Source organism: Gopherus evgoodei, chromosome 4 (assembly GCF_007399415.2).
Source record: "Gopherus evgoodei ecotype Sinaloan lineage chromosome 4, rGopEvg1_v1.p, whole genome shotgun sequence".
Lineage (NCBI taxonomy): Eukaryota > Metazoa > Chordata > Testudines > Testudinidae > Gopherus > Gopherus evgoodei.
This window is the reverse complement of record NC_044325.1, coordinates 11937521-12081699: the sequence shown is the minus strand read 5'-3', so window position 1 is coordinate 12081699 and position 144179 is coordinate 11937521. Positions and strand designations below refer to the sequence as shown.

The 144179-nt window shown below is 43.6% G+C and overlaps 1 protein-coding gene across 12 annotated transcripts; it reads right to left on the bottom strand.

Annotated features, from left to right (window-relative positions):
• Positions 1-46590: 46590 nt before the first annotated feature.
• TMEM260 (transmembrane protein 260) lies at positions 46591-97480 on the bottom strand. Of its 12 annotated transcripts, none has more exons than XM_030562982.1 (17): positions 97317-97480; positions 87871-87902; positions 86965-87116; positions 75279-75398; positions 69201-69378; positions 65451-65564; positions 62659-62838; positions 58646-58686; positions 57541-57624; positions 56923-57040; positions 56524-56696; positions 54662-54833; positions 52602-52750; positions 50261-50437; positions 49060-49113; positions 48335-48425; positions 46591-47238 (listed from the first exon to the last, which is right to left on the bottom strand). In XM_030562982.1, the coding sequence occupies exons 1-17, from the start codon at positions 97459-97461 to the stop codon at positions 46966-46968; spliced, it is 2253 nt and encodes a 750-aa protein (XP_030418842.1). In that variant the 5' UTR covers positions 97462-97480; the 3' UTR covers positions 46591-46965. The 12 variants fall into 12 exon arrangements, with proteins under 12 accessions (XP_030418842.1, XP_030418844.1, XP_030418843.1 ...); XM_030562984.1 differs by lacking the exon at positions 97317-97480 and adding an exon at positions 89847-89921; XM_030562983.1 differs by lacking the exon at positions 57541-57624.
• Between the last annotated feature and the right edge of the window lie 46699 nt (positions 97481-144179).

The window sequence follows — 144179 nt, the reverse complement described above, 5'->3', positions numbered from 1 at the left end:
GGGAAATAGAAAAGGGAAAAGAGAAAAGGTGGCAGCGCTTTGAAATTTCAAGTGTAGCCATACCCCAAGTGAACTCAATGAGTTAACTGGCTACAATGGCCAAATTTTCACCAAACACTGACTAAAGGCCGCTCAATATGCAGGTATCTGCATGGTACACCAAACAATTGAATGCACAGCTGGATACTTGCCTATGCAAATAGCAATTTGTGCACGCAGCCCCCTGAGTTGTGAACGCAATCAGTGTTCATGTCTCCCCCCATCTCCCCCTGCCCGCAGTAGAAGAAATACAAAAGGGTCTCAGGGATATAATGGTATTGCAAAGTGTTCGTTGCTGACTTCAGGAGTCCGTGATGCCTGCACAGCCATTCTCAGAATCACTGCACAGGAACCTGGACACCAGCCACTCTGCAAGTGGGTGCATTTGCAGGGAGAAAAAGAAAAAAGAAGACACTACTTATTGTCTCTTGTGGTGCAGCCACAGCAGACAGAGTCTTGTGTCTGTTCTTCATGCGTGACTGGCACAAGTCCCACAGCTAAGTCTTTGGCTGCCAGCCAAAAGCAGAGTGGTATGCACCTGTCCCTGCTGGGAGACCTGGTGACCCTGAGTTGTCCTAACTGTTAGTTCTTTTCTGCCATCAAGTCTACTCGCATTTACTTCAGGATTTCCCCGCTCTGAGCGCCGGGGAACTGCTCTGATGCCAACTGCTTCGACATGGATAAAGCAAGGACCATTCCCAAGCTGCACTTTGGCACCCTGGAAGCATTCAGCTTACTGGAACAGATGGGGCCCATCAAGGTGTTAGCATCCTGCATGCATTAATAAAGTATCCCCACATCATATCATGCGCTGAGTCAGAAGAGGGCTCCCCCTTACAATACAGCTTGAGGCTTACACGGAGAAAGCAACCTCATTGAAGAGCTCTGATCCTGGCTGGCCTGCTCCAGATCGACCTCTGATGACTCCAACACATTCAGCGTTAATTCTCACAACTGGGTGCAGCCCGGGTCCTGGCTGCACCACAGATTTCTTGAAAGGATTTTGCCTTTCCACCGAAGTCCTCTCACTCCACCCAGCCCTGCACTGCGATCTCACTTGGCATCATACAAAGGAGTAAACATTCTGGTTATCAAGCTGCCATGCTCCTAATTCCTTTTTCTTTTCTAAACAGGCTTTTATATATCAAACAACAACACTTTGTCTTTTCACAGCACTTTCCATTACACAGATCTCAAAACACTTCACCAACAGCCTCCCAACATCCTGTCTGGGAGGGGAGGATATTATTATTATTATTATTTAATTATATATCATAGCGTCTAGGACCTCTAGTATATAACCCCCTCGTTTTATGGATGAGGAAAATGAAGTACATGTTTCCGGTCTCACAGGAAGTACTTGGCAGATGCAAGAATAAAACTCATCTCCTGGAGCTCAGTCCAGTATCTTACTCCCAAGACCATCTTTTCCCCACCAGTATGTGTCACCTTTTCCTCTAGAGTGGACCTATTTTAGTGGCAAATATGAATGTTTGATAGATTTTTGACTCCTACCTTTACGCTGGTTTATCATCATGCAGCTTCTCTTGTATTATGTGTATGTTTTTACTTATCCCTTTTATAAAAACCAACAAACTGTTGTCTTCTAAAAGTCGTCTGCACAGAAGACTGGAGGATTCTGCACGACCTCTTACTCCTCTGTTCTGTGAGATTCTTCAGATAAAAATAGTCTTTAGATTACAAAAAAACAAAACAAAGAGATAAATCTTGCTGCAGAAGCACTGTTCTGAGATGCTGGATGTTGTCGCTAGGGAGACCTAGTACTGGTCAGAAAAGGGGTCTGCTCTGTGAACAGAAAGAGAGATGCTAACATGAATGCATTGGCTGAAGAGCTGGGCTTATCTGTGACCTTGAGTTAGCCCCTAACTCTCTTTGTGCTCCATTTCCCACCCTGAAAAACAGTGGTAATAACATGCTCTTTCTTCCACCCTTGGTCTGTCCTGTCTATTTAGATTGCAAACTCTTCAGGGCAGGGAGCGACTTTTGCTATGCGTTTATACAGCGCCTAGCACAATACGGCCCAATCTCAGCTGGGCCTTCTAGGCTCAACTGTAGAACAAACAAGACTAGGAAGAAGAAAGTAATCTCCACTGTGGCCAAGGATAAAAGACATTAGGAGTATATTTAGACAATAGAGGTGAAATATCAATATTAATTAATGCTGTAACAAGGGCCTAAAAAACCTCAGACCTGTTAAAATATTTAGTTTAGCCAAATCAGATTTTAGGATTTAGGAAAAATTAGCATAAGTAAGTTAATAAACAACCTGCTGAGCTTGTGTCTCTATTTGTGATATGCTGGTGTTTTGAAAATACCTGCTGAGTTTGGCTAATAATGTCTAGGAGGGATCAGTAGACAACACGAGATGGCCATTGGTAGCCAGGGAGAAATGTTAGAGACTTCTTTAAGGTAACTGACTATTACTATGGTGATAAGATGACGCAAATTCTCATGAGTATAAAGGGAACTGATGAGCTAGCACCTGAAAATGGGGCACCCCAAATGTAGTGGTGTGTAGAAATTTAAACAAGGAAAAGGAGTTAAAACCTTCATAAATATCTCTGAACCCAGCGGGCATCAGTGTAGCACATTATATAAGCTTTATCCCAGCCTGCATGCCATGGTAGGATGTGACGTTAGTTGTGACCGTGAGGATGAGGACTAACACTTTGGGTTTTTCCGCCAGGTTTGGTGCGTGTAACTCAAACACTGTGCGTTCTGCATTGGTCTCTCCTTTCTTTGCCAGATTGCAGGGTAGGAACTGTTGTTTGGTTGGTTAATAGAAGCAATTATTATAAAAACAGCACTTTGTTGTTCCTACTGTGCAACATGGGGTCCCCTTTCTCTTAGGATTCCCAATCCTCCAGGATTGTCCTGGAATCTCCAGGAATTAAAGATTAATCTTTAATTAAGGATGATGTCACATGATGTAATCTCCAGGAATTCAGCCAGCCAAAACTGGCACCCTACTTTCTATCGATAATCTCTCTATGGTAGTCACTCTTGGGGCTGAATTGTCAGATTACAATAGGTGTAAACCCTCACCTTGAGGGGGGCAGTTGGTTGAAGTAACTCATAACTACAGATAAGGCTATGCAGTTCTGCTCTTTTAGAAGTTAATATGTATTTTGTAATTATTTTTGATGTGCATAGGCTCAAATCCCTAGCACAGGGGAAAGCATAACTAGACTGAAATACATAGAGGTCCAAGTAAGGTGGCCCTCGGTAGGGATGACACACCACACTAACCACAGAAAAGCTAGACACTACCGAAATAAGTAATACTCTCAAGGAAAAGAATATAGACAGAGCCATAACTCATCCGTAACACTGCTGTACAACCTCCAAAAACACAACGCTGAAGGTGACCTATGAGCAACAAGCTGACCTAACTGCAGTAATATAGGGGTTGCACCCAGACAAGACTGGGGCTGACTTGATTAACTAATCAAAATACCCTGCATGCTAATCATACTGCCCAGCAGACTGGGTAGCACTGACTACATTAACTAAAACAACGTAGAGATTTACCCAGCCTGCCCAACAGATTGTCAAATGACCAGATTAGCCAATTAAAATGGCCTGTGTACAGTCTGCCGACAGACTAGCCTGGCATTGACCTGATTAATTAACTCGGCTAGTGTGGAGTGCACACAGGCTGGCCACCAGCCTGGTCCAGACTAGATTCACCACCTAAAATAATCAGGGATTTGCAAAGTCTGCCCCTGAAGACTGGCGCTAACCAGATTAAATAAATACACTGAAGAGAGAAAATGTCTTGCAGCCTAGTTTTTAGCTTTTACTTCACATTTTGACATTACATTAGCAGTGGCAGGGGACCAGCCATTTATCTTTCTCTCACCACTGAAAATGTTGACTGAATGTGGATCCTTAGGGGGAGATGGGGCAGAGTACGGCCAATGGGACTTTTACCATTGACTCCAATGGGAGCAGAGTTAGGCCGATGCAGAGAGTTTTTGAGACTCCCATCCTGAATGTTTAGGCAGGGTTCATTTTAGTTGGTAGCTTGTCCTCTATGCATTCACCACAACTGAGAACTGGACTACACTGCACTGTTGCCAGTAGATGACCAATCAGGACCTTGCTGCTTGAAGTCTCCATGGGAGATGAACTTTGCACCCAGTCTTGAGTCACGTACCCTTGCTGGAGAGAAAGCAAATGCAAGTTTAGGATCTGGGGAAGTCACCCAACCTGAGAAGGGCACAGCCTCACAGTCTGCTGCGCTGTAGTATGGGTGTCTGCATTCACAGCAAAGCCATAATTTGAGTCAAAGGGCCTTTTCCATTGGCGTAATATTTAATTTCATCACAGTGGGATGGCTTCTCCAAATGCTGCCACTGACTGCACTTATGTTAGGGTCTTCTAAAGTAATTTTGACATGCATTTGAGCTAGACCATATCGTAATTACTGGCTCCGGTACCTATGCCAGCTTCCATACAGATCCCCCCAAGGATGCAATGATGGTCTAACACTGGGTTTACAATGATTTCAGTGGAGTTATTCCTGATTGACACCAGTTCAAGTAAGATTAGAATCAGGCCCTCATTCTTTGTCCATGCAAAATGGTTTTCTGTTGGCTTTTTTACTCCGTTGCATTCACCTTCTGTCTCACTGGTCTCCTGTCTCACTGGTCTCCTTTTTTTCCTGTCTGAACTACTGTGATAGGCATTTGCACCCCAAGACTCCAATTTCAGTTTGCTTTGTTAAAAAACAAAACAAAACAGGAAATTACATCCAAAAAACGACATGAAAGGACTCACCTTTGGCTGAGCCTTTCTCTGTTTCACCAAAAACAAGCGCAAGCTGACGCTCTTGTGGAACTAACACGAAATGAGTATTGATGAACTTCTGTTAGTCACTGCACAATGGGACCACCGCTTGGTATGCGCTGGGGGCTGCTACACAAGTCCAAAAGGGAATGGTGACAAAATGCTGCTGCCACAGAAGACTCTCTATCTGGAACCCACCTACCAGACAAACTTCAGATGACAAGACAAAGGAAAAAGAGGAAAAGGAAGACGTGAGACTGTGAAAACTGGAGCATTTTACTCAAAGATGGGGCATGTTTAGTATTTGCCAGCAATGCTCAGAGTGTTCAGACCAGCATCTCTTGTTGTTTTATCAGTCTCACAATGTACAAAGGGTGCTTCGTGGGTGGAGACAGAGCTTCCCTCTCCTGGCTGACGACAACAGCAGAGTGGTTCTGCAATAACTGTGACTTCTGAGTTGTTAAACCAATGGATCCCCGGACTGTGCCTCCAGCCATCCTTTCAGCCCACTCTTACTTTGCCACCAAAACACCCCTCTACAGCGTTGTGGCTGAAACCCCACGGAGAACAGCTGTGCAGGTTCCTTGTCTCTCTCTCCTGCAGAACCACTCTGCAGCAGGACAGTCTGATCAAGATGAAGAGTAAGGGGGCAATTCAGCTTGAGTTTGCTCACTGCACACAGCTGTCTAAGCCCAATGGAGTGAGCCGATACCTTCAGCCTGTGAGTGTGTGCATGCACAACTCACATTTGCACGCACCAATCAGGTGACTGGGAGCTGTTTAAATTATGCATGCAAGTGAATCTTTGCACACCCCAATGCGGTTGCTTGCCCCCTTTTGGGGGGCAGTCAGCCGCAGCTGCAACTAGAGCAGGACTGATCCTGATTCCATAAGTGAAATTTCCACTGATGTCAATGGGAGCACCATGCGCTGAACAAGCACAAAATGTATGATAAAGATCCTCACTGAGGATAAGAGGCTCCTCACTGCTGTTCAGCGAGAAGAATTTTGCCCATAATCTATAAATCACATACTATAAATAACAAATAGAAACCACAGATGCACCATCTTTGATTGATGGTATCTTCTTTGGGGTTTTATTTTTTTAATTTCTGAAGCCATTTGGGTAGGAGATACAATATTCTGCAGACTTGGCTTGTTTTGAATCCAGTGAACTTGACACGTGTCCTTTACAAAGGATCCTCAGGGAGGATCCCATAGCCCATGATTTGGGGCTGAGTTGTAGAACATTGATCACAGATGTTACTGCTGTCCCTGCTGTTCTCTTGCAAACAAATTAAGAAGCCAATTCCACAAAGATCGATGTAATCTAAACAGCAGATATGATACAAAGCAGAGGTTTTAAGGGTAGTTTATGTAAAACTTTTAATCTTAAAACTGCCGATTTCTTTTTCAAGCGTTTCTTTCCTCCTCTAGAAACCTGGGCATTTGACCATTTCACAGGCAAAAGGAGGACAATAAGGATAATGTTGGCTCAGATCAATTTTTTGTGTGTGAGACTTTTTTTTTTTTTTTTTTTGGCAGAATCAGAGTTTTCAAGAAGCAGATAAAACTTTGCTGTTGAAGAACTACTGACAGCCAGAAACAGCTGCATGCCAGCAAATCAGTACTTAAGAAGAGAGATCAGCTCATTGTTAGCCAGGTAAGAGATGGAGACAGAAATCCAGAGAGCTTTCTTGTTAGGTTATAAATGAAATAGTTGTTTAGCAATTACTCTAAGACAGTAAATCTCTGTCTATGAACCCTCTTACAGATAAAACTAAACTTGGTTTGCCCTCCTCATACAACACACATGCATATGCATACTGGCTGCTACATAGTCCATCGATATTTTATTCACATCACACTCCGAGGAGCTCACTGACTAGAATTCAGTAGAAACTGTTCTCTGTGTGAAAGTAATTTCAGCAAGTAATCTAGTTTATGGAAATGAAAGGCATCAAAACACAAAAAAACACTGTTTCTGTACAAGTGCTTTGCTTCAAATATTTGACATGGAAATTTATATAATCCCTTTGGGGCACATGGGTTTCACGAGTGTTAACATCTTTTGAAATGAATTTCACAAATGTTTATTTGGAATACCAGGCATACAAATAATTTAGAATATCAAGGCATCTTGTTGAATCAGTCTTAATGATACAGATCTCAGATTGTTGTGAAGGTTAAAAGGTATGAATTTTAATTGAGTATGCAGAAGATGTCATTTTCAATCATTGTATTGCAGGCAGAGGATAATATCGCTTTCAAATTCTAAGCTTTCCGATACATCCAGCTTGACTTTCTCTGTTACTTAAAGAATGAAATGCAAACATTTTTCACATTTTATTTAAGAGTGTGAGGAATGTATTAAATGCAGAAGTGGGCTTTGGACAAAGGCCTTAGACTTTTACCTCTGTCTTTCTCTAGCTAGGTTTGTACCTGACCCCTTTCACTGCAGTATTTGAGCACCTCACCAACATGAAATAATTTATCCTCACGTACCCCTGTCAGATAGGGACATGCCATTATCCCCTTTGGACAGAGAAATTAAGTGACTTGTCCAAGATCACACAGAAAATCTGTGGCAGAGGCAGGAATTGAATCCAAGTTCAGTGCCTTAACTTCACAAGCAACCTTCCACCGCATTGGAAGCACTGGCCCCAGCCTAGTTTAGGCCACAAATACAACTAGATTGATAGACACAGGGTAGTCCTTAATTAATCATTCCTACTCAGTGCAAGGATTAAATTGCGTACAGTAAATTGGACCTATAGCCACACACTAAGGACAACAAGAAATATTGGATAGCCTCCTATTCAGTGAACTCCATCTATCCCGTGCACTGAGAGAGGGAGAGGCCCTGTGGAAAAAATTCTATGTGATCATGTAATTAAAGACTGTATCATAATGCATATGCACAGGGACGTCAAATTAAGATTGCATAGGAAATCTGACTACTGACATTTCCGAACTTTTGAGCGCTTGCCTTTGCAACCGTAGCGTTCTTTTAATGTAGTTTTTTTTAACGTAATTTCCTAAGTTAACTAAAAAGCAAAGAAAGACAATTACCTTTTCCGTAACTGGTGTTCTTCGAGATGTGCTGCTCATGTCCATTCCATTGTAGGTGTGTGTGCTTGCCACGTGCACTGATGCCAGAAGTTTTTCCCTCAGCCGTATCCATAGGGGACCAGCTCCAGCACCCCCGGAGTGGCGCCCGCATGGCGCAGTATAAGGTGGCGCTGCCCTCAGTTCCTTCTTGCTGGAAACTCTGACAATGGGGAAGAAGGGCAGGTCATGGAATGGACATGAGCAACACTTCTCAAAGAACACCAGTTGCAGAAGAAGTAACTGTCTTTTCTTCTTCTACTGCTTGCTCATGTCCATTTCACATTAGGTGACTCCCAAGCAGTACCCCTGGAGGTGAATAGGAGCTCACGGATGTGTAGATTGCAACACAGCTCTGCTGAACCCAGCGTCGTCTCTGGCCTGCTGAGTGATGGCTTAATGAGAGGTAACTATGTGGACAGAGGACCATGTTGCAGCTCTACAGATGTCCTGGATAGGGATGTGTGCCAGGAAAGACACCAAAGACACCTGAGCTCTCGTTGAGAGGGCTCTGACAATCGGCGGCAGCGGAACCCCCACCTGGTCGTAAACAGATCCTTATGCATGAGGTGTTCCAATTGGAAATCCTCTGTGAGGACACTGGATGACCTTTCATCCTATCTGCTGTAGAAATTAAGAGTTGAGTAGATTTATGGAAAGGCTTGGTACATTCTAAGTAAAAAGCCAAGGCCCTCCAATGTCCAGGCCTGAAGACACCTCTCTTCACTGGTCTTGTGCGGTTTGGGACAGAACGCTGGGAGGGAGATGTCCTGGTTCATATGGAAGATGGAGACCACCTTTGGCAGGAAGCCAGGTGGGGGCACAACTGAACTTTATCTTTGTAGAAGACAGTGTATGGTGGTTCTGAGATCAAGGCTTTAATTTCTGAGACCCATCTCGCCAATGTCTGCCACCAGGAATGTGACTTTCCATGACAGATGGGAAAGGGAGCAGGACCCCAGTAATTCAAAGGGCAGGCCAGCGAGCCTAGAAAGAACCAAGTTAAGATCCCACTGCAGGACAGGAGCCCACACCTATGGGAAGAGTCTCTCCAGCCCTCTCAAGAATCTGACTGTCACGTCATGGGAGAACACCATCTGTCCTTGGATTGGCGGGTGAAAAGCAGAGATGGCTGCAAGATGCACTCTAGTGGAAGAGTGTGCCAGGCCCTGGTTCCTCAAATGGAGCAGGTAGTCCAGGACAGCCTGTATGGAGGAACGTGAGGGAAAGATGCCCCGTTTGGATGCCCAGAGGGAAAACCTAGTCCGCTTGGCCAGGTAAGTCAGTTTAGTTGAGGGCTTCCTACTTTCCAGGAGGATCTGTTGGACTCCTTCCAAACAGGTCCACTCCGCCGGGTTCAGCCACGCAGCATCCATGCCGAGAGGTGGAGGGATCTGAGGTTGGACTGTGAGAGTCGACTGTGGTCCTGTGACAGCAGGTCTGGTTGGTTAGGCAGGGACCAGGGAGGGGCTGCTGACAGGCTCATGAGCATGCCGAACCAATGCTGGTGAGCCCACGCAGGGGCAATCATGATAACCTGTGCTGTCTTTCTCTTGATCTTTGCTAGGGCCCTGCTGATGAGAGGGATCAGAGGGAACGTGTACATCAGGCTCCCTGACCATGACAAGAGGAAGACATCAGGGAGGGAGACCTTGCTCAGACCCCATCGAGAACAAAATCGGTGGCTTTTCCTGCTCTGTCTGGTAGCAAACAGGTCCACTTGGGGAGTTCCTCACCTTTGGAAGATCATGTAGGCTACCTGTACATGGAGTGACCACTCATGGTGAGAGGAGAAGTCCCTGCTGAGCTGGTCTGCCGGTGTATTCCTGACACCGGGAAGGTGACAAGCTTCCAGGTGGATTTTGTAGCTGATGCAGAAATCCCATAGACAAAGCGTCTCCTGAAAGAGAACTGACGATCGTGCTTCCCCTTGCCTGTTGATGTAGAACATCGAGGCTGTGTTGTCTGTTAGGATTCGTACCACCTTGCCCGACAGGCAAGGAAAGAAGACTTCCCACGCCAGCCAGACCGTTCGGAGATTTTGACATTTATGTGTAACCGTGCATCCTCTGGGGTCCACATCTCCTGTGTCTGAAGGTTGCTGAGATGTGCCCTCCAGCTGAGGTCTGAGGCGTCTGACACCAGCTCGATGAGTGAGGAGGGTTGTCGAATGGAACCCCTTCCAGAACTGTTCTGTGGTTGGTCCACCATCACGACGAGATAAATATCTCCTGGGGGAAGGTAATGATCTTCTCGGGACTGGGAATAGATAGTCGCCAGCCATTGTTGCAGGGGCCACATCCAGAGCCTGGCATGGCAGACCACATAAGTGCCCACTGCCATGTGGTCCAGCAGGCACAGGCAGACCCTGGCTGTAGTCAGAGGGAACGCGGCAACTTCCGTGATGAGGTTCGTCATCGGGTGGAACCTTTACAGTGGCAGGAATGTTCAGGGGCAGGTTGAGTCGAGCACAGCTCTGATGATCTCTATCCTCTGCACTGGCATTAACGTTGACTTTTTGTCATTCAGCAGTAGGCCCAGAGAGCGGCACGTGGCTTGAAGCTCAGCAACATCCCTTCGGACTTGAGAGCTGGAGCCGTCCTTGATGAGTCAGTCATTGAGGTACGGGTAGATCTGGATACCACAGCACCTGAGGTAAGCTGCCAATATGACATGGTGAACACCTTCAGTACTGTTGTCAGGCTGAATGGGAGGACTATTAATTGATCGTGGTGGGGCCCCACTGTAAACCAGAGGAAGTGTCTGTGTCCTTGAAAGATCGCTATGTGGAAGTATGAGTCCTTCAAGTCGAGGACCCCATACCAGTCTCCCTGATCCAGGGATGGGATAATAGAAGCCAGAGAGACCATGTAGAACTTTAGCTTCTGTAGGTACTTGTTGTGGTCTCACAGGTCCAGAATGGGCCGCAGACTGCCCTTGGCCTTTGGGATTAAAAAGTACCCGGAATACTTGTACTCAAGAGGAACGTTCTCCACCGCATCCAGCTGTAGTAACCCCTTTACCTCCTGTGTGAGGAGACTCTCGTGAGAGGGGCCCTGAAGAGGGACCAGGAAAGCTGGTGAGAAGGGAGGTAGAAAGGAACTGGAGGGTATAACCCTGTTCCACTGTGCTAAGGACCCAGTAGTCCGAAGTTATAGCGGTCCACACCAGAAGGAAAGGGGAAAGGTGGTTGGAAAACACTGGAAAACATGGATCCAGGGAATAGTCTGATTGGTCACCCTTGGGTGCACCCTCAAAATGACTGCTAGGCCCCCTGCTTATTACAGGTCAAGTCTGACTGGGCTTAGGGTGGAGGCGGGTGACTCAGGCAGTGCTTGTAATCCTTGGCTCATTTATGGAGTTGGTCCTGCCAAGCCTGGCTCCTCTGGTCCTGAGGCTGCTGCTGTTTGAACCGCTTACACATTGGGGCTGGGACGTAGAGACCCAGGGTTTTCAGGGTGGTCCGGGAGTCCTTGAGGCCATGCAACTTGCTATCTGTTTGCTCCACAAATAGGGCCCTGCCATCAAAGGGCAGGTCCTGCAATGGCTGATGGGACTTGGTGGACAACCCAGAGCAAAGCAGCCAAGAGACTCGTCACATGGAGATAGCGGAAGCCATCCAATGCTGCCTGGAGGGCTGCCCTGACCACAGTCTGTCCTCATCGAGGAGTGCTCGTAACTCCTTCTTGGAAGCGTCGGGGAGCGACCCTTCAAACTTGGCCATGGCTAGCCACATATTGAAGTCATATCCGTCAAGGAGGGCTTGGTGGTTGGCCACTGTCAGCTGAAGGCTGGAAAACGAATAAACCTTATGTCCACAGAGATCCAGCCTCCTCGAGTCTTTATTTTTGGGGGTGGCCCTGGGTTATCCTTGCCTCTCCTTGTGGTTGATCACCTCAACCACAAGAAATTGGGGCTGGGTGGGAGTATAAGTACTCATACTCTTTGATTGGCACAAAGTACTTGCTGTGACAGGTTGGATCACAGAAACCCCCTTGGGGCTGCCAACTGATGTGCCAAGACTACTTCTGCCCTTGGTTTCCCTGCCAGCTTGGGACTCCAGCACCCTGTCTTGTTGAGCCAGACACACCAGCCTGCTCCAGCACAGACCCAGGGTCTGAACCACGTGCCCCAAAGCTGCAGACTTAACTGAAAGCAGGTTGAGAAGTGTTCCTGTCTTTAACACTCAGATGCTCAACTCCCATTGGGGTCCAAACCCCAGATAAATCCGTTTGACCCTATATAAATCTCACAGGAATGCATGCCTGCAAACAGAGCCATCCACAGTCAATTGTCCTGGTCGATGGGAGCCATCAAGATTCCAAACCACCATTAATGGCCCACATTTTGCATAATTACAATAGGCCCTCAGAGTTATATTTCATATTTCTAGTTTCAGATACAAGAGTAATACACTTATACAAATAGGATGACCACACTCAGTAGATTATAAGCTTTGTAATGATACCTTACAAGAGACCTTTTGCATGAAGCATATTTTAGTTACATTATATTCACACTCATTAGCATATTTTCATAAAATCATGTAGAGTGCAACATCACACTTGCGTTAGGCCCTTTTAGAGATAGGGGGCAGGGAAGAGGGGGTCTGCCACAGGGCATTAGTAATTTTGGAGACCCCTTCATGAAGGGGTAGAACCACCCTGGCTGGAGCTGAGGAACAGAGGATGTCAAACAGAGTCTGAGGGCTCGCTCTTCCAATTCCTTTGCCTGAAGCCCCAGTTTAGAAGCGACCCTCTTCACAAGTTCTTGGTGAGCTTTGGCATCATCCTGAGGAACTGGGAGAGGGAGCCCCGTGATAGCCCCATCTGGTGATGACGAGGATGATGCCGGTGCCACGGGAACCTCCATGTACATTGGTGGTCCAGCAGCTTGCTCCCCTGGGTTCTCCTGACCTGCGGGGTCTTACCCCCCAAAGCCTCAAGCACTGGAGCAGGACGGAATACCGAGGCCATTGGCCTCTCCGAGGCTCCCAACACCAATCAGGCAGCATGGGAAAGCTGAGTGAACCCCCAAGGGTTCTATGGGTACCATGGCACCGGCCTCTGCACTTAGGGGCGTGGAACAGGTTTCAGTGCAGATAATGTAGTTGGCACCACCGGTACCGGGGCTTGTCCAGCAGGCAGGGAACCTTGCTCCAAGCTGGAGCTACCAGTGGAGCGATTGGTCCTGGGCAACCAGGATCAGGCTGAGCAGTGGCTCTTGTCCAATTGGTGCCGGTAGCTGCATCCCGAAGCCGACCTGTCCAAGCGAGGCTGTCTTGGTCAGGCTCTCGGGGACCGATGGCGTTCCGCAGATTTATGTCAGATACCTGGCAGTCCGCACCTCATGCTACTCGACTGGTACCAGGATGTCGAACGGGACTTGCCAGTTGCCAGGAAGATCATCCTGAGTAGGGCAACCTCCGTCTTGGAGACAAGTGATGACGGCCCGGTGGCCAGCAGTCTCTGGTGTCCGATCAGTGCCAGGATCAGTATTGGGCCGTTGGAGACAGTTGGGGCCGGTCCCAAAGTTCTTGCCAGGTGGTACACGCCTCAGAGAATCTGCACCAATCTATCGGTGAGGTACACCTCGAGTTCCTCGATCAGTGCCCTCGGTGCAGGGACCAAAGAGGGCTCCACTGAGCCTGCCTCTCCTGTCCTGAGGCGTGACGGCTTTGGATGGGCAAATGCTGGTGGGACGTCCCTCTTGATGGGGATCAGTACCGCTGCAGTGGGCACACACGCATAGGTTCCAACATGGGTTTTCCCCAAGACTGGGGTACCATGGGAACCGGTGTGGGTGACACTGGGAGAGTCAGGATCTCTTGAACTGCTCGAACAACTTCGGGCATCAACAGCACCTGAAGTTGGCTAGGGCCTGTACCTCTATCTGGGGTCACAGGCAAAGCATGGGATGGGCTGCACCACTCGACTTGAGATGGGTCTCGACTTCCTGAAGGGGGTGTTGAGCTGCCCGGCACAGGTCGTGGCTCACCCCCAGCCCTCTCCTGTCCCTTACGGGAGATAGGAGATCTTCCCCTCCCAGTCTTTTTTGGCTTCTTCCCTGGAGCCGTGGAGGGGGACCAGTACTGGCTGGTGGCCGGCACTGGCGGAGGACTGCGCACAGAGGACACAGTGCTTGGTACGGAGTCAGACCACTACTCTGGCGCTGGAGTGAGGGCCGACTCCATTAGGAGCACTTTCAAATGGATATCGCACTCCTTCTTCATCCTAGGTTGGAAGGACTTGCAGATATGGCACTTGACACTTATGTGCCCTTTGCTTAAGCACCTTACATGGTCTGTGGATCACTGATGGGGATAGGCCATTTGCAGTGATCACAGGGCTTAAAGCCTGGGCACTGGGGCATGCCCAGTCCCCAGGCTGAGTCCCATTTGGGACAATGAAAAGTTGAGAACTACTGCTAAGGGTGACTAAGAAACTACTAACTATATACAACTATATTACAGGTTTTCAAAGTTCACAAGAATAGACAACGAAACAACACTAGCCAAAGCAGCAGATGTTCTAGCACTGTAACTGGTGGAAAAAAGGAACTGAGGGTGGAGAAAGCCGGTGGTGCTCCTTATACTGTGCCATGTGGGCACCACTCCAGGGGCGACAGAGCCGGTCCTCTACGGATACTGCTGAGGGAAAATCTTTCGACACTGATGCATATGGTGAGCACACAAACCTAATATGGACTGGACATGAGGAAGCACTGGAAGAAGAAACAGAAAATCCATCATGTGGACCAATACTGAATCCCTACAATATTATCAGAAGGGTTGGAACCTTGAGATCCACATCACAAACCTCTAGCTCTTGAGCTAATGGAATAGTTGGTAGCAGCAGTAGGCTGTTACCCTCTATGTGGACCTACTACTAGAAGGTGACAAGACACTTTGCGAGTGGGTGTCACAGCAGAGGAATGCTGAGATTCCGGAGTCCCGTGTTCTATTCTAGGTTCTGATTTGGAGTGTGCTCTAGTGGTTACAGATGTGGTTCTTTCCCTGTTCCCCGCACTTGCCCCCTTCTGCCCTGGTCCGCTAGCAGGTACCCCTCATGTGGGGCAGATTGCATCCATGCTGAGCATGCTCTGCCCCACCCCACCTCACAGATTGCTTCTTTGCAGTGCCCCACCTCCACTCCTCACCCCTCTGCATTCCACCTTGCAAACTTCCTTGGTCTCCTCCTCCAGCAGTGGGAGAATTGAGAGCACAGGATGGAGCGACAGGCTCTCAGTTTTTGGTGCCACAGTAGCCCGTCTGCTGGGAGGTACAACTGAAGAAAATCCTGCTCATCCCCTGTAGCCGTTGGGGAGGGGCAGAGCATGCTCAGCGTGAATGCAATCTGCAGAGAATTTAGCTGTCAAACTTTAACAAAGCTCTACTTAAAAGCTCTTGTGCAAAGCTCATAACTGGGCCAAATATGGGTAGGTTTCTACAAGGATGCGAAAAGCACCTAGCTGACACAAAGGTGACTCCTCTACCAAATTTCAAGTCCCTGCGCTCCAAAGCATGGAGGAGCTAGAGCTTGTCAGCAAAACAGTAGCAAGAATTTTTAAACATATTTTCCCCTAGCTTTGTTCTGAGCAAGAGCTGAACTCTCTTAGATGAAACTTTAAATAAATACATATATAAATAAATAAAAGTAACTCAGCCAAAGGCAAACACTGAGCATGGACAAGGTTGGGCAAGTTAAAAGCAACTAAAAACAGAGTCTTATAATGGAAAGTGTTAGAAAACCTTAACTATAAGTGATGCTATTTTGCTCGTAATGAGCCTGATTCTGATTTCAAGTACACCGGTGTTAGGAATATCTCTACCGAAGTCAAGGGGATTACACACATTGTGAAACCAGCACAAGATTTGAGTCAGGCCCAAGTTTGGCAGGAGACAGGTTGGTCACAAAATTCCCTTTTGATTTCCTTCTTCAGTTTCCCAGTTGTTATTCCCCACTCCCACCCCCTCATCTACCTAGGCATTCACACCATGGTATGTGAGCACACACACACACTCCCCAATTCTGAAACTCCCCTCTCATTAAGGCAGCCAGCAAGTAACACAAAGGCCTCTGTTTTGCTTCAGTCCCTTTTATGAATAGGTGGAACGAATAAGAAGCAGAGGAAGCAGGAAGGGAAGCTGTCCAAAACGGGGCATCAGTTTTCCTCAGGGAAAGGCTTTTCAAATCCATGCTTATACTTGCCCCGGTCCCCATCTAACACCATCATTCTGCCCTGCACTATTGCTATCACAACAATGGATTCTACCTAGCAATTAAATATTAAGCTTAGCTTTTCAAAGGATTTGGAGACCCAATTCCTTCAAAATCTCATCCTTCATGTACACTTATGTTTTCTTTTCTCACCTCTTGGTTCAGCTAGGCCAGCTCTGGCCACTAGAAACTGTAGACCCGTTGGGTGAGCTGCAAAAGTAGATTCATTAGCAGTGCAGCAATAACAGGATCTCTTGGGAGAAAAAGGCATGCAGCAGGTCTGAAGATCATTTCAGGTAAATGTGGATGCCTTGTAATGTATGGGGGCACACCCCAAACAGAGCCTCAAAGGTTACATAGCATCAAAGTGAATGGGCTGCAAGGGGTTTTATTCATCACTAACTCAGCAAGCTATGCTATGAGACAAGTTTCCATTGCAGGGCTGGGGGAGTTAAGATTGCAGTTCCCAGAAGTTAATAATAATAATAATATAATAATTGGAGATATATTAATCTTCTAGAACTGGAAGGGACCTTGAAAGGTCATTGAGTCCAGTCCCCTGCCTTCACTAACAGGACCAATTTTTGCCCCAGATCCCTAAGTGGTCCCCTCAAGGATTAAACTCACAACTCTGGGTTTTGCAGGCTAATGCTCAAACCACTGAGCTGTCCCTCCCCCCTCAAAGTTGTGTGCATCATTTATTCCTCGAGTCCAGTGATAAAATTGCCTCCCTATCCTCCCTCCCATGAGCTAGCAACCTGACTCACCCATCAGAAGAACCCAGATGTTGTGAATAGATTTAAATAAGGTCTAGGTACACTGGCGACCATAACATTTGCTGTTATGGAAGGTAAGCTAAAATAAGGGTAATCAAAGCTCCTGCTTCAGGGTGTAAACTGATCCCCCCACAGACAGCACTGCCGCATAAGTTATTGGGGAGGGAATGTTTGTCTTGTCCTGAAGTATCAAGTACTGGCCACTGCCCGAGGCAGAATATTGGGCTAGATGGTTCAATTTTCTGATCTGGCATGTTAAATTCTATCTGCATAGGACCTGTGTGTGAGAGAGAGAAGAGTTTTAAATAAAAGTAACAACTTGTTAATATGGGGGGAAAAAATCTTTTCCCAGGAATGGTTAAGAAGTTTTCCAAGAAGACTGCATTGTTTTATGCAATGTATTTGGGGAAAGGCAGGGGGCGGGGCATGCAGGCTGCTTTGGTTTGTTTGAACAGAACAGAACACAGAATGTCATTCAAGAAATCGTTTCCCACATCCATTCCGGTTTCCATTATATTTCACTTTTTGGAGCACAGAAAGTTAATTTTTCTAACTGTCTACTGGCTTTCCAGGTACATTCAGATCTGATTAATCCAAATCCATAGGTAAACTCAATTTTACTTCAGATTAAAAAAAGATTCAATTAACAACTGAGTGATAGCCGGAGACTGTAAGAGACTGCTTATGTCTTGTGCAGTGTTACTGCACAAATCCTTCTGACACTCAGGCAATATCATTATTCTATGTATTTCTACGGTGCCCGACACTGACGTACAACCTCAGTCATTATTTATTTGTGGCTATGCCCATGATACGCTAATGTAAAAAGGGTGATTCTTGCCCTAAGGAGCTCATAGTCTAAGGACAGACTGTTAGGGAGACAGGTTAAGGGAAGGAGAACAACAAATAGTGGATTTTTATACATCAGCTATTTTCACTGTAGGCAGCACTGGGGAAGAGAGTGTCAAAGGCGGCTTTAATGTGGATGTGGCTGGAGCCTTCACGATAAGCACAGGGAGATGGTACCACGCACAGGGGACTGTGTGGAGAAATGCACGGAGGTGATGGCATGGACAAGCAGGAGAACAAGGATGGGATCAGTGTCAGAGCGGGGGTGAGGTCACAATGCCAAGCTCAGCATGGGACCATAGGTAGGGAGGGTCAGAGTTATATGGAGACATGAAGGCAGTGAGGAGCCCTCAGTTACCCAAATCTCACTTATCTGAGATCCCCAGGGATCCGAAATAGGCTCACGTTGGCCAATATCTGTTAATACAGCCATGTAACACTTCTCCGGCATTGAACTGGTCCAGTATCTCCAGTGACATTCACCCAGCCACAGCCAGACATGGATTTGCCTCATTGCTGGGGGCTGTTGGGATTCCCCCCACGTGCTCGTTTAGAACACACACATACATGCTGCATGGAAACCATTCAGGTTTATGATGATAATTACTGGCCTGCAAAGGATTTTGCACAAAAATCAAACCCCCAGATTGGAGGGTTTGAGGATTTTTTTCTTCCCATTTTGTAAAAAAGGAAACTTACCTAGCATATTCAGAGCAATCTCCTCCCCCAAATACTTACCCTGCAGTGGCAGGGCCTCTCAAAGCAAGTAGAAGGGACTTGGTTTCACTATGTGATGCAGGGTCTTTCCCTTTTAGAGAGAAGCTTGACGTTTCTGCTATCTCCTCCCACTACAGTGGAGAGTTCCAGCCAGTGGACATCACATCACAAACCTCCTTTCCCATCTGAAAGGGGGGCCTTGGGAGAAACCCATGTGCCCTCTTCACTCTCTGCAGACAAGAGATACACTATCCCGGTCTCTCCTAGATAAGGCTGTAATAAACTCACATCCTCTGCAGACTGGGCACAGAGGGGGACCTGGAACACATGCTCACCAGCACTTTACAAAAGCATTTTGGGTTTCCTTCATAATATACACCCCAGAACACACAGCTCGCTTGTAGTTCACAAGATCCCCTAGCCTCCATCCCTGGGAAATTAGAGGCTGCCACGTGAAGAGGAAGCTTTCAGACTGTGTACATGCACACACACGGCACTCTGGGAGGCAAGCTGCAGGGAAAGCCCAGCTAGCCGTATGTTTTTGAAGAAAGAGATCTGCAGGACTCAGGCAAGTGGATGTTGGGTACTGCTGGGCTAGGAGGAGCCAACACACCCAGATCCCATAAACAAAGGGGAAGACAGTTTTCCCACAGGCCTGGAGCTGAAAGGAAGCTCCTATGAAGATCCATCACAGAAGGAAGAGGGAGATGGAGGAAGAGACAGAGTCCTGTGCTAGGAAGGATGAGGTCAAGGAGATTGGAGCCACCGTAGGCTCTGGGAAGCACCCACATTTTGGGGTGATTATCCAAATCCAAGGCAATTTTCAGAAGTTCATCCTTCACTAATACATGTGGCCTTTTGCTTCACACAATACAGGTGTTTTCTGGAAATTGTCACAGCCTGGCTCAAATGATCATTGCCATCATCACAGTCTTTCTATACCTGTGTTTCTTTGGAGCTGGGTTACAGGCAGTTTTGATTTCTATGGATCCGTGGGAAGCTGAGACGTCCATTTCCTTTTAGCTCACAATCTTTAATATCTTTCTCCTCTCAACACCCGTCAGGGCAGTATGGCCACCCTCATTTTAGAGGCAGGGAACTGAGTCACACAAAGGCTAAGCAAATTGGCCAAGATCTCACAGGAAGTATATGGTGGAAAAGGGAAGTGAACCCAGATCTCCCAAGACCCACACTAGAGCCCTAACCACTGGACCATCCTTCCTCTTTATAAAACATCTCTACTGTCTACTACTAATGCATCTATTCTCAGGCAGCTAATTCCCAATGTTTCTCTTTCATGAGAGAATTCACACTGGAAAAGAATAGAATCACCAGGAGGCCGGTAGCTATTCAAATTCCTCACAAGAAGACAAATGATTAATTACCAAACTCCATTTGATTGTTGACTTTTTTTCCTTCCTTGCTATTTTAGGAATACACTTTTTCAAATTCAAACACACTTTCCTTCCTATTTATATATTCATGTCTGTCTGATATCACTCTTGCATTGCAATCAACAATCCTTTATTCTTATAATTTGAATACCAGTTTGTGCGAACACTAGTAAAAAGATCGTATCTGCAGCTTTTCATTCTGTGCACACACACAAAAAAACCACAACAACCCTAACCAGCATTAAGTGGATTGTTTGCAAAATCATTTTTGTTCTAAAATGTAATCAACTATATTGGATGCAATGTTTGTATGTGGAAAATAATATAAAAAATAGGGTTTGGGGCCTCCTATTTCCATAAAAAACTATTTTATGGCATTTATAAATATTAGTATGGAATACTAGTCAAGAACAATGCATAACAGTAATGAGAATCACAAAATCCCATCATATTTGACACTGTCATATCACCAGCTTAAGGATTAGAAGATGAATGTTACAGTTAAAAATATTGCTTCCCAATAATAACAATAAAATCAGAATTTAAAAACCTGCTCTTTGTTGCATTATATATTCCTGATGGTTTACTTCTTATTCTGGAGTTTACCAGATCATTGCTTTGAATGCAGGTTTTTTGGATGGCTCCTTAAAGAGCTAACGTGAGAATGAGGAGGGAGGTTTTCTTATCTGCTTTCATTCTTGCTTGGCCCAGGCTTTGTTTCCTGCTAACCCCTGACACTGACAGAGTCTAAGGCCTATCAAGTATTGCCCTCATTTCAGCAGGTTTTTTATATATACGCGGAAGCTTCGTTTTGAATGATAGAGTTACCCCAGGTGTCAGTTTTCGCTACTATTTCTAAATACATCTGGTTAAAGGGGGGAAAAAGCAGCAATTTCATTGAAAATCCAAGCTATTGCGATCTAATCGCTGCTTAAGCTGTGACTTTATTCAAATCTGGATCACCAATAGGGCTTGAGATGTAAATGAAGTGCAAAGAGAAATAAAGCAAGAAAAAGCCATGATAGCCCCTTCTTTCAGCCATTTGATTCCCAAGTCCTTATCAGTCAATTAATGCATACTAAAACTTCAGTGGCAGCATCAGTTTAATAGACCTAATAGCTGCAGCAAGCCCCAAGCATTAGCTAAACAAAACACACTTTCAGCTGCCTTAATATGAGACTGAAAAAAGGTCAAAATAGACAGGCTTTACAGAATAAATCCCAAAGATCCATTCTAATTTCCAGTCAAGGATCTCTTAAGCAGTTCTCGGATGCTCTTTATGATACTTTGATCCACACATAGTTTCATTAAAACTTTGTGGCTTGGTATTTTTAAACTTGATAGCTTCGCTAAACTAGTTCTCAAAATGTTAGCTAAGCCGCTATGCATAAAACTACTTTACTGTCATGGTGTCTTCTAATATCACTAAGTGCAGGCTGCTGCAATTTTGAAAACGAACCTTCTCGACATGCACTAGATCTCAATTTGGGAATTTTTGCTCTTGCATTTGAAGGGTGGCTGACATTATAAAGGAGAGGTACTGTCTTCTCCCACCCCGCTCCCTGCTCCAGAAATCTAACACTAAAATTATCTGCTGTACCTTATTTGTTCGTGAAGCAAGTTACACAGAACTTTTATCCACTGTGGTTTCCAATTTCAGGATTAACATTAGATGCCAAAAACTGCCTAGAAAAAAAAAGTAAATGGTGGTTTGAAATCCAGTTTAATGATGGCAGTATGAACTGCCTAAAGTCCAAAGAAAACAAAAGGTACTTTCCCACCTCTAAAATCAGGGCATGTAAATAAATTTAGTTTCACTGCCACGGATAAAAATCTTCCCAGAGAATGCCCTTTGCTCCCAGGAAAACACATGCAACTTGGGGGGAAGGCAACAATTTTCTCTCTTTCTTCTAGAGCAAGCAGAAGACTTGATTTCTTTAGAAGCTTTTGTGGCCAGTCTGTATTACAGCAGTTAAGAGAATTACAGCAAAAGGATTTCAAAAGAGGCTGAGCTCAATTTTCAAGAGAAAAAATAAACAAAGGATTTACCAAAAAAACCCCTAACGCAGCTCCCATTGGAGTTAATAGTAAAACTCCCATTGGCTTCAGTGGGGCCACTGATTTCAATAGGAGCAGAGTTCGGGCTTTGGAATAATCCCATCCCAAAGTAGTTACAAAGCCTGCCTGCCGTTCCAGTTAGGTATGTAGGTGACCACCACAGGTTGAGCAGTGTAGCAGACATTTGAGATCAGACTTTGGGCTTGTCTACAAAGGGAAAGTTAATCTGAATTAACTAAAGGTGTGAATTTGAAGTGGATTAGTTAAACCACATTAAATCCCTGTGTGAACAACCTCATTCAGAATTAAAGCAGCTTAATTAAATTTAGGGTATGTCTACACACTGGAAACTTCAAAGCGCTGCTATGGGAACACTCCTGAGGCAGCGCTTTGAAGCGCGAGTGTGGTCATGCGCGAGTGCTGGGAGAGCTCCGAGCACTGGGAGAGAGCTCTCCCAAGACTCTTGGTAATCCCACCTCCACAAGGGGACTGTCTACATTAGCACTTCAGAGCACTCAGACTTGCTGTGCTGAGGGGGGTGATTTTTCACCCCCCAGAGCCAGCAAGTTAGAGCGCTATAAAATGTAAGTGTAGACAAGCCCTTCATTTAATTCACTTGGAAGTGAATTAAGACAAACTGAAGTAAGGCCACTTTGATTCTGAATGAGGGTGTTCGCACAAGGGTTTTATGCAGTTTAACCAATCCACTCCAAATTCACTCCTTTAGTTAATTCAGATTAATTTTCCTGGATGTGCCATGTAGACAAGCCCTTGCATTCCAATAGTTGCACTAGCAAAGGCCTGCTGGTACAATCAGTTCAGCTAGAGATCTGACTTTTTTTTTAAACTGTCAAAGTTATACTGGTAAAAATCTCTAATGTGGATGCAATTACACTGATATAAAGGTGTCTTATAGTTACTCCCCTTCCTATATGTATGTGTCGATGATCCCTCAGAGTTTGAGGACTATCATCTTCCATAAAATGACAGCCAGTTATCACTGATAGACCCACAGGTGGCTAATCAGACTAGTCCAAGATCCACAAAACTTGTCACAATGGAGGCAGACATTTCCCAATGGAAGGTGTGAATCTAGATTGTTGAGTTGGGCTGCAGCACCTTCTTTCCTCCTTTCCCTTTTCTGGTTCCTGTTGGATCTCGAAATACTGGGATCCTTGCCACAAGGTCCCTTTTCATTTTGGTTGGTCGAGGGCTTGAGTTTCCCGTCAGTTTATGACAATATTGCAGTTCTTTGTGTTGGCTTTGACGGTGTTTTTTTTTTTTTTGCTCATCCCTCATCCATTGGCTATGGCTCATTTGGGAGAATACGACCTGCCTTGGGAGTCAATTTTCCGGCATTCAAAGAACACGACCAGCCCAACTTTCTCTGAGGCCTACAACCAACTCGGCCTCATACTCAACATCAAGAAAATTAAAGTACTGCACCACCAGGCTCTGAATCACCAGGATCCTGCTTCCGTAATTCAGATCAATCAAGAGAACCCTGGAGAATGTCGAGAACTTCCTTCACCTCGACGGCTATCTGTCGCAGAAAGTCCTGTACGTATAGCTGTACTAGTATAAAGCAGTGCAGTGAGGAGGAGTGGCCTCCCTCTGGATTTAAGAGTGAGGGACCACTACACTCTGCCTAGTGGGCAGAGCCAAAACCACCCCACCGCCCTTGCTGGAAGAATCGGGGGAGGGCAGGAAGTATAAAAGGTAGGACCCAGCAGCTTAGCTGAGTGGGAGCCAGGGAAGGAAACAAACATCTCCAGCTCGCTGCAGAACTCTGGAGCTGAACCTGCACTGTGCAGAACTCTGCCCTTGGAGGCGACCCACCCTGGAGAGGAGTGTCTGTGACTGCCGTCCACAGTGTACCCCAAAGAGGCACAGGACTCCTGGACTACGGACCCCCTTGCTCAGACTGTGGGAGGAAGTAGCCCAGGGAAGCCAGACTGTAATCCAGTTTTGCTGCCGGAGCAGAGGTCAGCATGTTTCAGAGGATCCCCACTGACCCAGTGGCTGAACCATTTGCCACTGTTAGGGCCCTAGGGCTGGGACTTGGTGGAGTAGAGTGGGCCTGGGTCCTGCTGCTGCCAACCCCACCCCGGGGGTGGCAGCCTATTCATCCGTAGACCAGAAAGCCTGTGCATTGCTTGTGGTTCACTCCAGACAATAGGCTGTGGGCTCCAGACTGTCTGTTTGTGGGCTAGTGTAGCCAGGAGGCTTAGGCTAAAGACTGTTCCCTGCTTTGCCCCACCCAGAGGGCCAGAGCTTCCCTTGTAGATAGTTAATTGCGGTCTACCCCAGCCAGGAGGCTGTGGACTAAAGACAGCTCCCTGCTCTGCCCTGCCTGAGGAGGCTAGAGCTTGAGACTCTTAGTGGCTGCTTGCCCCTGCTAGGAGGCTACGAGCTATAGACTGCTTTCTGCTGGGCTCTACCAGCAGGACCCAAGCCCGAGTGCTGCTGCCTGACACAGTGAGGTGGAGCGGCCTCCCTCCCCACTTGAGAGCGAAGCTCCTTGATACAGCTAGAGACAGGCAAAACAAGCTATACCAGTAAAAGCACCGTTTTGCCAGTACGTGTCCACACTAGGGGCTTCTGCTGGAACAGCTGTCTCAGGCTAGGTCTACACTAGAGACCGATGCAGCGGCACTGCTGTCAAAGCTCTTGTGCAGCCGCTCTCTGCCGACGGGAACGAGCGCTCCTGTCAGCATAATTAAACCAGCCTCAGTGAGCAGTGGTAGCCATGGCGACGAGAGAAACTCTTCCACCAACATAGCACTGTGTACGCTACCCCTTAGGCTGGCAAAACTTATGTCGCTTGGAGTGTGTTTTTACACCCCTGAGGGACATAAGTTTTGCTGACATAAGTGGTAATGTAGACATGGCCTCAGCCAGGAGTGGGAAGAGGTGTGATCCATCACTGACATCGCTGCAGAAGCCCTTGGTGTAGACGCAGTTACAGTGGCAAAACTGTGCTTTTACCAGTGTAGCTTATTTTGCTCAGGAGCTGGGGGTGGACAGGTGGCTGTATTATACTGGTACAAACCCCAGCTTTGCCAGTATAGCTACTCCCACTTTAGGAGTGCTCTGCTGAGCTGGTACACTGATATTCCTAAGCTAGTAAAGCACTCCCAGGGCAAATACAGCCTTAGTCCACACACACTGGAGTGATACTATAACAGTAGAGCTAAAATGATACAACTTTCCAGTGTAGACAAGACCCGAGTCCCAATCCAATGCTGTAATCACTAGACCATGCGTCTGGCTAACACAATAGCAACAACAATAGAAATAAAAGTGAAGAAACCAATGTAATAAGCCTGCAGAGACCATAGACATGTGAAGCATTCATAGGCTTGGGGAAATCGCAGTCCAGTTTGCTGCCTCTAGCAAGGCTAGCTTCTGATTATGTTGATGAGAAAAACTGTAAACAAAACAACCATTCTCTGCTAATTAATTCCCTTCAAAGCACTCTACAAACCTTTAATTACGCGGGTTGAAAAGCAGCAGTTACCCTATCAGAGCTGATCAGCTTGGCTCCCTCTTCACCAAACCCCACCACCTGACAGAAACATTTTGTTGTTTTCACTGCTTCACACACCTAAGATGGGTTTGCAGTAAATCCTGTCAACTAAACGCCTGACAAAAGTGCTCTGATGTCAGGTATAAAGAATGCCACCTACAGATTAATGTCTGGAAAAAAAAATTTCTGAGTGCTTCAAACAATGAACGTTTTTGTCTTCTTAATGCCCAGTATGCAATCGAGTGGAAATGCTACTTCCAGCCGTAATCTACAAATGAAATTAAAGTTGTTGAAAGACACATGATAAACCAGGATCCTTTGTTTCTTACAGAAGAGGAAAAATTGAAACCACTAAATATTTGAGCAGATTTACTAAATTTCCAATTAAATCTGGAATTATTCAGAGCACCTCTCTCTCTCTCACACACACATACGCACACACATACAGTCATATTTCCTATTTGAATAAAGTAGGCGAAATGTGAAGTGCCCGATGTAGCAGGAAGATTTATGAAGTGGATCCTATGATCTTTCGTATTAGCACCAGGCCAGCCTTGTGGAATAGCAGCAGCATTTTGAAATGCTACATGGGGGATCCCTGGGCCCATGCAGGTGGAAGGAGACAGTAGTAACACAGTTCAGTCTGCCTTGGGGGAGGGAGCCAGATATGCTAGGCAAGAGCACCCTCTGCCAGCTGGCATGAAGGGCTGGCTGGAGTAACATGCGCCCCCCTCAAGAGAGGAAAGGTCACGGGAAGCAGCTTACCAAAGACAGATGAGATGAGGACCAAAATCAGGAACAAGATTAGATATCAGTGATTTAAACACGGGAGCAGTAGAACAATGCCCAGCACTGTCTCTGGCTTTCTCGTCTTTCCTAGTCCTTTGCCTTTCAAGCGACAGTCTATGCTGTCCTGCAGAGCCTCATTCGTGTAAAATTCCAGATGATCTGGACTCCGTCTCTGGTGTATGCTGCAGTTTTGGTCCTAAATGCATCCGCAGAGCCAGGTGTCGGCACACCTTTGGAGCTGGTACAAAGAGTGCATGCCGCCAGCTCACAAACTGGTTGGCATTTCACAAAACAACAGGACTGGTTGCCTGCTCATGTTGCCATCACCGTTCTGTATCACCTCTGCCAGATGCCAGCATTCAGAAGGAAGCCGTCAGCAGTGGTGCTGGTGCACATGCAGGGGGATCATGGTCCTGCTCCCATTTGAAATCAGAAGGTGATTTGACCCTGGTCTTCATGGGAGATAGAGCAGGCTCTTAATATTTGATTGGCTGCTAGAAAGAAGACAGGGATTTCCCCATCTTAGTGACACCACAATGAGGGTCTCTGCATGGATCCTTTCGGCACTAGGTCCCAGCTTATAGGCTTACATCATGGAAACATAGTTCACCATGTAGCACGAGCAGACTTTGACCTTGAGCACCTTGCACCACATTTTAAACCAGAAGAACTGAAACACAGAAAGTGCTCACATCGAAGACAACCAGCCAGATGCTGCAATGGTTGCAAACTGGAGAGGGGGAGTGCACAACTGAAGAAGGGAAAGATACAGCCCCAAGCGAGGAGCAGCACTACACCTCAGACTGCTTTCACTTCTGTGCATTTCTCTTCCCTGGCAACCATCCAGGAGCTACAGGGCTTCCCCAACATGGTCATCGCATGTTAGAGTTGGCCTCCACCACCTCCTCCTCCTTCACTGCCTATGTTATGGCACAAGCTGTGGGTGAAATTCACCCCTTTGCCATGGGCCAGCACAACTACAGTGCAGCACTCGAGTCTCACTAAGCCTGAACTGAAATGTAAATTATGCTTAAGTTTCATGTTGGCTCACTGCACAGGGTGGGTTTCATCTGTGGTCAGTGCTGGGGCCTGGGTATCTGCGCATCATGCAGACAGACGTTTGTACAAGGTGAGGATGGATGGTTTGTACAATCTGCCCATGCAGTCACTACTCCTGCTGTGCTACACCAAGCTTTTTTGCTTCGTCTGTGCAGGCTGACTCAGCTTTGAATCTTCTAGCTAGCTATAAAGTGGTACTTGTTGCAAATTTTAGTGCAAATGGTGACCTGTGAGCTCCCGAAAGCCCCTGATGAATGACGGCTGCACATCAAATTTGCTCCTGGCTAGAGCTATTCAGTATTTTCCAAAATTTCAATGAAAAGCAAAACAAATTTTTTTTGGGGGGGAGGGTAAATGTTGCCCCCTTTTTGACCCAGCTCATTCTCGGTTTGAGATCTTGACTCCACTGAGGACAATGGAAGCTGTTGCTAGGACTATGATTTCACCCTTTGTAGTCTTGGTGGGACAAACTCTTGTATGAACATTCCCCACCAATGTTTTGAGCCCTGCTATTCTGCTATCTACCCAACACACATCCCCAATGTTTCACAGGACTCTCTCCCAAAGTGGGCATCCCTATCACAGCAAAACAGTGCGATCAGAAGGACTGACGGGGGATGCCCCACAAGGATTGTGTTTCTCATCCCCATCAACCACAGACTACTTGTCTTCATCTTCAAGGTCCTTCAGGACCCATCCCCACCCTATCCCTCATCTCTTATACAATGCTGAGACATGGACTCCCATCACACCTCTGACAATGATGCAGACCTGGGTTGTTCATTTGCCAAATTTTCCTACAACCACTGTTGTGGTTTTTTCCCATGCGCCTCTTATGCATGGAAGGACCTTCCTATATAAATCCACTCCATTGTCCTCCTGGCTTTCCTGCCATGATACCTACAAACCAATTCAGCAATGGCTATGCAGCTGGTTTGCTGTGACCACTCACGCTGATCACTTTAATCTCATTGTTGCCCTTTGCTCCCCGTCGTCTGTCTTTCTGTACCCACCTGTTGCCTCTCATCTTATACATAGACTGTAAACTCTTTGGGACAGGGACCACCTCTTTGTTACATATTGTTATGGGATCCCCAGGGTGCAGCCTGGGACTGTGGGACCGCTGTGCCCCCTTAACTCTCTCCAGCCTGGGCTGTCTCTCACAATGCTTTGCTAGTGACAAGCAACAACCCCCTCCAGGCCCTGTTATCACTCAGCACAACAGCATGTGAAGCCCCACACCCAGCTAGATTGCACAAATGCTCCCAAAGCCACTTGTGAGTCACACAGAGAAAGGCACCAGCCAACTCCTCCCAGCTCCCAGCAACGTACCTCAGGAAAATACCATTTTGCACTGCTCAAGATGAGCAGTAAAAATTTAGTAATTGGTTCACCACTTCACCAATGGAAAGTGGACATACACCAGCCTCTGCAAACCTGAGCAGATTTACCACACACTTCAGGCAAACTCACTGGGAAAGATAAACAGTAAAACAAATGTATTGACTACAAAAGATAGATTTTAAGTGATCAGTGACAGGCGAAAAGTCAAGTTGGTTACCAAAAGAAAAAAAACATAAGCACGCAGTCTAAACTCTCAGCCCTATTCGACTGGGCAACATCTAGACTAAGCAGTTTTTCTTACTCCACTGGACATTGCAGTTCATAGGACACAGGTTTCACTCTTGTTGGAGTCTTCAGGGTGCCTTTGTTGCTTGCAGCGTAGGTGGGGGAAGGAGAAAGGCGAAGCATGCCTCCTCTCTCCCCCCGTTTTCTGTTTTTATACCCATAGTCCCATGTGATCGGAGAACACAAGTCCAGGCATGTCTGGTGGGCATTGCTGACACAAGTCCAGACAAGGTTGAGGTGTGGCCTCATGCAAGTGAGTTACTGCATCATAGTTCCCTTGCTGGACAATGGTTGTTGATGAGTTGTTTGACACCCTGCTCGGGTGCTGGTTACTTCCCTTGCTGTTGTCTCTGGGAAGCTAATAACTGGCTGATTTCCCAATTTACAGCATGGTTGTCACTAAAACATACAACACAATCTCATAACTTCATATGCATTAAAGATATATATATTTAGATACAACAGTGACTTTCAGCCAATCATAACCTTTTCCCTGATACCTTACATTGCCTGCTTTATCGGCAATATCACAGTTATATACAGATGAGGCATATGGAGGTTACAAGATACTCCTCCAAGGTATGTCAGATATATTTGTACAGCGCCTAGCACCACGGGGCCAGAGTCTCTGGGGGCTACTGAAACAGAAATAATGAATAATTGTGACAATCAAACAATGGCAGTGACTATACAAAGGTGTAATTTACTGGGCCTCAGTCTCCCCATTGTGTAGCCATTACACCCAAATTGAGTACAAATGCTGGATGTAAGACAGTGGAGAATCTGACTCATAGAAATGAGGCAGCTGCACTTATTCTCCTGATGAATACCATGAACTTTACAACATAATCAAGGTGTGCAGGTTAAATTGATCCTTTGTAGCTTTGTGATTCTAACCCTGCTGCCCTGGCTTATAACTTTTTTTTCATGCAACTATCATGACTGGGGAATAGGCAATGCACTGTATACTGTCTTCTACCAGTGAAATTAAATAAAACATACCGTTAGCACAAGTCCAGAGATATTTATGTCTATGACATTCTAATCCACATCCTAAAGAGAAGTATGGTTAAGAGATTGGCATTTTGCACACTGTACACATGACAATTACAAACTACAGATTATTTGGTAATTGTCTAAGAACTTGAATTCCAGATGCAGAAGATTTTGTCACATTATTCCCATTGCAGGGCTAGGAAGGAGAAGTTTCCCTATGGTGGGTTGCTGGGAAGAAAAAAGGCCTGGCAGTGGAGTGAGTCTCCTCCTTGGAGTGCAATTTGGTCATAGAAGGCTTGATTTGCTTCTCACCTCTGACTGAAGGGCTGTTCGCACAGCCCCATTTTCCATGCGATGAAAGCAAAACGCTGAAGAGCATTTCCAGAAGGAGCCAAGGGATACGCTTCACAGCCTGGAAATGATCAGAACAGAGCCATAATCATTACCCCTCCAAGTGCATGACACCTGGAACTGGAGGGTTTTGAGGTCATGAGAGGGGTACGTCCAGAGTTTGTGGAAGGGTCTCCATCATCCAGTCCAAGTTCAAGTCAGGAGGAGTAGGTGAGGAGGTCAGATAGGGGGGCTTTCCAGAAACAACTGGGAGAGGATTGGGTCATTTGGTGGGAATAGCAGAGGTGCCCAATAGCTACAGACAAGGACATTTGTCATTAGCACCCAACGCCATTCCCTGAGGTAGGATATTTTCATCTGCAATACAATTTACCTGCTTGCAGTGGTGTAGGGGCTGGTAAGGGGACAAAGGTCAGATTTTTACATTTTCTAATTTCTTTAGCCTCAACACCACCACCATGCTTACACAGGACCAAATATCCATGGCCACATTGTATGTCTTTATTCCAGGCATTTAAAAGCTCCACAGGGTTATTACTGATCTGGTGCACCCAGGCTAATTGTGGATGGTCTGTCATAAACAGATAGCTAAGGGTTAATGTCTCTTTCACCTGGAAAGAAGTAACCTGAAACACCTGACCAGAGGACCAATCAGGAAACAAGACTTTTTCAAATCTGGGTGGAGGGAAGTTTGTGTGTGGGTCCTTTGTTCTTTGTCTTGAATCTGTCCCTCTCGGCTATGAGAGGATTTCTGTTTCCTGCTTTTCTAATCTTCTGTTTCCCAGTTGTAAGTACAAAAGATCAGATAGTGATTTATATGTTTTTTTTTATTTACCTGTGTGTAGTTGCTGGAGTGTTTTGAATTGTATTCTTTTTGAATAAGGCTGTTTATTCATATTTCTTTTAAGCAATTGACCCTGTATCTGTCACCTTAATACAGAGAGACCATTTTTATGTATTTTTCTTTCTTTTTACATAAAGCTTTCTTTTAAGACCTGTTGGAGTTTTTCTTTAGTGGGGAACTCCAGGGAATTGAGTCTGTGCTCACCAGGGAATCGGTGGGAGGAAGAAGTCAGGGGGAAATCTGTGTGTGTTAGATTTACTAGCCTGACTTTGCATTCCCTCTGGGTGAAGAGGGAAATACTTCTGCTTCCAGGACTGGAAATAGGGAGGGAACACCTGGAGGGGGGGAAGGGAAATGGTTTATTCCCCTTTGTTGTGAGACTCAAGGAATTTGGGTCTTGGGGTCCCCAGGGAAGGTTTTTGGGGGGACCAGAGTGCCCCAAAACACTCTAATTTTTTGGGCGGTGGCAGCTTTACCAGGTCCAAGCTGGTAACTAAGCTTGGAGGTTTTCATGCTAACCCCCATATTTTGGACGCTAAGGTCCAAATCTGGGAATAGGTTATGACATGGCCATGTGACCATTGCCAGTCTATGGTTTGGCAATGTCCCCTCCTCACCTCATGTCTGATCTCCAGGGCTCAACGTGCAAGGACTTTGTCTCTGAGGTGGGTTCTATGACCAAAAAGTGCCAGCCGGTGGTGACCGACGGTGACTTGAATCTTCTTGAGGCCAGTTCTTAATAATACCTCCCTATTACCGATCAAATCAAACCACCTTAAGCCCAGCAGATGTCACCAGCAATGCATATGAAGTGCCTCCAGCCTCCTGATGTCTTGTTTAAGCAACATCCTAGTTTCAGACCCATATAAGAAGACTGGAAATACACAGGTTTGATAAATTCATGCTTTCATATACAATTTCATCTTCTTTTGTCTCCAGACCCTATTCAGCTCCTATATGGCTGAGGCTGCTAGACCGATTCTCCTTAGGATGTCTGACTTGATGTGCCCATCTAGTGCATCTTCAAGGTTGTTTGTGTCCTGGTCAAACAGGATGACAAATTCTGCGTAATCCAGGTTGGTAAAAGAAGTTGAACCGACGGTTATATTAGCATTTTCAGAGACACGCACCAGGAGCCAATCCATTGTGCAGCAGAACAGCCCTGCTTCACCCCGGATCTTCTGTAAAACTTCTCAGACCTATGGGTCCCTCATCACACCCATCCTCCTGAATCAACATGTAGATCTTAAATTAATCTCTGGAGGATGTTAGGAACACCAGTGCCTCAGAGATCCTTCCATGGGGGCAGCTCTGTCAACAGAATCAACACCCTCAGTCTATGTTAAGGAGAAACTTGGAGCCAAACACAAGCTCACAGGCAGGGCAAGATTAATCTTTTGTGGGCTCGACACCAAATATATTTGTGGGCCTCCATGTAGTTGTTATGGGCTTCTTCTGAGTGTGGGCTTGGGGCGATGGCACCACTGGCACCATAGTAAACCTAGTACTGTTGGGACGGGGATGAAAACATTTATTCAGAAACAAAATAAGATATCTGAAGCCACACTTGATTGAGACCTCCACTCAGCCTGTAGAAAATAAACTGGGCTAGCATCAATATACCCAGAATACTCTTGAATTTGGTTTACTTGTGTGGCGGGGGTGTGTGTGTGTTAGTTTTGTCTTTTTTGTATAAACACCCAGGACCTTCTTGGGGCCCTGAATACAAGTACTTAATTAACATATTTATGGGCCATATTAAGCCCAGATGTAGCAGTTAGTGGAGTTGCACCTGCATCTCCCCACCACCAGTTCCTCCACCCAAAGTTGTTTTGTAAATACGTTTTTTGAAAGCTGGATTTTCTAGTTTGGTATAATAATGTTTACAAAATTTTTTAAACCATTAGTTTCTTTAGCTTATTTCGCCCTTTGCCACACTGTCCCTCATGACTTCAAGTGAATCAGTAAAATTACGGAGGTGGAATGTGGGGAGGAAAATTGCTAGGAGAAAGGCAGGGAGAAAGGGCCACTGAAACACACACACACACACACACACACACACACACACACACACACACACACACACACACACACACACACACACTTTACCACCAAGGCTACCACAATCCATTCTCAAGCCCCTACCTCAACCTTCACACCTGGGCTCTCCCCTCCCCATCCGCCTTACTATTCCCCCTACACAACTAACTGCCACCTTCATACAAGGGCTCTCCTCAACCTCCCAGCTACTGCCTACCTCCCACTTTCACCCCAGGGCTGTCACTTCCCACCCATCTACTGACACCTCCCACCCACCCACACACACAGAACCAACCCCCATCTTCAACCCTGGACTTTTCCCTCCCTCTGCCCTCCACATCCAACCCCCACCTTCAGCCCAGACTCTTCCCTCCCTCCCTTCCTCTGCCCACCCACACCCAATCCCCACCTTCACACACTCCTTCTCCTATTCCCCCCCCCCACATGGAGTCACCGTCAGCTCTCCTGTCACACCCAAACTCATCCCACAACTGCCCCTTCCCCCTTAAATGTGCTCTACCCCCTCCGCTCCCCAGAGTGTGGGGGGCAGTTTCTGGGCATTCCCACTGGCAGGTGGCATGGCAGCCAGCCCCACCCAGCCCCTGTCACTGTGCCCCCACCTCCGGGCACCAAAGATAAACACCCACATCCCTCCGCACAAAGCTGCAGGGTTGAGACAGTCCCCAGGACCCCACGGCCAGGCATCAGGATCACTGAGGGGCTGCACGCTGGGACACACAGCTCCTCTGCTGCCCCGCTGTAAACACGGCGCTGCTCACAGGAAGGGATTGATACTGGATATGTAGCTTTCACCTCTGCCTTACAGGTTCAATCCAGCCTTGTTTAGTAGTGACTGAAAGCTGTTGCCAACTCATGGCGATCTACGCGTAATGAGTTTGAGTTCACAGTCCATTTCCTATTGGACAGGGAACATCATCACAACCTTGCCCCACCACCCCATCCCTGTCAGCACACTCATTAGAGAGGCCACTGACTGGGCAGGCATGAAGACCTCTCAGCCCTAGATAGGGTCACGTCTGAAGCAGCAGGTTGCATGGCAGGGTGGTGCAAATTAAATGATTGCCTGTGTTGTACTAGCTGTTTGTTAATATTGGGCTCATCACTATGATATCTGGCTGCATTACAGACAATACAGCTAACTACTGTCGAGAACAGTGCATTCAGAGCAAACCCACTCCCAGCTTCTACTCCCTATATTCAGCTTGGATGGGCTAAATACCCTCTGGCGATGTGACCAAATTAAGGAAAAGCTAGAGTGAACAAAAGCATATGGATAGGACTTCAGTACAAGCCTACATTTAAAGGAAAATCCCCATGTGAACTGCATCCTAAATGCCTCCACACTTGAACTGTGAGAAAGCACAAAAGGCAGATAACTCAGGAGATGTCCTCCACGAACGCGGTGTTCTCCTTCACTTGGGGTGTCAAACTGGGAGGGGGCAGAAAGAGCTTTCTGGTGGGATCACAAGGCACAGTAACAAAAGTAACTTTTCAGACAACCAGGACCCAAGTGATTCAGAAGTTTTTCCTTGCCTATCCTGCTCTTACAGAATGTATGCCATCCGGCTTTTGTTCAGAACCATAACTTTTCCTCCATGCCTGGTAAGGTGACCTTAGAATCCAGGTGGAGGTGAGAATCATCAGCATATCTAGGTATAGACACCACACTGATCACCATGGTATCTCAGTATACTCTGCAACTGTAACCCAAAAACAACTCTCGGCCTCCTACTGCGGCTTCACATACACATTAAACTGCATGTGAGAATCTTACGGGGGTTGGGAGAAATTACCCAGTGCAGCTCTTTCAGTCCCCCACAAAAGAGTGAATGGCACCATTGTAAACACAGCCCATTCATCCCTGCCAGGTCCTGTGCATGAGTAAAGAGTGGGTGCTTCATAATCAAATGTGTCATATGTCACAGAAAGACCTAATAATATGAGCAAGGAGGCCTGAACTCTGTTCACCACCAGGAGAAGACTGGCAGTCCAAGAAATAAGTGCATTCTCCACAATGAGCCAAGGTCTAATGACAGATAGACCACCAATCTGCTACAAAAAGGGGAGAGCGGAGACATGGGGAAATTGGCACGGTTAAGAAGAGAAGTTTTCCGAAAGAAGAGTCTCACTACCACTTGCTTTAGGAGAGTAAACAGTTTGTTCTTACGAAAGGAAGCATGAACAATGCCTACTTATAATGGCCTCAAGCATTCCCCAGAAAGGAGAGGAAGACATCTTGCAGGCAGCTGAGGGAAAAAGCTCATTCAGAACATGCCTCTGGGAACTCCTGACGCATTCAATGAAACAGCCAAAGCAAAGGAGCATGGGGTGGCTCCTCTTCTTTCTCTGACACTCCATCTAGTACGTCAGACAAACCTCGAGAGAGATCGTATTTGTGATGCAGGCCAAGGGCTCTTCAAAGCAAGATCAGCTCAGTTCTTTTTCCATGTGGAGACACTTGAAAGGCCCTGCAGGCCCACCACTGCCCTGCTGCTCACAGACACTATAGGAGAGGAAAAGAATATCCTTAATTTCCATGGCATCCAGAGCATGCAGCCAGAATGTTGTAGTCAATCACAGTCAGAGCTAGCCACTGCCACAAGTGCTGCGGCCTCCTTTTCTTTCATTTTAGCATCCTGGGTCATCTACGTATCAGTGACCTACAAGCACTACAAGAGGAGAAGGGGTTTCTAGGACCCAGTGTATACCTGTTTGTGGACAGAAGAGAACTGTGTTGTCCCAGCAGGCTGCATATCCAACTTCACACACCAATGCTGAGCCTTACCACGTGCCCACCTACGTGAGACAGAAACCACTCACGTCTCTCCCACAGTGATTATGAAACTCATCAACACACAACAGTTACCTTCTGCATGGACCCGTGCGTCACCCAGCACGAAGAGTTTCCAACTCCAAGCATGACAGCGGCAGAGTCATGATTCCCACTTGCTATATCACGGCTCCTAAATTCATTTTATCTCAGGACTCGCATAGCCACAGGACTCCTGTTGTAAAGTTTGTCTGTGGTCAGGTGCGAACACCCAATCCCTCTTCTCCCGACCTACCTTAGGCTGAATCCAGTACCCGCTGGCTAGAAATGCACCCATACGGACCCAGCTCAGACAGGCCTTGGTGGCACATATGTGAAAGCATTGTTCTGGTGCACGGGCAGGTTCTGGGGGTAAACAGAGGAACTGAGTGTTCAAAGCTGGCAATTGAGCATCTTTCATCAGCACTTAATTCACTAAAAAACAAACAAACCAATAAGCCACGCCAACCCTTAAAAGCTTTAGAGCTGTATTGCTCATGGATGTAATAATACTTACTTACAATATGGACTCTGGCTGCTCTTTATATAACCACTACTCTTAATCAGCTCAGTATTACCAGCTCTAACCTGCTCTCATGTGATTTTTTTTTATTTTGAAACACAGATTTACAATCTCTCAGATTCTCCAGCTTTTAAACCACTCTGAAGAGATACTTTAAAAGTCTTATTTACCTCAGACACATTGGGAAATTACAATCCCTGCCCTCCACCTAAAACACCCCTGTAATTGGAAAGCATTACTTCAAACAATAAATCTAAACCAAACGAGAGAATAAAACATGAAAACAGATTTTTGCTATGCAAATTAAGTGCTAAGCTTGAGTTCATGGAATGTTCATTTGCTCCAAAGATTCTCTCGTTTTACATCTAGAGGAACTGGTAGGGAGTATGTATTTTTCAAAGTCTTTTTGAGAAGATTGCAAAGGTGAACTCGACCTTTTGTAACTGCAAAGCTTGTGAGGATTTTGCTAAAGGAACTTTGTTGGTGTTAATTTGGCTTGTTAGAGGATGTCATTATTTTCATATCTTTTCCCCCTTCTGATCACTCCTACATTTGTGAAAGAGTTAGGGGGCACTGGAAGTCATTGTTAATGTTTTAAAGAACTAGGATGTCTAAATTACATTTTACTATGGAGTACATATTTACCATATGCTGCACTATATAATTTACTTAGCGAAAACTACGAGTTGTAGAGTTTAGTTATTCTGAAGATTACATTTCTCTTCAGTTAATAATGTTTACCGAATATAATAAAGAACTATATTTAAGGAAAATGTCTATTTTTAAACTAGCGACGCTGACAAATATTTAAACATTTTCTTTCCATATTTATTGCGATTTTCATTTAATACTATTACAAACTTGTGTTTTTTAAACCATTAAACTTTTTTTCCTTAGAGTATTCTCTCATTTCTTTTCTAATTCAAATATAAGATTAGCCATTCTTTATAGCATAGAATTTGATTTTGGAATTGCAAAGATCTACTTTTTTCCAATATTTATTGAGCATTTTGTTGTTTTATACATATACTTTTATACATACACAGACACTTCTATATATAATATATATACAGCACACTTTTCCTGAATAAAATGTGAACATCTTCCCCATCTGCATCCTCCCCATCTCCTAACCTTTTAATATTTTTTAGAAATTTTCATTTACACTTTCTAAAAAGTCCGTTTAAAAAAAAGACCCTGGGAGATTTTTCCTACTAAGGCTTGGAAAGTTTGAATTTATATTTAAAAAATAAAAAAAAAATTGCAATAATTCACTGTACTTTAACAATTAAATCCAGCAATTTAACATGGTGGATTTGTAAACATAAAGCTTGCAACAAATGAAAGTCTCCTATGCACTGATAGATCAAAACCAAGTTATAAATCTAAACCCTACATTCTGAATCACATTCCAAAATGTAAATACACACACAAGCATGCAGCTACATATTTTTACAGAAGCAATTACAAAGAAATCTTATCTGACTCCACTAAGTCAGAAATGCACACAATACTGTTCTTCTCTGTTGTGCCCTCTGCTGGATAAAGTACACAAGGCAAGTAATATTATTTCCCATTAATTTTTGGCATCATCACTCTGCATCTGCTTTCGGAATGCAAAGCGTGAAATCTGTAGTAGCAGGTTTAATATTTGATCCAGCCAAAAATATTTTTGCTACAAGGACTTACCTTTGGTAGTTTTTTTCTCCTGCCCTGCTTTGTTTCTTTGCTATCCAGCCTTGTTCACTGTCCAAACGAAAAGATCTGCCACCAGACTCAGTACGTGGCAGGAATAATTTCATGCTGTGCAAAATTTATTTAATTTCACATCCTGTAAGAATAATCACTTAGCATAATGCCAATTTAAATATATTTCTATCCGCAAATGCTAATGAAACCGCAAAATCCCAAACCATCTTTGGAAAGAATTATGGTATTTAGGGGTCACCCACTCTTCCCAAACGCAGTCTCTCTCAATAACCTGCGGCTGCAGGAAGAATTAAAATGAACTAAAAAATGTAACTGTTATTTAAAAAAAATTAAAACCTCGAAGATATAGTAAGATCCCCAGAGTTCTGGTGTTTCTAAATAGTATGTTTCCTTTATATACATTATCAAAGACAAATGCCCTGATGTGGAAGCACTTATGCAAGTGTTTAACTTTACTCATGTCAGTAGTTCCCTGAAGTCAATGGAACTTACTCATTTGAGAAAGGTTAATTGTGAGCATCAGCATTTCCAGGATTGGAGCATTACAGTAGCTTACTCCCTTGCATGCTGCAGAGGACAGGAACCAGAGGACCAAACAAGGTTAGATTATCAGAATCCTACAACAGAAAAGTTCATTACTATGGTGACAACATCAGGCATAACAGAGAGGGATGAGAGAACCATGTACACAATAAACAGTATTTAGATAGTAAATCTGAGTAGTACTAAGCAGTTTGTTTTCTATTCTAGTAAAATAGGTGAATATCTACACCAGTATTGCTAGGAGTTCAGTAAAGTCATAGTACCTTTTAAAGCATAGACAGCATATTATGAGTGGAGTAAAAAAGGATTTTAATTAAGATCTACTTTACTATGGCTATTACCTGCCCTGATGTAATAATCTTGCTAGACATTGGATACGACTTTTAGTGTTTTTTAAGGAAAATATTCTAAAGCCACACATTGTCACAGACTCAGATTTACTACACAAATTTGTTAGATCGGCACAGTGGGTTTTGTACTGTAGTTTTCCTGGCAGAAAAACAAAACAACAACTGAGGTTAAACTTTAACCAGTTGATTTTTCCATAATAGGAAGTCTAAATAGGAAATACGCAGAGAGAGAAGTAATAGGACAACTGAAGAAAAGAACGTGTACATGCATAATGAAAAGTTTCAAAGCAAATCTTAGGAAAAAACAAAGCAAAACCCTGAACAAGTCAGATCATCCCAACATATCACTGTAATGTGCTGTTCTACCTTTAGAGCCCACATTCTGAAGTCTCTCACAAAAGGGAGAGATGCTTGCATGGATTTACTGAAACAATCTCTTTATTTAAAACCAGAATAACTGGTGTTTCAAACTGTCTCAGCTGTAAAAAATGGGCTTTTCCTACCAAAACCAAACGGAATTCTTCAAAAGAGTTTAAGTGTGGAATTGACTAATCATGGTAATGCAACTGATCAGTTTCCAAGAATCAGGTTATGAATGTATGGTTTTTAAAATACATTTTCCCTGCTTCTGAACCGCATCTTTAAATCTGTCTGCAAAGTGTTTTTCTGCATGCTGGCAAGAAATAATTCCATATAAAAATGTTTTATGAATTACCTTATTTCTCCTGCATTTTAAAATGCAATGACATCACAAGCCTACACCATAATATCTGGGATGACCTTTATGTTCCTCACTGCCACCAACCATCTTATTCTTCCCCATGCAAAAATGTATGTGGGTAAAACACTAGAGCAAATGAAGAGGAGTCATGAATCGCAGATTCACTGATGATCAGTATATTCATATCTATAGATCAGACAATTTGGCAGCAATACAAAAAGCAAAGCTTCAAGATAAGCCCTGTGTTATATTAGGGAAACAAGATTCTTTGGCATAAAAAACCACCAATAGAACACATTTGAACCACAATCTCAGCTGATGTAAACTGAGGCAGATCCTTCTCTTCATCTTTGGTTGCTCTCATTTTTAAACAAGTTTTTACTGAAATGTCAAGTTTCTGCATGCAACAAAAAAGTCAAGACACATTAAGATATCCTTTCAGGAGTAGCTATGAACAGTAAAGGGGCTACCTTTTCCTCAAACCTCAATTATAAAGGGCTTTTACATTAAGGGATGTGCTACATGAATTCCTGAATCAAAGTCCAAATTAAAAAAAGTAATAATAATACAACCCCCCCCCCCAAAATGTACCAAATAAGGTTACAGGTGTGTGGAGGGGGCCGGGGGAGAGGAGCTACCTCTCTTTTATTTGTTTTCAAGGTTCTCAAAGTTTAGCAGGTTGTTCATACATTTGATCTGCAGCGTTCTCGTGATTCACCCCTAAATATCTTGTGGCATATTTAAGAGCATTCGAAGGCTTTAGAAAGAAAGACCATACTGTGAGGTTGTTCGGATTTGTGTATTGTTTTCCATTCTCTTTGAATCTTAGTAACTCAGCTTTAACCAAATGGCTCCTGATTGTAGAAAATTAGGTCATGCAATTCACTTTAATTTTATTTTAAATTATTTATGTCATCTAAGGACACCAACCAGACTGGACACCAACGTTAAAAGTCTGTAATGCCACTGACTTGCCATTAATATGGAGTTTTGAGAGTAGTAAACTTTCCAGATCTGCATTCAAAGGGGTGGAGTCTGGAACTTGCAAATAGTCACTATTTTGAGAATGGCATTTAGTAATTCTTTTACATCAATAAATCTTGCCCGAAGATTGTATGCTGGTTTATTGTAAAGGGATGAGAAATTAAAAAATAAAAAATCTTACTACAGAATTGCAAAGCCACATTTCCTGTGGAAAACTCATAGCTTATATACGCATCCAGGTAGGAACATTGCTCTGTGATTGCTGCTCGAATTAGACTTGCCATGCAGATCCAAATTAAACAGACTTTTAGAGGGTACTGACAATGATGTCTTCATTTGATATCATGATCACTGCAGAAGCTTTAGCTGCATGTTTGCTCATGTAATGATGTGCCAAGATCTTGTCCTTTAAATGTTCCCAGAATTCCCTGGAAACATGACTCATTCATTTGTGAGTACAGGCTTTAGAGCTGTTTTGCATTTGTGACAAGTGTCAGGATGAGCAATATGGACAATCCTCTCCCAGCATCTCTTAGTGGGTGCTGCAGTTAACCAGATGACTTAAAGCAAGCCAGCAACTCATCAGGACTTTTTTGTTCAGATCTAAGCTTGTAAATACCATCCTTAAGGCTGAAGCCTAGTCTGGTAAATTTCCAAAACACACAAGTTAAGTAGTGAAAATCAGAGAAAGGGTTTTGTGCCATAATGCGTGACTCTGAGGTCTTTCGGGCTATGCTGGACCATGACATTTTTAGTATAAGCATAAAAGCATTCTGAGACATGCAAACAGTTATTTTTTGTTTCACTTGCCAAGGGAGGAAAACACACAAATTAATTCTATATTTAACACAATCTCTGTTTAAATAAAATTTTGGTTTACAGTAAAAACACCGAAGTGCCTACAGTTATGGATTGGTGGATTCAACCCCTTTTTGTGTGTTTAGGGCAGTGGGTCTCAACCAGGGGCATGCGTATCCCTAGGGGTATGCAGAGTAGGGTGACCAGATGTCCTGATTTTATAGAGACGGTACCAATTTTGGGGTTTTTCCTTATATAGGCTCCTATTACCCCCCACCCCATCCCAATTTTTCACATTTGCTGTCTGGTCACCCTAACGCAGAGATCCTCTGGGAGTGCATCTAGATATTTGCTTAGTTTTACAACAGTCTACATAAAAAGCACTAGTGAAGTCAGTAAAACTAAAATTTCATATAAACAATCACTTGTTTATACTGCTCTGTACACTATACACTGAAATTTAAGTGCAATATTTGTATTCTAATTGATTCATTTTATAATTATATGGTAAAAATGAGCAAGTCAGCAGTTTTTCCAGTAATATTGTGCTGTGACACTTTTGTATTTTTATGTCTGATTTTGTAAGCAAGTAGTTTTTAAATGAGGTGAAAGTAGGGGGTACACAAGACAAACCAGACTCCTGAAAGGGGTACAGTGGTCTGGAAAGGTAAAGAGCCACTGGTTTAATGAGATATCACAGTTGTTAGATATGGTGCAATATCCCAGGATGAAAATCATCACTGGGCAGATGGAAACTATGCAGTATCATTACACTTCATGTACTGTATAAATAATTTCAAATGATTGATATCAACTTTTCCACCCTATAAAACAGGGGTAGGAAACCTGCAGCACGCGAGCTGATTTACAGTGGCACTCACACTGCCCGGGTCCTGGCCACCAGTCCGGGGGGCTCTGCATTTTAATTTAATTTTAAATGAAGCTTCTTAAACATTTTTAAAACCTTATTTACTTTCCATACACCAATAGTTTAGTTATATATTATAGACTTCTAGAAAGAGACCTTCTAAAAATGTTAAAATGTATTACTGGCACGCGAAACCTTAAATTGGAGTGAATAAATGAAGACTCGGCACACCACTTCTGAAAGGTTGCCGAACATCACTCCCTGGCCTGTGGAGAACAGCTTCCAGGGAAGTGTGTTGTTTTGAATGGGTAGGTGTTTCTATCGCATACATGGGTATTTAATGGTGATGCAGACACGCAAAATCCAACTCAATCTCAGGAAAGAATATCTTCCTGTTAGGATTCTGGCGCCACGATTATTTTATAAGCAGTGAATGTATGCAGTGTAAGCACAGACCAATTGCTTGCTTAACATTTTACACTGCACTGAACCCCAACAGGTTTGGTTTTGTTTTAAGGTAAACCAAGCATTTTTTGGTTCCTCCCTGTGGAGAAGTTACTTTCAAGTCAGTGAAATTTCTTGGCCCATGATTAAAAGTCTTTGCCAATTAGGACTCAACAACCTCAATTCATTTTTTCTGGTTCAAGATGAGCAGGAGCCTAATAAGGCTGTGATAAAAGGGCAAAAGGCACCGAGAGCCAAAAGGGGATTAATGAGCTCCTCCATTTATTTGTCTTACTAACAGCTGAACTGTTACAACTATTGACACTCTTCAAAAGGTTCCGCTCTGAACCCTACCCAGACGCTGCAGGCTCCAATGGACATCTTCAAATCCAGAGAATGGAGGGGCAAGAGCTTCCCCTGTGTGATGCCAAAACCAACAAAGCCCCACGGATCAGGTAATGAAACTTCAGCTTTTCCTCCTTTGAGATTTATTTACTGGCAGCTGACAAGGGGCAAATTCAGCTCGAATTGTGTAGTCAAGGCCCTGTCAAGCCTTTAGAGGCACCCTTGTCTTGAAGCACCTTCATGACTGGCATTTCACTCAAAAGCCCTCGGCACTGGTCCTTAACAGCTTATGACATCACAAAGGACACTCCAGACAGATGCCTACATGGCATCCTGCAGCATTTTAAAAGAGAATTAGTGGTTTTAATTATGGTCGTAGTCTGAAAAGGAACCATGCAAGCTCCACAGGAGACCTTTGATCAGACCCTTTTGCTAATACAATGCCACGGAACTGTGACTATTCCTAGTAAGGGGCCTTTTCTTGCTGAATGACTCACCAGTGATCTTTGAATGCAGACAAGCTCCTACCCCTCCCTCTTCATTAGTGAGCATTTCTATACAGAGGCCTATATAGTGCTTGGAGTCTAGGAGCTATACAATTGGGGGGAAAAGAATCCCTACAGATTCTGGCCTCTACTTAGGAAGTGCTGAAGGACTCTGAGTGACTTTATTCATTAAAACAGGTTGCTATTAATTAACTGTCATAATAAAATAAAGAACTATTATTTGCATTTCTTAGTGCACTCCCTTCAGTAATATGTATAAAAGATGCTTGTAACAGAAATGAATTTATAAGAGAAACCCTCAGAAGTCTCCTTTTTTCCATTTAGGCAGCAGGAGTCTGGCTAATTATTAGGACCAGTTCTGCAAGAGAACAAATAGAGGTAAAACACACATATGAAAGTAATTAGGAAAATGCAAAATCCTGTTTACTTGGCAACCGATTTGTGCAACTGAGACTAACGAAGACTATATCAGCTTTGCTGGTTTGATAAACTTAAGGGTGCCACCTAAGAGGAGCCGATAAAAATTAAACTTCTGCCAGCATCTCTGAGCATTGCCGTTTAGCATGTAGGCTTTGAAATGTTCTCAGAACAATTGCTTTGAGTAAAAGTAACAGCAGACCTAATCCAAATGGTTTCACTGAACGGAAAATCTTGAATCTTCTGTTGCTTCCAAAGTTTTACCTTCACAGTCTGATGACAGTGATATTTTTCACCTCTAAATACACACACGATCTCTCTCTATCTACCTACAACATGTGTATTGGGGAATAGATAATGCAGGGAAATTCCCTCCTGACCCCTTAAAATAGCTGTTTGCTAGCTTCACATTTCCAATAATTTTCCAGCCAGGGAATGTATTTTTCTGGGAGAGAATTCTTCTCTGGTTTGTGTTGCTACTTACTAAAATAGAGATGACACATTATTTTAATCAGATCATAGCTGAAATGTCTTTGCGTGGCTCTGCATTTTCCCCAAGTAGGCTTTAGAATCTACAAAGGCTTCAAATTATTTCAGGACGCTGCAGCTAAGAAGGGGCATCTAATCAATGTAGAAATTGCCTAACCATATTTACCTGAACGGATTGTGATTAATATAGGGAACAAAGGCAATCCAAAAACCGGGGCGCCTAATGTCATCCACTGTGCTGAAGGACTGATCAAGAGAAGGGAGAAGAACGCTCATTTTAAAAGGCTGGTATGCAGGGATGTATGATACACTGTAGTTTTATATGAATGCTTTACTTATATAGTAATTGACAAAATGGAAGGGTACTATCAACCTGAAATCTAGTCAATTGCAAAACAATGAGTTAAAATACACCTGAGGACTTGTCTAGAAGAAGCCTTAGCTCGTGGCAAGCTGAGGTGTAAATCAACCCCATGTCATGCATCCAGTGTCTGCTATACGCTAAAAGCTCCCTCCTCCCATGTCAAAGTGAGGTAGATCAAAGCGGAACAAAGGGAACACAGATCAAAGGAAATTTTTAGTGCACAGTAGCAGGGCCCACATGGATACTCGGCGCATTTAGCACCCCAACATGCTCACAACTAAGTTTTCGTGCAGACAAGCTCTGAGTCACCCTGGCAATTTTTGTGGTTTTATAACCACAAGTTCCCATTCTTCTCAGTGTTTGCAAATCGCCCACCACAAACATCGAGCGACTGACTATTCAAAACGTGCTGCCAAATGTGCACAGTAACCAAAATGGAAAGAAAGAGAGGAAAATATTTTTCTCTAATATTGTAACGGAACAACCGGAGAGTGAGAATTTTCAGATAGAAGTGTGATCTGTAAGTACTCAGTGTCCACTTAAGCCTCCATGGAATGGAATGAAGCTGTTTCATTGAAAAACACAGACCCTACATATGAAGAATATCTGAGAAATATCAGGGCTGGTGCGTGGAGTAACAGTCCAGAATCAGATATGCACAGACAGATGTATTACATATAGAATATATATATATATATATATATATATATATATATGTGTGTATATGTGAGGGGGGAAATTCATATAATAAATTGCAGAGCCATGTGATAAACCTATGGTGCACCTTGACCATTTCTCCTGCACTCTGCTCACTGTACAATCTCCACTTATTCTAAGGTTCCAAACCCCAAGGTAGCTTTGATCAGTGGTTACTGAAAAAAAAAAAATTCAACCTGCCACATAAATGTTTCCTCTTTCTCCCCCCAAAATTACCTCCACCAAGATTCCATCGTGGGCCAACGATAGCGTCTCTAAATCTAAAAATATCTCAAGGGCCTGCAGGGCTAGAAACGGGAATTTATAATCACTGGGAAGGTAAAATTCCTACCTTGCCAGTGGAGGCCCAGCACTCAGTTTTAGCCCTTGAAGGACCAAAGAAAAAGGAATCAAAATCAGTAACAAAATAAAATATAGAACAGGTTTTTTAGGTCATTTTTTGACAATTCTGTTGGTCCCTTGAGCCTGACACACTTGGCTCTACAGGAAAGACAAAAAATAGTTCAGCTAAAATGCTCTAAAACATTTCTAAAACTATTCTTTGTAGCATCTGTAACATCTACAGGATGTGTGAAAGTGTCGTGAGGTATAAAGGTTTTACCAGCACTCTTTCTGGATAACTTGTGTAACTGAACCATGGTTTCACCCACTATGAATAATGATCCTACGTCCCAAACACCCACACGCTCTCTCTAATGGCAGTGTGTAATACTGTACACAAAAAAATACAAAATAGGGATATTTTATATAGCTGGAACGCGACAACAGAAGGAACTTTTTGTAGGAAATGAATTTTATATATTTATGAGGCAATTATACATATCAAATAAAATCAATGGACGTATTTTCACACACAGTATTTTGGACTTCCTCACTTTTTTATTTTTTTAAACATAGTGCTTAATTTGGTAACCAATTTTTTTCTATACAAATCAATGTCAAATGTGCGCTGGCTATCAGAACTCTTCATCTGGCAACAGCAAAAGAAAGAACAGTGCTACGTTTCCATCCAGGCGACCACTTGATTTCCTTCCACTATCAGTTCTGTTGTATTTAAAAAACCTTCTCACGTTGTTAATAATGGATTCAATTTTACCTCCCGACTTCAGAATTTTAACACTTCAGAAAGCAGGTCCACAAATGGGTTCTATACAGCTTGCCGCTCCAGATTTTTTTTCATTTTTCTCAGCCCCTGCAGCTCTTTCTTCAGGTGTTTTACAGCCTGCAAAATATCTGCTCGCTGGGGATCATCCTCTGCTTTCTCCGTATAGAGGAGGAAATGTTTAACAGTTTCAGATAACAACATTTCAGGGTCCACATCCATCTTATGGAGACGCAGCATCCTTTCGCAAGCTATCGCATAGTTTTTATGCCAATTGACTGGGTGGTTTTTATGTGAATTGATGATTTCCTTGTATGACTAAAAAATAAATAAAATATAAAGCACACACATTTCTCTCTTTAGTGGCTTTCCCAGAATTGTATAGAGTTAAGAAAACAGACACGATAAACATTATTTTGACGGCCAAAATCTAGAATGGCACGTCTGTGAAATCAATCTAGTAGTAATGCAGAGAATTATGAGTTGGAATAGCACTAGGTGGCAAAAATATGTCATTTACTAGCACTGCTAAGTTTTTTTAAAACGCTGCAAATGAATGATATAATCCCATTCCATGACATAATACTCTTCCCTGAGAGAGTTGTTATCCTACGGAAAAGAGATTCAATTGTAACGCATGGAAAGACATTTACCCAATAGTTCAGAAGATCGGGACATCTTAAAGAGGACCTAAGCAGTCCATTGACTTCAATGGGACCATTCACATGCTCAAAAGTTAGGCACGTGCTTAAGAATCTGCCTGAAGAGGGGACGATTCAAACTTCAAAATGCTACACAGTAGGGAACAACTTAAGAAAACTATTAATGGTTCATCTGTTGGGCTAAGACCTTCCTCATCTCTACCAATGGAGATTATTAGTTTTGTTACTGTGTATCATTTAATACCTTTACCCATCAGGTACTACCAATTAATGAGCCACTAATGAGGTCACAGCTAATATTTCTAGTGGTGTGAAGTGCAGCACAACTTATTTCCAGAAGGAAGATTTTAGAATGTTTTATTTGCTGGTCCAGCACTGTGGCACAGCTATGCATGGACATGGGAGCTACAGTGCTCAACTGGCATGGGTTAGGAGTAGCTCATTCTACAAAACAAGGTGCGAGCTAGATCGTTTCTAGCATCACCTTTATTTGCTAACCGAATGACCATCCAGACAGGCTGCTGCAATTGTCTGGGGCAGACTTTTAAAGGGGGAAACAGGACTGGGTAAAATCCCTGAACAATCCCCTTTCAATTTGTTATAGACTTGGATTGGATGAACAAGAACACATCCAGCACTCATGCTATCTAGCTATGTATACATGCCCTGGGCCTTGCTATGGTATCAGAGCACTAGAGATAGCTCACCAACAACAACAAAAAAAGGAAAAACGGAGAGAGAAAGTTACCTACATTGTATGCAAAGGTATAAAGTTGGGATTTTATATCTGGAGACACGCTAGCAGTTTCTGCAAGGTCAAAGATAAAGAAGGCAGTTTTCATCCTAGAAAACAGAATAAACTCTGTCAAGACAATTATAACAACATTAGGTACTTGGTCCTGCTAGTGAAGGCAGGGGGCTGGACTCAATGACCTTTCAAGGTCCCTTCCAGTTCTAGGAGATAGGTACATCTCCAATTATTATTATTATTATTAATTTATTTAATAATTTTTTTAATACAACTAGGTCACTTCACATTAAGCAAAACCTTCAATATTGTCTCATGGAAGATACATCCCCAAAAGCCTGTTATAATGGTATATGAAAGCCCATCTCTTCTCCACTTGAAAGTTTACTGTGGATTACATTTGACACAAATAGAGTGAGAAAATATATCTCCAAACTATACTCTCCTTCATCGAGACATTTTCAGCAAAATCCACATTTCTGCAGGAGCTAGTCAACAGAATTCACTCCGTTCTAACCATTTCATCAAGCTGATGTACAATCCATAGGATGCAGGGAATTTTCCTGTTAGGCAAGTCTTCCTCTAGACAGTTATTTTTTTCTGAGGGGGAAATATTTCACTTTGCGGCAAAGCAACACCCGCTATTACAGCACCCACTTTGACATGCGTTCTGTGGCAACAAATTGAAATCATTAGCCGTGGGTTGCTGGGAAGTGAAGGGAACCTCACCTGGCTTGCCACATCTCTTCATTTGCTACAGCTTCCCATGATGATGGATCAAACCTAAAAAACAATTCAAGTAAAATTCAACCACACCGCCTACAGCACTGCATTTTATCCATTGGACTCCACGCATATCACCCACTGCACGATCATCTTGCACTCTATGACAAAACCCCTTCCCCTCCAACTTCTCAGGTTATAAATCACCTAAGCAGAAGGAATGTGGCCATGAAGCCTAGGGCACAGCAGCAAGGAATTCAGAATGAACCTGCTCCTGGATAAACCTTATTTTTCTCTCTAGATATAATCTCTTGCTGCTCCTTTTTTACGCCTCACAGCATGCTGACCATCCTGAGGCTGGGCGGCTTGATATAAGCACCCTTTATAGCTCTGTTTGTGATGCTTTGGGAGTTAGATAAGTCATGTCCTTAATACTCTTGGCCCCTGTGAAAAAGGAAAAGAACATCTGAGGCCAGTGAGTCACCAAACTGGCCCATGTCACATAGTTTTAACACTGTAATATAAATAGCATCTTTCTTTCAAGCAGGCACTACTGAGATTATAATCTTACACTTTAAAACACCCGACTCTTTTGTTATTAAATTGGGGAACAGAAGTTGTAATTCAGCATTGCACTTAAGCATATGCTGAAATGCCGTTGACTTCCCTGGGATTTAAACATGTGCTTAAGTGGTCCACTGAATAGAGATGGACTTAAGGACATGCGCTTTAGTGCTTCGATAGTGAGGGGCCTTTGTGCTCTTGAAGACAAGGGATCACAGCGCTGACTATAACCGGAAAAGGCTTTATAAGCCCCTACCGAGTTGTGTGGTTGCCCCTCAATTTCAACTTAACGTGCCAACAAATCTATAGTTATGAAGTACCTCACCAGTCCTAAAGATCCTCACTAGCCCATTCCCAAACCTCTCATAGAGACACGATTAATCCCGGAGAGTGGTACCACACTCACCATGGTGGAGGAAAACTGATGATGCCTCTAAGCTAATTTTCACTCCTAACCTCATCAGTGTTTGAGCCTAGCTCTCTGAAGGAGAACTGCTAAGTGAATTAACACTGCAACACACAGCTCCCCCACTGTTTATGCTGGTGGCAGCGGACTAATTAACCGGAAGACCCAGCACAGAGTCCCTCTTGATTTACAAGGCCAAGAAAGACAAATAAGATTTGAAACAGTCGCGCTTCATACCTTCCATAGTCTTCAGTCCAGTTATAGATACTCCTTGTAAGACGTAACCACTCTCCTGGGTTAAAAGCAGTTCCTGAAGAAACCAATTTGTCACAGGAACCCCATGGCCAAAGTGAATAGCTTTTTCTCCAAGTTGAGTCCCCTTCGTTAAGTCCTATGCACGCAAATGCTTCCTTACTGTCAAAAAACAGAGACCTCGTTATTTGTAAATGCTTTCAGCGTTCTAGTTTTCACTGCGTTACTCACCACTACAGTGGAAAACAGCTCCTCCCGAGTGTCAACAAGTACAAAGCATGGCATCGGGGACAATGCACAGGCAGTGAACTGGGAGAAGATCTGAAACCAGTGTTCAGTGAGTATGTGCTATTTGGGACTGACAAGAAGCGAGGATTGTTGCAACATCCCAGCAGATAATGGCTCCCCTGCCTGGCGGCTATTCGCATCCACAGCAGCCATGGCGCCGGCCAACAGATGGTTTTGTCCTGAGGCTCCTGTTGGCAGCAGTGCTGACAAACAAGTCATCTTCTGACCTCCACAGTGGTCAGGTGGGAGAATGGGCCCTGCCGGTGGTGAGCTGGATGATCAGTTTGGGGAGGATGGGTCTTCCTGACAGTCTTGAAATGGGCAGGACTCGACGAACAGGTGTGTGTGTGGGCGGGGGGAGGCTGTTCCCCTGGCTTGTGTTGGTGGAGCGGGCTCCTTATTCAGTTTCCAGGCGGGGGCCAGCCAGGTGTACACTAGCATATAGAGAGACAGGCTGCAGCACCTGCAGGACTTCCACTCAGAGGCGCAATAGCTTGGTCTGTCTCCTCCTCAGGTGCTGCTGGGGGGCTCACGAAGGAGGGAGGAGACTACAGGAACAGCATGGCCCATCCCCCCTAGAAGCACTGATGTGGGGCAGAAGGGAGCTCAGCTCACACACTGTCTGCTGAGGTTGTGGCAACAGAGGGTGCACTCAAAGAAGGGGCTGCCCAGGGCAGAATGAATGTAACCCTTTCTATGCCAAAGTGCCTTCTCCCCATGCAGCTGCATGTGGGTGTACCTGCCAGTGCTGCATAAGCCACCCCCCCTCCTTCCATTCCATTGAATCTATTAAGTTATTTCTAGCACCCCTACCACTGGGCACCAGATAGCAAACTGGAAGGCATCTTGCAGTCTGTGAGCTCTACAGCTGAACCAGTAAGGTTGAAAGGAGCGTATCAAAGTCTGAAAACATAGATGTAGGCACACACATGCAGAAACAGTGTTTTTTTCCAGAGATCAACTGTTAAAATACTTACTTTTATTAAAAAAAAGGGAAAATTACCAGATCAATATCATAGGCAAGGTTTTCTGTCCCTATCAATTAATGCAGAAGAACACTATTAGAACTCTGGTGTTAGGAATGTGTGTTAACTGACTTGCTCAGAACTGCAGATCTAGTCTTTGTCAGGACTGGAATCAGAATCAGGAGTTTCCAGTCCCAGTCCTGTGTCCAGACCACACAGCTCTGTCCTCAAGATCTGCAGCTAGGAGACCTGGCAGTTGCACACTCAGCACTATATTGCCCATCCTTATTCAATGGTCACTCTTATGTGTGTCACAATCTTTATTCATTAGGTGCTCATGGTTATTGGCATAGTGTTGTGGTATACACAGCATTTGACTTGCTGGGCTTTGAATACCGAAACCACTGCTATTACATGCCTGTCAAGGCCATTTAACTTTAGAAGGGGAATTTCTGTGGATTAGTCTAACGTTCAGTCCAGTGTTGCACCTCTGGAATGGCCAACACTGGATGCTTCAGAAGTAAGGAAACCCCTCCAGTGCACACGGCCAGCTGGGAACCATCACACCATGGAATGGAAACACATTTCTTCCTGACCACACCTGGCAATCGTCTTATGCCTTGAAGCCCTTGCCATGTTTCTCCTGGCTAGTCAAAAAGCGGATGCTATTCTTATTCATGTGAGTGTTTAATCCTTTCTTTGCTCTTATGAGGCTATTTCTGTAAATGTTTATTCCTGGAGTACATTCATTCCATACTACTAAGATGGCTGCAGTGTCATGAAGGGGAAACGACAAGTTTTCTCTCCGCCTGTGGTGATTTCAAGTATGTAGGAGCTTTGCTTTTTTTAACTGAATAGTGCCAAGATCTTACAAGCAGTTTTTGTTAATCACCTTTTATTTTTCCTCCTGAACAATAAAGTTTATAGCTGGACGGTGTTACTTCGGCCTAGATATACAATTAAATCAGTGGGGAAGTTGGTGTAGACAATTGGTCTTTTGGAATGTAATAGCTGCTGCTAGGCAAACAATTTTACGAAAAAAAGCTTAAAGGTTTTAGGAAAGAAATGCTTACTGTTTATTTACTTTGAGAAAATGATGGAGATTAAACGTGAGCGTTCCATCGGGTAATATTCCTTCCACAGGATTCCACCGCTTCCCAGGAAAAGAGATGCCTGGCAAATGCTTTGCCACCTTTGGTAAATACCACTCATAAGTCATCATCTACCACAAAAGATAAAAAGATTTAAATGATCTAAACTTTAAGACTAAATTCCCCACCTGCGCGCACACAAAAAACGTAAGTTTGCACAGATTAAAAAAAAAATCGGCTCAAGAGAGTCTAGAAAAACTTCTCTGCGTGTGTAAATGTATCCACTGACTAGAGATGTGCAAAGAGGCTAAATTTTGGTTAAACGTTAGGCAGCATGTTTTGGTTTTGCAGGCAAATCAAAAAACCTTGCAATATAGATCATTTTACACTTTCAAGCTTTCAGTGCTCATTTGTGACAAAGTGAAATAAGTGATCTCCTTTTCCATGTTAAAAAACTCTTTCCTGCTTCTAGGGCTACAAGGGAATGAAATAAACCCTGCAAACACACCACAGGTATAAACATAAAAGGACTCATTAAGGCAGTTGTATAAAAACTGTACAACTAGGAGCCTGAAAAAATCTCACCCACAAGATTGCAAATGACACAGAGTGCAGGAAAAGAGCCGCAACGTTCTACAAAATGACAAACCCCATCACTGGCATACTGCGGTCAGCATCTTGCTTGGGGTGGGGGCCAGAGGCCTGCTTCCATCTTGCAGTGCCTTGTGGGGACAGATCTCAGACTTGCTCCCCCTTTTAACATTTTCCAGTTGCCTTTCTGCACCCACGGGAGTCTCTCTCTTCACCGAGCAGTCACGAGAGGCTTCAGGTCCAGTAACTTCCCAAACAGCACAAATATTGGCTGTAAGTGACATCTGAATATTTTCAGTTATCTATTACTTGGGCAGCCGATTCCCCCTCCACCTCCTGTTGTCCGTGTTGCTGACAAGAGAGCACAGGAGGCAGAAGCACTGATCAGTGTCCCGTCACTGCATCTGCCTCTGAAGCACCATTGACTGAGCTCTCCCTCTTCTTCAAGGAAGGGGTATGATGATGTCCTCCTGAGAGCTCTCCTCCCGGGAAACTGGTAACGTGGAAGAAGTGGGGGGAGAGGGGGACAGAATGGCAAAAGTGACATGCGGCAAGAGGTATCATCTCACACCAGGGGAGACAGATTGGGCACAAGGGTTGGGGAAAGGAGGAAGCAATCTTTTGCAATAAATGATGAAGCTTCCCATATGATTGCAGCGCTCCATTGCAGGTACTGGGTCAGAACCCCTCTGTGAGAGGGCGAATTGCCATGCTTTCAAGGATCTGCGTTTGAGAAATATCTCATTGAGCATTTCACTTGCCTCATCAGAATAGCCCCAAACTCAAGTGACACATGGTTATGGATCAAGGCTACTTTCTTTGGGGTACTTTCTATCATTTCTCTACAAACTGTGCAAGCCCAGATCTGTGTTTTATAGTTATGTGCAGCTAGTCCCAAGGGCAGATCTCACACTGGACAGCTTGTTACCTTGAGAAAATGTATCTCTATAATTAAATTCAAGTCACATGGCTAACCATGTGGAAACCTCATTGGCTATTGCATAAACACACACATTGATACGGGTATCTCCGTATTGACAGGTGAAAAAACACTTTTCTTTTACATTTACAGATTTGCCATATTCTTCTTCACTTCTCCCTCACACCCAGTGGCTGTTGTGGTGCCATCTTGTTGGCATACATGTTCCACTCTAAGCCAAACTCACTAGCAACAAAGTTCTTAAAGTTCATGCCACTCTGGAGGAGTGCGGGAGGCACAGCCTTGCAATAAAGAAAATGGGCCTCCATGGTTTGAACATGTCTTCTGAGTCAAGCCCAATCACTTCAGGTCTCTGAGCTTGGAAACTTCAATTAGACCCTGAACTAAAGGAGACTATTTATAAAACAACGTTATAAATCAGAAAAATGAAACATAAGGAAAAAATGAAAAGCTGAACCTGTGTTTGCTTTCTATAGCAAAGTTTTGGACTGCCTCCTACGTATTTACCTACCTCTTGATCCACTAATGTGACATCAGGTCTCATTCCCTCACAATAATGAAGGTAACGAAGAGAATTCCCTGTTAGGTCTCCTCTGAGCAAGATTATTGCATCAGGTGGCATGGAGGACAGAAGGTTCCTTGCAAATTTATCAACAACGTAATTGCGGCTTTGGTCACAAATGCTTAACAGAAGACAACAAAATATAAACATCTTAAAACAGACATTGATGGGGCTTTAAACAATTTTATTCGATAGGCAGTCAGAAATAAAAATAATACCCATCTAGCTATTCAGTAGTATTTCACCCACAGATCACAAAGCCTTTTATGACAATCACAATCCCCATTTTACAGATGGGGAAAATGAGACACAAAAGTTGAAGCGATTTGCCCAAGGTCACATGGCAGGCAAGTGGCAAAAATATGAGCCATTACAATAACTGTAAATAAATACACTGTAACCTCCCATTTTTATTGGGCCATATAACCCAGACAAGCGTTTATTAGTTTTAGTTGCAAGGGCCAGTACAATGAAATGTCTGAGAGTGTCAATTAAAAACCATTTTTCTAGCTTTAAAAAATACCTCATTGTATTGAGAATCTCAGCATGGGACTATAAAGTCAGAGGGAGGGGGCAGATTTGCACCAGCTGTTTGTCATTTTAAAAAACAAACATTAACTGGCAGCTCCAACACAAAATGTCTGTGGTTTTCCAAACTGCATAGACTCCACACAGTCACAAGCTCTAGGATAGGCTGTTGAATGACTTTAGACCACAGGCCAACATGCCTCGGAGGCCAGTAGTAAATTGATGAGCTGCCTGTGGGGAAGGAACTCAGGGATTCTACACTTCCCACACTTCTCTGCTTCTGGCTCTTGCAACCTTTCTATTTCAGCATGCAGCCACCTGGAATTAGTTCATACCCAAGCTGGAGACACTTTGGCCTGGCCATGGAACAGGACTCTGGTGAGACCTTAACTCCCCCAAAGTACCCAGAGAGGCAGGCAAGGCATGTGGAAAGAGCAGCAGAAGGTCTAAATGGCCGTTCAGGCCAACTGAAATGTGTAACCCTCTTTATTGAAATAAAATGGAAATGTATTGCTTTGTATGTCTGAAAACAATTTAGTTCCCCGCCATGTTTTTCTTCTGACGCTCCAGGAGGCCCCAGCTCTCTGGGCCAGAGTGGCATCTCTGGTCCCAGAGAAAGAGTAAGGGCAGACAATGGAGTAGATTATATTATATTCCAGATGGCTCCAGCAGTCAGGCTGGAACACTAGAAGCAGGGGATTTGTTTTCTTGCCAGAAAGGGAGATCAAAGCATAGGACAGCGGGGCAGTGTAGAAGGATGGAAAGGGTGATACCAACAGGGTTGGAGGGCACTCCCTTGCATGGATCAGAAAGATGGCATCAACAGGACCAAATTATGGAAATAATCTGAGGCCACTTTGGGTGATGGCTCCAGGGATTTAGGTGCTGGGGGCAGGGCCTGCAGGACAGAATGGTGCTTCTCTAGGATGAGTGGGAGGCAAAACAGTACTTGCATGTCAAAGGGTCTACAAGATACTGCCACAAAGTCCCTGGAAAGTACTGTCTCCAAACCCATCTCTGGATGTGGCCTTTGAACCTGCGACCTTCCTTCCCCAAAGCCAGCAAAGAAAACAGCTCCCAGCCTTTTACTGCCTTTGTACGTCCTCTGAGTCCATGCAAGGAACCACCCCAAACCCTCCACGCCACTGCCAAAAATTGGCCTTTTAAAGTTTTATAAGCATTTGAGAAGAGAGCAGTATGGTTAGGGCCACAACGAATCTGAGATTAGCAATGTAACAGGGCCATGAGGTCCCGTCAAGAAGTATTTCTGGGGTATTTGTTACCTGTAATTGGCATAAATTTGACTAGTAACAAGAGCAGCAGCGGAAAGCCACTCCACGCACTGCAGCACACGGTTGTTCTCAAGCACTGTATTTCCGACAGAGACAAGAGAGGCCAGGCCTAGTCCTGCTAGAACAGCAACCACTGCATTGCTCTGCATCCAAAATCGCTCCACCTACGGCACAAAACAGCGAGAATGGACCCAGCTGACAGGCTTGTCATTATTATTTATTTGTAGGTGGCAGAGCTCACAGTGTGCTCAGCGAAAGCGCTCTATTTCTGACTGAGTTTTATGTGGCACTGTCTAGACCTGCACACTCTGATGAAGTAAGTATAGATAAGAGTAGCCCACTGGACATGACAGGTATCTCTTTGTAAAATTAATATAACACAAAACTTACCACACCCATAAAAAGTGGTTTTGTAATATCCAAATTTGCCCTCCAAGCAAAGAATAATGAATAAATGCATAGCATTCCAGTAAATAGCCATATCATTGATGTCTTCTCCTGCTTAGCCCTAAAAGAAACAATATAACGTTCCACTGAAAATGATTAAAAGGAGAACAGAAAAGTATATTTATCTTGAAAAAACATTATATATATATATATTATATATATATATATATATATTTATTTATTTATTTAAGACAATGAATTGGCTTCTAGATAAACTCAGTCCTGCCATGAGTGCAGGGGACTGGACTACATGATCTCTCAAGGTCCCTTCCAGCCCTACGATTCTACAATTCTCTTTTATTACTAAAGATCAAAGTTTTCTCTTTTCAAAGTGCACCACCAATGGAAGGATTCCAGAGCTACATATTAAACATTAAGTTTAATTGCGAAGAATCAGAAACAAGTAAAGTTTGTCTAATTAAGACATACCAATCAGCAGGCTCCCTGAAAGCGGCCACTGTGATTAAAAATGCTCTGTATTGGCACAGTGCAGAAAAATGTTACTTAAAACTATCAAGTTGATAACCAAAGACAAAATAGAGCATATTCATTCTGACTTACTGCATTGCTGTATGTAACCACGCCACGATCGCAAGGGCTGGGACAGTAAAGGAAAGTTCTGTTTTCATGTGTGTTACCTGAGAACTATGGAGAAATCAATTTTCATTTCATCCCCCCAAATCACAGTTTGCACAAAATGTCAATGAAAGTACGGCATAAGCACAGTGTAATTTATTCCTGCTGCACTGTGATATAGCTATATGAAATTGCAACCAAGATGTTTTGTATTTCAAAAAGTGGAATGAACATCATTTCAGAAGACACAACCAACCATCTGGGTGCGAAGACAAAAGGAGAAACAATGTCTTTTCCTGCCATTATTTTATTCATTTCATTATATAGCGCAATGCCTCTCCATTGGTCTGGGTGCTTCTCAAAAAGTGCATTACAGTGCATTTAACCTCTCGCACCACAATCTCCTCACTACGGAGGAAGGCGAATCAGAACAAAGCTTGGTTACTTATGGCTGGCTGACACCAAAGCTACTCTGGGCTAAGCCTGCTCTAGCTCTCAGCTAGCCGCCCTGCTCTTGATGAATGCGACTGGTGAGTGGCGGAATCTTGATTTGCACATTGTAGTGATGAGCTCTTCTTACCTGGGATGGTTGGGTGCAGCAATCATAGGTTACTGGAGCCCTAAAGCTGAAGTAGCTGCCAGAGAAATAGCTCTCTCACCATTGCGGAAGCTAGTGGTAAAATTACTCCCTTTGCAGGGCACTCCAGCACCCAGACTCCTTACTTGGACTGTGTGAAACGAACGGAATTTAGCCCTTCCTACTCAGGAACAGCACTTTCTGACTTACACAGCGTATATCACGTTTGCTAGGCAGCAGGGAAAAACCCCAGTGTCCCAGCATCCACCCACTTCCTTTGGTATTTTTATTTAATAGAGTTGTAACGTCAACAGGACTCACGTGCATTCATCCCAGGGCCAAAGCTGGGCCTAGAAACACACATCAACATGGCCACCTACTTTCTAAACATCCCCCACCAAAGCTACAAAGTCCTGAAACTCAGAACTACAGGAAAGGAATAATTATTACAAAGAATATTGAGGGAACAGGAATGACCCCACAACTTTGGGGCGCGTGAAAGCTTTTACTCACAGCAACATTTCTCTCATACTGGATCCTGCCTCCGATTTGGCCTAGACACAAAAGTTAGAAAAAACATGTGCTTAGACTGGACACTGTTTGGGGCGCAGCCTGTGTTTTCATTGTGTAGGTGCGAGTGCTTAGTACAGTGGGGCCCCAACTAGAGCCTCTGGGCATGACCCCAATACAAATAATAGCGATTAACTTACATTTTTGAAGACAAAGCTCTAGTGGAAGCTTTGCTGTGATATAATCGTCCAGCAGGTTACATTCCTTTTGACATCCAGTTATCAATTGTACTGTATTTCATGCATGCAATGAGAACTTTATTTCAAATACACCTCTACCCTGATATAATGCAGCCCGATATAACATGAGTTTGGCTATAAGGTGGTAAAGCAGCACTCTGGGGGGCAGGAATGGCTGCCCACTCTGGTGGATCAAAGCAAGTTCGATATAACGCGGTTTCACCTATAACGCGGTAAGATTTTTTTGGCTCCCAAGGACAGCGTGCTATCAGGGTAGAGGTGTACTACAAAATCACTATTTCTTCCACCCTTTCAGAAACATATTATACACCTTAGTAGAATCTTAACTGACAAACATGCATAGTATCCTAGGTCTACTTTCTGACTGTCCTGACAATCCGTATCATACGTGGGTGTTGTCCCGTGTCTAACACACAGAAAAGCCATTCACAGACAGTAAAAATATCAGCCCAAATGAGAAATATGTTACTAAATGATTTATTTTCTGGGATTTACACCTCCCCCAATTTGAGACATTTGGGCTGCACCTCTCTTCCTGAATACTGGCGGCAGCTCGTGTTTGTCCACGTGCCCTGAGGGCTTGGCCATGCCCCTTCTGCCCTCCTGCCACCCTGTACCAAAGCTGCACAGAAGCCCAGGATCCTAGCAGCAGAGAAAAGTAAACTCTTCACAACAGCTCTTCATTCAGTTGTATTAACTACATACATGGACCTGAGAAGAGGCTACTGCAGACGTAGCAACAGAACTTACCTCACCTGCTGTACACTGGGAAAGAGAACAGTCCCAAAAAGGAAATCACCACCTAAGACTTTCCATTCTAGACTCCAATCCCCACCCACCTAATATGAGACATTCAGAATGGCGTGAGCAGTAAGGAAAAGCTAATGGAAGAAGAAATAAGTAGGACAGGAAAAAGATCCTCCTCTTCTCTACAATTAGCAGTATTTATTTTGCCATCTCTGTTTGGAACGGCGTCCTGCTGACAGATGCTGCTGCTGAAGACAGGAGGTCAAGCCTCTAGAGCAGAGGTTCTCAAACTGTGGTCTGCGGACCACCAGTGGTCTGCAAGCTCCATTCAGGTAGTCCGCGGATACTTCCCTCTAAGATGAGCGCCGGGGCGGCCGCACAAATTAGGCGCCTGGACCCTGGAGAAGACGCACATGTAAGGTGAGGTGGTGGCCTTGGGGGGAATAGGAGGTAGATGGAAGGGGGCATTGGGGTAAGAGGGGATGGGGGAATTTGGGATGTGCAGGGCTGTGGCGGCCAAACAGGCGACTTTCCCCAGCTCCAGGGCTGCGGCTGCTGGGGAGAGATGGCCCTCCTTCCCAGCCCCACCTCGGGTGCTGATGCGGCGGAGGGGAGAGGGCACATCCATCACATTAGAAAGGTCAGACTACTGATATTAAAATATGAGTTGTGTGCTTTTATTTTATTGAGCAGGGGGTTGGACTAGATGACCTTCTGAGGTCCCTTCCAACCCTGATATTCTATGAATCTACGAAAATGTTAATTATTATTACGGGTTTTTTGATATAGCGCTTTTATCCAAAGTGCTTTACAATAGTTCGCTAACGGTACAAACAACATTTGGAAAGATCATTAAGTGGTCCGCCAAGACCCTCAGCAATTTTCAAGTGGTCCATGAAAAAAAGAAGTTTGAGAACCACTGCCTAGTGCTATATAAAAGGTGTTAGCGGATGAGCATATGGTAGCTTTGTAGGTTTCCTCTGTGAAGGATGATGGCCTTCCTGCTCCAGATGAGGCAGTGGAAATGTGCTGAATGGATTAAATCTCTTTCTAGAATGAATTTATATGCAGCTGAATATATATTGATTCAGCACTTGCTCCCCTAGCCATGAAGGATTTACATGTTTTCAGACCCATATATTGGGACGGAAAAAAATGAATGAAGATGACGTTCTCCTGAAGTGGCCAGTTCTAGCTAGATAAATGGTAGCAGCTTCTTTTTCATCGACCACGCTTTTTCTTTTAAGTGTTGAGGCTTTGGGATAAATGAAAGAAGAAAGCTTCCCTGTAAGTCATGGAAGAAAGAGTTTATCTTGGTAAAAAAAAATTACACTGGAGCACAAAGAATGACATGACCCCTTGTGGAATCATGGAATCAAGCAAGGATCACGCTTTCCAAGAGCAGAGGTTCTAGAGACTCTTTATACCAATATGAGTATGATGAGGGAGCACATCTTTATGAAGAGAAAACACAGGAAAAAGGATGCTATCAGCTCAAAAGGAGTGTTATGTAGAACTCATAACACTGTGGTCTGGTCCTAGGGTCAGGAAAACAGGCCTGACTTTTTGGCTGGATACACATTATGCCTTCAGTAGCCCTGAACTAGCAGGTGACTACCAAACACTTGGATCTGCCTGCGGTTTTTATATTGTGCAGAGCTGAGATGTGGGAGGGTCTTAAGTTCAAACCTAGGCAATCATGTGAGAAACACAAGAAACCCAGAAGAGCTGGAACACTGTTTTTGCCAGGTTGATATTCCTAACTTGACATAAATAAGAGAATCCTGTTCAGTCTCTTGCCATCTATGAAGGGGTGGAAGGCCTGACGATGGCTTCCAGAGTATGTATCACCCTGGGTGAGGATTCTATCTTGGCTAGGCTAAGCTACCAGATGCAGGTAACCTGTGGTGTAGGAGCACGTCATGGGGTAAATTGACCAGGGATTGATTCCTGGGCGTCCAACTTGAGATGGCTTAAAGGGGCCTGATTTTCAGAAGATGGTTGTTGACAAAGTGGATCTGAGGGAAAGCTGAAGAAGCTTCCAAGTGCCTTCCGAAGGTAGCCTCTATCTTCCTACCTGCAGGATCTTTGGTGAATAAACTACCTTCGGCAAGCATTACAGCCTTTGCCAGAAACGCTGTAACTATGCTGCCCTTAGGTAAGGTTGTAGTGGTATTCTTTATAGCAAGGCTGGAGCTTGCACCAAAAAGTTGTGATGTAGCTACTGTGCACACTGGACTTTTCTACACAGACTATTTGGGTTCTGGGACCCTCTGGAGTTTGCCAAATGAGACTTTAGTTTCCCACTCTTCTCTATTGAATTCTTTGAAGGAGGCATGAATGCAGGGATGAGAACCAACTGCTCTCCTCTTGCTGCCAGAAACAGGGAACCTGATGCAAGGATGGAAAGGGACCCAGCCAAGCCCCAAAACTCCATGGACAAGGATCTAACTACTGTATTTGCAGGAAGAAGGGCAAGTCAAAATGTTTCAGACTAGGGGTGAGGTCAAGAACCAAAAAACTTCTTTCATTTTATGTAACATTTATACTAAGAAATACATTAGAAGTACATTATTTTAAAGAAAAAAAATGAAAACTGCTTGTAACACTTTTTAAACAGCTGAGATTTCCCCCAAGTTTTACAATTAAAAACCCAACACAACTAAAACTGCATAATTTGACTTAAGATAGGGTAATTTAAAATTTACTTTTCATCCTTTCTTAAATATTATTCTTCATGCCAATATACACTGGTAACAAGACTGCAACTGAATGTACTTGTACATTTTCCAGTAAATAACTGTACCCCGAATAGCATGAAAGGTGGATTATTTTTCCACTCTTCAAGCCACCTTAGCTATCCCAAGAAACAAGCTCCGGAATAAAAGTGCTAAAGGTTAATATTTTACATCACTTCTCCTGCAGGACATTGACCTTAATGAATACAAAGGCTTTACTGCTGCATAACTTCAAGAAGACTTTTCTCTTTTAGAAAATGACACTATTTACCAGACTGAATGTCCCATATTCTTCCCTGAGAAAGTGGGTCAAAAATCCTTGAAAAGTCGTCTGGTCTCCCCAGGTCCAACGTGCTCGATTTAGGTAGGACGAGGCAGGCAGATAGAGATAAGGCAGCAAACCAGTCAAGAAGCATAAGCCCAACTTCAGCAAATGGCCAAAGGACAATTCCTGCACCAAAATGTGTCATATTGCACAACAATGTTTATTTTCATTTAATCACACTGGAACTTCAAGAACAGATAAAGAAAAACATCAAATAAATTTACACAGAGTTGATCTCTCAATTTATAGTAAGTCCCTACAAAATGCTATGTTAAACCTTACGATTTTGTGGATTACTAGGAAACTGCATCAAACTGATCTCCTTTGCATGGCAGGGTGAAATTTAAGTGAAGCAAATAATATTAGCTAGGACTCATGAGTCTCATATGCATCGCATCTTTTACATTTAAATCATGTCATGACATGTAGAGATGGCTGAAGCCCTGCAAGGCTGAGATAACCCACTTTCCAGTGATTAACAGTTGGCTGGTATTCCATCTGGCAAAAAAAAAAAAAAAAAAAAGCAGCTGTTCTCATGTAACTGCTTACATCACTGCCATCATCAGGAGTCAATTCCGCCATTTATTTTATCATGATCACACTGGCTAAACTGGATTGCTCAACTTCAGGGGTGGGATTTTGAAAATGCCTAAGAGAGTTAGGAGTGCAAGACTTTCCAAAGGACTGCTGGTCCTAATTCCTTTAAGCACTTCGGAAAATCCCACTCTTCAATATCTCATGTTGCTTTTTTGGGGGTCCTTCATTACATTTTAGTCAAACAAAAATATTTCCTTTCCTATTGAGTTTATTTGGGAGAGACAATGTTTAAAGCAACTTTCCACAGACTTAAAAGTTGGTGGCAAAAGTTCCTTAAGACTGAGGTAGAGCAATCTCGGAAGACATTTTACTAAACCAAATAACTTGTCTATTATAGGTTTTCTGTAGCACGGAACACCAGGGTATCTAAAGCATTTCTGAGATACACTGAGACTGTATGGCAAGCTCCCATCTGGAATTCATGAAGCTTTCTATTCTTCACCGATCGCTGGTTAAAAAAAGGCTTTGCTTAGGGAATATATGTTGATTGTATCATTAAATCAGCATCATGCCAGTTATGGTGGAAACATTTTGGCAAAAAGGGCTTCACAAAATGTGCTGAATATAATCAGATTCTGCATAATTTCTTCTGGAAGCTCATTCCTCTAGAAGATGAGTTCCACGAGCCAGAACATCTTATCCCCAGGTCTAATGCACTTCATCCTGGGCCCAGTACACTGCTTTGTCCCAAAGAAGAGCAGCTGTTTTATTGGGTCACAGATACTGATGCAGCCAGGATCTGACCTGTTGACAGGATCAAGATCTTCAACTGGCAGTGGAAACAAACTGGAAGCCAGTGGAAGCACTGAAGCCACGCCAGTGATGTGCTAACAACATCTGCCTCTTATTGCGCTTTTGAGATCTACTGATGAAAAGTGCAGTGTAAGAGCTAGGTATTATTATTATTATTATTGAAGTGGGTCACCACACTTTGTGCAAACTGAAGTATCTGCATTCCATCCATATTCAGCCAGAGGCAATGATTTACAGCAATCCAGTTTGGAAGTGAGAAATGTTTTATCTCTGGCTCGATCCTCACCTAGAAGGAATGTGCCAAGTTTCTTAGCAAGCCAGCAGTGGAAAAACATCACTAATGTTACCTGATTAGCTATACTTAGCCATGAGTCTAACAGAATAGGGAGATTTTATTCAACTTTGGAAAACGGGACTTTGACAGAAGAAGACGACAGTGTTTCAACTAGTTTTTAAGACCAGCATCACTTTGGTCTTGCGCAGGTTAAGTTTGAGCCAGACGCTTTTCATCTGAAAGCTGATCTTTTGCAGACCTTTTGACATCCTTGGGATGGTGCTAGATGCATTTGTGGGAAATGAGATATGCAGTATGTTGTTACTGGTATATTGCTGACAGCAGAGCTTATAGCATCTCATCTCCCTCTCCAATCAGTTTCAGACAGATGTTGAAGTTGAGTTCTTTTGGAGAGGAATGACTGGAGCCATTTTACTGCTGTGCTGTCTACACCAACCACGCGGTCGGTGGCTGACAGTGTCAAAAGCTGCAGAGAGGTTGTGCAGTATTGAGATGTGGCCTCTATTCACTACCAGGAGAAAGTCAGGACGTGGAGACTAGTCCTGTGGGTTAAAAGGACCATCAGCCACCAGGAGCTCTGCATCATGAGGTCCAGACAGCTCCCACACTTCTCCAATCTCCTTAAGGGACTCCAGTCACCACCAATTTGATCTACTGTTTGCGGAAGGTCATTTTAAACACTGAATATGCTCATACTTCCACACACTCAGAACTTCCGTCAGTATCCTCATCACAGTACTAACAATGCTCTAGCTACTTTAGAGATGGTCAGAAGACAGGGTCCCTGTCCCAAAGAGTTTACAATAGAAATGGATAGCTCTGAGAATGGTCATGTGACTGACAGCTTCAAAATCCTTCAAAGTCATAATCCTTGGCTGTGATGCCAGCCTGATGGATTGTGACTTTATGTTGTCAGTGGATTATGGTTGACTAGCTTAGGCATATCATGAACTGTTGCCATCTGTACACATATACTTCAATATAAAAGCAGTGTCAGAAGGGAAAGCAGTTAAGTGTTCAAACGTAAGAATTACTATCTGCCCTAGAAAAATGACACTTTAACATTCAACTCAGCAACAGATGAGTTACCTACCTTCCCTTTGAAAAGTTGGAACAGAACCCATAGTACAATGCACAACACATAAAGCACTATGGTGTGCTGATTGCACAAACTAAGCCCACAGCAAAAGGCGCCAACTTTCGATATCTGAAAGGAAGAAAGTACTTACAATTATTCTGAAAAATCTGCAAAATATACACACAGTGAAACTGCATCAATGCTGTATGGCAGGGGTAGGCAACCTATGGCATGTGTGCCGAAGGCGGCACGCGAGCTGATTTTCAGTGGCACTCACACTGCCCGGGTCCTGGCCGCCAGTCTGGGGGCTCTGCATTTTAATTTAATTTTAAATGAAGCTTCTTAAACATTTTAAAAACCTTATTTACTTTACATACAACAACAGTTTAGTTATATATTATAGACTTATAGAAAGAGACCTTCTAAAAATGTTAAAATGTATTACCGGCACGCAAAGCCTTAAATCAGAGTGAATAAATGAAGACTCGGCACAGCACTTGGGATCGGCAGCCTTTCACTGCTGTATGGGGTATTCTTACAATGGAAAGGCAGCTACCTTGTGTATAACATTCAACAAATATTTACAAAGCAAATATCACATGTCTAGATAGAGGTATGCCACATAATTTACTGGAAATCTATTTAAGAACTATTTCAGACTCAGGTTTTTTTTTAATGATTATATATTGATATCTATATAGGTAGATAGTATACACAGGTATGTGGTGGTGGTATTTATGTCATACCATGTACACGAGAGTAGTATCTATATGATAAATTGCAGAGCCAGAGTGATAAGCTGCCTATCCATGTGGTTAACTTACCTACTTGCTATCTATTGGGAGTGCTTCTACCATCTCCAATATCTTAGCAGCTTCTAACAACCTGCCTTCTTTCCCCAAAACGTGCAGTTCCCCTAAAATTACATTGGCCTGAGGCTCAGCATAAATAATATTCAGTCCTGCACTAGTGATAGGTGTGGGGTCCAATATCTCGTAACCCATGAGGGCTAGATAGGGAACTTTACATTGCTGGAAAAGCGAGATCGCTTGTAGCACTGAATATTCCCCAGCAATCAGACTCTAAAATCATGATTTTACTATAGATGGAGAAACTACTTTAGGTCGTCGTTTCAGTGGTTTTAAAGACTTATGAGTGATGATTTTTCCTCTCAGGTGTGCACAGCTGGCATCAGAGTTTAAACATAAGCACCTTTGCTTCATTGGCTAAGGGAATTCAAGACAGTACCAATAAAATACATAAAAACATTTCTAGAATAGTTTTTCTATAAAAAAATAGCACATCCAACATATACAGCTTAGACCAAAGATTTTAGTGGGGTTGCTCACCATTTCACTACTTTGTTACATGGCCATCCCAAACTTTCTCCCATGCCAGAACATCGCATGTTCTACATACCCCCAAACCTGTTCCACTGAAATCAATGGCAAAACTCTTGACAGTTTCAGCATGAGCCTCATATGAGCATGGGTTCATCACCTTTAATCTTTCCTACATGAACCACAAACATTCCCGTTATTTGAATTCATTGTCTACTTATCTTCTTTTTGTCTTAGGCTTTGTCTGCAATATATGCCTGCTACCAGCCTACTTCTATTCAGTAGGGTAGATCCTCAGGTGGTGAAAACCAACAGAGATTCACGGAAGTTAATGGAGCTGTACCAATTTACCAGCTGAGGATCTGCCCGACATCATCTGCCCTTCCCCACTCCTCTGACTGGTCAGGCACTGTCGTCTCTTGCTACTCAGGCACTTTTAACATTGAAAATGTAACCATGGCACTGCTTTCTTTGATAGTCCGTTAAAATGGCAGAGATGCGCAATACGAATGTTTGCTTTCACTGAGTGATGAAAAATCATCATCACAGATGTGAGTTTCTATCAATAGTCTGAAATTTTACTTTGAATATGATTTCACCATTAACAAAGGATTTTTTTTTTTTTTTGCATCACTGAAATACTAACACATCTGAGATTTTCAAACCGGCTTAACAGGTTTGGACACTCAGACCATGTTTTTCAGAAGTCACTAGTGATTTTGGATGATGAGCTTGAGGTGTCAAATAGGTGGGCCTGATTCCCAGAGTGTGCTGAGCACCTCTTTCTAAATACTAACCCCCTTTCAGGTGTACATAGTAGGATACCTCAAAAGTTGAGGCAACCAAAACCATTAGTCACTTTTGAAAATCTTGGCCCTAATTCCCACTGGAAATTGGGTATCTGAATCTGTTAGGCCAGCAGTTCTCAACCGGTGGTCCGTGGACCAGTGGTGGTCCACGAGCTCTGCAGGTGGTCCGCAGATAGTTCCCTCTAAGGTGCATGCCTGGGCGGCTGCACACAAGACAATGAAGGGCCAACCACCTAATTAGTGGAGCTGCGAAGGCGTGGCCCCACTAATTAGGTGCCTGGACCCTGGAGAGGACGCACATGTAAGGAGAGGTGGTGACCTTGGGGGTAGGTGATAGGGGGCAGTGGGGTGAGAAGAGGGGAATGGGGGGAATTTGGGATGTGCAGGGCTATGGCGGCCAGAGAAAGAGGCAACTTTCCCAAGCTCCAGGCTGCTGGGGAGAGACCCCCCTCTTTCCCAGCCCCAGCTCGGGGGCTGCTGCGGTGGAGGAGAGAGGGCACATCCATTGCATTAGAACAGTCAGACTACAGATATTAAAATATGAGCTGTGTGCTTTTATTTGTAGAACAAAAAAATGTCAATTATTATAAAGGTTTTTTTATATAAGCACTTTTATTCAAAGTGCTTTACAATAGCTAGCTAACGGTACAAACAAAATTTGGAAAGATCATTAAGTGGTCCGCCGAGACACTCAGCAATTTTCAAGTGGTCCATGAAAAAGAAAGTTAGAGAACCACTGTGTTCGGCGGCTCTGAAAATGTCAAATGACATCTTTGTGAAATTTAGCAGTCAGTGATCCAGAAATGGCAACCAATACCACAATTGCTCTTTGTGATGTTTAATGCCAAATAAAAAAAACCCCTTCATCTGTATCTATCCAGAGAACATGTATAATTTGAAGACCCATTACAGCAGCGCAGAATTAGTCAACTTCTAAAATTCTGCGCTACTTTTATAAAAAAAATTATTCAGAGAATTTATTGTGGTCATAAAAAAAGTGTTTATAAAAGAAGAACAGATGTGATGTCCCCATGCTTAGGGAGAATGGAGAGAAACACTATCAGTTTTTAAAAATTGTTTGAATGTGCCATTTTATGAACTATGTAATGTGAAATATATGGGTAAGATTTTCAGAGCTCTAGGGCTGATCAAAATTTTCCATCCAGACTTTCAACAGAAAATTGGGTTTTCAACTAAACAGGATTTTTGTTGCTAGTGCCTGGGTTCCATCTAATATACAGACTTTTAACTGAAAAATAAGAACCTGAAAACCCAAAACTTTTCAGTGTTTTGACAAAAAGTTGCACTTTTCTGCAGAAAATTGCAATGAAAGCCAGTTTTTGTTTTCATTATAATTTTCCACCCCACCTTCTGAACAGCACTCAATGATGCCAACTTAGATCCTTAATAAAGGAACGTATTTTTAAGAGCTTGGCGTGGACAGAGTTTCAGAAATGCTCAGTGCCCAGCAGCTCCCATTCAGAACCATAAACATTTAGCACTTTTGAAGATCTGGCCCTTAATTTTTAAACCAACCAAAATAATTAAAAGCAAACAAGCCATACACATGACAAATAAATTTAAAACCAATATTCACTTTGATCCAAACAGGTTACCTTTGATCTCTCCTTCGCAGTGGCTGCCTCCTCAAAATGTACAGTAAGCGCCATAAGCAGACCCACAAACAGATTGTTTAAGCTAAAAACCTCTGCTGAGATGGACCACTGCCATGTCAGACGAGAAAATGAAAACACCCCCGCAGCAAGGATTCCTCCAGCATATGAGCCAGAAAGCCTGCAAACACAGATAACATGAAATCTTCTTTTCCAAGAAAAAGCGCCTACTTCATTGTCCTTTTTTTAACATACTGTAGCAGCAGAAATTATGACTGCCATCCAGCACCCTTCCAAAACATTATATGGTTAATATGTCACTTCTAATAATTTCCTTGCATAAGATTTCAATTAGGAAGGCCAGTTATTAACCATACTGTATGCTATGCAAGGTAGTGAAGGCACTTCCCTCGATGACCAATGGCTAGCATGCCACACACAATATTTCTTGCAAGCATAGAGAGTAACTTCCAGTATTCGAGTCAGTTTGGAAACCTTGATGAGAGATGACATAGTGGAGCATAGCACACCAAACCAAAGAGTCATGCTTTCAACCAGATACCCTTAGCTGGCAGATTTCTGAGCAACGGTGCAGTCTTAAATTAATCAAGACACTGGATAAAAAGTGGATTATAGATATTCATGACGGTTGGCATTATAACTCTTTCCTATGGGGGAGCTTATAGTTTCATAGGGCGAGGGTAGGCAATGGAACACTGAGGGCGCTAAGAAGGAAAAGTGTACTTTGGAGCTGGGAGTACGGCCAGGAAAGAGAGGAAACAAGTGTGAATCCCAATGAGGAAGCAAACACAAGCAATGCACGAAGCACCCAGCATTTGGACGTTTGCAACCTTTTCTGTCAAACCCAGATCCCACGACAGTAATCATTGCCTTTCTGACTTCCAGACTGGATTACTGCATGCGCTTCCCATGGAGCTACATTCCAAGACCACTTGGATGCTACAGCTGGTGCAGAAGGCCCATTAGATGGTATTTAGCCCCAAGAAACATATTACATCAGTTCTTCAACACCTACACTGGCTTCCTACTCTATTCCAGGGCCAGTTTGTTATTTAATTTGATCTATAAAATCCTGAACTATTCAGAATATGGCTATCTGGGAGACCTTGCTCTGACTCAGTGATGACGGATGAGGCACTCAAGCTAACAGTCCTTAAGATTTAGGAGGTGGCAGCAGGACATTCTCAGTAGAAGACTCTCCTCCTGGAAATTCACTTTCTGAGCTGCTATGACTTAGCCGGAGTGTATTGCCTTTCAGAGCATGGTGTAATGCTCATCTCGCTGCTCAGGATTCTGTCAGAAAGGACAGCTGTTAGTTTATTTGGGGGATGGTCATCTCTCTGCTGCTCCCATTTATATTTTGTTTTTTAAACTCTCTGCATGTCCCTTGAGATGGGGACTTTGAACATTTGATAAGTTAATAAAAGAAAGAGATTTCACCAAGCTATACACTGCTGTTAAGTATCTACTGTATCCCCTGATACTGACATGGCTTGAATCGAGTCATTGCTTATTCAACCTCAATTGTTTCAGTTGTTAGTGACTGTGAAATGCATCATCGCAATCTCTGCTTCCAAAATATTTATTCAAAAATAGTAATGTTGAGATGAGTGTGGGCACACACTCTAGGTACACCTTCTCTGATATAAAAAAGAGAGAGCAGCTGGCAGAACATTCTCTACATAGGCTCCTTTCCTCTGAGATGCTCTCCCTCCCCTGGTTTGAAGCAGCCCAAACCCATCAACTTGGCAAACTCTGCAAAGCCAAAGGATTTGAGCAGGCTCAGGCAGTTGGGATGGAAGCTTTAAGCCATATTGGATCAATAACAGATGGGAAGCAGTGTGGTCTAGTGACTAGAGCACTGCACAGGGACTCAGGAGACCTGGGCTGTATTCTTGACTCTGCCACTGGCTTGGTGGATGACCTTGGACAAGTCATGTCACTCCCCTGTGCCTCAGTTTCCCCATCAGTAAAATGGGAATAATGATAGTCACCTCCTTTGTAAAGTGCTTTCAGACCCATGGATAAAAAGTGCTGTAAGAGCTCGGTATTCTCATCTACTCTATTCTGCAACTATTTCATCATGATTGGTTGGGTGGGGGGAAGGGGGAAGAGAAGCACTACTGTTGCTTTAACTCACAGTGTAACTTTTTTATTGGGTTTTAAATAAACAAGGGCCCTCACAGCTCCTTCCTTCAGCGTGGAATCCAAAATCTAAATACAGAAAGGTCCAGATCTGTTTGTTTCATTTAACAATTGCTCCCTTCTCTTCTCTGCCAGAGCACAGGACTCCACAGTTAAGCAAACTTGAAAAAAATCCAGATTTTGTCCCAAAATAGATTTAAACATAAAACATGCTTCTGAAGCGGCATCCCCCCCGCCCTGAGAGAAGATACTTTCATAAACGTATCTAGTAAATTGATTCCTGAAATTGGTAGGCAAATAAAATCAGCCACTACTGTAATTTCAGTTTGCAGGTATAGTACCACAAGGCCTTGATCCTGAACTGTTGCAATCAACGGGATCTTTGCCACTGCTTTCAATGCATCAAGATTGAAATGTCTGCAACCGGAACAACTGTTGACATTTGGTGGGAAGGAGAGAAAGCTGGCTCAATGGGACGATGCACTGGCCTTTCCCTCCCCTTTGGAGACTGAATTCAAATCCTTGCTTTGCTCACAGGGGAATGTGAATTTGATCTGACCCATAACCCCATCACAACATTACCACGCAATCTGGCATGGCTGCTGAGAGAGGCAGAGAACAAGAACGGCAGCAGGTTGTTTTACACCACAGGACTGAGATACACTGGTACAAATGGCTGAAGTTTGCATAATCCCTGCTGGCATTGTGCTGGGCTCCCGACAATTAGATCAAACTTCGCTGACAATATTTGCACTCCTGAAGATTTTACATGCTGCCTAATTCATACAAAATATTTATTGTAAGTGTCAAATTTAGGGCTTTTTTTGTTTAATACTTAAAACCATTTAAAGGCCAACCTAGTAACGCTTTTATTGTGTGTAATGCAGAACCCCACTCATGGGCCACGCTTACAACCTCAGCACTACAGATTTGGACATAAAGCTTCAAAAGGGATATTCTAAACCAGCGGCTCTGAACCTTTCCAGACCACTGTACCCTTTTAAGGAGTCTGAGTTGTCCTGTGTGCCCCCAAGTTTCACCAGACTTAAAAACTACTTGCTTACAAAATCAGACATAAAAATACAAGTGTCACCACACACTATTACTGAAAAATTGCTCTCTCATTTTTACCATATATAATAATAAAATAAATGGGAATATAAATATTGCACTTATATTTCAGTGTGTAATATAGAGAGCAACATAAATAAGACATTGTCTATGAAATTTTAGTTTGTACTGACTTTGCTAGTGCTTTTTATGTAGCCTGTTGTAAAACTAGGCAAATATTCAGATGAGTTGATCTATCCCACGGAAGACCTTTGCGTACCCCTGGGGTACGCATATCCCTGGTTGAGACTCACTGATCTGAAACACAGAAATAAGATTTTAAAATCCCACCTTGATAGTGGCATGGAAATCACAAAAGTCTTGAAATAACTCTGATAGCTAGCTAAATACACTCACCCATTCATGACCGTATTGTGCAAGATTACCCGGTCACAACTGACAAATGCAGGCATAGCAATCACGTCTCATTGGAGTGGATGCATGCTCCATCCATAGGCATTTTGAAACTGCATTTCACCATCTCTGCAGTGCAGGAACATTTTCATCACGTTAGGCTGAGATTGTCAGAGGCCTGAGAGAGTTTAGCCACCCAAATCCCAGTGAACGTCCATGGAGATGGACACTTAACACTGGTCCTTTTGAAAACTGCAGATTTAAAATATTATAACACTCAGCTCTGATATAGCACTTTTTATCTAGATCTCAAAGCACTTCATGAAGGAAGGTCAGTATCACTATAACCATTTTAGTAATGGAAAAACAGTAGTAGCAGCTGCTGAACTTCCTATATGCAAGACACTTTTAAATATGCTCCTACTCAGATCAAGGGTGTTCTTGAAAAAAAAGAAAGGTGAATCCATACTAACTGGAAAATAGGTAGATGAATTTGAGCACATTTTATTTACTGTTCTCATGGCCACAGAAAATTCAGTGTAGATTTCAAGTTGGGTTGGTTGGAACTGGCCGTATAGTTTGATGCATACAGTATTTGTTCGGGGTCTTTGATTGGCTGAGTCTATCTCACGTAGTCAGGCGGTGCAGCACAAGCTATCTGAACTGTTTATCTGATGCTGATATCTATGTCTTCGTATAAAATTATCATATACGCACCCAGGCCTGTACTGCTGTGGTAACAATACCCAGGTCAGTCACTGTGGTAACTACTTTTTTTTACTTGTCTCCTATCTATTTTGAATATGTAGAAAAGTCCCCTGTGCAGAGTAGTTGAATCTCAAGGGAAGATATATATGTATTTTAGGGCAAATGCCATCACACCTGCAAGATTAACCACGCCACCCTTACCTAAATCACCAAAGTAGTGAGAACAAGTTTAAGGTGAGGTTCCGACTCTGAAAATAACACAAACATAGCACAGTGGGTTTCCATGTTTATTGTCTTGCAACTATTTCCATACCAGGTGTGCTCTGTCTCTAACTGCCATCCATGCAAACTCAATATGGGTTTCCTTCTTGTGCAAGTTCAGATTCTGCAGGCCAAATTCTGCTTCAAGGGACACCTAGGTAATTGCACTCTCTTCAGATGATGCACCAGGTAACACCTGTGTAATTCCAGTGATTTCAAGTGTCTTGCACAAGAGTAACTGACTGTAGCTTTGTAAACAATGCCGTTAATGCACTAGAAAGAGTCTAGAAAAACTGATTTTTGTCACTGAAGTCGGCAGACATGACCTGATATATACACACAGCTGATCTGTTCAGCAGAAAAGGAGTTTTCTCAGACCTTTTGTCTGTCTTGCCTATTTGGGTCTCAGTCCTGCAATGAGGTCCATGTGGGTAGACCCTTGCAGAGCTGTATTGATGTCAATGGAGTTCTACACAGGGGCACAGGGTCTGCCCACAGTGAGGTCAGGTCTTCAGCAGTCAGTTTGTCTGTGTGTAGAACACCAAGCACCACAGGGACTTGTTTGGGGCCTCCAGACACTATTATAATACAAAATGAAAGAAATAACAACAACAGCAACAGAAAGATGCCGTTTTACATAATTACTTTTTACGGTGGAAGAGCAATTTAAAATCCTTAACAGACAAAATGCAATTCTCTTAGTACTCAGGGTAATTAATAATTAAGGTATTCTACCACCAATAATATAATACAATTGCAGGAGTCATTTGACAGAGACACAGAAATGGTACTAAATAAAGCTGAACTTGTCTCTATGAACCTTGACCCTGCAATTCTGATAGGCCTGGCTGGAAGCACTGAGTCACTGGATGTCATCACATGGACAATGGGCAGAAACACCTGGCAAAGGTTTCGGCCCTGAGGACTCCCTGATTTTGCTTTCTTCCTCAAATATTCAAGCGATGTGGCAGTCAGAGCGGAAGAGGAATGATAATGGGGAATGTTACAGAAATTAAACAAACCAAAGGTAGCACCTAGTCCTCACCCAACCTCCCTGCAACCCAATGGGGTTGGAAAAGTTGTAAGAGCAGGAGTCATGATCCAGCCACATTGCTAAATAGTGACTCTATGTACTCTGGGATGAATCTTTTTTAAATTATCATTTCTTTCTGATTAAAAAAAAATAGCCTTCTAAACCACTATGGAACCTTTTCTGAGAATTCAAGACATAAGATCACCCTGTGCTATACACTTCTGAATGTAAAACAAAGATTGAGACAAATTTCCCATTACATTTATTTACCAATTTATTCTCATTTTATAAGCAATAAGTCCTTTCTTGGGAGAAACTTCAATGCTGTGTTAAAACCTACATAAGCTTTAAATGTAAAGTTGAACTTTTCTCTGTGGGGGATCAACCTAAGATATGCAACTTCAGCTACAATAGCATAGCTGAAGTTGACGTATCTCAGATCAACTTACCTTGCATCCTCACGGCACGGGGTCGACTGCCGCCACTCGCCCATAGACTTCGCTTCTGCTTCTCGCTGTGGTGGAATGCAGGAGTCGATGGCAGAGCGATTGGGGATCCATTTATCGCGTCTACACTAGATACAATAAATCAATCCCTGATAGATCAATCACAACCCGTCGATCCGGCAGGTAGTGTAGACGTACCCTGAGTCACTGGATGTCATCACATGGACAGTGGACAGAAACACCTGGCAAATTTTATAAGCAATAGGTCCTTCTTTGTGAGAAACTTCAATGCTGTGTAATCCAATGTAGGTTTTAAAACAACTCCCCACTTCCAGGGAGAGAAAAAATCTAAAACCTTATTCTAGTTTATGGAATAAGACTTGGGCAGTGGCTGTTAAACCCAAATGTTAGAGGCTTATCCTAGACTGTGAAGGGTGGAGCAGAATACTGTCCTTTTTTCCCCTTATCTGAAGGGTGCCTAGCCCAATAAGGCCTTGACCCTTGATTGGGGTCCTGCTGGTCATCTCTGGGAATTAGCTCTCCAGCCGTTGGAGCGCCCTCTGCAGGCCAGTGACACATCTTACCTCACTCTGGCCTCCGGTGCCCCGTTATCTGGGGTGTTGCCCCCGGCAGTAACCCCACAGTTCTGGGTCTCCCCCTTCCAGGGGAACCCCCACTCACTGTCCCCACTTCGCCTCAAGTCTTGGCTACTGCCCAGTCTCCATCTAGCCCCCATTCACTGGGGTAGACTGCAGTATAAGCCACTCATCACAGGCAAAGGGGTTTGGACCAGCTGCCTTTGCCTACCCCTGGGCTGCCCTCTGCAACCCCCAGTACCTGTTGGCCTTATGCTAGGCCGCAGCCTGGGGCTTTCCAGGTGGAGCTCCCCAGCTCCTCTGTCTTTCCCCAGCCCTGTTCCACTCAGGTACCCGGTCTCTAGCTCCGTGCAGCCAGGCCCATCTCCCTCTGTAAACAGAGAGAGACTGCATGGGCCTCTGGCTCACAGCCTTTTATAGGGACCAGCTGGGCCTGATTGGGGCATGGCCCCAGCTGAGCCTACTTTTGCCCAATCAGCCCAGGCTTCTTGCCCCAGACACAGCCCTCTCCTGGACTGTTTTAAGCCCCAAAGGGCAGGAGCAGGGGACCACCCCACTACAGGGTCCTTAGCTGTTACTGCAATAAAAACAAACACAGTCTAAAGTTCACAAGTCCTCATTTAGAATAGATTTGATTTTTCCAAAAGCTGAAACAAGCCTTAAAATGCTTAGCAGCTTCTAAGATGAATACGATTCTTAGTTCAGAACATGCCTCAGTATATACATGGCTAGAAACACATGATGGCAAAGACCAGAGTAAGGATTTCCATCCGAGTCACTAAGCACTAGTGTCCAATTTATCATCAATACTTTGAAATAAGTGAAACCCAAGCAAACCCCACAGGGATTTTATGAGAGGCAATGAAGGCTTGATTTTCAAAAGGGATGAGTACCTAACAGCTCCCCAGCCAATCAGCTAGAGACAGACTTGAGAGACCAAGACTGCTGCAGGCAGAAGTTTAGAGCATCATACTCGACAAATTCCCTGCCACCCATGCACGTTAGTCCCTCCTGTTCTCCCCTTGTGGCGCACAACAGTTTAGTCTTCTGAGGGCTCTAACACTTGGTTTAATTCTGGTTGTTGGGCTGGGTGCAAGGGTGGCTGGGTGGTGTTAGTGGCCTGTGATATACAGCAGGCCAAACTAGATGACCTGATGGTTCCTTCTGGCCTTAAACTCTATGACTAATTAGTGCAAAGTAGCACAGACAGGACGGACAGACCCAGGAGATGTGCGTTTAAAGTGGCTCTCTATAAGAAATGTTCCTTGCTTATCTCCCTAGATTTATTAGCCTTTTCTCTCCTATCTACCTCTTTCGTTTTTCCTTTCAACCACAAAGGAGCAAGGGCATGCACTGGCAACACACCTCCACAGAGCAGAGAAGGGCTGGGGAAATAAGGAGAGGGGCAAAGTGGAACCTAAAGGCTTCAAAGCCAAAACTTTTGCTACCACATAACTGCAGCATCTTCCTGTCTGATACTGGTCGCTAATGACCCAGCAGGTCCAGATGACTTTATCATATGTCGGTTCCCTAATCTAACAGATGCAAGCTGAAGCCCTGAATATATTAACAGCAGACAATGAGCTTCTCTCCTCGATTAAAATATCTGGACCATCATTCTTTCATCACCACCTCTCTCTTCAGTGCTCCTTTTAAAAAAAGTTTATATTCTTTTCCCAACGATTAGTAAAAATGGAAGCAACTCAAAAGTGCTCACGTTTATTTTAACTAAGCTATGTATTTCAATAATAAAATGTAAGTACTTTAAAAGCAAATTAAAGTGAAATACGACTTTAGAAATTCTTTCCTTATAGCGATAATAGTGATTATACAAAACCAGCTCCTCTTTTCGAGAGTCTGCTATGTGCATCTTCTAATCACACTTACTTTCTGAAAAAAGCAAGTTTCTACATCTCTTAGCACTGAGCAGCCAAAACAGACACTATAGGGAATACTAAATTAGACTGCATTCTTCCTCAAGTATCTTCAGTTGAATTGTCACTGCAGAATCTATTGCTCAGGAAGAAGTAAAAGGCAGAAAGAACACAGCTTGAGTTTCAGATCTGAGGTTGAATCTGCAGGGCTGACACTCAGAAAAAAACATCTTTTGATATATAAATTGCACAAATGAAAGAGAAGCACAATCATACTTTTGTAGTCACTTTAACTATAGTTACAGATTTTAAAATGAAAATTTTTCCATAACATAACGTAGCATTGAAAAAAAACAAAATTACCATAAATTAGAGAAATCAGAAATTAAAATTTAGTCTGAGTGATCTGTCAGCACAATTTATTAGTTATCCTATGCAAATTGTGGGGGGTGTTGTGCCAGTGGTGGCGGTTGTTTTTAGTTTTTGTTTTGTTTTCTTGATTGTCCACATTAAATACCCTTAAATTTGTCCAACTAACAGAGGAATTTTCAGTCAGCTCAACAATACAAAGGATCACCAAAGGAGACTCTATGGGCTTGTCTACATCAGAAAGTTGCAGCGCTGGTGAGGGAGTTACAGCGCTGCAACTTAGGAGGTGTACACATCTGCAGGGCACCACCAGCGCTGCAACTCCCTGTTTGAAGCGCTGGCCGTACTCCCGTTTTGTCTCGGGTGTAGAGGATCCAGCGCTGGTGATCCAGCGCTGGTAATCAAGTATAGATACTTACCAGCGCTTTTCTTGACCTCCGTGGAATAAGCAGGTATCCCAGCATACCTGAGGAAGCCTCTGGTAATCAAGCTGGTCTCCTTCCCCGGTTTGCTCTCGCGTTCCCCGAACAAGCAGGTCTCCTTCCCTGCGGTTTGCAGGGTGGTTCGGGGAACGCGAGAGCAAACCGCAGCGAAGCTGGTCTCCTTTCCCGGTTTGCTCTCTCGTTCCCCGAACTCCCGAGCAAGCAGGTCTCCTTCCCTGCGGTTTGCAGGGTGGTTCGGGGAACGCGAGAGCAAACCGCGGCGAAGCTGGTCTCCTTTCCCGGTTTGCTCTCTCGTTCCCCGAACCCCCGAGCAAGCAGGTCTCCTTCCCTGCGGTTTGCAGGGTGGTTCGGGGAACGCGAGAGCAAACCACGGCGAAGCTGGTCTCCTTTCCCGGTTTGCTCTCGCGTTCCCCGAACCCCCCTTGAAGCCGCCCAACAGCGCTGCAGTGTGGCCACATCTAACACCACTTGCAGCGCTGGTTTCTGTAAGTGTGGCCACTCTGCAGCGCTGGCCCTATACAGCTGTACTAATACAGCTGTAACAACCAGCGCTGCAAAATTTTAGATGTAGACATGGCCTCAGGTACTGAATTCCTTCCCCCCTTCCTGATGCAATGCTTGATTCAGCAAGGTCAAAGGAAGAACCGCTTTATGCTGGCAGTGCGCACTGCTAGTGCAAAGGTTAACATCACAAAACAGATGAACCAGCTCTTACAGAGTTTCCTCCCTGCCCTCCACATATTCCCTACTTTTTTATTTTGTAAGGCTGCTTGTCATTAGAGGGGTGGAAAAGACTTCTTTGTATTCAGTCAAGAACCGCAGACCCCCAACAATTGTTGTTATTTTTGTTGAAGGTAGCACTAGTATAATGGTGATAGATAGATGAGACTGGACAACGAACTCCTCTAGTTAGAACAGGTAAAAATAAGGGTGGTCGCATTGTAAGTTTCTCAGCATTGCCCTAGCATGTCTCATCTCTAGAGATGAACAGGTAGTTTAATCCTGACACGAATTCAAACCATAGCCTCTGCTGACACTGCCAATAAAAATACTCTGATGGCGGTTTTCAACCTGCGACACATTAACTTCAGCCATTGCCTCAGAAGGGCAGATTAATATCCTCAGTATGCACAAGAGACATCCACTGACAGCAGTAGGAACTCCGGGTGGAATCCTGGCCCCAATGAATGAGAGTTTTGTCAGCAGGGTCAGGATTTCACCTTCTGTACACCAATCAAGGGAAATTCAGTTCCTAAAACAACACTCAGCTCAGGTTGTTTCCATTATTGGCCATTAAAAGGAAAAGTACAGCTATTTTAAAAGCAGACACACAAACTCTGATGGACAGTGTATGCTCAAAAGGCATTGCCCTGCTTGAGACAACAGCTTATGACATGAAGAGTGATAAGAGTCTTACGCACAGCATGCCCAACCTCCTTGTGCCCATGTAACTAACTGGTGCTTAAGGCCAGTTAACCTGTCCTCTCCTCAACAATCTGATTAGCTTGCCTCATGGGCTACTCCCTGCAAAATGTTGTAAAACACACAGCTAATAACTTTGAGTTGCAATAATGGAAAACAGTTGGATAAACTCAATGTTCGGTCCTACTCCCACTTAAAAATGGCCAGAACAACCTCAACATTAGTAATAAAAAAGACAAGACACGCTGGGATGAGAGCAATTTATTCCAATTGCTTAGAATCGGGCAGAGAGCAGGTTTTTGGAGGTGTTTGTACAATGGGGTTCAGATATTATGGTGAAGGCACTTGTACACTGAAGCGATACGGGCAATATAAATACCTAAACCAGGGGTTCGCAAATGGATTTCCATAATGGAATCTCTCAACCAAACCCTCATTCCTATCTAACAACATTTGACAGGCAGGGTGGTTATGGTAGAATGCCCATGACCTAGATAGGAGGGAAGTATCTTCTAGCTGCTACTGCAACATGAATATTCAACAAGAAGAACTTTCAGCCTGCAATGAATGTTTTTAACGCAGGTATGTCTACATACCATGGAAGACAAGCCTTTATTATGCAAATCTTAACAGAGAATTAGTTTTAGTTATGTCAATGGGCTTTGATGTACTATTCATACAGCGAGGATGAGACAAACTGCTACTACCCTAGGCCCTGATCCTGCAATTGCATTGTCACTGGGACTCTGCATGGGCAGAATGATCTGCATGCATGGATCTGATTACAGGATTGTGGTCTGAGGGGCCCGATCTCGCAGACTTTTGTAATTAGTAGTAAATGGCTGCAGATCAGGCCTATAGGTAAGGACTAGTTTGCACTAAACTTTTCACATCCCAAGGAATTTAATTCACAAAAAGTCTTTGAAGTATATAATTATTAATACTAAAAATACCCTGTTTATTACAGTCATAAACTTTCAAAGAAATAAGACAGATGAATGCTTAAAATCAATGGCTTGACAAACTATATTGAAGCAACTCGATGAGCTGCATTAACCAAAACAGTACAATACTCTGTATATACGCTGAACTTCATAAAGAAAAATATTTCACCGTTAATAGCTTTCTATTATACAAGTTATAAGAACAGTATTTCAAGTTGCTAAAATTCAGAGGGGAATTGCTTTCTTTATGTCTTTGTAAACAGCCCGGGTATATTAGTTATGATCTATTCTTTGATTAATAATTTTTTCAAAAACTCTTTAGAACATGTACATTTATCACTGCAACCATAATAAGTGGTGTCTAGCTCCAGTGGCAGAAACTCTGTAGGAAACAGATTTAGCAATTTAAATGTTTTATAAGTTTTTGTAATTGAAGAAACTTTTCATAATCTGACATTTGTTAAAACCACTTATTAGAAATTATGCAGCACAGTAGCTGTGGAAATATGAGCTCGCTTCACAATTATAAAGTCAGCCTATGTAGCCCTTTTCTATTGTATGAAGTGGCATAAACCCCACGGCGGCCTATCAGCTAACTGGCAGGCAGGGGGCTGCTCTATTCAAAGTGAGAGATACAAGCTGCAGGGCAAAAACCTGGCAGCTCCCATCTGACCCCACAATCCCCTACTGGTGACAGCTCCAAGCTCCATAGCAAATTAGGCCTTCTCATATTACAATTGGAGAAGACAGATTCCATTAGCAGTATCTGAAATTGAGTGGAGAGCTGCACTGTTATCAGACTTGACTCATAAGCACTGCTATTAATCAGAGCTATGATAGCATTTATATATTTCAAGCTATCTGCTGCCGCTGTGATATTCTGCTACAAAGGGTTGATGGGACTTAGGAAAGTGAACAATAGAGCTTTCTGGGAAAAGCAGAGTAAATCAAGAAAGTCTATGACTTCCGCACATTCTGAAGGGATTGCGGTTTACATAAATTTTCTCCCAATTGGAGACTGAGCTCTTCCTCATCTTACACATGGGATTTAGTTGTCACTCAATGGTAACAGCTGTGAAAAGGTGAAGCGGCCCACCGCTCAGAATATTGCCTTCGCTTTTAAAGCAATTAACCCATGAACAGGAGGATACCTGGTGATATCAAAGGGATTAAGCTAGGCAGTGCATTATTAACATTTCCTTGAACTAATTCTAACTCTGACTAGCTGTCAGAAAAGACTCTTCAGTCTTTAAAAAAAAAAGGAGTTTTGCCCTGCTTTCTTCTTCAGAATGAAGCACAGCTATTTGAGCCTAATGTGCCTACTTTATAACAAAATGCAAATGAACAGATCTGTTAATGTCCTTAAACAGCCTGAACTCAATGCAATTTTATATCAAGTATGAGAAAAAAATATATGATCAATTAGCCAGGGGTCATGGCAGATAGTCTTCTAAAAGGAAATTAATACTTGAGTACTTTCCATTCTTCTATCCCTATTAAAACTTGGTAACTACTTGTTACTTATGCATAGCTGCTTTTGAAATTGTGAAGATTTTCATATTATGCTATAATAGCAATAATCTAAAATAATCTCTAATCTGGAAAATCCAAATATACCTTAGTCAGAAAATTCCTCATTCTCTAAGGTACTGTATTTTAATGTTCTGTTCTTTGCTGAATACATCGGTGGTCAAGGGTGTAACAATTGGGGAAAAAAATAGGCTCTCTGATTGCAGTAAAGTACTCCCCACTGACTCCGGATTAATAAACTAAATTTCTGCATTACAGCTGTGGAATATTTGAAGTCGTTCCTGGATCCCTATATTACCAGTAATGGAAACTTTGATAAGTCAGTTTGTCTGAAAATGAACATAATCAAAATGTAAATGTGTAAAATGCTCTAAAATATAATTTCATCAGCTCAGTGCACTGTAGGGTCAATGTATTAAATGAACCTTTATCTCTCTACTGTATATGGCTGCTAAGTTTCTATGCTTTTGGGTTAACTTTGACGGGCAATAAGGGAACACTTCTCTCTTACACTCAGGTCTCTTTTCAATTCCATCGAAAACGTTCAACTCCCTACTGACTATTCCTGCTGGAGCAAACTGATACATGAAGCACCCAGGGGGCAGAAGAAGAGGTTTCCCAACAGTTGATGGCCTTCCGGCTCTGTTTTTGTTTTAAGGAAGCAACATATTCTGATAAAACTGCAAGATAACTTTCATACAGTTTTTTGCTTCTGCCTCCTGCTATTAACCACCAGTGCACTTTAGCGAGCACAACAAAGATCACAAACCTTGCTAACTTTCCAACTCACACGATTTGCAAGACTTCTTCTCCAACTGCCGACCACAACCTCAGAACATAAAATACGGTGCAGTGAACCTCAGAACGTTTAATATATTAGGTTCCATCTACATAATACAAAGATGATTTCATAAGAAAGTGTTCCTTGTTTAGGGAGGGGGCTTTGTCTCAGATTTTTATTTATGTTCACAGTTTCTTACAGCATGAATTGTTTTGACATATATTAAATGAACTTCACTTAGTGCAACATCACTTGAGAATGAAGCTGCAAAACATAAAAGAGACACTTCTGAAACAATGACTTTTACTCTAGCACTATGACTGCAAGTATAACTGCTTCTCTAAAGACTACTACACACTAAATATGCAACTCAATATAGGTAATTAAAATACCCAACTATGAAATGAATACATAGAAAATATATACTTAAAGCAACAAAATGCATAATACTGAACTTCTTTCTACAATAGAGAATGCATCTTCTATGCAAAACAAATTATACTTTGGAAATCATATTATGCAAACACAAAAGATTCTTTTGTAAAATGAATAAATATTAACTGAAAGGAATCATTCATACTTTCTACATACTGAAATTATAATATAGTTTCTCGGTATCACAAAGCAAAAATTAATGAATTATTGACTTCTATTATCAACAGTCTAACTAAAGAATTCTTTCTAAATGCCACTTTATGGACCTTAAAAGCAGTATGTTAAGAAATGTAAAGAGAAAAAACGATATTTTGTAATTGTAGCTCTAAAGAGTAAGCTGCTCATTCAGTAAAAGTCTTGCTTACTGAAAACAACTTTTTACATCAACACATTTCAAGTGGCCTTTGTTTTAAGAAACAAAATCTGTGGTAAAAAAGAAACAGGAGTTCTTTATATGTACCCCAGCGGTAAGTACAGAGAACACCATGTGAACAATTACCTGGTCGAAGTATAAATCTGTTTAAAGAATAAATGTACTGAACACCATTCAACACTAATCCCGTATGTACTGTAATGTCCTCTTAAATAAGAAAGAATGCCACTATTCAGAGACTCAAAAGCCTCTCATTAAACATGAAAATAAATTCTTCTGACCTGTGAATGAATAAACTCGTGAAATATCTCAAACAAATGCCTGACAAAGGAATAACCCTCCTAAAGGAATAAATTTCCAGTACACATAGGCTGGAAAATAACAAAACACAACAAAAATTAAAAAAACAATGTTTCACTGTAGTGGATGTATAAGCAAACGTGCCCTGCTGGTGGTTTTACATTCACAGAAGAAAGGTTTTTAGAGGTTAAGTTCAGGTCACACGACAAATGAAATTGTAACAACCCAACTGACATTGTATAATGTCTTCTTCCACTCAATCAATAGGGCACTGTTAGTCCTATTTCCATAGAGATGGCTTGCTCCTTTCTGAAGGGGGCCTATTGTTTGAGGAGAGAGATTTGCCACTTGAACTGTGTTGTTCCCAAAGGATACGTACTTCATCAATTATTTGTATTCTAAACATCTACATATTTTCATATTAACATCTGCAGCATACCTACAGCAAGCATGAGCACTTGGCTGTTTTTCTCTTGACCCTGACAGGTTTTCAGAAGCCACTTAACAATCAGCTAAATTGTAATTAAGGCACAAAGATGTAGAAGGATTTGATACACTGTTTTACAGAGCTCAAGGTGTCTAGAAACCTCATTTAAAAAAATGCAACAACCCATAAAATTTTAAAGATATTAAAGTAGATTGTGCCAGTACATTTTCAGAAAAATGTATAAATGTGTAACAGCAACAGTTCTTTGTTAAATAAATGTCTTAACACTAAGAATTGATTTAATAAAACACCACCATACCATACTTTTGAAATATATTTGACACACAATGCCTCAAAATGCACTTTATCAGTGGGCACTGCTGAGCTTCCATGATGTTAACAAAGATAACATATTATTAAGAATTATGAAAAGTTACTTTAGAGACAGAAAAGATTATGGCTGATTGTTGACTTGGCCATTTCAAAAGATTCTTGTTGCTCTTTTAAATAAGTTTTAAATATGACAACTAACAAAATTAATTTTAGAATCCCTGGTTTTCCTTTAAGAGTAAAAAAGCACCCAAAGCTAGTTCCCCATTTTAATATTGCTTTTGTGTAAGAAAACTTTTTTTAAGTTATTGGGAGGGGGAGAATTACAAGGCTTCATAGGCCAAGTTTCAGCACATAACAGATGTCTTAGTTATAAACTAAGAACCAAGGAAGATCATTAATGACAGTGCAATAATAGGAACCATAATAATGATCAATCAGAAAGATTTAGAGCATAAAAAAGGTGTTCTTCTTGCTAATTAATTCAAGTGTTATGATGTTTTGTGCCCTGACACTGTGCATGGTGCTGTACATAAAAGAAATGACAATACTTCCTGCCCTGAAAGTTTACACTCTAAATATACTATTACAAACTGAGAGCCTTTTAATTAGAAACATTAACCAGATTTATTATTATTTAAGGATAAAAATGATGGAGCTAAATTTTATTTATATGCTATTATAGAGAATTATCTAGAACATAATATAGCTAAAGATATTTCAGTCTATAGACATGCACTTTGGGGTACAGAATGAAATCATGTATGAAGGACTATGTTTGGTTTTAAGGTACGTATCTTATGTTAAAATATCAATTTCTCTTTAATAAAAGAGAGCTTGTCGAATGACAGGGGCCATTCCTGTGTGGAGCTGAGAGCTCTCAACACCTACTGAAGTTTGTCCGAGTTCAGGGTATTCCAGCTCCCATAAGCTCAAGTCCATTGTTAATTTCCTTATATATATTTTAAGTTACATTTTGCGCTTCCACTCAAAGAACGTATTAAAAATTCTGATATGATTTGGTGACATTTTCAAGTCATGAAGTATGCCCTATTTTTCTCTGTAAAAGAGAATTAGAAATTGTTTAAACCTTTTGCCATAATCCTCTCCGATATGGGTCAGGCTAAGGTTAAGAGTATAGGGAACTATCACATCAAAGACAACCAGGGTTAACAAAATCCAGAATCACGTGCAATTCCAGTTGTCTTCTTGTTACAAGGTTAGAGGTCTAGAGAAAATGGAGAGGTTAGAAGGTTCTGATTCTCCTGCAGACTGCAACGCCTACAGTGGGAGCAAGCAGTAAACCACTGTAATAGATGCAGCAGCCAATATTGATCTTTGCTGTTCACATTATCCTTCTTGCAAGTATTCTGAATTAGAATGAATATCCATTACAGCGATGTAACTAGAATGCAGCACAGGAATGAAGACAAATCAGGTACCACAGACAGGTATCTGCCCATAACCTCTAACATAAGCAATTAAATTAAATTTACAGTTTACCAATAGGTAAAGCTCATCTTGCTAATTTAAACGGACCATCTGCCTCTTTATATAATGACAAACTTCATTAGTTCTGGTTAGTTATCCTGATCGATGATTTGTAATAATGAGACTGAAAAACTTGTCAATCCTTTTTAAGAAGAGTGCTGGGGTTTTTTTAAAGGAACTTTTGTGAAGGGACGTAGGCCAAATGTAGATTAAACTATTGCTAGTTTAATCAGATGAATCTATTACAGTTCAAAACTTAAGGAAGAAAATCATGGTTAAAAAGGCCCGGAGGTATTGCTGGCTAATCTAACCCACATTCTGAGATGTGGAAGAGAGCTGGGAGGAAAAAAGATAAATACTAGCAACTACTTTACCTGAAAACTGTGTAATAAAGCAAAGATGCTGTTGCTGCTCCCAATAAGCCACAGAGAAGATTTACTCGGTAGGCAATGGAACCAAAAGGGAATAGACCAATGACCAGTTTGGCCAGCAGAGTGAACAAAGGGTAACCAGGAGGATGGGCAACCTACAGACAAACCAGTAATAGGTTCACAAAGTTTCCATACAGCTGAAGTAAAAATTGCAATGACATTCTAACTGAGAAGTATCTTCTTTATTAGCCTGGTATTATACACGATGGTCTATCATCAATAACTAGGGTCTTTGAACAGAAGCTTCTCTGTAACAATCTTTTTGTGCCAATTTTAACTTAGCAAATATTTTCTTTAGTAGATTTGGCTACACAAATCACCCACAATAATGACTCACTTAGAAAAGAGGTGACACATTTCATTATGATTTCTTAAACTGCTTGTTGTATGGGGTCACAGTATATTAGGGTCATTCAAAAGGCTGTTTTTAAAAAAGCAAATTCTGAACTATTTTATTGGTTAGCAAGCTGAAAGACCACACTGCTATCGGATTACCACCATGCTGACAGTCCTAAGGTCTTGCCTAAAGGGATCATGCACCATAATAAAGTTTATTAAATAATAAAACTTATTAAAATTGTTAACCCGATTTATTTTATTCTCCCCAGCTTATACAAAATTTGGGTTGATAATAAGCCAGCTACTGTATATACAGTAAAGCCTTTGCTTTATAATTTACTTTAATTGGATTTAAAACTTGAAGTAAATTGTCGCGTGCTGTACTTATAAGTTAGTAAAAACTGTGGTTTGAAAATAAATTAATCTACTTTACTCCATGCTTAATTAAACTTCCTTAATTCCTAAAACTGTTAATGAGAGCATTGATTAAACAATAAAACTAATACTTACTCCAAGCTCATATGCGGCTGTGATCAGCTCCCCTGTGAAAAAATAATGTAAAACCAATAATTACTATTAGGAAATGACACTCCTCCAAAGTTTTCAAAATCCAAATGCTTGCATTGGGGTTTTGCATTAATTTGACTGGATAAAACTGTAAATCTGTAGAGATTTAACAGCATGAAATTTTCTAAGAATATTTTCTCCCTCTGATGTCGTTGCACAAAATATCTTTTGTATGTTTTTTGCAAGACTCTTATGGACAGATAAGCGAAGGTATAGGTAGGCTGCATTAAAGGATGGCCTGATACGTTCAAGTTACAGACATTATTTTAAAAAAATATTAAACCAAGACTGCTTGTTTCAATAACTTTCAAGGAAAATAGCATTACAGTTTGTATAGTTTATACTGCATTGTTTCTTAACAACCTGGTTATTTCTCATGAAAAAATACAGTTTTATATTTTTAAATAGGGCAAAAAAAATCATTGTGCATGTATGCCTGGGTCAGTTTATTTAAGAGACCAGCTATAACATGGTGCAATTTGAATCTGCACCATTATTTATTCAAAAAGTGACCCTTGTTCCTGCTAGGAGATATTAGACTCAGCTGACATCTTCATTATATGATATAGTTTAGATTTTATATTTCCTTTGTATTGCCTATGATTTAAAAAAAAATCAAGAAAGAACTGTGTTAGCATAATAATACTAGCATTTCTACAGTGCTTTATATCATTAAAGCATTTTACAAACATTATGAAGTCATATATATTAAATATATTCAACACACAAATACATTTAAACAACAGGAAGACAACAACACAAGTAGTCACGAAATTCAGACTTAATGCTGATATTTTATCACTAAATGGAACATCAAGAATCTAAGTCACCTTGAATAGTTTGCTACCTGACATTCTAAATCAGTGATGTGATCCTTGCCTTGAATTTCTAGTGCCTTTCTTAAACGGAGAGCTGCAGTCTCTCTGCTGTACTAAATGTTACTGGTCATTATTATTACTATTATTATACACGTTTTAAAGTGCTTGTGCAGTCTTTTAAGGTGCAGTCTGTATGGCAAAAAGATACATGATACAGAGATAATATGAACTGCATTGCTTCTTGCCGTATAAATGGCTAAGTGTATATTACAACAGTTTTTTTCATTTTCAAATAATTCTATAACAAAGATAAGAATTATACAAGAAGTTTTTAAAAACCATCCAGTTACAGTGCACAATTAGGAAAAAAAGGTGGTAGTCAAGTTATACTACCTGTTAATCACTGATGTGAAATCAGGGATCTTAAAGCATTTGAGAAACCCTGAGGCAGCCCCTGCTAGCATAAAAACCTCTCAGCCCTTGGTTTTGTGGTGCTATAAAGTAAGTGTTATTTTTATTACTACTCTATTTTAGGAAAGTTTCCATATAACGGAGGATCTACAAAAACACAGTTCAGATTTGGAATTTACTCATCCCCAAATTTGTTAATCCATAATGGCTACAGCATTTCTGAGGTATTATAAATCCAGGAAAGCCAGCAGGACTTGATTCTGCATGAAAACGAGCAATGCAGAGGAACTGGGCGTTCTTGCTACCCAGAGCATACTAAATAGGGTGCACACCTAGCTGCAACTTGCTAAGCCAGGGTCATCTCTTTTCTTCTGCAGAGAATTAGGTAGAGCTGGGAGTGGGTTTAGAGACCTGGGGTGGAATCCTGAATTAATTGGACTTCAGTGGCAACAGGATTTCACCCCTTCTACTTAGATGTGAACATATAAATTTAGGTTCAGTGCCAGTGGTTTTATTGTTCCATAAAAGTTACTAGAGATCTCACAAGGCAGAAACTCCTCCTAGGTGCACACTCAGCAACAAGACTAAGATGTTCTGGAAAGCACAGCGCAAACCCCAGTACAGAAAGTTTAGACAGCATTCGCCAAAAGCTATCATAACCACAGCCTAAGGCACGTTAGCACAGCAAACCTCTGTAATTTGTTCCAAGTGATTCCCCAATTTTGACTACGACCATCGTCTAAGGTCTCCTTGTTTTCCTTTGCAAACAGAAACGTATGAACACCTGCAGCACACTGCGTCCTGGAAAGCAGAGTCATGAGGATCAAAATTAGCAGCCACTGTGAATGTGGCTAAAGGTCACAATAATAAAGGAACCCCTGAATTAGGCTTCCTGCCACTTTAAAAGCACTGTGATAACTGCATACCTGCACAGTTGCTAAGGAAGCTGAATTATCCAGACTTCAACTTGTTGGATTAACAACAGGTACAACCAGGCTCAACAGAGTTGGATTTTTGCACTAACCTGTAGCCCAGGGGTCCGCAACGCGGTGCCAGCGGGCCCCATGGGGCCCGCAGGGGTGTCTAAGTGCGCCCGTGTACTGGCCGGCGGACGAGCATCTGCCAAAATGCCGCCAAGCAGCGTCATCCAGAGGTGTCGCTGCCAAAATGTCTCTGATTTTTGGCAACAACGTCTCTGGATGACACTGCTCGTCAGCGGCGCCGCCTACTGACGTTGCCACGTGGTGGCATTTTGGTGGATGCTTGTCCACTGCCACGGTCCTCCGTGGCGCCAGACGAAAAAGGGTGGGGCCACTGCTGTAGCCAAAGGCACAGCCCATAGGACTGAGCCAAGAATAGGGCAGCATCTGAAACAGTATCACGAACTATATCTGAGGGCATGTCTACACTACCTCTCGGATCAGCGGGCTGTGATCAATCCAGCGGGGATCGATTTATCGTGTCTAGTCTAGACATGATAAATCGACCACCGAGTGCTCTTCCATCGACTCTGGTACTCCATCGGCACAAGCAGCATAGGTGGAGTCGACGGGAGAGCAGCAGAAGTTGACTCACCGCAGTGAAGACACCACGGTAAGTATATCTAAGTACGTCGACTTCAGCTACATTATTCACATAGCTGAAGTTGCGTAACTTAGATTAATCCTCCCCCGCAGCCCCGCCAGTATAGACCAGGGCTAAGAGATGGCTAGGGACTCAATTATATCTTTCTAGGATATTGGGTAATGTATTTGTTGAAAATGCCTATTATTGACAAGAAAGATTATGCACTATTATGCTGATACATATTACTATGGTATTGATCCATACTGTGGACAAGAACAACATCAAGATAATATGTATGTAAACTGCTAAGAAAAACTGTGTGAAAAGTTACAGGATGTATAGCATTGTCAGTTGTTAAGAATTACAACACAGCTTTTAACAAAAGTGTTAATCAGAACAAATACCAAAACCTCTAAAACACTTTATGCACCAACCTTCATTTGAAAAATGAAACAGTATAAAAGAGACAAAGAAAGTGCTGCTGCAATCTTGACAAACTACTAGGGGTATGTGATTTGTAGGTCTGCACACAGGACAAGGAGCCAGGAACAACTGGATTCTAAATTGGCCTCTGACCCTGCCTAATTCTATGACCTAGAGTAAATCATCAGCCACTTAAATCTCTCTTCCTCCATTTCCCTGGCCATCTGTAAAATGCGGATAATAATGACCTACCTCACAATCACGCTGTGGGCATTAATTAGTGTTTATAAAACACTAAGCAGTATTATTACATAACAGGATATATGTGACACTGATATAAAATCAAGACATGAACATGAGCTTAACTTTAAAAAGAGAGGACAACATGGTGTGTCTTGAGGCTCAGAATATAGAGTGCTGCTATCTGAAACAGAGAGAAACATTCTTTTCAACTTGAGTCTATCTGATCCGTTTTAAGCTCGTTTAATGTCTGTAGATGTTTTTGAATTAGTTGTAAATTTTATTCTCTCTTTTTATTATTATTATTATACCAGCAATGGCAAAACACTATGGGAAAGCTGCCACTGAAAATATCTGCATCATTCTTGGCATTTACATTTTAAGATTACAACACTTTAAGGACAATTTTTAGAAAATATAGTATTTTGAAAATATTGGGCTGCCTTTCAAAACTAAGTATGATTTTAGACCCCAATCCTGCAAATACTTAAGCACTTGTGCAACTTTACTTAAATGAGTAGTCCCATTGACGTCAATGGAACTACTCTCATGACTAAAGTTAAGTGCTTGCAGGATCAGGGTCTTAGAGCCCAGATGCTCAGGGACAAAATTTACAAAGGACTTGTTTGTCCAGGGGTGGGTTGAAGGGAACTGACCTAGTCCTTAAGCAGAAGTGCTTATCACGACTGTAGTACTGCATTTATTGATTCAATACGCTGTAGTTTATCGCTATCAGTCACTGTTTTGGAAGGAAAAAACCTGATCCTCCCAGTGGGATGTGGTGTGGAAATGCTGGAATCCGAGATGCACCTATTCAAATATTTTAAGTGGAGGCCCATGTAGAAGGCTAGGAAGAGCGGGGCTGGAAATGTCCTATGCCTCAGCAAGATCCAGCTGCCAAGCCCCAACAGCCACAGATGGTGTAACTGGTAGCTGACTCGGAATGAAATGGAAAGAACAAGGGAAGAAGAGACACTATCAGGCAGACTACCAGAGGGACATGCTACAGGAGCACACCTCACATTAACTGCTGCTTAAGCCTCACAACACATGCAAAGACCGTCACTTATGTCTTTGTCTTACTCACCACCTCAAGTGGAATCTATTGCAGACCGCCTTTAAGGAATCTCTCTTGCAGTGTATCAAAGGCAATCCCTCTGAACTAAAAGCAGGCATTTCCATGCGGCTATCTTGGTGGCAACACAATTCTTATTAAAGTTCGGGGCCTCTTGTGATCAGTCAGCCAATCATGCTAAACTGGGCAATGGTGTTGTGACACAACTTAGCACCTGCCTCTGGAAATTTCCACTACATGCATCTGACGAAGCGGGTATTCACCCACAAAAGCTTATGCTCCAATACGTCTGTTGGTCTATAAGGTGACACAGGACTCTGTCGCTTTTTACAGATCCAGACTAACACGGCTACCCCTCTGATATTTGACATAGTACAGTGGCACTCGTAATATGCTAGGTTATTAGTAGCAGAATTGTGGTAGTATCTACAGACCACAATCACAGATCAAGTCCCCTTCGTACTAGGCACTGTACAGAACAAAAAGATAACGCCTGTCGGGAGGATAACGCCTGTCGGGAGGATAACGCCTGTTGAAATATCACCAACATAAAAAGACACAGGGTGGATAAAATGAATACAACATACAAGCAAACAGGTCTGAGGGATGAATAGCACATGCCTTGTTGTATTTTGGGTTTTGCTGCTGTTGTTTTTGATATACTGAGATGTAATCAACGCCCAAAGAACTAAACTCATTTTAATTTATGGTCTAATCAGGAAGCAGAATTTTAGAATCACAGAAGTGTAGAAGTGTCTATCCCCTGTACTGAGGCAGGACTAAGTAAACCAAGCCCATCCTGGACAGGTGTTCGTCTGATTCTTAAAAACCTCCAGTGACAGAGATTCCAAAACCTCCCTAGATAACCTATTCCACTACTTAACTATCCCTATAATTAGAAAGATCTTCCTAATGTCTAACCTAAATCTTCCTTGCTACAGATTAAGCTGATTACTTCTTGTCGTCCCTTCAGCAGACATGGAGAGCACGTATATCACATTTGCTATACTTCTTTTCATCCTGGATACAAAAAACTGAGCAAGATCACAATCAAAACAGCACAGAACTCTTCCATAAACTGTAAACATGCATTATAGATATAAACCACAGGCATTGGCTAAGGTAATACAGGTATGTATCCCAGCAGGGATTATTTTAGAAGATGAAAAGGTTATTATTGTAAATATATTGTTAATTCCAGATTAACATATAATATGGTTAAAAAATTTAAACAGGCAAAGGAAGATGCTTAAAATTAAAATAAATGTTAAACTGAATGAGAAGTCATCGAATTGTGCCCTAGCTAGCCAATGAAATGATATTGTTACCCCATTGTCTCTCCCTTCACCCTCCCATTGTCTGCTGAACTCACTTCTTCCATCTTGTCTTAAATATAGTTTGTAAACTCTTTGGGGGCAGGGACTATCTTTTTACTCGGTGACTATACAGCATTTAGCACTACAGGGGCCCAGCCCTCATTGGAGCCTCTAAGCATTGGCATAATGATAATTACAGCCCTGCAGCCAGCTTACTTGCAAGGCATGCAATGTAGCTGAGGACCCAAATGTGCACTTTATTAGGAAGATTTTTGTGAAGTGAAACAATTCTGTTTTCTACTGTCCTTAAATCAAGTACTTATCACATGAAACACTATTCAGCTTTGTATTAGTGTATGCACAGTTATGCTAAGTATATATTACCTTCAAATTTACAATCCTGCCAATGTAAAACATCCACAGATTAAGCAGGAAATATTGTACTTTGCATAACTATCAGCCCACTACTAAAGAAATCAAAGGCAACTGACCACAAGTCTAGGAAAAAAGCATTGAAAAGTATAATTTAAGATTAAAATTAAAATATAGTTCTAATTGGTTTTCCATTCTAAAATTACTTTCTCTAATTAAATCCCAATTTCCAATAGGGAGCAATGACCAGGGACAAGAAACATCTTGGATTCAGAGGTTAAGAGGCAAAGCCTTGAATAAACTGCTCAGCTCTTTTGGAGGCTGGGAAAGAGAAAGCAATGTAGTCTGTAAGTCCCTTTAGGTAATGAGCATACCATCTGACACACACTAACTCAAACTATCAGAGGGGTAGCCGTGTTAGTCTGGATCTGTAAAAGCAGCAAAGAATCCTGTGGCACCTTATAGACTAACAGACGTTTTGGAGCACGAGCTTTCGTGGGTGAATACAGACATGCACCTGACGAAGTCGGTATTCACCCACGAAAGCTCATGCTCCAAAATGTCTGTTAGTCTATAAGGTGCCACAGGATTCTTTGCTGCTTTTACTAACTCAAACTGCAGCTGTACAGGCCACATGCAAACAAGAAGTTTAAACAGGACGAGCCTTACAATTTGCAAGTTCCCCAAGGAACTGGAGGAAAGATGACATTTTCCCTTCCTATTGGCAGAAAAAGAGAGAGTTTGTTTCCCATCTTCCCCTACTAGGACAAATCAGTCTAGTCAACACACTGCCACGTCGAATATAGCCAGACACGTGCTCAAAAGAGTAAGAGCCCAAGCAATCCCATATTGTCTGCAACACTGGCTCGTCTTGGACACAAATTGTCCCCCCAAGGCTGCTTTCTAAATCCCTTATTGAAAGGCAGGACACAGACACAACACACGTCACAAAACCTGACATCACATGAAATCAGCATGGTTTGGGGTGTGGCTCCAAAATAAATCTCAGAGAGTAAGCTGAGGTCCCAAGAGGTTTCGGAACCCTCCTCCACTGCAACAGAGCACAGCAACCGGGCACAGAGGAAGCAACCATGCCTGACCCTGAGAGACCATCCCTGGAGTGGAGGGAAGAGGCAGGAGAAGGCTACATAGCGCCTGGACGGTAGTCTTCGTCAGACTTGTTACTGCTCATTACTGCCTGGCTATGGTAGATTAGGGGTACAGGCATGGGAGGGCTTCTGGGCCTGTTAGGGAGACAGTCTGCATATACTCTTCTCAATTCTCACTTGCTGGGGTGAGACTCTCCTCATTCATTCCCACCCAAAGTCTCTCCCGGGGAAAGGGAAGTGGTTGCTGTACAGGGTTCTCTGCTTAAGGTCCCTCTGTAGAACCCTGACTTTGAACCTCTGACTCGCACCCCCTGCCTGTTTTCTCATTTGTTGTCCCACAAAATCAGTTAATCCCTCTATTCTCTTTTGGCCCTTCCCCTCTGAAGAGGGGCAGGCCCTTCTGATTTGGCAGTTAGATCCTCAATGGCGAGCCACAGAATCATAGGACTGGAAGGGACCTCAAGAGGTCATCCAATGTTGGAGATTCCACAACCTCCCTGGGCAGTTTATTCCATGCTTAACCACTCTGACAGTTAGGAAGTTTTTCATAATGTCCAACCCAAACTGCCCTTGCTTTAATTTCAGCCCATTGCTTCTTGTCCTGTCCTCAGAGATTAACGATTTTTCTTCCTCCTCTTTGTAATAACCTTTTATGTACTTAAACTGTTATGTCCCCCCTTAGTCTTCTCTTCAACAGACTAAACAAACCCAGTTTTTCAATCTTCCCTCATAGCTCATGTTTTCTAGACCTTTAATCATTTTTATTGCCCTACTCTGGACCTCCTCCAATTTGTCCAGATCTTTCCTGAAACGTGGCACCCAGAACTGGGCACAGTACTCCAGTTAAGGCCTAATCAGAGCAGAAGAATTATTTCTCGTGTCTTGCTTACAGTATTCCTGCTAATACATCCCAGAGTGTTTGCTTTTTTTACCACAGTGTTGATTCATATTTAGCTTGCGATCCACTATAACTGCCAAATTTCTTTCCGCAGTACTCCTTCCTAGGCAGTCATTTCCTATTTTGTATATGTGCAAATTACCATTCCTTCCTAAGTGGAGCATTTTGCATTTCTCCTTATTGAATTCCATCCTGTTTACTTCAGACCACTTCTCCAGTTTGTCCAGATCATTTTGAATTTTAATCTTATCCCCCAAGGAACTTGCAACCCCTCCAAGCTTGGTATCATCCACAAACTTTATAAGTGAACTCTGTATGCCATTATTTAAATCATTAATGAAGATACTGAACAGAACCTGACCCAGAACTGATCCTTACAGGACCCCACTGATTATGCCCTTCCAGGTTGATTATCAATTACTGATAACTAGTCTCTGCCAACAGTTTTCCAACCAGTTACACACACACCCATTTAGAAAACAGGAACCAAATAGGGCACCAGGCACCATCTAGAGTTTTCCGCTTGGTGTCCCCATCCAGAACCTTGATTTTGACCCTTTGCCTTCACTCCCCTTCCTGTTTTCGCACTGGCTGCCCCCTGTACTTACTGATGTTCTAGGTTTTGCGTCCCGCCCCCCCTGCCCCCGCTCATTCCAGGGGTGAGCCTAGGCCTGCCCTCCCCAGAATCCAAAGAGCAGGGGAAGGTTGTACACAAAAGCACAACTTGCCGCCCCCCACCCCGGTGGTTGGGGGCTGTTTGTGCTTGGCAGACACTCCCTTCGGGGTCTATGGGGGGGGGGTTAGTCAGTCTCTCCCCATGGAGATCTGAGCGGGGGGGGGGGGCACACCCGCTGCAGTATCACCGCCCCCGGGCTGGGTATCCCGCTGCGCACTGCAGGAGCCCGGGCTGGGGCAGTGGCGAGACGGGGGTCGCTGAGCGACACCCCCAGGGGGATGCCCTGCTGGGGTGCGGCCGAGCTGGGCGGGTCCCGTGTTCCCGAGGGTGCAGGAGTCGCTGGCCCAGCTACAGCCCCCGGCCAGCGGGAGGGGGCCCAGCCCCGTCTCCCCTGCAGGAGGAAGCGGTTCCCGGGCCCGGACGCTGCAGGCTGGGCGGGGGGGGGTCCCTGCGCCGGGGTCGCGGGGGCGGCCTGGCTACTTTACCCGAGTCTCCCCCGGGCACGGACGGCGGCAGCGTCGCCGCGTACGCGGCAGCCACGGCAGCGCCCAGCGCCCCGGCGAAGCCACCCGCTCCATGTCGCTGGGGGACCCGCTGCCTCCCCGGGCAGCTGCCGGGCTGGGCACCCATGTGCAGGCAGCGCGCCGCTCCTTCCGGGAGAGCCGCGGGGCGGTACCACTGCCGCAGGTCGCGCGGGGGGGGCCCACAGCGGGGGAAAGGGCGGCGCTGTGGTCCGACCCTGGCCCCGCCTGATCTCCCCCTCCCCGGGGTTGGTACATTCGGAAGCGGTGGGAAGGAGGGGGCGCCGCTGTCTCCCTGTGCCCGGTGCTCCCTGCGGCGATGAGAGGTACTGCGGGCGGGAGAAACCACTGCGCGGGGGGCGGGAGAAACCACTGCGGAGGGGGAGCATTGAGGAGGCTGGAGCAAGGAGGAAAGCAGGGGAGAGATGAGGCGGGGAGACAGACAGGAGGGTAAGGGGGGAGGAGGGGCACAAGGAGGGAGTGGGGGCGGGGCACAAGGAGAGACTTGGGAGGGGAAAGAGACTGGGGGAGGGGCACAAGAAGGGAGTGGGGGAGGAAAAACACTAGGGGGGGCACAAGGAGAGGCTGGGGGAGGGGCACAAGGAGGGAGTGGGGGAGAGGAAAGAGGCTGGGGAGGGGCACAAGGAGGGAGTGGGGGAGGGGAAAGACACTGGGGGAGGGGCACAAGGAGAGAGTGGGAGAGGGGAGAGAGACTGGGCAGGGGGACAAGAAACGATGGGCAAGGCAAAGGGTAGGGATTTATGGGGGGGTGCTGTGGGTACCAGTCTGGTTCAGTCAGGCATATGGGCTCAGCTGTCACCTCATCTCCTCCTCGGTGGCATGTCTGACCCTGCCCCTGGCCCATGCCCCTGGTTGGTGGACAGCTCCTCACAGCTGCTTTGCCAGCCCCTCATGCTGCAGGCTGAGCTGAGCCCTGGTTTACACCCGGCTGTGCCCAGCTGACAACGCCACAAGCCATCCCCTCACCCCAGCGACAGGATCATCAGGAGTGGCATTCCTGCAGCTGTTAGAGCCTGGTGCTCCCTCCACTGCAGCTCCTGTCAGTCACCTCTTCCTCTCCGTCCTGCTGGCACAACCTTAGCTTATGTTCTGCTCCTTCCCTGACTGGCTAATCTCCCAGCTGGGCCACTCCTCTCCCATCTTCAGTCAGAGCAGAACAAAGCTGCCATGAGCATCACACTCCTTCATCACTTTGATCACATCTCCCTCCCTCCCCCCGTTATTATTAATGGCAGAAGAGGGGGTGTATAAGGTAAATTCAACAGCATAGTAGACAGCTGCACCCATATGAAGGTGGTTTGCTTGCAGTTGGTCCTGGTGCCTCACTCATCTCCCACTAGTGACTTCAAGCAGCTGCAAGTGCACTGTAGTGTCCTCACCCCTGGCACCTTGCCTCAGCTGGCATGCTAAATCTAGTGAAGGTAACTAGCTGGGGCAACGCAAATGAAGGACGTGACAGGTTCTCCAAGTGCATGCCCAGGAATTGTGATCAAACATTAGACCATAGAAACTAAAAGAAGAATGGAAATTTGGCCCCCTTGTTGTTGAGCTGACAGATGGGGATTGAAGAAGAAGAAAGACAAAAGGGACCATTAAATTCACCTGGCCTGAGTTCCTACATAGCATGGTCCATGGAACCCTGCCCTGTAATCTCTGCATCAAGCCCGTACCTTCTGTTTGAGCGACATCATAAATGTTATATGTACAGCGGTGGCACCTAGGATTCCAAGTGATGGATTAAGGCCCCATTGTGCTAGGTGCTGTACAAACACAACATGTTGTTGAGGCTTTGCACTGACGTCCTTTGGTCTTCTGCATCTCTTACAAATTCCTCTTGAATTTCTAAAGTGTGTGAGAGCTCTGATTCTGCCAACACCACAGTCTGATTCCCTCCCACATCCCCTTCCATTCCCAAACTTGTCCCCAAATGTCTCTTCTTCCTATCTTTGTCTTCTTTCCCCAGCCTGATTTCAAACTTTTTATGCTGCCTCTTAATATTGGAACATATTCCCAAATAACATACACTAAGGGTATCCCCATAACTTCGTCCTCCAAATCTCTTTTGGAAACACTTGCTCCTTGAAGTTTACCAGTCTTACTGCCCCCTGCCACTCCAGTTATTATACGTACAATTCATGACCTTAGACAGAGAAGGTAGGCTCCTCTCATCTGACATACACCTGTGTAAATCAGGAGTAAAATCAATGATGTTGCACTACTATTAGGAGGTGGACAATGAGGGCCTTAGAGCAAAGATTCTGTTATGTGGTTTTTGTTTTGAGCATCTTACCCACTGAACAGTTAAGGTGCTGTACAAATAAGGATTTATGCCCTGAACGGGCATACGTTGTAAAACGCTGATCAAGGAAAGGATTGCAGGTTACAGCGTACAGAATGTTAAAAACACCAGCTCACTGTGTGGTAGTTGTTAGGGAAAGGAAATAGAATACTGAGAGGTATTGCTAGAAGAACAAAACACATCTGTAGAAATCATTATGGGATTGTACAAAAGACTAGTGAGGCCATACCTGGAGTATAGAGGCAGATTAAAGAAGGGCTTTTGAATACAAATATAAAAGGTATAGAAGAGGGTAAAGGGGATGATAAACAGTCTTATGGATTATATCTAAGTGGAGATGTTGGGAAAATTAGGTTTGCATTCATTAAAAAAGGAGATTAAGGACTGACATGATTGAAATACTGTATATCAAAGAAGGTGGATACTGCAAGACCATTTTAGAGCATAACCAGCTCAGAAACAAGAGGACATGAATTGAAATGAAGAAAGTTATTCAGGGAATTTAGGAGATATTTCTGTGCAGAGACGGCAAAAGAAGCTGCCACTCTACTGTATTCAAACAGAAGTTAGATTGCTAGAAGGAACCAGTATTTCAGGATATAAACACTGGCTGAGTAAGATGAAGGGACCAAATGGCTGCCCTCCCTCCACAAGTGTTACTACTCTTTGGCTCTTTGGTCACCAAGTGAGTGTCAACACACTGAACTCCTTGGCCTGTTTCAGATGTTACTGGATGAGGTTCATTGGGGAGAAGGGAAAAATAAGTTGCAGTCCTCAGCCAACCATTGTCACTTTGGTAATGGGAGTGATCACTGTTCTTGCACACATTGTAATGTAATGTTAGCAGCAACGTGAATGGTCAATTCACTTATGTATCATAGATTATCAGGGTTGGAAGAGTCCTTAGGAGGTCATCTAGTCCAACCCCCTGCTCAAGGCAGGACCAATCCCCAGACTGATTTTTGCCCCAGATCCCTAAATGGCCCCCTCAAAGATTGAGCTCACAACCTTGGGTTTAGCAGGTCAATGCTCAGACAACTGAGCTATCCCTTCCCTCCAGGTGGGAGTGAGGCTCTTTAACATCAGCTGACAATGGTAATCATGAGTGATTACATTATTACCACACCATCAATACCTAAGTGTGCAGTAGGACAGTAGTTCTCAATCAGGGGTCCGAGGCCCCCGGGGGTAGGGGGGGCCATGAGCAGGGCTGACATTAGACTCACTGGGGCCCAGGGCAGAAAGCCAAAGCCCTGCTGCATGGGATTGAAGCCCAGAACCTGAGCCCTGCCACCTGGGACTGAAGCCGAAGCCTGAGCTGGGTAACTTCAGCCTGTGGGATGAGGCCCTGGACAACTGTCCTGCTTGCTACCCTGTAACACCGGCCCTGGCTTTTATATGCAGAAAACCAGTTCTTGTGGCACAGGGGAACTGTGGAGTTTTGTAGCATGGTGGAGGGCTCCAAAAGAACAAGTTTGAGAACCCCTGCTGTAGGATATGGTAAGGACAGACCATTCTTTAATTGTCCGATAAGTTATATTTGTCATGCAAAAGCTACAGCTTTTAGAGCACCAGGAACAACGTATGTTGATCCAGCATTGGAGGGGAGGTTCGTAGAAGCCTTTATCTTACTGAATAAATATTACATTTTCAAGGCCAGGGTTACAAACATATCTTCACTGTCGGCACATGCAGTTTGGAGAGTGGGTTTACATTTTGATTCAGAAAACTGAAATGTGGTGATCAATGATGTTTGACTTTGTGCCTGATCTTGCACTTCTTTCTCAGACATCACGCCTGCTGAGGTCAATAGGAGTTTTACCAGAGCAAGATCTGCAGGACTGAACCCTCTATTTTCATTTTGACTAATGCGATGAGCTATGCAATTTTTACCAATGCATTTTGTCTGGGCACAAATGATGTTCCTGAACCAAAATATTTCATCTGAATACCCTTGAATTCATCTCAGTGTCGCTGAACAACTCAAACCAGCCCCCTGGATTTTAGAGAAGTTTAGACTTGAACTTTGGAACATGAATCTATTTCTACTAAAAAGAATACTCAAATTAAAAGCATAAAGACAAATGAAACCCTTTCCAGATATCGTCCTCGTGCTGTACACGTTGGTAAAAATTCTGGACGTGGCACTAGAGCACACTCTAGTGGTAGGTAACCAAGTAAATACTTCTGATTGTGTACAGTTTGAATGCTATATTGGTAATGAAGTGCATTCTGTGTTTAAGAGGAGAGTATTCCTTTTATTTCTCCTGTTACAATAAAGCACCTTCATTCTTTTCTCTCAGCACATTAGGAAATATCCAAGGCAAAAAGAAAGTAAACAGGAATTTGTAAAGTAATTTAAAACACAGCTTGAGAACACATCTCCAAAAATGGCTATGTACTTAGTTCTTTTTGTCAGGGTCTATTGCAGATTTACTCATAAAAGACACAGTTTAGAAGAGGCAGGAGCTAGAAAGGGAAGAGTAACACTTAAAGCAAATTCTGTTCACCCATGGCAGTGTCATTACAAACTTGAATGAGCACAGTTATTGCAAATAAACAAAAACAATGGACCAGAACCAGTTTTACCTAAGAAAATACTGAAATGCTATTAAATTAGTCCAGAGCTTTAGTTAAACCTTTTCTTTTGCCCATCAGGTGATAACGTTACTACAAAAAGCACTCAACTGCTGTACTTGTGCAATAGTCAGCATCCATTTAACGACTTTACATATAGACGCATTCAACAAAGCTTCAATATTGTCGTCATTGGACTGGTACAAGAATTTAAGTAGCAAAAGTTAACTAGCCAGTCCATTCTTAATTGTTAACTGTATCCTTATATAATAAAAGCACCTACTCGTGAACAAATTGTAACAATATAAACATTGTTTATTTAAACAAAACATTTAACATTATGTGGTGCTGATACTGAAAATACAGGACTGTTTAAAAATAACTAAAGAGATTATTATCTTTGAGTTTAATTTATTTCAATAAGCATCAGTTTTGCAGCTCAGATAACACATGTGACTGACTGAACTATTTTGACATGCTGCAAGTTGTCTCTGACCCAAAAGCAATGGATTGACTGAAAAAATGAGTGTGGTTGAAATGTCTCAACAAGCATCATTCTGACAAGAAGCTGTCTGTGATCTTCGGTCCCAATCCTGCAAACAGTTATGCATGCGCTTAGCTTTACATGTGTGTGCAGCTTCATTGGCCTCAATGGGACTACTTGTATGTGCAAAACTAAGAGCATGCGTCAGTGTTTGCAGGATTGGGGCCTAGTTTGTTATATATATTTTGTGATATTTCCATAACCAATTTAAACCTCCTCCTCCAATGTGAAATAGGTTAACCTCATTTCTCTAGAGGCAAATCTTATTTTCCATAATTTTGCAGCTTCATAAAATCTGCTTCATGGTCTTCTTGTTGTGTACTACAAATGGCTTCTTGTGTGCAGCTCTTTACATGTATCTCATTATGGGCCTGATTTTCAGAGGTGCTGAGCTGTCACATTTCTTATTGTCTCAGATAGAGTTTTGAAAGCTCAACATTTTTGAAAATCAGGCCCTACATTTTTACACCTGATTTCCGTAGCCACATGTAACTTAGTTTTCACATGCCTTAGTTAAATAATGTAGGGCCTGATCCTGATGTCCGATCTACACAGACAGAGCCCCGTTGACTTCATTGGCACTCCATATGGGCTTAAGCATGTGCCCACATAGATCAGGTTACAGGATCATGGTCTTTGATGGCAAAAGAACTGACCATTTCCAGCTGCAACAAATAAGATCTAGTGATTCTCAACCAGGGGTACATGTACCCCTGGGTGAATGCAATGGTCTTCCAGCCGGTACATCAACTCATCTAGATATTTGCCTGGTTTTACAACAGGCTACATAAAAAGCACTAACGAAGCCAGTACAAACTACAGACAGTGACTTGTTTATATGGCTCTATATACAGTACTATACACTGAAATGTAAATACAATTGATTTACTTTATAATGATATGGTAAAAATAAGAAAGTAAGCAATTTTTCTGTAAGTGTGCTGTGATGCTTGTATTTTTATGTAAACAAGTAGTTTTTAAGTGAGGTGAAACTTGGGGCTATGCAAGATAAATCAGACTCCTGAGAGGGGTACAGTTGTCTGGAAAGGTTGAGAGTCACTGATCTAATGAACAAAGCAAGATTATTGGAAATAGATATCTAAAATCCCCATAATCCTCAAAGGGCCAAACCCTGCTTGCTTTACTAATGTGAGTAGTTCCATTGAAGCCAGTGGGACAATTCACATGAGTAAGAATTTATCACAGTATAATCAGCCCCTCTGTCTTACCAGGTTTCAGAGTGGTAGCCGTGGTAGCCTGTATCAGCAAAAATAATGAGGAGTCCTTGTGGCAACTTAGGCCTGGTCTACACTTGTGGGGGTGGGGGGAAAGTAGATCTGACGCAATTTTAACTACGAGAATAGCATAGCTGAAGTCGGCATATCTTAGATTGACTTAGAATCACTTACTTCGCATCCTCGTGGCGCAGATCAATGGCCGCTGTTCCCCTGTTGACTTTGCTTCCACCTCTTGCCGAGCTGGAGCTCAGCAGTCAATGGGAGAGCGATCGGGGATCAATTTATCACATCTACACTACACACAATAAATCAATCCCCAATAGATCGATCGCTGCCTGCCAATCCAGCGGGTAGGGTAGACGTACCCTTAGAGACGAACACATTTATTTGGGCATAAGCTTTCATGGGCTAAAATCCACTACAAAAACTAATTTCCCCCTGCTGATACTCACACCTTCTTGTCAACTGTTTAAAATGTGCTATCTTGATTACATTGGCCTCATTAGCACTACAGAAGTGATTTTTTCCCCTTCCTTGGTATTTACACCTTCTTGTCAACTGTTGAGATTAGCCCACTTCCACCTTAATTGAACTGGCTCGTTAGCACCGACCCCCGCACTTGGTAAGGCAACTCCCATCTTTTCATGTGCTGTGTATTTATACCTGCCTACTGTACTTTCCACTCCATGTATCTGATGAAGTGGGTTTTAGCCCACAAAAGCTTATGCCCAGATAAATTTGTTAGACTCTAAGGAGCCACAAGGACTCCTCATTGTTCTTTTTTACCAGATTCAATGGTGCAATGCCAGTTTACAGCAACTGAGGCTCTGGCCCACCAAATTTAATATTAATGTTAGACAGATAAATGCAATTATTTTCAAAAGATCCCCAGTTCTTCTGATCTGCACTTTATGGGTTAAATTCATCCCTGTTCCAAGAATCAGCACTTAAGCCCCCCAAAAAGGGTGAAGTAGGATTTAAGTGGTACAGTAGCCTTGTGCTGATACTCCACAAAGGGAGTGAGTTTCATTCAGGGACGACAGGTACAGTCCCTCAAGAGTCATTCTCCCCTAGAATCATAGGATTAGCCCCCTGTCACGATATAGGATTTGTTGTGTCTGAACCATCCAAGACAGATGGTTCCAGCCTCCTGAAAACTTCCAGTGAATGAGCTTCCACAACCACTGAAGGCGTCTGTGCCATTGTCCTACTGTTCTTTCAGTTAGGAAGTTTTTACCTGAGATTTAATCTAAATCTGCTATGCTGTAGTTTGAACCCATTGCTGCTTGTCCTGCTGTCTATAGCAAAAGAGAACAACTTTTCCCATCTTTTTTATGGAAGTCTTTCAAGTATTTGAAGACTGCTGTCATGTCCCCCCTCAATCTCATTTTTTTCAAACTAAACATACCAAGTTCCTTCAGCCTTTGCTCATATGTCTTGCATTCCATCCCTTTGATCATTTTTGTTGCTGCCTCTGAGTCCTTTCCAGTTTCTCCGCATCCTTTCAATACATTTTGACCAAAATTGGACACAGTGCTCCAGCTGAGGCCTAACCAGCGCCGAGTAGAGTGGTATTATCACCTCCCGTGACTTGCATGCTATGCCTCTGTTAACGCAACCCAAAACTGCATTTGCTTGTTTTGCAACAGCATCACATTGCTGAATCATGTTGCGGTTGTGATCCACCACAACTTCCAGATCCTTCTCAGCAGTGCTGCTGCCAAGCCAGTTTTCCCCCATTCTATAACTGTGCATTTTGTTTTTCTTCCCTAAGTGTAGCACCTTACATTTGTCTTTGTTAAATTTCAGTTTATCTACTTGTGTTTACTGCTGTCTTTGCCAGCTTCTCCTCTACATTTGCTCACCATATTTGTGCTGTGTTCTGGTTGAGTTTAAAACCCTGATCCTACAGTTGCTGGTTCAGTGCCTTGAATTGTAAAGCTTCTCCAGGCTTACTATCTTGTTTGTTACCTGCTTGGAAAGTCCTGGAGCTCCGGAGTCAATTCAATAAAATCTGAGTCCTCCATCAAAGCCATTATATTTGACACTGTCCCTTGCTGCAAGACCAATGGTTGTTTCTTCTACCTTCTCCCTTAAGCCATCCTGTCATATTAAGGTTCATGCCCAGGATCACATGGAGTGGGAAATGTATCCAAATCTGGTGTATGTGCTTATGGAGTGTGTTAAGAACAGTAGGTAGAGCTTTTCTATTTAGCATGAGGATGATGTGGGAGACTTCTTATCAACACTACTGAGGCCTTAGCACAAAGTATCCCATAGCCTATAAACCATGCACTCTGAAGTATGAGAAGCAAAACTTCCCGCTAACACTGCAAACTGGCCCATGCAAGAATAGGAGTCCTATGACCTTAGGGTCCCCTTCAGCTGCAGGCTTGGCAACATTGTCTCAAGAGCCCTGGGGGAGTACATTTCTAGACATATAGGCAATGCTGCCATTTCTGCCCATAGTCAAGGTTGCCTGAGACTTTCTCCTGGAAGACCCTGTACTCAGTTGCTCATAACTTCCTCAAACTTTAATTGTTTGGGCTGAAATGTTCCATGCCAGGTATCCATCTCAGGCTCTTTTTGGAAAGTTTCAGCTAAAACAGCACAACTGCTTCTGAGAGTGAGGAAAGAGAAAAATACCTGGGTTTGCCCATGCTAACAGTCTTATAACATTTTGTTGGGATGCTCTAGTGCCTCCATCTTTTGAAACAGGGACTTGGAATTTGGTGTGGAAGGTTCCCTGCTGTCAAAAATGTGCCTTTTGCTCTCTCCACATGAAAACCTGTGCAAGTTAAAAGCCTCCAAAACAAACAAACAAACAAACAAAACCCTCAATTTGCACATGCACAGCTCACACATATTGGAGTTTGGCAGCTACATTCTCTGAATATACCAATTGCACCAAGTGTACTCCAACCCCTATGCACCACCTCAACAGAGAGATCAAGCATGCTCCAACCCAAGACTCCAAGGTCTGTGCAGGACTCTCCCTGCTCTCGGCAACCAGAGAGCTGCTGGGCCACTGGGCACAGGAGCTGAGAGCCAGGGCTGCCTGGAGGAAGGAGAGGCAATTTGCCCCGGGCTCCGCAGGGGCTTCATAAGAATATAGTATTCTATAGTATTGCAACTTTTTTTTTTATGGAAGGGGCCCCTGAAATTGCTTTGCCCCAGGCCCCCTGAATCCTCTGGGCGGCCCTGCTGCGAGCAGGGAGATTGTCTTTCCTGTGCTCTCAGTGATCTCCCTGCTGGTGCCCAGGCAGCAAGGAGAGGAAGGAGAAAGTGCCTGATATAATGCAGATGGGTGAGAAATGAGGGAGGGGGTGGACGAGGAGGGGGCAGGAACAAGGAGATGGAGATGGAGAAGGGGAGGGGCGGCAGATAAGAGCAGAGTGGGACAGATGCTGGATGGGATGGACACAATGAGATTGGGATAAAAGCAGAGGGGATCATGTGGGCATCAGAGGGGCAGAAAGGTATATCCACTAAAGGCTACTCCCCTCCAAAACCTGGCACTGAACCCAGGAGACTGGAGTTTCTACATTCCTCTGTTGTCAGCAACTAGCTGTGACAATCGCTGGCAAAGCTTATGTCTCAGCCCCCTCTAGTGGCTGGTCCACATGGAGGATAACAGTATACTACTACTAGTTATTTGGTTAGGTCAAGCTGCAGAGGTCTGTGCTGTAGATCTAAAGATGTGGTACGGTGTCTGCTCAGACCACCAGATCACACTAGGGAACAGCATGACCATTCTCCTACACACCTATCTATAATATGTAGGGAAAAGGAGTTGCATGATTACAGGAGACTTCAATTTGAGTGCAACATGCAGGAGGTCTCAGGCTGCCAGCACTAAAACACCCTTGGAATTTATAACTATTATATATGACAATTTCCTAACTCAAAAAAGTGTTGCAGTCAACACGGGGGAATTCTTTATTAGATCTTGTCCTAACTGGTTAAGAGGAACTGATCAGTAATCACAGAACTAAACATTAATGGTAATGTAGGTACAAATGGCCATGACTTGATCACATTTATCATGTGCAAGCAAAATAAAGTCCAGACCAGCAATATATATACTTGGTGCTTCAGTAAGGTCAATGTCACAAAGTGGACAACAATGATGAGGCAAATCAGCTGAGAGGAAAAATTTAATCAGAAAAATGTAAATAATAATTGGGAATCATGTAAGAATTCCTTACTAGATTCCCCAAAGACCATAATCCAACAACTGAGGAAGAAGTCCTGTTGGTTAAAAAAAAAATCCTGATTTAGAGGGGAAGTGAAGGCAGCTATAATTTTTTTAAATGTAACAAATGGAAGAAAAGAGAATTTGATAGTAAAGAATATAAATCAGAAGTTAGAAATGGTAGAAAATTGATAAGGGAAGCAAAGGGACATTCGGAGAACTCTATGGCCAGCACAGTTAAGGATAAGAAGAAGATTTTAAATATATTAGGAACAAAAAAATAATCCTAATAGTGACATAAGTCCATTACTACATGGAAAAGGTAGAATTATCAATAAAAATGTAGAAAAGTCAAAAGTGTTTAATAAATATTTCTGTTCTGTATTTGGGAAAAACACATGATGTAGTCTCATCATACAGTAATGATAACACTCATTCCATTCCATTAGTATCACAGGAGGATGTTAAATGGAAGCTATCAAAGTTAGACATTTTTAAATCAGCAGGTCCAGATAATTTGAATTTAAGAGTTTTTAAAGAGCTGGCTGAGGAGCTTCAGAGAAGAGCCATGAGAATGATTAAAGGATTAGAAAACCTGTCTTATAGTGATAGACTCAAAGAGTTCACACTATTAAACTTAACAAAGAATGTTAAAGGCTGACTTGATTACAGTCTAAGTTTCTACATGGGGAATAAATATTTGATAATGGGCTCTTCAATCTAGTGGAGAAAGGTACAGCATGATCCAATGGCTAGAAGCCGGAGCTAAACAAACTCAGACTGGACATAAGGCATAAATTCAGTGAAGATAATTAGCTATTGGAACAATTTATCAAGGGTCAAGATGGATTCTGCATCCCTCACAATTTTAAAAATCAAGGTTGGGTGTTTTTCATAATATCTTCTCTAGAAGTTATTTTGGGACGTTCTATCTGACTAGATGATCTCAGTTGTCTCCTCTGGTCTTGGAATCTGAACCTAGGGAAGGAGTAAATCTGCTGATGGTATTCAGTATGGTTCCACATGGTAGAAATTTCGGCTATTTAAGTATTTGGGCTTAATATAAGGGTATCTGGGCACGGCCTAATGACCTGTTGTATACAGGAGGTCATATTAGATGATCTGATGGTCCCTTTTAGCCTTAACTCTATGAAATTGACATTCTGTTGTTTCATGTTTGTTTTTAAATAGGAAATCACACAATAACCCTAAGATAAAGGACATTACGATTGAAAAGTCAAACCCTCAAAACTTAGGAAGTGCCAAAATTAAGGTTGCCAGTGCAATCCTAATTCACTCCCTTGTACAAATATATTGTGATACTGTCTTTACATAATCACGTACTGTTTTTTCCAGAGGACCCTTCCCTCATTCGGTGCAATGGATGCATGATGCTCCGGGAATGAATTAGTGTTCTGTAGTTATGTCATGCTGGGTAGGAGAGACTTAAACCATACTTGCAACAGGTGATCACTAGCGTGTGTTCCTCATTTTCTGGATGCCCAGCTTGCGACCTTGGCATATGATTTGCAGAAGTTTGCTGCCACTGAAGTTAATGAGAGCAGTGCTTTGAACATATGAACTGCTATATAATGCTAAGGTCTCAAAAATCAAGCCTTAGGCATCTCAAATAGGCACCTAAAATCTGTGTCTCAGTGTCTCATTTGAGAAATGGTGATAGTACCACCCTCTCACACCACAGGGATGTTGTGAAGATGACTTCATTAATGGCTGTGAAGCACTCCAATGTTACACTATAGAACACTATAGAAAAGCCCAGAAGGAAATTAATAATTCTATATTCAGAGCAGGGTTTGAATAGTGAGCAGTAAATAAAGCCTGAGGCCAAACATTGAACAACAAGGATAAAACACAATATTGACTAGCTACCCAGTCAGTGATAACCATCCATCTCGTGCACTGAATGAGGCCAGGTTTCCGTGGGAAAAAAATAATACGTCATTATGTAATTAAAGACTGTTTCAGGCAACCTTAATCCTGGCATTTCCTAACTTTTTGAGTACTTGACTTTGCAACCTTTACATTCTTTTAACAAGTTTTTATGCGATATAACAATACAATGGCTCATCTCAATCATTAAATAGGTGTTAACAAGTATGCCATTAAAAGAACCTTTAACATAAAGCTGGGAACCAAGGCCTTTGCAGGAGATGGGGACATTTCCTAGAGCAGTTATTTCAAGCATGGACAAAAGGAAATACCATTATGTTGTGCCTCTAGGTTAAGTAATGAACCTAAGGTCATGTCTATACGTACAGTGCTGTGGCTGTACCAATGCAGCTGTGCCGCTCTGGCACGTACAGTGAAGACGGGAGAGAGCTCCCTCATCGGCATAATAAAACCACCTCCGCGAGCGGCAGAAACTATGTCAGTGGAAGAAGTTCTCCCGTTGCACACAAGTGCTTCTGTTGGGGTAACTTATGTCACTCAGGGGAGTATAGACATAGCCTTGGAGATCAAACGCTGTATTTAATAGTCATTAATATGGAAGAAGCTTCCACCTGCATTTAAGAACCCAGGCTAGGACGGTCTCATGGTGTTATGGAAGTGAGGAGTCAGTTCAAAGTCTGCTTATGATAAAGCACCTGAACTGCTGTTACTTATAATATAAGAGCTGCTAACTTCACCTCTGCTTTTTGTGCCATGGCACACTCTGGGTCCTCACAAGCCAAAATGAGAAAAAGGAATCTCATTTTTCAAATGCTGGAACTGCTGGTGCAGAAAATAACTAAATGCTAGGGACCAAATTCTGCCTTCAGTTCCATTAGCATAAATCCAATGTAATTCACTGACTTTGGTGGAGTTACTCTCCAGATCTGGTGTAACCACGAGCAGAATTTGGCCCTCACTGTTTTTCTGTGGCACTAAGGGGAATCCTACAAAATATTTAGCCGGGATCAAAATCTCCTGTATTGCACAAATCTGTCAGATCTCTGTATTATAAAAGAGTGCACGTATGCGCTCAAGCTCCTTGCGCTGGAGTGAGGGGCTTCCCTTTCGATTTGCCAGTGCTCCCGGGTTGGCTGGGAGTCTCCCAGAATCAGAATCAATCTGCCAGTGGCTACTGAAACCAATCCGGGAGATTTTAAAAGGTGCTAAAAGTCCAGTTGGCAGTGCAGCAGGGCTAAGGCAGGCTCCCTACCTGCCCTGGATCTCTGCGGCTCCCGGAAACAACCAGCATATCCAGCTCCTAGGCACAGCAGCAGCCGGGGGGGCCTCTGCGCACTGCCCCACCCCGAGCGCCAACTCCGCAGCTCCCATTGACTGTGGTTCCTGACTAATGGGAGCTGTGCGGCTGGTGCATGCAGGCAGAGGCAGCACACAGAGCCGCCTGGCCACTGATTAGCCTAGGCGTCAGACATGCTGGTCGCTTCCAGGAACCACCCAAGGTGAGCACCGCCTGACCAGAGCTCACACCCCTCACCTCATCCTGCACCCCAACCTCCTGCTCCAGCCCTGAGCCCCCCACCCGCACCCAACTTCCTTCCCAGAGCCCTCACCCAACACTCCAACCCCCTGCCCCAGGATCAGCCCGGAACCCTCTCCCAAATTCTGAACCCCTTGACCCCAACCCCCAGCCCAGAGCCTGCACCTCCTCCTGCATTCCAGCCCCTGCCTCAGCCCCATGAAAGTGAGTGAGGGTGGGGGAGAGCAACTGACGGGGTAGGGGGAGATGGAGTGAGTGGGGAGGCAGGGCCTCTGAGAAGGGACAGAGCAGGAGTGTGGCCTCAGGGAAGGGGTTGAGCAGGGGGGCGGGGCAAGAGTGTTTGGGTTTGTGCGATTAAAACAGTTGGGAACCCTAATTCCCTTGCAGAAGCCACAGTGCATATAGCTTTGTGAGTGAGACATTAGATAGAAGAAACACAACATGGGTGTCATGATCTAGAATGCTAGACCCCGCTACTAGACCTCCCCATCACAGGGGTATCTATGGTGTAAGTTGTGTAGTCGTGCCGAGGCCCAACCAGCAGTGGGCCCCTACTGGGAAGTGCTTACCCCCCTCCCAGCTGCTCCCCACCCTTGGCAACTGTAAAGCAAGCACTGAGCAGCTGGAGATGGCGCCTGGCTAACCACGCTGTGGGTCCTGCTGCCCTGGCAGTCCCTGGTCCCTGCCACCCTCCTGGACTCACGCTGTGGCTGCTACTTCAGCAGCAAGGAAATCATCCAGAAAAGTGCACGGGAGGACTAGGTAAGTGGAGGTTGCTGGAGGCCAGGTGGGCAGTGCAGGGGATGGGCTGGGAGTGTAGGGGGGGTAGGCAGAAGGTGTTTGGGTTCTGCTGTGGTTGAGCTGAGCAGTTCCAGGGGTAGTGGGCAGATGGGGAGCTGGTCCCCAGTCCTGGGGGTGGAGGATGAGCAGACTGGCCAAAGGGGGCCCTAACCCCCCAACCTGTTTTTCCACCAGGCCCTCTAGGGCCTTGTTACACCACTGATCCCCATGATGCTGCCGCCAAGGACAGTGGTGTAGGTTATTCATCATGTAAGCACCAGCCACATACATTAGAACTACCCAGGGGCTAATCCAACCAGCAGGGATGACATTTGAGAGACGCTTTTCTTCTTTTTCAAGAACCTTCTGGATTTTTGCATCTTCCTGAAACTTGTGCAGAAAAAGGGCCATTTCATGACCTTCCCAAACAAACCACATGTGGATGTCCACAAGGGCGGCAGATAATGGAGGCTGGGGGAAGATAAGCCCCCCCCCCAAACCTCCACTAATGCTCCGTGCAGCAGACCTGGGGCCAGGCTGTGGTGGAGCTCAGAGCTCCTTGGGGCGGCTCAGGCTCAGGGGTCAGAGCTTCTCTGGGTGCTGGCTGGAGCTTGGGGCTGTTCCAGGTGCTGGTCAGCCCAGGCTCAGGGCTGCTCTGGGCATTGTCAGGCCGCCCATGGTTCGAGGCTCCTTGGGTGCTGGTGGGCAGGCAGTGCTTCTATATCATGATGCCAATTTTTCACCAACCTACTGCTAAAAATTTCCCAATATATATATATATTGGGAAATTTTTATCAGTAGGTTGGTGAAAAATTGGCATCATGATATAGAAGCACTGCCTGCCCACCAGCACCCAAGGAGCCTCGAACCATTATATCCAACTTATTCTTATTCGTTCAAGATATTTCACATTTATTATAATTTTTATACATATAGACATGTCTTTCAATTTTAAACTTATGTTACTCATACAGTAAATAAAATATTTAAGGCATGAAGAGTAGGATTGAAATTATAGAAAACATATTTTACACAAATTTCACTATTTTAAAAACCAAAGTATTAATAAGTACAGCATGTGCCCTGCAGTGTACTGTACATCAAAGTTACTTTGAAAAAAATAAAAAATAAACCTATTATAAAATAAGATAGAAAGGCAAACAGAACAAATAACACTCTTTTATATAATTTTCCTTATTATTATAATCTGAGTTTTATCCATTTTCTGACTCACAGTCTGAGTTGTCACTAGCAACATCATTACCGTCATTAATATTTTACTAGTTTTATCACTGTTATTTTTACTGTACTTATTTTTACAATGTAAATACAAGTGCTTAATAGTAATTACAAAATCAGAACATTTCTCTTGCTTTGCTTTCAAAGCTGACTTTATAACTACACTAGAATTGAGTGTTTTGGTTGTCATACAGTTTCTTTTTATGTTAGTTACCATGGAAAAAATTCTTTCACATGCTGCATTTGAATGTGGTAATGTGAAAATCTTTTTAGCCAGTTCAGATATATTTGCAAACATGAATTGACCTGAATAATCTAAATTCATTAACTCTCAATTTTCTACAAGTTCCTCAGTCTCAGTTTGTGCCAAAACATTGCTAATTATACCAGTACATTTATCTTTCTTTAATGTTACAGCTTCAGCAATTTTGGAATCAGGGAAACATTTTTAAATGACTTCAGTCAAGTGTTCTACAGATTGAATACTGACATTGTGTTCAGCAAAGTTACAGGTCATTCTAATCTCTGCATTTTTAACTTGCTCTTCAAATGTTTGTGCTTTTTTAATTTCACAATCTTGTTTATTAAACATATCATCAATTTTCTTTGTATTAGATACTGTCTCAACCTTTTGTTTATGTTTTTTACCATTAGCGTGCGTAGCTAACTCACTAGTATGTGCCTGGATTTTTACATCACCACATTTGCAATAAGCAAAAAAACGATTGCTTTCTACTTTCTGCAGCCAGTCTTGGTATTTACCTTATTGAAGCCATGAGTCTTGAAAGGCTTTTTTGAAAGTAGATGGCTTCTCTTTTGGTGGAAGTTCACCCCGAGTCTTCAATACTCTGTCAGGGGTGCTCTCCCATTGTTTTCGTTTCGACGTGGATGGATCTTTGTCTCCTCCTGCCATCCTCTTCCTCTTCTCACCAGCCTTACCGGTCTCTTTATTCATTTTTTACATTAGCTAAAAAATGGAAAGAGATCTCTGAAATAATGGAATGTGATAATTAGTATAATGTATATTTCAATTTATATTTAAATCAAAGAAGGGAACGTATTATATATTATTACCTAACACAGTAGGCAAAGATATTTAATATTTGCCTGGAGGAAGGTGCTGTTACAAATTTATGAACAGCCGAACCCTCTGGTCCACATTCTTTGTGCAAATGGAAGCACAACATACAAAATTGTAGAGGTTTAATGACAGATCAAGAAACTAATCATAATCAGTAAGTATTGCAATATATTTAATTATTGGAAGAAACCTTACCTAGAAGATACATTTGATAACCATCTCCTCATTACCTGCCAGCCAGCTGTTGCTGAGGTTGGTTTGCTGTGAGTGCATGTGCGATATGGTACGTTGAAGCACCACCAATAGGAGAGCAGCACAGCCCGATTATGAAAATCATGTGACAAATATTCACCAATGGAAGAACGCATTTTGAGGGAAATTTAAAAGAAGCCCAAATATTATACTTTTTATGAAAACTTCCCAGGATTATTTAGGTTTTGAATGAAAATTCCCAGTTTCCCAAGTTGAAACATTTTACTCAAAAATTCCCAGATTTTGGGACATTTCCCAGAATATAGAAGCACTGCAGAGGGGGGAGGCAGAAGGGGCAAGGTGATTGCAGAATGGGCGGAGCCTCAGGTGGAAGGGGCGGAGCAAGGGACTAGCCTCCCTGAACAGGGAGTGCACGCACAACCCATGGATGTCATGTAAAATCTACAGGAGCCTTTCATGAATCCATCTACATAGTTCTCTAATAGGTTCTCTTCTGCAGCTCATTAGCTGACAACAATATCGGAAAAACTGTGAAAGAAACCTTTTAAAATGTATTTAGCATTAGTACACAAATAACTTAGAAACATTACCCTTCAGTTCTGTGGGATAGAGCATTGCTATTATCTCCATTTCACAGATGGGGAACAGAGAGACAGTGACTTGCACAGGGTCACAGAGGAAGTCTGTGGCAAAGGAAATAATTGAACCTAGATTTCCCCAGCTCCCAAACCACACGATCATCTTTCCCCATTGCTCTCAAAGCACGTTATAAAGATGACAAATATCATTATCCCATTTTACAGATGAGGAAACAGAGAGGTGCAGAGACTTTCCCAAGGCTTACTCCAGCAGGCCAGTAGCAGAGTTGAATACAACCCAGGTCTCCTGAGTCCAAGACCAGTGCTCACTCCACTAGGCCGCACTGACTCCAGGCAAGCAGCTATTGACTTTAATTTGCCCCATGGGAGTGAAGAGCACAGCATCATGCGGATCAGGCTCACAGTTACCTGATCGCCAGTTAAAACTGGACAAACATCAACAGGCATATTGCACCAGAAGGAATGGGGAACATTAAATCTCTGAGAACATAATTTTTTTTTAAAAATGAGAAACAACTGGAGCAAAAACTTTCCTATTTTCCAATAAGGGACCTTTTATTTTTAGAGCAGAGAATTCCAGATTAATTCCTCCGTTACCAGATCTATTTCTTATGAGCTGAAGCAGAGCACTGGGACAGCAATACAGCCTAATGGCTAACAGATGTCCTTCCATTGTGCATCTGATCACAGAAAAAGACAGTGCCATAAAGTCCATGGGGCCTGCTTCTCCTCCGAGACCACCACACCTCAGCAGTGATGCCACTGAAGTTACGCAGGTGTAAAAGCTTGCAGAGGAGAGAGGAGCACAAGACCCCCATGTCACTAGCTGCATGCAGCCTCTTTAATCCCCTGCCTCCATAATCAGTTTTAAAATGGCCATCAAATCTTTCCTTTGCCACTAATTGAAAAAGTAATGTCAGCAATAATCTGCTGCCCCTGTTTATCTCCATATATCTGGACAGTTTCTGCTAATGCATTGTTTCATAAACATATGTTCTAACACATATACAAACAGAGAAAGTCCCCAACTCCCTGCACCAGTCACGGAGGCTAAATGCTTTAAATATTACTTTTAATACTAATGTCAGATTATTAAAAACATAATCCAGTCCACTGATTGGACCTCATGTAAGCAGGAGGATAAGAGGGTTTCCATCCATGCATTAACACATTTCAGGGAGAGCAAAGCCACTTTCTTCCTACTAAAACATAAGGTCATGAACTAATAGGAGCTGTACTTCAAGTGAGGCTTTTTATTATTATTACATATAAATAGTTTAGTGAAAGTTAATCTGTCAAATGGACTAATATTTGTTGTGATACAGCAGAGCAAACAAGAACTAACTGTAATTTATGTCAAATGTTGCTATTTTGCTCTTAAAGACCTATCTGGGCTCTTAAAAACACGATGTTTAAATAGAACAGAGCCCAACAGTAAGAAGCACTCAGCCCAAAGCAGCTTTATTTAAATGTGTTGTAAGAGACTCAAATAAAGTAAGCTACCTAAATCTCTCAAAGATGGACCGATAAAGGGGGGAGGGCTCTGACCCCCAATGCTTTTCTCCCTCCCGAACGGGTGTTGTTGCCTTTTTTATTTTTAATGCTCTTCCACCTCTTTCATTTTCACTGACTTTCTCTCCCCCTAGGGACTAGCCCATACATCTGTTTCTGCCCAAGCAAATGCCCACTCTCGTGGACTGTTTGGCAGAGGAGGCTAGGGAGGCAGCGTTACTGGCATCCTTGTCACCTCTCCATTCTGCTCGGCTTCTGCCAGCCTAGCGCCTGGCAACCTGAGCATGCCCTGGGACCTGGTTGTTTTCCTAATTCCCAGTGCAGTGGCCTGCAATGGTCCCAGGGACTAGCTCACTGCTTCCACCTCCTTCGGATTGAAACAGGAGAGTGACTTGGAAAAACGGAGCAGCTAGTAATACTGTATATACCCAGAAAGGGTCTATTTTGTATGTGTCCAATAAGTTGGCTGAAACTCCATTTTAAAACAGACAAAATGCACAGCTATCTGAAGTGAGCTAAGGCCAGCTGATTGACCCAATTGCAGCTCATTTAATTGCTTAACTAGGGCTTCAGCGTCTGGCAGGGGTTTCTGAAGCTAAAGCCTTGGATCATGGAAGCAGAACTGTCTCCTTTTCTCTGCTTAAAGCACTTGCTTCTAACTGATTACTGAGTGACTCTAGCACCCGCATCCATTCTATTCTCCTGAGTCAGTTGCTGGAGGTGCCACTGGCAGGAAGGGAAACCCAGGGTCAGAGTGAGCAAAGGGGGATGTAGCCACGCATGTTGGTGCCCTGTGGGAGCTGGCACCTCAGATTCCAGCCACTGCCAGCGCTTTAAGCTTCATAAACAGGCATCTGCAACCAAAACGGGATTTACAGCAAATAGATTTTGTACCTTCAGAGAGGAGGAAAAAAGTGTCCACAGATGCACAGGATCAGCATAATGAGCATATGCTCATTACAGCTTGAGTTCAGATTGAAAGATAGGTTACTTGCATGCAGGATAGGAGGGAAAAAACAAGACCACCCCATTCCCTCCCCTGTAACGTCCCTCATTACAAAGGTCCTGTTTAGCTTAGATGCATCAGAGATCATTTTTGTTATCAGCTTTTCCATATGGACCTTTTCTATGATAAGGCTCATACTAACAGGATGGTCCAGTGGTTAGGCACTAGCTTAGACCTTGGGAGATCTGTATTCAAGTCCCTGCTCTGCAACAGCCTTCCTGTGTGGCCCTGGACAAATCACTTAATCTCACTGTGCCTCAGTTTCCCATCTGCACAATACCGACGTGAAGTTAAAATTTTGAGGCACTCAGATACTACGGTAACATGAACTGTATAAGTGGACTTATTTAGATAGAGACTTAAGGAGGGGTCATTTTCAGTCTAAGCTAAAACAGTGCTTCATAAAGAAAGGCAGGACTTTACAAATAAAAAGATTCTCCTGTGTTTAAGCACCGGACTGGGACTCAGGAGAGCTGGGTTCTGTTCCTGGCTCCTCTGCAGGTTCCCCCTGAAACCTTGGCACAGTCACTTTTGTACCTCATTTGCACCCTGGGTACGTCTACATTGCAGCTGGGAGCAAACCTCCCAGCCTCGGAAGACAGGCTCGTGCTAGTTTCCCATGAGACACAATGCTAAAAATAGCAGTGTGGACACCGTGGCCCAAAGGGCAGCTCAGACTAGCCACCCGAGCTTGGACCCAGGGGATCGGCCAGGGTTGCACTCAGGCAATATCCCAACCACCTCCCGTGCTGCATTATCTACACTACTGTTTTTAGCATGCTAGCAAGCGGAGCTATTGCCAATCTGTCCTCCCAGGCTCCTAGGCACTGTAGAGATGTACCCTGAATGTACACACGGTGCTAATACTGACTGTATTGGTCTGTACAGAGTGCTTTCAGATCCTAGCATGGAACATGCCATGAAAAGCATTCTTACAGGTTTTGATTTAGTAGCATATTTATTTTCATTTGCCAGCTGTGACATAGCTTGGAATGGACAAACAGCAACTCCCCGCCTCCACCAATCACAGAGTTCTCTCATCACAAGGAGACGGCAGGAAATGGATCAGAGTTGGGCAAAATGCAGCTACTGCACATTTCTAACTTCATAGCTCAACCAGACGAAGGCAACATTTCACTGAAGGTTGCCAGGTCTCCTGACCTTCTTGTCACTGGTGTTCCACGGCCTACTGCCAGCTCACACAAGGAAGAGCACGAAATCTAGGGAAAGCAAAACTTGTTGTCTCTTGTCACCACTATGGACAGGCAGAGACAGACTCAGGAGTGGTGAAAGATTCCTAAAACTGGGAGGCGAGGGGAAGCCACTGGCGCCTGAATCGTGGCCCTGCTCTGACCCAGGGCCACCCAGAAGGGGGAGCAAGTGGGGAAATTTGCCCCGGGCCCCACAGGGGCCACCACGAGAGTTTTTCAGGGCCCCTGGAGCAGGGTCCTTCACTCGCTCCGGGGGCCCTGGAAAACTCTCACGGGGCCCAGGCCCCCAAAGCTTCTTCCACTCCAGGTCTTTGGCAGCAATTCGACAGTGGCGGCGGGTGCGGGGGTGTCCTCCTGCTCCAGGACCCACCACCGAAGTGCCCCAAAGACCCACGGCGAGGGGTCCTTCTGCCCTGGGATCCACCGCCGAAGTACTGGGTCTTCGGCAGCAATTCGGCGGTGGCGGCGGCCCCACCACCACCAAAGACCCCAGGCCCCCTGAATCCTCTGGGCGGCCCTGCTCTGCCCCTTTGTCCCAAGCCTCTGCCCTCGCACCACCCCTTCCCCTGAGCCCCTGCGTCAGCCCCTTCTCCCTGAGGCCCAGCCTCCATACGCCTCTTCCCCTTCCTCCCCAAGACCCCACCCCCCATTGCTTGCTCCTACAGCCCCCATTCCGGTGCGCCTAGACAGACTCACTCAACAAGAAACATAATTTGAAATCTCAGCAGATGCCCAGCTCTAGAGAGCCAGGCTACCGATAACTTTACAGAAGAGCCATTCAAAAGACAGACTAAAAAAGCTTAAAGCGATTAATTCACTACGACAGGGCCAGATTCTGTCACTTGCACGCCTACCGACACCAAAGGCACTACTCACAGGTTATGTACTACTCACTGGGAGTAAAGATTGCCCCTGGCAATTAAATTGCCACACACAGTTCAATTTACAGGCCATAGAGTACAGTAGATTTTTTGTTGTGATAAGAATCAGAAATAGCAGTATACATAAGTGCCTTGAAATATCTTCTTAGAGGCCCAAATCCTGAATTCTTTATGTTGTTTTTACTCAGTCCTCATTTTATTTTTAAAATTCATCATGTTTATTGGAGTGCTGCCTACAGACAGCCCAAGAATGGGGCCCCATTGTTCTAGGCACCGCACAGAGAGAGGCAGACAGTCTGGGCTTCTTACAATCTAAATAGACAAGACAGACACAGGTTAGGAGAGAGGGGGCATAACATACAATTTGCTCAGGCAAAATTCCCATTGACCAATTCAGGATTCAATCCAGAGATTTTAGCACATTTTCCCCTGAAGAGTAGTTTATAATGCATGTACCCCTGCACAGTGCTAAAGTTTTGAGTAATTTTTTTTCTTTTTGTGGATGGAGGAGGAGATTTGGGGATACGTACAGAATTCTTGGAGTTCCAGCAAACAATTACTTTTTTTTAATCATTGTACATTTTTTCCAAGCAACTTTTAAAATATAGCTCAATAAGTATCCCTGGCTGAGTGAATGGCTGAACGTACCATTTATATGCCATACTTTAGCAGCTATGGATTGTACTCTGGCCTTGGTCTGAGCCAATTCCTTTTGAACCCAGTGGAAAGATTCATTGTTTTCAATAAAGGTTGGGTCAGGCCCTAAGGTCCAGTTCCTCAAAGGCATTTAAGACACCTAATTACCATTGGACTCAACTGAGTTAGGCACCTAAACCCCTGTGAGGAACTAGGCTTAAGTTATCACCACAAACTGGCCGCCCATATGTGCTACACTCGGCATCTGACTGATTCTTGGGAGAGCCAACTCCACGCTCCAGCCTCTTTTTGTAGTGCTAGGTAACCATCCATTGTACCGATGGAGCTACCTCCACAAATGCTCATTTAGGTTTACCGTCTATAGAAAGTTGCCAGGGTCAAAGAGAGCTAAGAACAATGCATAAGCCAAACACAACTGCCACCCGTGCAATGAGGTAGCAGCAGGTTGGGATATGAAGTGGGAGATGGTGGGTTCCAATCACCAGGCTATGGAAGATTGAGTATCTAATGAAAAATATGCTTTGATGATCCGAGTACTGAAATGCAACAGCCCAGATTCGGTGCTACTTCTCCTGAGAGATGGGGCCCACACAGTGCAGCCTGGGAGATAGTGGGGAGAAAGATGTCTTTATGCCATGTTTGCACTGCATTGATCTAAGCTACTGCAGGGACCCAAATGGTTCCTGGAATAAGTTACAGCAGCCCCTGGGGTTAAATTTATAGACACCTGTCCATGTCTGCCCATGGGCTGCTTTGCAGCCCAGAATCTCCATATCACCAAGCACTCCCTTCTGGACACGGCCCCTCCCTCTGTTTGAAGCGAGAGCAGAGTAGAGTGTCAGCCCTGCACTGCACCGTCATGGGTGGAATTCTCCCTGACCCCTTGCAATGAAATTAGAGCCCCTATAGGCTGGAAGAGTGTATGGGGCCTGAATCATCCCCTCTGAATATGAGAATGATAATGCTGGTTCTCAAAAAGCTCTAGCTGGTGGGAAGTGCAGCAGCCCACCTGCTAAACAACACAGGATGCACATGTGCACATCTTGCCAGTGCTCCGGTCATGGTGCTGGCTACCTACTCAACACCAGAGCTGATGCAAAGTTCTGGCCCCCTCCTTGAGAGTCCCCAGTAGGATGGGGCTAGGCCACCTATCCAGCCATCTCTTTCCATGACCTCTCATAGCTCCTACATTCTGCAGGAACAAGGGAGTGAGACTGTACCACTGGGACAGGACACTGAGCTCTCTCCATGGCTCACCTTCCACAGGCATCAGAACTCCCACTGCTTTGGCTTAGCTTTCCCATTGGAATAAGCCTACCCATTTGCCCCTCACAGGTAAGGCGAGAGGAGAGAACCAAATACAGAGTGATGGTGAGTACAGTATATATCGGCTAAGGTATTTTTAAGATAAGGCACTCAGATGCTATGGTGATAAGCACAGTATGGATGGACACATGGCATAGGTTAGAAAGGGAGCGATCCAGGCACCACAACTGCACAGCCAATTGATACCAATTCATTTCCATAACACACGGTGGTGGAGCCAATCCCATGCTCACTTAGCCCAAAGAAGTGTCACCAGGAAGAGAAGGACAGAAAACAAGGGGAAAAGGAAGGATAAAAAAAAAAGTCACATGAAAAACACAAGCTGTTAAATTTGAAACATTAACAAATTTGGAAATGTATCCTGTTCAGCAGATCAGTGAATACTGAAATGAAATGGGGCCAGAAGCTAATTATATGGAAATATGTCTATTTGCACATTTCACTGGAAGGCAAAGCAGAGAGTGCATCTAATATAGCTTCACAAATGACAAGAATATTAAGTTTTCTATCATTTTCCCAGCTTGGCTACCTTTCTCAGCGTGCATTCTGGACTAGTTCCTATTAAGGTGAGAACAGAATCAGACTCATTAATTGTCTGCATTTTAGATATGATAAGAATTTAGTAGCTGGTGTTAATTAAACTACAAAACAACTCTTCTAGCTGTGGTGTGCATTCCAAGTTGGAGCAATTAATTCACTCACTTACACTGATCAAGATTTAATTACCATCACTCTGTGCAATTACTCCATAATTAAAGTAATTTGGTTCATTCCACTTGCTGACAGTGTCATTGAACAGCCATTCATACTACCAAAAGAGGTGATAATTAACTTAAAGAACAGCTCAAGGCAGTTTTACACAGTATAGTTCACTTTTTGTTATCTCTAAATGTACCTGTGCTGGAGAAAGAAACACCATAGAATACAGACGGGAGACCTATTAAAGGATTTGGTGGTTTCATTTAAAATAAGACACACATACTCTAACAGATCCATAGCCACATAGGGCTTCCTGGTTGTCACTATACTGCATGTTGTATAATTTAGAATTCCACTGTGACAGTGGGAACAGAACCCACCCTTTGGCTCCAGAAATACACAGACTCATCCCACTGGAGCTAAAGGAGACTCTTTGTTAGATATGGGATACACGTACAGATGTCACCTTGGCTCCAACCTGTAAGAAAAATTGGGCTTTGCGCACAGAGAGCTCTCCAACCATCCAAGGAAGACAGACAATCCTTGGAGATTCAATACTCAGAAGACTTGAAAGAGCATTCTGCAAGGGACAGGTGGACAACAGGATACTGCGCTGTCTTCCTGGAGACCAAGACATGAGACATCACTCTAAGATTGTATAGGCTTCTGAAGTTGACTGCCAAGGATCCACTGGTGATGCTTCACATTGGCACGAATGACGCTGCATCATGGGATATCTCACAGACAGTAGATGACTTCAGGGAACTTGGAATAATGCTGAAGAAGTCCAAGTTATCTTCTGAGAGATCCTTCCTGTCTTCTGAGCAAAGGAAGGCAGAAGAGACTGGGAGTGAACGGCTAGTTGGGTAAGGGACGGAAGGTGGAGGGTTTGGGTTTTGTAGAACATTGGTTCACCTTCTATGACAAGAGGGGGCTGTGTAGTTTGGATGGCCTCCATCTCAGGAGAAGGGGGCCAGTCCCCTTGGGGACAGGCTGCTTAGAGTACTCAGAAGGGTGTTAAACTAATATCAAGAAGGGAGGGTAAAAAGAGGGAAGATATTAGCCCTCAGCACGAAATTCAGATGTTGAGAACAAAATTCATCAAGGAATCAAAAGACATGGAGAAGAAATTCTTGAAAACATGTTTCAGCTAACATGGGGGAATTCTTTATTAGACCTTGTCTGAATAGAAAAAGAAGAGCTGATCACAGGAACTAAAAATTAAGGGTAGTTTAGGGAAAGTGATCATGATTTGATGACATTTACAGTGTGAAAACAGAATAAAGTCCAGACCAATCAGACCATTTATACTAAGAAATACAACACTAGGTAATAAAGATATCACATACGTGCTGTGCTTAAAATAGATGACAATAGCAGACAATGAGATATGGTACACAAATATTTCCATATATACCAATGAGTATTTTAAATAAAGAACAAATTCTAGTTTGTTAGTGTTACTGGGAAATTTCTTTCAGATCCAATTTTGTGCTTGAAAATTCTGGAAAATGTGTTTGCTTGCAGGAATATTCCCTGAGACACAGAATTTTGAGTAACTTCTGTAGAATACTTTCAGAAAAATTATGCTTATTCAACTGAGGAACAGAAAAATACAATGTGACGTGTGCATCCAGCCAAAACTGCTCACATTTTCAATATCCAATATTTCACTACAAACAGCTCTCAAACAAGCTACAGACCAGAAATTATGCAGAGATAATAAAAACAGCCATACTGGGTCAGACCAATGGTCTATCTAGCCCAGTATCCTGTCTTCCAACAGTGGCCAATGCCTGGTGCCCCAGAAGGATTGAACAGAGCAGGTAATCATCAAGTGATCCATCCCCTGTCGCCCATTCCCAGCTTCTGGCAAACAGAAGCTAGAGACATCATCCCTGCTCATCCTAGCTAATAGTCATTGATGGATATATCCTCCATGAACTTATCTAATTCTTCTTTGAACCCTGTTATAGTCTTGATTTTGAACAACAAATAAGTTTGAGAAAATGGCAAACTATTCATGGAGAATTCACAAGTGTCAAGTAAATTATTCATTACAATTTATTTTCCTAGCCCCGGTATACTGTGCATATCATTGTACCTAAGCAGGATCCTGGAGGATCACAGCTTGTGTTATGCACCAGCAAAACTTGCAGATATCAAGAAATCTGTGACACAACGGTTCATGTAAGCCTTTCAGGCTCGAAATAGCCAGACAACCTATCTTCGGTCTCACCAAGTGTCTGTCTACACTATCACACTTAATGGTATTTAGAGCTATTTTCAAACATCCCAATAGATTTCTAATTAGAGCTCTGTATAAGCTTAAAATCTTATCTTTTATTGGACCAACTTCTGTTGGTGAGAGACATTACCTCATCCATCTTATCTCTCTAGTATCCATATCTAATATATCCGTATCATATCTAGTTTGTCTTGGTCCTGCTTTGAGCAGGGGATTGGACTAGATGACCTCTTGAGGTCTCTTCCAACCCTAATATTCTATGATTATAACACAGCTACAAACCACATTCAGAAACTGTGCCAGACCATAGATTACTGGGTGCCTGTAGCTTTATGAACTGTGATAACTTCTTCATTGTTTTGCACATATTAGTTTTGGAGTTTGCTTTCTCAGTGGCAGAATTCAAACTGGGGCAGTTGGAAGTGACCTCTGACCCTTGGCATGGACTGCATGGCAGCAATACCACACAGTCTCCGAGTCTGCTCATTTTGAGTCGTGTGTTGATGTTATTGTCTTGTTACCTTGTTTTTCTATTATATAGTTAGTTAGCCATTTTGTTTTCTGGTCGGGCATGAGGGCTTAGTAGGTGTGTGGTGACTGGGTGGAGTAGCTGCTAGTGTTAGGCTAAGGTGTTGGGTGTGGCTGAAGAGTTCAGAGGGTCACTCCCAGGGCCGGCTCTACCATTTTTACTGCAACAAGCAAAAAAAAAAAACACACACACCACGCTCAACTGCCACCGCCCAAATTGCCAAAGCAGAAAAAAGAAAAAACAAAAACGGTCGGACTGCCGCCGCCCCACGAATGGACGGAATGCCACCCCAGGTACATGCTTGCTCCGCTGGTACCTGGAGCCGGCCCTGGTCACTCCTCATGTAGCAATGCAGGGTGCTGAATGCTGACCAGAACCCAGAGCTGCATGCAGCAGCCAGGAGCAGGTTTCTGTTTGCACACTGTGAAGTGTTTGCTTAGCACAAGCTCTTCTTGCCTGAATGTGAAGATCACCACAGAAACACAACTACTCATAGACGAGCAAACAGTTTGACTTCACTGAGACTGGCTGCTCAGTAAAACACCAGTTCACAATGGAAAGGGAAAGTAAGCTATAACAAGCGCAGAAGCATGTTTTTGAACATGGCTGTTGATAGCATAGCACGGCTCAAGCTGTCATGTGACCAGGGCATAAACAGACAAAGAACAATCTCCTTTTATTTCAACATGCAATGCAAAATGTTCTCAGAGATCCTAGTTATAGAGAAAATTATTCTCAGTCTTTTACCATTTATACAGTATGAGAGAGAGCTGGTATTTTAGTAGGGCTCACAAACAATTATTTATTAGCCTTCTGTTGGCTAAACACTAGCCATGTAAATATTATCTCTACATGGGGGCAAAAAATCAGTTTCCCTTTAGTGAAAAAAGGACATTTATTTTTAAGCTTCTAAAAGGGTATTACAAAGGAATGAGAAGCGAAAAAAACCCTGCCTAGCCGCATCATTTAAAAATAGTCAGCAACATAATGCAACACGTGGACATTAATTCATGCTAACCTTGCACACCTAAACACCATTAATTCATCAAAACTAATAACATTAATTCTTTAAAAAATGAGATTAAAGACAGGCACCCCTTGCAGTCATAATCTGTGACTGATGGCACTAAAATGAAACTTGCAGTACACAATGCTACCAACAGAGCTTTCAGAATCTAATAAATTGCAACTAGCAACCAATACATGAATCCTCCAGACAAGTACCTTATCTTTAAGGAAGTATGTACTTGCATACCAAAGAAAGCAAAAACACTTATGATTTATCAAACTAATTATTTCTTTTCATAAGAAAATTCCTCCATTCAGGCTTAACTAAATCAGTAAGAACAGTACAATGTTTAGGACACACACTGAAATCACTAATCTGACCTCAGTCCTCATCCTCAATGGACAGCTGCACAACAGCTTCAAAAGATGCTAACTTAAATTCACACCTACTCTAGACACCAAAAGTCAAGGACTTAGACCCTGGATTTTTGGCTCATTACAACACCCACTAACCCACCTTTGTCCTGCAACTGTAGAGGTATTAACTGTCCAATTCACCATGAATGATCTCCGGCAACATGTTTTTAAACTCCTTATCTGTTCCACCTTGTATTTATCTGTGACATTCAAGAACCTTCCCCAGACCCGAAGAAGACCTCTGTGTGTGAGCTCACTCAGCATCAGATGTTAGTCCAATAGAAGATATTACCTTACCAGCTCGGATGGGAGCGTAACAGAAATCTTTTAGCCACACAAAAGGTGCAGAACAGGTAGTGGTAGTATAAGCTATGCCATTCAGTTTTCATCTCTAGGGAGTGAGAATGTAGTTTAATATCCCAGCCCATTCGTTTTTATTGTTTTTATATAAAATATAAACAAACACATACACAAGATGGAAACAGCATGTAAATAACAAAATTCAACACTCAGTATTTGCAAAAGTTGGAATAAAAAAAACAAAAACCTGAACCCGTAGAGGTCATACAGGACATCAATTATAAAAGTGACTAAATAGATAAATAAGTGAGAACATAACCTCTGAGTATCGGATGCTGGTATATACTAACGGCAAAAGTATGAATAGTTTCATGTGTGACCAGACAGCCTCATTTTTTCCCCCAAGTGTTTCTATTTGACAGTCATTTTTACCATTAAGGCTGTAGTAGAAAGCTCATTAAGCCAGTCTGTGTATGAGGGAGTGTAGCAGATCGAGCACGCTCCGGTGGGGCGCCTCCTGCTGGTCATCTGGGAATTAGCTCTTTTCCTGCCTTGGAGCGCCCTCTGCTGGCCAGTGTCTCACCTGTCTCAGGCCCCAGGTCCCTCCCGGACCCCAGTGCCCTTTACCTTGGGGTTCTGCCCACAGCAGTACCCCCACACTCTGGGTCTCCCCTTCCAGGGGAACCCCCATCCCCTCTGCCCACCTTGCCTCAGTGGCTACTGCCAGATGTCATCTAGCCTCCTTTCACTGGGGCAAACTGCAGTCTGTAATGAGCCCTCATCATTGGCAAGGGGGTTGGACCTGCTGCCTTTCCCTATAGCCCCAGTACCTCCTCTGGCTTTTAGTCAGGCCTCAACCTGGGGACTTGCCTGGCCCAAGCTCCCCAACTCTGCCTGCCCTTCCCCAGCAGTGCTCTGCTTGAGGTACCCTGTGCTCCCAGGCAGCTAGGCCCTTCTCACTCCAGGGCTGGAGCAAGACTCTCTTCAGAGCTGGAGAGAGACTACCTGCCTTTAGGCCCAGAAGCTCTTTTATAGGACCCAGCCTGGCCCTGACTGGCTGCCTTCCAGCCTCCCTCAGATGCTCTTAATCCCCTTTTTTAATTGGGTCCTACCTCCAGCCCTCTCCAAGGGCTGCTTTTAAACCCCACACTGAATGTGGTCTTCCAGAACACATGCATTTTTTGCCAGGCATAGAGGATATGTGAAAAGTTGGCATGTGGCTGTTTGCATCTCCAACATTTGCTGTGTGTTGCCAATCTAGCTGTAAACAAATGTTCTGGAGTCCAGTAGCACCTATTTAATATCTTGTTCTGGAAGAATCTTCCACATTAAGCCAGATATCCTCCTAGATTTCTGATGTGATAATAAAGCTATTTTTCTTTAAGGCGGAGACTGAGAGGGAAATGCAAAGCATTAAGCCACCTATAAGTAATTCCTACAAAGTGACTTTTGTTTCCATATTTCTTAACATATTCTTCTAGAGACGAGAGAGTTGAAACAGATCACTTATCCGTTATCCTTGCATGAATCCTTGAGCACAGCCACTGAAAGAAGGAACTGAGAAACAGTTGTAGCTGATATTTGTTACACACGTACAGTAACTCCTCACTTAACGCTGTAGTTATGTTCCTGAAAAATGCGACTTAACATCATTTAACCTAAAGTGAATCCAATTTCCCCATAAGAATTAATGTAAATGGGGGGGGTTAGGTTCCACGGAATTTTTTTTTTTTGCCAGACAAAAGGCATTGCATACATTTTAAACAAGCAATTTAATACTATGTGGCGGGTGGGGGGGAAGTAGTGTGCACATGCTGTGTTTTTACAAAGATACTGTACATACAGTACGGTACTATAGTTGGGAGACGCCCCCACCTTACCCCACACAGGCATAGCCCACTGGCACTGGAGTTGAGGCAGGCAAGGAGAAGCATGTTGCGCAGCAGTGGCAGCTCCCCCTACTCTGCAACCACCAGGGGCGGGGGCGGGGGAAATCAACCCTCAGCCTACCCATTCCCCCCCTTCCCCCAAGTACCCACCCTTGACCTGCCTCTTCTCCCCCTCACCTCCTACCCCCTTTACTTCCCACGCTGCATCCTCGCTCCTTCCTCCTCCCTCCCCTCCCTTCTAAACGCCGCAAGCCAGCCGATTGCACGCTCAGTCCTCCTAGGGCAATCAGCTGGCTTGTGGCATTGGGGAGGCAGGAGGGGAGGGGGAGACTGCGTACCGAGTCCTTGCTCCTCCCTCCTGCCCCCAAAACGCCACAAGCCAACTGATTGCCACAGGCAGGAGGGAGGGGGAGAAGGGGAAGGGGAAGGCGCTGATCTGTGGGGTCTGTCGGTGGGCAGGAGGTGCTGTGGGGAGGGGGGGCTTAGGGATGCTGCCAGCTGTGGAGAAAGCAGGCAGCCAAACAACATAAAGAGTGCAGCATTGAACAACTTTAAATGAACGTGTTCCCTAATTGATCAGCAACGAAACAAAGGTTAACCAGGACAACTTAAAGTGAGGAATTACTGTAATCAAAGGATGCCAGTCTATCATCTTGTATTATATCTTTAATTTTTGTTGATCCTTTTCCCATCCAAATTGTCTTAAGTGTGCAATTGGCCTTGATCCTGAGGCATGGGTTATGCCAGAGTGGTATGAACAGAGAATTAGTAAGATTGGATGCTGTAATCATGTTAACGTGTTACAGAATGCCCCATGTAGATGCAAAGACTGGATATTCCTTTAACGTGTGGGTAGCTGCTTAGAGTATATAAAAGAAGAGCGAGAACCAAGCAGTATAGTTAACCTTTTTTTGGTCTCAAACCAGAGCTGGTGTGTATACAGAGCTACTGGAGGGGAACCACCGTACAACAGGATGCATTTGGAATGCTATTAATATAGATACAAATCAAGCAACCCCATAACTCCAGTTGCCCAGGATTTTTTAAGGGTCTTGTGTGACAAGGGAGGTTGTTTTTTATCCCATATAAATTGCATGATAAGTCTATTGAGCAAAAAGCGAGAGAGTGACTTTGAAAGGCAATAGCTTAATGATATAAAAATCAATCTTGGGCAGATATTCATTTTGGCTATTTCCATTCTCCCTAGGAAGGATACAGGGAGGAAACACCACCTCTCTACATCCTAAATGTCTTTTAATATATAGTCCCTATTCATAGAAACAATTTTGGGAAGATTAGGACAAATCTTAACACCTAATAAGTTATTTCCTTGCATATTTGGCGTGGCAAATACTGAAACTGAGAAGGATCTGATCTTTTGGATATATAATTTACTTGTGATTAATTCCAGTTCATGCAAAAACCAGAGATCTTTCCAAGAGTATCAACTGCATTCAAAAACAATGGGATTGATGAGGATGGATTCATCAATAGTACAAAAAAGTCATCAGCATATAAACTGAAGTTGTACTCTTTCCTGTTTATAGTCATACTTTCCATGGATGAGTGCTGATGTACATACATTGCCATCAGTTCAAGAAAGAGATTAAAAAGGAGAGTTGAGAAGAGAAAGCCCTATTAAGTCCATCTTTCTAGTTGAAATGTGGGAGAAGTAATTCCATTAGCTGATAGTGAAGGGAGGAGAGAGTTGTATAACATAGTAGCCTAATTCAGGAATATCGGTCCAAATCCATTTTTTTGTTTTGTTTTAGGACAACCATTAGGTAAGGGCATTCAACCCTATCAAAGGCTTTCTCTGCATCTAGAGATAAGACTATGGAGGGAACGTCTGACATCTGAGCTTGCTGGATCAAGGGACTGATTTTTCTCATATTATCAACAGCCAATCTGCCTGTAATGAAACTAATCTGATCTGCATGTATAACTGATGGGATGATGGTGTGCCATCATGTTGCTAAATTTTTTGCAATTATGGGGCAATGTGTATTCAACAGAGATATGGGGTGGAAGCGGTCACAGTTCCGACCATCTTTGTTCTTCTTTAATATGGAAGTAATTCAAATAGTTCTCATGTCACGAGACATTCTTTTTTGGGATGTTTCAGTGAAGACCTTTGAAAGACTAGAAGATAGCTGATTACAAAATGTTTTGTAGAAATCTGCTGGAAAGCCAGCCATCCCAGGGTTCTTGTTGGAATTTTTTTTTAAATTTTTTATTTTTCCCTGTTTGATCTTGTTGTGAAAGCTTTGTGTATAAACAACACTTGTTCTGAAGTTAAAGGTAGACCTTTAATGAAATGATCAGATGTATTGGAGTCAAAGTGGTTGTCTGATCTGTATAAAGCTTGATAGAATGGCTTAAATTATTTGTATCTATTGGTTCAAGAATGCCACTTCTGTCTTTTTGTAATATGGAAGAAAAGTTATTGTTGTCTAGTTCCATTTTAAGTCTCCTGGCAAGAAGTTTACCTGCTTTATCTACCCATTCATAATATCTTCAATCCTGTTGAGTGTAAATTTGACTTGTGTGGATAAGCATTCATTATATATATATTTGACATTGATTAGAGAACGTAGGCTTTCATTATTTGGGTCACTCGTGTGTGTTTTTTTGCAACTCATCTATTTCTTTGGCCAGAGAGTCTAGTAACTTGAGTCTCTCGTTTTGGGAGGCACGCTTTATGCATTCACCCTTTACAGTAGCTTTCAGTGCTTCCCAGAAGATGATATCTGAGTGCTTATTTTCTTGTATCAAGTTAGAGATGTCTGAATCAACTGTGGAACAAAAGTTTGCATCTTTTAGTAGCAGAGTGTTCAGCTTCCACCTAGAAGATTTTAATTTTATTTAATTTTATTTTAATCCAGCATCTATGGGAAGTATAATTGGAGCATGATCTGAAATCATCAATAGTTGCTTCTAGGCATGCTGGAATCAGATCTGAACAAACAAGAAAAAAGTCAATTCTGTAGTAAGATGAATGTACTTTGGGGAAATATGTATAGTCACACTTCTTGCGTCTGATGAAGTGGGTATTCACCCATGAAAGCTCATGCTCCAATACATCTGTAACCCTTCTGCCCCTCTGAGTTGGCAGCAACAAGGGCCGGGTTCAGTATCTAGGGGTTCCGTTTCAATAACACAATGCATAACTGGCTCGAGCCCCTACCCAGTGACCGGGGACACTTACATACCACACCCCCCTGGACGCCTCTAGGAGGCAATACTTCCCCTCTCGCAAGCACGGAGTCTGAGTGTAGCAAAATCCTTTTAATAAAGGAAGGAAACAATGCGGCATCCCACTGGAGAAACACCACAAACAGGATTATAACACAAACCATAAACAAAACCCCACCTCCAAGTACGTTTGGCAATGTCCTTTTCCCCTTAGGGTCTCAAGTCCAATCACCCCAAAGTCCAACAACCCAAAAGTCTCTGGTCAGTGCCACCCCAGAATTCAAGAGTTTATCAGCAGAGTTTTACCCTCCCTCCCAGCCTGGGTGGAAATGGTGGGGGAATCCACACAGGGTGTTAAGGGGCACCTTACGTGGGCCAGGGCCAACTGCTCCGCCTCTCTGTGGAGTTCTGCTGCAGCCTTCACCATGACCAGCTCCACCACACCAGCTGTGCCACTCCTTCAGCCGTCCCTGCAAACCGCTTCACTCCGCTCACTGTTCCATGGGCTGCTCCAACACGCTGCAAACTGCTCCGCTCTGCCAGCTGCTTAGCAATAGGTCTTCAGGCTCCCCCACTAGTTAACAAGGCATTCAGTGATCTCAGCTCATTCAGTAATTTCAGCTCTTAGTAGGGGAGCCCTGGTGCTGGTGCACCATTGGCCCAACATGAACTCAGCTCAGCCGTCTCTAGATGGACTCCTAATGGAATCAAAATTAGTTCTACTTTTTTTTTTTTTTACAGTGGAGAGAGGAGGCTGTACAATTGTTGTTCCAGACCCCCAAAAGGGGCCCATCCCATCAGACACACTCACCAGTCCCCAACCTCTCTCCATTCACTGGGAGTTGGAACCCATGTCCCTTGTTTAGCAAGTGTCACTTCAGTTATATTGAGACATCTGTCATAGAGCAGTCTCCTAGTTCCTCATTCACATAACCAGCTGGCAACACTTTATTTATCCTGCCTCAATAACAAAGAAATTGGGGATCCCAGAGCTGTCAAAATAACCATCCCAGGCTGCATTGGCCTATGCTGGGCGTGCCCATGCAAATATCTGAGAATTCACAATTCTGGAAATTCTTTCCACACTTCCCATAATTCACCACCAGATGTCAGGGTAGAGCTCATCCTGACTCTGCTTACATATCTGTCAGTCTATAAGGTGCCCCCAGACTCTTGGTTGCTGTTTACAGATCCAGCCTAACACAGCTACGCCTCTGATACTTCAGTCCTTGGGGTATCAGTCTCCACACAGCTTTTAAATCAAGTTCATTCATTAATAATGAAGGATGGGCTATTGTGTTTTGAGATCTGGGTCTCACGTAATTGGATTTGTCCAAATATCTGTCCAGCGCTGTATTATAATCATCTGCCGGTATTACAGGAATGTCTTTCTTACTAGAAAGAATGTCTGCAATGCCTTTGAAAAATTCAGAATGACCTCCACTTGGATAGTAAATGCTTCCCAGCCCATTTAGCCCTTTACCTCTGCTGAAACTGCCAAGATTAAGATGCCAAATCGTGCCTAACGTGGGCTGTGGATGAGAACACATGTCTGCTGGGAACTGGTTGAGGCTCCCAAACTCATTTGACATAGATCACCATACTGCCATCAGGTGGCAACAACTTTCAGTCATTACCAACCTGGGCTGGATTTTAACTGGCGAAATAGAAAGGAAGGTCTCCAGTGATGCAATCCAAAGCCCAAGGCAGTCAATTGAAAGATTCCCACCGACTTCAATGGGCTTTGGGTCAGGCCCTATGTCCTTTTACCAGGTTCTCCACATTCATAGACTCACTAGATTTGAAGCCCAGAAAGGCCCACTGTGATTGTCTCTTCTGACCTCCTGCACAGTGCAGGCCATGGCATGCTCAGGTCAAAGTGTATTTTCCATTTAATGCTAAAGTCTAAATTCTAGTAGGCTGCTGGCAGTTATGCTGCGGCATGAAGAAAACATGCCATACACAATTTTATATACATTTGTATCAGATACAGCTCTATGCTGAACTACCCAAACTTGCCCTGTACACTTCATCTCTCCCTCTTTGCCCCTTAGCTGCTACCTCCTCTAGTGCCCTGCCTGGTGAGTCAGAGGCGACGCATGGTGGGGAGACATGTGGCATTACGTGACCTTCCAAAGTTGCTGTTTGGTGTGTACTGAGCATGCTCAGCAACATCTGCTGAAGCCGCTGCCCTCACTCTGCCTTCCCCCCGCCCCACTATTGGCAGGTATGCCATCTCTGCTTGTGATTAGTTAAGGCCTTGATCCTGCAAACATTTAAGACAAGTGCTTTGCTTTATTCACATGAAAAATCCCATTGAAGTCAAGGAGAGCATTCATGTAAATTTAAGCACATGCATGAACATTTGCAGAGTCAGGGACTGAGATTATATGCTTTTCAGGACTACTAGATTATATACTTTGGATCTTTACTCATATATATAAAAGCACCATGCACTCCTATGGTACTATATACATATGTTAAATCATGATAGAATGTGTAAGCTTACTTTACGTGTATGTCAACAATTAACATACTATCAAATTACAAATGCAAAAGACTAGACCAAAGCAAAAATCAGAGGAGCTGCAGGCATTCTGCACATCTGGAATTCAAACCAACATTAGACTCTAAACAGAGAGTGGCTAACTTTCAGCACCAAGTTGGGGTATTTTGGCCAGAGTGTCTGTTATATATTGAATATATTTTGAGACCTTGACTACATCATCAGCAGAGAAAAGACGGATCATGCTGACTTTGTCCCTTTGGCAAAGGATGCAGAAGGGTGAGAATGGGTAAAGAGCTGGCATCAGGTCAAGCAGAACTCAGCTATTACGTGTTTTCACCCCAAGGGACTGATGCAAAGCCTACTGAAGTCAATAAAAAGACTCCCTTTGATTTCAGTGGGATTTGGGCCAGGGCTCTGATGACTGAGTGGTTGCAAAGTGCCCATCTTGCGAAGGGTGGCCTTCAGTTTACATAAAATAACTATTAGATTAAATTGTAATGGGGCATTCATATAAATCAGTGCACAATTCCTCTTGTTCTTAAAGTACGTGACAGACCTAAATCTTCTGGATAAGATGGGAAGGGTTTGGAGCTGCATCTCTTTTCATCAGGTTTTGCCTCACTTAAGAATAAAGTCTCGCTATAAGGCAGGGGTGGCAAACCTGTGGCTCTTCAGAAGTTACTGTGCAGCTCTTTGTATAAGCACCAACTCCAGGGCTGGAGCTACAGGCGCCAACTTCTCAATGTGCTGGGTGGAGGGGGCTCACTGCTCAACCTCTGGCTCTGCCACAGCCCTGCTCCCACTCCACCCCTGAGCCCTCTGTGCCTTCACTCCTCCCCCCTCGAGCCTCCTGCATGCTACCAAACAGCTGATCGGGAGGAGAGGGGAGGGGGGGAAGGGGGAGGCGCTGATTGGCAGGGGCTGCAGTGGGTGGGAGGCACTGGGAGCAGGGTGAGGGAGCTAGCTAATGGGGGGACTGCGGATGTATTGCTGTGGCTCTTTAGCAATGTACATTTGTAAATTCTGGCTCCTTCTCAGACTCAGTTTGGCCACCCCTGCTATATGGCTTATTATATTCCTCAAAACATTTGCAAAGAAGGGGCAGGAGTTAAAGCACTCCAGAACTGGCTGCCTTATCTTAGTAATTTCTGAGTATGGTCACTCACCCTCTTCTTGCCTTGTTCTGCTTGAGTGGAGGACTTCCCCTGAGCCTTTTCTGCAAACTGGAGCAACTGCCAGAGCAGGGCAGTCTGTCTCCAATTCTCGTTACTTGTACCTCAGGTCTCAGGTCTACATGATTGATGTCAGGATGCTATCTCGCTAGATACTTATAGTAATTGCAGTAGTAGATTTGTGTCTCACAATATTTAATGTATTTATCCTCAGCATTCCTGCGTGGTAGGTAAGTGTAGATAAGAACCTAAAAACGGCCATTCTGAGTCAGACCAATGGCCCATCTAGCCCAGCATCCTGTCTCTTACAGTGGCTGGTGCCAGATGCTTCAGAGGGAATGAACAGAACAGGGCAATTTCAAGTGATCTGTTCCCTGGCATCCAGTCCCAGCTTCTGCCAGTTGGAGGTTTAGGGACACCCAAGGTATGGAGTTGCCTCCAGAAGTGACACCTAACTGTGGATACTAGTGTGAGGGGGGCACAATTTAAAGGTTTGTGGGGGCACGTCTGCCTCACGCGTTGCCTCTGCTTCTCCCCCTGAAACTTGATACGTATGAAGACAACATACACTAGCAACTACCTGCTCCTCCTCCTGCTCTCTGTCCTGTGGCTGCCCAGCCCCTTGCAGAGCTTGCAGGCTCCCTCCTGGCAGGAACTAGCCCCAATCAATTTAGCAAGTGTTCAAAATGAGACCAACACAAGGGGCAACACAGTTGGGCTGCACCATCCTCCATGCACCCACAGGGTGGGTGGCAGCAGGGTGGGATGGATCATCTCAGTTAATGAGAAGTTGGAGAATTCTCCGTCTTTTTTTTGGAGGGAGGAATATGACACCCCCAAGTCACCTTCTCCTTAATAGGCACATTGGGGGGTGCTGCTGGGGTGCACTGAAGCAGCAGCAGGGTCCGCCCGCCCTTTCTCCCTTCCTACCCCCTCAGCCTGCTCCCATCAGTCACCTCCAGAGCTCTTGGGCTGGATGGGGCTCCACCGGAGCAGCCTGGCACTGAGCACCACATCGCAGCTGCTCTTCCCAATTGCTAAGATGCCCCCCGACTCCCCTCAATGAACAGTCTGCAAAGCAGGCCGTGGGAAGCACTGGGGCTCCAGCAGTAGGGAAGGAGAAGCTGCACCATGTGGTGGGGCGGGCAGGGGGAGCTCAGCCCAAGGCCAGCCACCTAGGGTGACCAGATAGCAAGGGTGAAAAATCCGGACAGGGTGGGGGGATAATTGGTACCCATATAAGACAAAGCCACCCAAAAAAATCAGGATTGTCCCTATAAAATCAGGACATCTGGTCACCCTAGGCCACCCTGCTGCTTCCTCCTCCCCACTCTTCATGGTCACACAGTGCGTGACGCCACCACGGGGAGCCGCTGCCTCCTCACTGCTGAGCATCCTGGCAAGAGGAATCCTGAGAAAATGGGGGGAGGGGCATGACCCTGCGCGCTCCCCCGTGCATTTCCTCCTGTTGCCTCCTTGACCATCTCAGCTAATAGCCACTGATGGACTTATCATCCATGAATTTATCAAGTTATTTTTTGAACCCAGTTATACGTTTGGCCTTCCAAAGATCCCTGGCAAGGAGTTCCGCAGGCTGCCTGCCCATTGTGTGAAGAGGTACACGTGTGCGCATGCAGGGCAAGCAGCTCATGGCCCTCAGGGTCTGTCGACATTGCAATAAAACCCCTGCCACTGGCCCATGTCAGCTGACTCAGGCCTGTGGGATCCCAGAGTCTGAGCTCCAGCCCGAGCATCTACACTGCAATTTTACAGCCCTGCAGCCTGAGCCCAAGCCAGCTGCAGGGGTTTTATTGCAGTGTAGACATACCCACAGAGACACAGTACAGGCCCTTGAGGCCAGAGAGGCTGAAATGGAGGAGTTAAAGGAACTAGAGAAGACATTCGGGGGGTACAATAGAGCAGTCCCACCCCCAGTCTGACAGTCTCTGGTTAAGGAGGAGGAAAGTCTCAGGGAAGAAAAGCATCACGATGGAGCAGTGGGGACTTTTCAGCTTGGACAGTATCCATGTGGAGACAGCTGATGCTGCTGTCCCAGTTGACAGGACTACTGACACTCCAGTGAAGGAGGAGATGCCTCAGGGTGTATCTGACACACCAGTGGAGGAGGAGGCTCAGGGTGGACACAGCCAGCTGGTTACTTCTAGCAGCAGGCAGTGCTCCACCGCTGCTGCGAACCCTCCTGCTGTGGTAAAAGATAACCATTATGCTCTTCTTGATACAGGAGAGAAGGAATCACCCCCAACAGTTAAGGGGGTGAAGCCTCGTACCCCTAAGGCTGGGAGGTCTGCTGCCACCACTGATAAGAAACGTAGGTTAGTGGTGGTTGGAGACTCTCTGCTGAGGGGGACGGAGACACCCATCTGTCGCCCTGACCGTTCACCCCGGGAGGTATGCTGCCTGCCAGGGGCCCGTATCCGAGATGTTACAGAGGCTTTGTCGAGGATTATCCGGCCTTCTGACTACTATCCCATGCTACTCATCCATGTGGGCACAAATGATACTGCGAGGTGTGACGCTGAGCAGATCAAGAGTGACTACAGGGCTCTGGGAGTACGGGTTAAGGAGTTTGGAGCGCAGGTGGTATTCTCTTCGATTCTTCCTGTTGAAGGTAGGGGTCCGGGCAGAAACAGATGCATCGTGGAGGTGAAAGCCTGGCTGCGAAGATGGTGTCGCCAGGAGGGCTTTGGCTTCCTCGACCACGGGATGCTATTTGAGGAAGGACTGCTAGGAACAGATGGCGTTCACCTTTCGAAGCGGGGAAAGGCCTTATTTGCGCACAGACTGGCTAACCTAGTAAGGAGGGCTTTAAACTAGGTTCGACAGGGACAGGTGAGCAAAGCCCACAGGTAAGTGGGGAACAAGACCTGGGAGATGGGTTGGAAACAGGAGGGAGCACGGGCTATAATGGCAGAGAGGAAGGAGGGTCAGGGCAAAGCTGGGAGGCAAGATCAAACCAGTATCTTAGATGCCTTTATACAAATGCAAGAAGTATGGGTAATAAGCAGGAAGAACTGGAAGTGCTAATAAATAAATACAACTATGACATTATTGGCATTACTGAAACTTGGTGGGATAATACACACGACTGGAATGTTGGTGTGGATGGGTATAGTTTGCTCAGGAAGGATAGACAGGGGAAAAAGGGAGGAGGTGTTGCCTTATATATTAAAAATGTACACACTTGAACTGAGGTGGAGATGGACATAGGAGACGGAAGGGTGGAGAGTCTCTGGGTTAGGCTAAAAGGGGTAAAAAACACAGGTGATGTCGTGCTGGGAGTCTACTACAGGCCACCTAATATCAGGCGGAAGAGGTGGATGAGGCTTTTTTCAAACAACTAACAAAATCATCCAAAACCCAAGATTTGGTGGTGATGGGGGACTTCAACTATCCAGATATATGTTGGGAAAATAACACCGCGGGGCACAGACTATCCAATAAGTTCCTGGACTGCATTGCAGACAACTTTTTATTTCAGAAAGTTGAAAAAGCTACTAGGGGGGAAGCTGTTCTAGACTTGATTTTAACCAATAGGGAGGAACTTGTTGAGAATTTGAAAGTAGAAGGAAGCTTGGGTGAAAGTGATCATGAAATCATAGAATTTGCAATTCTAAGGAAGGGTAGAAGGGAGTACAGCAGAGTAGAGACAATGGATTTCAGGAAGGCGGATTTTGGTAAGCTCAGCGAGCTGATAGGCAAGGTCCCATGGGAATTAAGACTGAGGGGAAAAACAACTGAGGAAAGTTGGAAGTTTTTCAAAGGGACGCTATTAAGGACCCAAAAGCAAGTTATTCCGATGGTTAGGAAAGATAGAAAATGTGGCAAAAGACCACCTTGGCTTACCCTTGGGATCTTGCGTGACCTACAAAATAAAAAGGCGTCATATAAAAAATGGAAACTAGGTCAGATCACGAAGGATGAATATAGGCAAATAACACAGGAATGCAGAGGCAAGATTAGAAAAGCAAAGGCACAGAATGAACTCAAACTAGCTATGGGAATAAAGGGAAACAAGAAGACTTTTTATCAATACATTAGAAGCAAGAGGAAGACTAAGGACAGGGTAGGCCCACTGCTCAATGAGGAGGGGGTAACAGTAACGGGAGACTTGGAAATGGCAGAGATGCTTAATGACTTCTTTGTTTCGGTCTTCACTGAGAAGTCTGAAGGAATGTCTAGTATAGTGAATGCTTACGGGAAGAGGGTAGGTTTAGAAGAGAAAATAAGGAAAGAGCAAGTAAAAAATCACTTAGAAAAGTTAGATGCCTGCAAGTCACCAGGGCCTGATGAAATGCATCCTAGAATACTCAAGGAGTTAATGGAAGAGGTATCTGAGCCTCTAGCTATTATCTTTGGGAAATCATGGGAGATGGGGGAGATTCCAGAAGACTGGAAGGGGGCAAATATAGTGCCCATCTATAAAAAGGGAAATAAAAACAACCCAGGAAACTACAGACCAGTTAGTTTAACTTCTGTGCCAGGGAAGATAATGGAGCAGGTAATCAAAGAAATCATCTGCAAACACTTGGAAGGTGGTAAGGTGATAGGGAATAGCCAGCATGGATTTGTAAAGAACAAATCGTGTCAAACTAATCTGATAGCATTCTTTGATAGGATAACGAGCCTTGTGGATAAGGGAGAAGCGGTGGATGTGATATACCTAGACTTTAGTAAGGCATTTGATACAGTTTCACATGATATTCTTATAGATAAGCTAGGAAAGTACAATTTAGATGGGGCTACTATAAGGTGGGTGCATAACTGGCTGGATAACCATACTCAGAGAGTAGTTGTTAATGGCTCCCAATCCTGCTGGAAAGGTATAACAAGTGGGGTTCCGCAGGGGTCTGTTTTGGGACTGGTTCTGTTCAATATCTTCATCAACGATTTAGATGTTGGCATAGAAAGTACACTTATTAAGTTTGCGGACGATACCAAACTGGAAGGGATTGCAACTGCTCTGGAGGACAGGGTCAAAATTCAAAATGATCTGGACAAATTGGAGAAATGGTCTGAGGTAAACAGGATGAAGTTCAATAAAGATAAATGCAAAGTGCTCCACTTAGGAAGGAACAATCAGTTTCACACATACAGAATGGGAAGAGACTGTCTAGGAAGGAGTATGGCAGAAAGAGATCTAGGGGTCATAGTGGACCACAAGCTTAATATGAGTCAACAGTGTGATACTGTTGCAAAAAAAGCAAACGTGATTCTGGGATGCATTAACAGGTGTGTTGTAAACAAGACACGAGAAGTCATTCTTCTGCTTTACTCTGCGCTGGTTAGGCCTCAACTGGAGTATTGTGTCCAGTTCTGGGCACCGCATTTCAAGAAAGATGTGGAGAAATTGGAGAGGGTCCAGAGAAGAGCAACGAGAATGATGAAAGGTCTTGAGAACATGACCTATGAAGGAAGGCTGAAGGAATTGGGTTTGTTTAGTTTGGAAAAGAGAAGACTGAGAGGGGACATGATAGCAGTTTTCAGGTATCTAAAAGGGTGTCATCAGGAGGAGGGAGAAAACTTGTTCACCTTAGCCTCCAATGATAGAACAAGAAGCAATGGGCTTAAACTGCAGCAAGGGAGATTTAGGTTGGACATTAGGAAAAAGTTCCTAACTGTCAGGGTAGTTAAACACTGGAATAGATTGCCTAGGGAAGTTGTGGAATCTCCATCACTGGAGATATTTAAGAGTAGGTTAGATAAATGTCTATCAGGGATGGTCTAGACGGTATTTGGTCCTGCCATGAGGGCAGGGGACTGGACTCGATGACCTCTCGAGGTCCCTTCCAGTCCTAGAGTCTATGAGTCTATAAAAGAGACGGCTAAGGAGAGATATGATTGAGGTCTATAAAATCATGACTGGTGTAGAAAAAGTAGATAAGGAAGTGTGGCTTACTACTTCTCATAACACAAGAATAGGGGTCACCAAATGAAATTAATAGGCAGCAGGTTTAAAACAAAGAAAAAGGAAGTATTTCTTCACACAGCACCCAGTCAACCTGTGGAACTCCTTGCCAGAGGATGTTGTGATGACCAAGACCATAACAGGGTTTAAAAAAAACAAAACCCATGAATTAGATAAATTCACGGAGGATAGGTCCATCAATGGCTACTAGCCAGGATGGGCAGGAATGGCGTCCCTAGCCTCTGTTTGCCAGAAGCTGGGAATGAACAACATGGGATGGATCACTTGATGATAACCTGTTTTGTTCATTCCCTCTGGGGCATCTGGCACTGGCCACTGTCGGAAGACAGGATACTGGGTTGGATGGACCTTTGGTCTGACCCACTAGGTCCATTCTTATGTTCAGAGAAACCATCCCATAGTTGGGACCCTCCTTCCAGCTGATGTCATTGTGTCCTCTTGCACTAAGGATACTCCTCCTGGTGAGGAAACACCAGTTTCTAGGTAATAGTAGTGGGGGATTCAACTATTAGAAATATAGATAGCTGAGCTTATGATGACTGGGGAACCACATGGGGAATTGTCTTTCGGTCGCAAAGGTTGCGGATCTCATGAGACATCTAGACAGACTTATGTGCAGTGCTGCGGAGAAGCTGGTGGCTGAGGTACACGTAGGTACCAATGATGTAGGGAAAGGTAGGGGAGAGGTCCTGGGGGCCAAATTTAGGCTGCTAGGTAAGAGATTAAAGGCCTGATAGGAAACTGAGGTAGAGCCACTTACCCTAGGGCACACATGAAGCCTTAGGGAAGCAGAGAATTGAACCCAGCTCTCACAAGTACATGGCTAGTATCCCAGCTATTGGACTAGCCTTCCTCTCTGTGCCCGTCTGCCGTACCAACTGGTCTTTAGGACAGGACCTTTTCCTTTCTATTCCCCACCCCCACTGAATAATAAATAGCTGGTTCCTACCAAGCTTTCTCCTCCTTTCAAGAGGACGTAGCATCAGCCACGCCTCTTCGCCCAAGGCTCTGTTTTAGCATGACAAGAAGTTGGCTAAACTTGCCAGCGATCGTTTGCTGATTGTCCCAAGACGGTGTAGTGTGGCACTCAGAACGCTGAAGCAACAGCTGTTCAAGAAGTAAATGAGGCACAAGTAGAAATTGTGAGAAGAGCAGGAGTACGGGGGGCTGAAGGCAGAGCCCAGAACGGCTCTTCCTTTTCAGATAAGTTAGTATTTAAATATGACTTTTTCATCCAGCGAATATTGTTGCAGGAGACGGATTTCCTTAACAATGGTGGCTCTTATTAAACGAAGTAAGTCTGAGTGCATTGTAAATATTCAGTGCATAGCAACTTTCATCAATGCAGGTGTCATTTTCAGGCCCTAAAATAACTCAGGCCATGATCCTATATAGATGGATTTGTATGCACATATCTAGTCTCCCAGGCTGAGTCTCATTGACTTCAATGGGATGCTGCTCAGCTGTAAGAATGCTCACATGGAGATCTGTTCAAGGAAAAATCAGGGACCGTGGCCCAGATCCTCAGAGGTAATTAGGTACCTAACTCCCATTAAAATCAATTATTTCAATGGCAGTTAGGGACCTAAATATCTTTGAGAATCTGGGCCTATATTACCAACTCCAACAAAATGAGATCCATTTATATGTATAATTCACTGATAATACTTAACATCTATATGCCTTACATTAACTCTCCCCACGCTATGGGTGATGGTTTGGGAAAATGTATTTGCAGTGAATCTGTAACAATAAAACCTCAGATTAAGCCTACTGGTTAGGTCCTGGACTAGTTTCCAGTCGAGCCAGGAAGATCTTCTTTATGGAGGGCAAACCAGAGGATGGAACTTATTAGAATAATGTAGTTGATTCAGAGATTCTGAGGGAAGATGAGATCATTTTCTAACCTCCTATACAACACAGGCCAGAGAACTCCCCCAAGAATAATTCTTGTCTGAAGTAGAGCCGATCTTTTAGAAAACCATCTCATCTTGGCTTTAAAAGTTGCCTGTGATGGAGAATCCACCACCACCACTGGTAAATTGTTCCAGTGAGCTAATTCCCCTTACTGTTAAAAATTTGCACCT

Coding starts and splice junctions, on each gene's coding strand:
- TMEM260 (XM_030562982.1), bottom strand. CDS start 97,461: ATGGGTGCCCAGCCCGGCAGCTGCCCGGGGAGGCAGCGGGTCCCCCAG. Junction 57,041..57,540: donor TGGTTACATACAGCAATGCA/GTAAGTCAGAAT, acceptor TGTTTCTTTTAG/GGCTAAGCAGGAGAAGACAT. Junction 56,697..56,922: donor AACCACTTTTTATGGGTGTG/GTAAGTTTTGTG, acceptor TTTGTGCCGTAG/GTGGAGCGATTTTGGATGCA.